Source organism: Chamaea fasciata, unplaced genomic scaffold (genome assembly GCF_029207755.1).
Source record: "Chamaea fasciata isolate MVZ Bird 193981 ecotype frontalis unplaced genomic scaffold, bChaFas1.0.hap1 SCAF_3, whole genome shotgun sequence".
Classification (NCBI taxonomy): domain Eukaryota; kingdom Metazoa; phylum Chordata; class Aves; order Passeriformes; family Sylviidae; genus Chamaea; species Chamaea fasciata.
The window spans coordinates 31,730,619-31,851,894 of NW_027094088.1; the positions used below are offsets into that span (position 1 = coordinate 31,730,619).

General features: G+C 37.5%; 1 protein-coding gene across 2 annotated transcripts; it reads left to right on the forward strand.

Annotated features, from left to right (window-relative positions):
* The first annotated feature begins 23,134 nt into the window (after positions 1–23,134).
* Positions 23,135–110,936, forward strand: LRPPRC (leucine rich pentatricopeptide repeat containing). 2 transcript variants are annotated; one of them, XM_066178501.1, is made up of 37 exons: positions 23,135–23,279; positions 33,641–33,846; positions 36,079–36,201; positions 36,886–37,007; positions 37,093–37,151; positions 37,735–37,821; positions 38,306–38,432; positions 39,468–39,612; positions 40,381–40,523; positions 40,802–40,907; positions 40,991–41,098; positions 47,316–47,434; positions 48,056–48,149; positions 51,346–51,415; positions 54,523–54,550; positions 56,801–56,858; positions 58,006–58,112; positions 58,327–58,404; positions 59,486–59,599; positions 60,803–60,933; positions 62,368–62,453; positions 64,087–64,291; positions 71,913–72,037; positions 72,649–72,755; positions 85,256–85,324; positions 85,575–85,665; positions 87,969–88,111; positions 88,224–88,308; positions 92,171–92,291; positions 95,990–96,078; positions 99,293–99,497; positions 101,535–101,674; positions 101,837–101,952; positions 104,742–104,816; positions 106,333–106,417; positions 108,994–109,136; positions 110,430–110,936. In XM_066178501.1, the coding sequence occupies exons 1-37, from the start codon at positions 23,161–23,163 to the stop codon at positions 110,484–110,486; spliced, it is 4,086 nt and encodes a 1,361-aa protein (XP_066034598.1). In that variant the 5' UTR covers positions 23,135–23,160; the 3' UTR covers positions 110,487–110,936. The 2 variants fall into 2 exon arrangements, with proteins under 2 accessions (XP_066034598.1, XP_066034599.1); XM_066178502.1 differs by having other exon boundaries at positions 33,644–33,846.
* The last annotated feature ends 10,340 nt before the right edge of the window (positions 110,937–121,276 follow it).

The window sequence follows — 121,276 nt, forward strand, 5'->3', positions numbered from 1 at the left end:
ATCCTAGGTCTACTCACTTTCAAGGAGGAGCATGCCTCCCTTTTACATGACGTTTGGTTTGATTGAAATGATATAAAATACTTTCAAGGATCCACAATTCTTGATGATATATGTATAATTTGATCACTATCTATTTGCTCCTTATTGTAAAGTGCACTGATGGTATAACAGGTAATATATTTTATAAAGGGACTTTTACAATTATGATCAATTTCTTCCCTCATTTAAATATTAGCTTGATGTCACTTTTCTGTCATTGATGTAATTAAGTCACAGTAATATTCAGAATTTGGTTGTGCATAGCTATGACAGTTAAATCAAAACACTCAAGTAGTCTCTGTGAGAACCACACATAAAACTGGCAAAATAAACAATATATTGCTCTTAAATGAGTAAAAATTCTAATTTGTAAAACCTCACCTCACATAGCACTAAGTTTAATCATTATTTTGTAACATCAGAGAGATTTTCCTGCCCACATTTACGAATCTTCAGGAGAAATGAAAAGAAAGATGTAGCAAATTTTCCTTTGTCTTGGTGTTTTATTTTAGATGAGTGAATGATAAATGAAGCTGGTGAAAAAAGAGTTAACGTAATGATGTCGTCTTTTATTTGAGTGAATGTTTAAGCATGGTGCTACGGCTGATGGCACCTTGTTTAATAATGCAGTACAGAGCTTCCTAAGGGGACAGGGCTTGATCTGAAAACTGAATATGGTGCACTCTAAATTCTCTTCCCTGAGGAAGGCTGACTAACTGATAAGTGCCATGAGCTAGCGCAGGGACTGATTCTGTCAAATCAAGCTCAAATGGAAGGCACAATGTAGACTCTTCTCAAGTCTTAGTGAAGTAATTTGAGCAGACATTTGTGACATTAGACAGTGCATCAACTATGGAATGCTGTAAAAGTTCACTGTCTTACTACAAGGTGGTCTTTAGATGACAGGATAAAGAAATCAGTGCAAATTTGTTAATGTAACAACTTGGAAAAGCATGCTAAAAATGTCACTCTATTGGGATATGTGATAAAATGTATAGGGAAGTGACTGCCAGTTGGGTTTCCTTGCAAATCCTTTATTAGAACACATGTAAAAGGCATAAAAATAGAGAAAGGCAAAAGTACAAAATTTGTATTGGGTTCTATCAGCCAAACTTCTGTTCTTCCTGAGCTAAAAATTTCCAATTGACAACTGAAGCAAGAATATCCATCGTTCAACTGTTTCTCACTTTGGGATTATATAGTCATTCAATTCAAACTTCCCCTATTGAAGTCCTTGAACATCTTTTCTAAATGGGAACTGAAGACAACAGTCTTTAAAGTCAGGAAGAAAATGGTACAAGTTGAGAAGGAGCTAAAACCTGTTAATCAGACATAAATAATATGCTAGCATACAAGGAGTAACTCTGAGCATATCAGCAAGAAAGACTGGAAACTAGTGGAAATTCCTCAATAAATAGAAAAGAAAATAGCAGGAAGAAAAAGAATTTTTCACTACTAATCCACTTTTGTCTAAGCTTGTTCTTTTCTTAAAGTAAATAATGGTTCCCAGTTATAAGAAATGAGTAAAATGTCTGCCAGCTTTCCAGTGAAAAATTTGACAAATTACTACCTGTGAAAATCGAAGATTAAATTAATAAAGTAAAATTTGGGATGTAAGGGGCTGATCTAAGAGGATATAAAAGGAAATAATGTTGAAAATAAGCACTTCAGGTTTGAGAGATTTATTAGTGGGTATATTCCAGGATAATTTTAAAACAAACTTTTTCAAAAGCTCTGTGACCTTTACAGAAAAATGCCAGTGTGCTGCTGGGATGAGCTGACATTGCTCAGCTAAGAGGTAGAGCAGTACACAGAGAGGCAGCGTTTCTCAGAGAAAGACCTGATGGCTGCAATAATAAACCTGTGAAGAAATGGTTTATCATACCACACAAGATGGTGCATTTGGAGACTAATAACAAATCTTTGTTGTGAGGTGGGAATCCATCAACTGGGTAAGGAGCAAGATTCCAGCGTAATTAGCGATGACAGGAGGAGTTGCAGATGACAATCTGCTGACAGCGTGAGAAAGGCAAACGATACCAAACCAGAACCAGAGGAGACTTTTCTGTTGAAGAACTACTAATGTCAATGTACAACACAGCTGGAAAGACCCCCTAGGTGACACATAACTAAGAAGTTTTCACGTCACTTAGTTCAGGAAAGAATTCCTCAAACCAGAAAGGTTCCGCAAGAAGATGCTCTCTGATGGGATAATATGAGAAGAGAGTGACATGTTGTGGCTGATTACAGATAAAATTTTCTTTTAAGAAATACAAAATATAAGGGTTTCCATTTACTCACCATGACATCCAATCTCTATAGAGGCCAAGGAGCTGCTGCAGGAAGCTCCTGTGCAGCTTCTGGAAAGCAGCTTCTCATCCGAGCAGTGAAAGCAAAAAGGCTGCTCCTCAGACAACGATTTTTGACAAAGTCAGGAAGAAGGTTATATATCGTGGTATGTATGGTCATGTTTGGGGTGAAGATCTAGAAAGTCCTCTGCCTACATTATCATGGGCTGCATGGAGCTCTCTAACTCCGTTTTTATCACTGGTATGCTCAAAGGTACAATTTAGGCCAGTGTCAGAGAAGCGTCCTCAGCTCAAAGTGCTATACAAGTAAATACATTAATAACCTTGTACTAATGGACCATGGGGAGAATTTTCAAAGGCCTGCAGAACTTTACAACCAGTGATGTTAATGGCATTAAATTTAAAAAAAAAATTGAAAGAGGGATCCTCAGTCACCTTGTTCTTCAGCAATTAAGTAAAGATCCAAGCAGAATTCCAGGGCAGGTAACACTGAGAACTATGAGCAACAAACTCATATTCAAGACATAAATAGTGTCATTCTACATCTCTGGTACACAAAAATGTCTTGTTTTCACAGGACCTTAATTATTTCCATAGAATCACCAGGTAGTATGATTAGACCTCACTACAGGGCTCAAACTCTACTTTTACTTTAATGTCTTCCTCTTTTTAGACCAACAACCCAGTGGAAATGAATCCTGTCCAGCAAAAATGGAGGATATTCACCAGTGGCTTACTTTGGAAGATTAGGGGAAAAAAACCACAAGGAGTTCTCTGGTTAAGTAGGAAAAAAGGAGAAAATTTTTATCCTCTCCAATCAGAGGAACAAGGGTGAAAAAAGACATTCTGGTTTTTCAGAAAATGAGGTGGTCTCTCTGTGAAGCAATATGAGTCAGCTGTTATTCCACAACTTGAAGTTCTGAGGCAGAATTCACTAGAACTGATATCACTGTTTCATGGGTAAAACCTGTTCTGCAAGCCTCAACAGCATTACAGCATTGTCCCAATAAGAAAGCAATAAAATAGTCCTTAGAGATCAAATATTTAATCTAGCAAGATTTCCTACCCCGAAAAGCTGACAGAGCAACTAATTACATTCACACAGAGCTACATTTAAGAACACTGATAGAGAAAACATTCAAATAAATCACAATTGGTTGTACTCAGAACTCTGCTTTGTATTTTCTTTAATTCATTTACTTACTTCTGTTAATCCCTTGAGATGCAACACATCAGTGGTAATGCTCAACTCAAAAGTAAATGCTCAGTTTCAAGTCGAGCATTCTGACTTACATCTGCAGTAAGTCCCGCAAAATGAACTGTAAATTCACCCTGCTTCCTGTGTCAGGATTTCCAAGATAGTTATATTTGGAAGTAATGACATGCCATTTGATAATAGCCAGGGTCCTGTTTTGCAGTTTGATGTTATCATTCTACAGCCAAGTAATTTATTTAACTAACTTAGAAAAAAATTGTGAAGCATCTGAAATAAGGATTGACCATATAAAAATATTGCAAATTATGAAGCAACATTAATTACTAGATGATGAAATAAGCACATGATGAACTGGAATGATACATTTGCAAAGAACATTTTCTCAAGTTTGAAGTAATCAAAAAGTAACTTATACATGTAGTTTTCCTTTGTTATTTTCTTCAAAGGAGGGTGTGTCATGGAGCACAAGCAGAATTCTAAAGATGCAAGTCTATCAACACTAAGTGATGAAACCTGAATTTTTTTTTAAAACAAGGACATAAGGCAGGGTTCCTTTTATAAACAAGGTGTAAAATTTCCACTCATATGTAACTATGCCACAGATCCTTTCACTAAGAGCTGCCTTCAGTCCTGACTGGTTTTGATAACCATTCTTACACCTTCATGTCAGATCTTCTGGTACATAGAATTGCAGCAGCTTTGTGGTACTGTCAACAAACACCATCAAGACTTCCTCCCATAGCTAATTGAAGCAGAAGCCAAAAAAATCAAGACAGTTAGTTTCATTAAGTTATAAATATACCAATCCCATTTAAAGCCAAAGGAACTTAACATTATTGCAAAGACCCAGCAGTCTTGATTAGGTTGCATTTGTGGAACAGAGTGTAGATCAAATACTGGATGCACCTATGGACTACTGTCATAATGGAGTCCAGTGTGTGGTGCTAATTGCTTATTATTCATCAAGATTGAAAGATCTTTTAAAATTTCATGCAGTGTCTCTTCCTTGCCTTTTTATGACTTTTCTTATTGCATGAGCAAAACTGAGTATCTGCAGCAATGGAGAGAATTTTTCTATACCTTTCTGTTGGTAACACCACATTGGAGGTAGAGGGATATTGACATTTTGAAATATTTCTCTGCCCATTTAAGAGAAATCTTTTTAAATGCATGTCTAGAAAATCTGGAATGAATTTATCATCAGAACATAAAATGTTCATAATTTATTTTGGAAAATCATCTAAAAGTCATTTTCACATACAATTGTACATTATTACAAGTCGTAAAGGTCACAATATTTAATGCACTACATTATGCAAAAGATCCAACGATGTTCACAACAGCCCTTTCTTTCCAGATAATCTGATTTTCTTTGCAATAATGAACATCCTTCTAGACTACCACTTATTTGCCAAGGGCAAATAGTGCAGAAGTGATGACAGCATCACAAAACTTTTTCCTCACACTTTCACCAATTGGATAATGTATTGTTTGACAATGTAGTTCATTTTCTTTCACTGAGAGAGAATGGAAGCATCCCAAAGTAATGTCAGTGGCTACCCTTGAGGCATTTGCTTTAATATCTCTATGCCTCAGTTTTCCTATTTTGAGAAAGGTTCATAATATTCATTCACACCAGCAGGGTGTTGTAAAGCTAAATTTATTATTGTTTGTTAGATGCTTTTAGAGCATCCAACTGGAAGAGTGATAGATATGCAAAACAGAACCTGTTGTAGCTATTTTTCTCAGACAATTTCTGTTGAATTTACATAAAAGGAATACGGATTATTCCCAGACAATTATTCTCAAAAACTCTATGTTGAATTTGTATTAAATGGAATGCTATTTTTTTGAACAATATAAATAAACCTGACCATTATTCACAAAACTCTTTTTTTGAAATAACCAATAATAAATTACATTGAAAATACATCAGATCGCTCAGCTTCTGCTAAGATGCACTGAACATCTATGTCATACAGACGTGTTACATGAACACAGGCCCCAGTCATCCTTGCCTCTTCTTGTCAGTAAAACATGTACAAAGCTTCCTAAGTGTGTGTCTGTTTCTGATGTGCAACTTTCAGGTAAGGAGAAATACAGGACACTGCTTTCTAGTTTTTAATTCTGGTACTTGTCTGCGAATCCTGTCAAATCCACACTTTTAAAGGAGCATCTCAACATAGTTTTCAGAGCACAAGCATAACTCATTCCTGTCATATCCAAACCAAATAAAAATAGGCAAGATGTGCCTTGGTATACAAAAGTAGATGTCAAACCAAGTCTGAGGTTAGCACTGCAATCCATTAACTTGTCAACTTCAGTCACAAAACTCTGAATTTTCATTCCTGTGACCATAAATTTACTGCTGCAGTTCCCGTAAGGCAGCTCAACCTCCTTCCATACAAAGAAGAGTCCATCCCTCTCCTCAGAGGCTGACATTGAAATTACTGTGAATTAGCAAACACCTGAGTTCTGCTTTTTAATGCTTTCACCATCCATCCTTACCACTTCCACTTCTGCACAGAACGGCTACAATTTGATCAAAATTGAAATTTATTTTGAAGTTTTCATTTCCTTGTAGGCCAATGTGTAAGTAGGTCAGACAAACATACAACACAAAATATTTCCAACATTCAGAGTAACACATGAGTTTCAGTAAGGTCTTATCTGGACCAGAGCTGCTTGCTATTACAACAGAGGAACCCAAGCAAATGTCCTGAATGAATAAACACACTCCCAACATTATGAGTTATTAATCAAAGGAAAGCGTGTTACTCAGGACCAGAATAAGGAGTTGTGACATTTTCAAGAAGTCTGAGTTTAGAAATATCTGAATGGCCTTGTATTTATCAATAAACTTGATAATTAGTGTAAAAATAAATTGGTGAACTGAAGAGAAATTTTTTTACTGGTACACCACCATCTCACTCCCTACATCTCTGAAGACCTGAATCAGCTTCGTCCAAACCACAACTCTTTTGGGACTCTTCATATATTTCATGAGCCAGAAAGCCTGTCCTATAAAGCACCAAATCCGCTGGGAAGCAGCAATTCTAATGTGATCCAGGATTATCCCTTCCGTTCAAGCTCTCACACTAAGCCCTCCCCCGGCTGGGTTTGATGGCAAACACGTGTGTGTGGGCACACGTGCACAGATGTCCCTTCCCACTCTTTTCTAACAGACCTGTGTTCCCTGCAGGTGGCAGGAATGGGCAGGAGCCCGCCTGGGCCAGAGACACCCTCTCAGCTTGCAGATGAGAGACTAATCCCTGGCAGACTTCTTCATTTAAACAAGGGGGGAACGAATAAAGAATCAGAAGAAATCTAGGAGAGAAACTGTATCTCTTTGTCCCCAGTCCTTTTTCATGCTTACATGGTGGGGACAGGCCATGTGGGCTGTGAAGCCTTGAGATCTGACCCCAGGCTGTATTGGCTTGGCATCACACTACCCTCATTTTCCCCAAGACCAAATGAAATGCCTAAAAATGTCAAGGCTTGCCAAAACATCTATGTTTTCGCTTGGTTGTCTTCACATTCAGACCACTTTTCTTTTTCTGCCCCATCCCTCAGATTAGATTACATTTCTCTTAGTTGTGGAAACTGGGATTATGCCTGAGCTGGGAACTGAAGGGAATACAATAAAGCAGCCTAAAAGGGAAGGGGCAATATTTCTGACATTCCTCCCAGTGAAAGCGAGCAGCAATTGAACAAACACGCTGTACATCCACACTCGGCACTTACACACTGGGTGAAAGGGTCAACCCTTGATCTCTGTGTTGCCTTATTGCATTTCCCACGAGGCATTACCCTTGTTGACACATTCCACCCTTCTCATCCATGAGGACTGTCATCTGGTCCCTCAGGCTATGCTCTTCACTACTTCAATTGATCCTTTAGTTTGCCTTTATTTCTGGATGCGTTGTTTACCACTGCTGCTGAGATTTTATATGTGCAACTGAGTATTATTGTTACTCTAAATCACAGCTCCTCAATTTAAAAAATACAAATAATTTAAAAAAAAAAAAAGAGGATGTCCAAATTCCTCTAGCTTTTCTTTTAGATTGTATTTAATGTTTCCAAACATTGAAATTCCACTTCCTCTTCATTCCTCCCAAGTTAAACAGCTCTGAAAGACTTCCAACCTCACTGCCAACTATTGCAAAAAGAATAAATCAGGTAGCAACTGGTTTCAGCCAAAGCCTACAGTGATTCTTACTGGCATTGCAAAGCTTACTTGAATTCACAAGGGGCTTAAAAAGCACTGAGATGGCAGAGATTGTTGTGGCAGAAGCAACTGGAAAATGTCCTGAGATTGAAACACAGACATATTAACATCACCCTTGTGGACGCTAATGACTTGCACTTAAAAATGCCAGAGGCTCATACTGCCAGCTAAAACAAAGAAAAAACCACATTTTTAGTCTCCAAAGACTTTAGATCTTTCCAAACTCTGAGGGCAAATTCAGCCATAATGTATTTTTGGAGTAGAGCAGGGCAGCTCATGCATGCCACTGGGGGAATCATTGCCTGGAGTTGCTGTAGGCAGTGTAGTCGGTATAGCTAAATAAAACAGCAGCTGAAAACCTCTGAGAGGTTAAACCAGTAATGAAGCATTCTATAATGCAATGCAATCAAACCTAAACAGTCTGAAGGCATATCTTGCTGACACTCACAGCTCTTGCCTTTCTCACTGGAATGCATTTAAGGAAACGACCACCAAACACAAGGATTTCTACAAGAGCTTTACAATTTAAATTGACACATAATTAGGGAAAAAAACCTTAAATCTTTTGTTGAAGCAGCAATGTTCTACTTAGACACTTCTAGATGAGGAGTTCCTTGAAGAGTTTACCAATAATGGCAGATTGGAAACTTTCTGAAACTCTAAATGTTTAAAGAGCTCTACTGAAGAAATGGAAAGATAACAGGAAAGGAAGAAAAACAGATGCTGACAATAAGGAGAAGGCTACAAAAAGGCTTAGAAGCAAATATTTGGAATAAAAAGTTTTTAAAAAAAACCTGTCTTGAGTGGGAAAATATCTGTAGGATAGGAAAAATACAGAAGTCAGAGTCATCTCCAGTAGAAATCTAATGATGACCCAAGCCCAAGGAACTTTAAATGGACTGGGGAAAGGTTTCTTTCATTCTTTTTGATAGTCTTTAATATGTAAAAAAAAGAATTCCAAGTGTTCTTTGCTTACATTAGAAATGTGAGCCACATGCACTTTCTTCTTCATAGATTCCATGGATGGCTAAACAAAGAGTAGGGTAAGATTTCTGTGCTATATGGATTGCATTTAACAGAGAAAGTAATTTATACTTTGCTTAACTGAAAATACATGTTCTGCTTAAAGATAAAAAATTCAAAGTAATGTTACATTGCTTTCTTGGTGACCTACTGCTACCTGCAAAAATTAAACAGAACATCTCCTTTTAAAATTTTTATAAAAAGCAGAAGAACTAAAGTAAAAGGCTTTAATTTTCAAATTACATTTAAAATAATTCTTATAATAGAATGAATCTGAAAAGAGAATGATTGGTTAAAATCGAGGGAAAAGGTGTCATAGAAGAGGTAAAAATGCAAAAAGATTTTGAAGACAAACTTCTGCACCCCACAATTCTTTAGGCACATCTCTTTTCTCACATACCCCTCAGCAAAGATATGCCATAAGCACATTTAGGCCAATGGCTAGCATTGTCAAGTGAGTTGTTAAAAAGATAAAAGTAAATGTGAAGTTGTGAAGTTTACAGGCAGAAATTAAAATGAAAACATTACTCAGACAAAAGCAATTAAATTCCCCCCAAAAATGAGGAAATAAAAGCAACACATACACACAAATAAAAAACAGAAGAAACCATTTAAATTCTAAAGGCTAATATTGGGGGAAAATGTAAGAAATTAACTTACCAAGACCCTCTGTGTAAGAGACACTCACCATTCTTCTTCTGACTTATCTTGTGAATAGGCCAAACTCTTCCTAAGGCAGTCCCGATACATTCCAGCTAATTACTATGCATCTTCTAAATTCAGATTTTGATGTAAAAAGTGTTGGAAGGAGGTTTATAGTGGCTGAGATTCCATTTGTTCTTGTTAAAATGTTTTCTAAAAGTTTGAGCTTGAATTTTGTTAGGTACAAGTAACCTTTACTAAAAAATTTGAGAAGATGGAGAGATCAGATAGTGAGAGTTAAATTAAATGAACCTACATGAAAGTGTGTGGACTAAGCTAAGAATGAGCAAATTATCAAAGATTCAAACACAACTTGGCCAGAAATAATGTGCAGTAGTAGTGAATTGGAGCAAGTGAACCAATTCAAACTAATACAATTGTTATTAAGCTTATTCATAAATCCTCGCACACTCTAAAATGCTACTGATCAAGTCCTTACATTGAAGTTCCACAAGAACTCAGAACAAAATTTTGGGCTCTGACTGTACAGATTTCTCTGTGCATTTATACTTTTTTGGGAAATACAGAATGTAAATTTAGAGCACTGCATATATCACTGATTAAATCTTGGTGAAGCCTACTTTAGTCTGTATCAGGCATGTTTTCACTCCAGTTTAATTTTTACATACTTCAAAAATTTCTTCCACTGCAGTAAAAGTTTAAACTTGTCGATAAATTACATCAAGCTTACCTCCAGAATTGCATTCAATGCTGAAAGAAGTGAAGTAGGACTATTACTGAAGATCATGCTGGGAAGCCAGTGAATATCTAATACAGGAACCAAGGGTATGGAGAGGAAACAGTTGTCACCAGGATCCTTCTCCTAGGTTCCACTTCCACTCCCTAGCTAAATCAGGAAAATATGTGACTTGGCTTGACTTCAGTTAGAGCACTGTAAAGCACTGGAACCTGACAGCAGGTTTAGAACCAATTTAGCTGTACTCTACTAAATTTCTCACTTAAATAAGGCCTAAAAATTCACTGCATCACATTTTAAAAACTGAAAGGACACTTACAGGTCAAAATAGCATCAATGCTAAAAAAAGACAGGCACCATCATTCTCTCAGCTTCCCATATCTGCACAGGCCCAGTCCTTGTGATCACCTTGTGCTGGCACAGACAGAGGACAGATGTCGCTGTAGGACACGAAAGAAAGATGAAAGACTCTAAATATTTCAGAAGGCAGAGAGCATAGAAAAAAGCCTTTATTGTCTAATTTTTACTACTTTTTATAAGGTGTTCCGATACAGACTTAACATGATTGGAGAATAGGAATGACACTTCTCTAATCCCATTGGTTAAACTAGAGAAACAGCAAAACACCACCTGGAGAAAGACTGTTTTGAGAAAGGATGGTTGTTTGCCAAGATTGTTTTGAGAAGAAGCTTTCTTGAGAAATTTTTCCTTGGGAAAATGTTAGCAGCTGCTAGCAGGCTAAAATCTCTCAGACCCAGAAATATCAGGCCTACAGACAGGCACAAAGGCGATCAAAGGATTGGAGTACCTCTCCTATGCAGACAGGCTGAGAGAGTTTAGGTTGTACAGCTTGTGGAAGAGAAGGCTCCAGGGAAACCCTCTAAAAGCCTACAATTCCTAAAGGGGGCCTACAAGCTGGAGAGCGACTTTTGAGCAGGGCCTGTAGAGACAGGACAAGGGGAATGGCTTTAAACTGAAAAAGAGTAGGTTTAGATTGGATATTAGAAAGAAATTCCCCACTGTGAGGTTGGTGAGGCACGGGAACAGGTTGCCCAGAGAAGTTGTGGATGTCTCATCCTTGGCAGTGTTCAAGGCTGGGTTGGACAGGGCTTTGAACAACTTGGTCTAGTCGACGGGGAGTTGGATCTTGATGGTTTTTGAGGTTCCTTCCAACACAAACCGTTCTGTGATTTGTGTGGTTGTGCATTGTAAAGGGCCAGGGAGATGATCTGGGTTAAACTGCTCCACACTGATACATCCATGTGGTTCATCAAGAAACTACAGACACTTGTTGCCAGCACAGAAGGATGGCACGGGTGAGGACTCAGAGATAGAATACATGTCAAAGGAAATATTTTTAGTATATCCTTCTTGCTACTTATCTCAGAGTGTTTCCCAGCTCCTGGTGACAGATTGATTCCCCCACAGACATTAGACTGTGCTCACACAAGAGTCTCACACTTTGACACATAATCCACTGCGTCAGAGAGAGCAACTGCTTTTCAGGGTATAAAGATCAGGTTAAGCTTAATTACTTGAAAAATCAAAATTCTTTCAAACTTTTATATATTTCTCTAGTGCTACCCTGACCCATACAAAGAACATTCACTGGCAGGCCCCACGTGGGTAATGATGCATCTCCAGGGAGCTCCCCTTTCCAATAAAGTCCTCTTGAGCATTGAACCCTCATTCTAATACATCTGAACTTCAAAATGCTGTAATAATTTGGTTAATGTTCTGTACCATGTGACAACTTCCATCCAACTTACTGCTCCATGACTCTTCTCACTAATTCAAATAGTGACTTTTCTTTCATGTAAAATACTAATCTAAGAACTATCCCTATGTACCTCAGTAGATTGTAACTTATTTTGCTACTCATTCCTAGTAAATACTATTTGTGTGTTAGTAGTTCACCCATTCTGAATTTATCATTGTTGAAGGGCAATAATTTTTTAATTGGTGTCACTAAGTCAAATGCTTTCTAAAAGTGTGCCAGCACAGCTGTCACCTGTACCAAGCAGACCTGTAGTCCTTCAGAACAGCAACAGTCCCATTTAACATGACCTAATTTCTATGAAATCATGTTGGTTAACATTAAGCACATTCCCAGCATCAAAATCTCTGTTGAAGTCCACTATCAGCTGACCTGTTATTTTCTTGAGGCTCAGTGCCTTAACAGCTGCCTTATATCACATTTCTCAAATCCCATGCCTCATCTGCAACAGCAGCAGCAGAGCATACTCCGATTCTCTGGAACTTCTCAGATTTTCATTCAAAATCAACATCTTGGTACAGACAGATTTATTAAGAATTTCTTGGGGTGACCTGTTCCAATCTGCTTACATAAAAATCACAGAATCAGACAACACTTTAGTTTGGAAGGGACCTTAAAGACCACCTGCTTCCAATCTCCCTGCTGTGGATAGGGACATCTTCCACTAGACCAGGTTTCTCAGGGCCCCATCCAACCCAGCCTTCAACACTTCCAAGGATGGGGCATCCACCTCATCTCTGGGCAACCTGTTTTAGTGCTTTACTACCCTCACAATAAAGAATTTCTCCCTAACATCTGTTTCTTCCTTGCTTTTTTTTTTTTTTTTGCAAATGTTGACTACAGAGTACCTGCATAACCATAGGACATTGTATCAGATATGGGGGCACCAAGAAATTCTGAATATCTGAAGATTATAAAGTGCCTAAGCTGCAAACAGGACTCAAGACCACACAGGGTGATTTTCACTGATGCTGCAAGCCTAGCACAGTGCATGGTGGAAAGACATCTGTTCTCCTAGATGAAAGAGAAATTTTCCAGGCATTCAGAGGTATCCAGGAGCTCCTTTGCATAAAGCAGAAGAGAAGGAAGAATCCTTCAATCTCAGTTTGTCCTGCAAGTTTCTAAACCTACCCATGCCATTTAAGAATGGGGGGTGGGGGGGTGGGGGGGGTGGGTGGTTTTTTTCTTTGCTGACATTTATTCAGCTAAAATATGACAAATACATGGGAAGAAATTTTCCCTGTGAAAGATGCAATACGCTCTTCCTTCTGAAAATAAGCAGCTCTTACTGGTACTTTCCAACGAACAGCAACAATCAAGAAAGAAAACGAACAGGGACAAAGCTGTTCTTTAAATTTCATTTTAAGCCAATATTCAGTGTACAAAATCAGACTTAGCGGAGCACGAAATTCTTGTCCGAGTCACTGATGTAGGAAAATAACCAAAAAGTGTTTCATGGCTTTATTAAAACATACATTTTCCAATAACAAGCAGAGCATTTTTGCAGGGTGAATCCAGATTTGAAAAAATTCTTTCTGCACTGCTAAAAATACCATCTCTTTTGCATGCTTTTGATTAATGCCTTTAAAACATCAGTTTACAGAAATACACAAATATCTTCATGCCACAAAGTCATATATTTAAAATAATTAATTGAACAAATCAGGGAAAACTCAAACTGATTTTTTTTCACAGGAGATAGGTTTAAAATGTTAATAATTTCTTCTTCCTTTGCAGAGATCATTTGTGCTGCATCTTGGATAGTCCAATATATTCAACTGCTATTTTATCTTAATTTATCCAGACAGTGTCTGCCCCAAGGGAAATATTTGAACTTTCCGGCCTTCACACATTGCAGCAATGGGAAAATATTAGCAACACAACCCATGTTGCTGAAACAGGTTACTCTCTCCAGTTAAATGATACCCATTCCAGTCATCCTAACTGAGTTTTATGGGAAAAAAAAGTTTGATAGAGTTTTCAGTATGTAACAATAAACGTTTGAGTAGGACAACAGCTAATTAGTTAGAAAAATTTAAAGTATTCACAAACCACAAAGGAATTGTAGCTGTTTGATAAGCAAATTTGGAATTCACCCTTGATTTTGACTTGATCATTAATTGAAATTTTTTTTCAGTTGAGCTAAATTTTGTCCCCACGTCCCTGGGTGCATACACAGGCCTAGCTGGAAAGATGTTTCATTACAAATGTGCACTTCTTGAGGGAAAAAAAACCCCACTATATTTTGTTTTTATGATACAACACAAAAAAAGCATAAAACCCATTCAAGGGCCTAAAGCAACATGGAAAAGACCACCACTGAATACTATTTATGGTGAGTATGTCTGTTTGGATTTGAAATTTTAAAAAAAAGGGGGGGAAACAAAGTAAATTTTCTACACAACCAACTGACACTTGAATTCAAAGTTTTATTCTGTAAGACAATCAGTATTTGCACTGAAAAAAAAAGGTAAAAAAAAAATTTTTCTACCCCATCTTCACAATTGGAAATATTACTCCTCAGTTAGAGCACGGCCATATAAACATTTGATTTGGTATTTGACTTAACCAGCGGGGCAGAAATGTCCAACAGAGATGATGGAAAAATTAGCAAGAGAATAAAGAAAAATCTGTCAAATAGATCAGCTGCCAAAAAAATTAAAAACTTTCTCCAGCAGTAACTGATCTGTTTTAAGAGATTCTTGGTCTGTGCCCTTCAAAATGCTTGTTTACACCTCTCTGGATATTCGTGTCTTCTTGGTCACTCAGGGTTGTCAACCTACAACACAAGGGACTAAAAATAAACATAAATGAAAGCTAATCTGATTATTGTTCATAAAGAGAACCATCCAAGTGCCATTTTAGACAGTCACCTCATATTTGAAGGACCTGAATGAAACTAAATTGTTACTCAAGTAAATGAGTTACACAAATAAGCAATGTGCTGTATCTGCCCCTGGTGTGGGTGCCAGTGAGGCAGACGTGCAAGGCACACACAACCTGTATGTGATTCAACATTTCTTTTAATGATAGTGAAGCAGGTTTTGCAGAGTATAAGTGGCCTTTAGATAAACCCTTCTGCATCCCATATGATTAACTGTCCAAGTCCTAAACTATATCCAGTAACTATTGAGATAAATCAGAACATTTGCAAGAAAATCTCAAATACTTCAAACTAAAGCAGATGTCTAGAGTTTAGATGCTCTTGACTTCATCTGTCTTATATCCAGAATTATGAATTTTTTTCATTGTTTGGGATAGGAGGAGATTTGACAGAGACTTGGCCAGTGTGCCCAGCAATATAAAAACAGCATCAGAATTCTTATATAAAGTAAAACCTGAAAGCTTAATAATGTTTTATTATAATTTCCCAGTCCAGACAGTAATCTGTATGGTCTCCAAGTCATTCTACTTCTGTTTCCAACCAGAAGTTAAACTATGAATCAAAATCTGAAAATGTTTTTTATTACATACTGGAGGACAGGCAGCTGAAATTCACTTTTTCTATTCCTGAAACTTGTTCTACTGTTTTCTCCAACTATTTCCTCTCCAATACTCATAGCAGCCAAACCCTGGGACATGATATCCTCTATAGTACAGTATACCCCCAGTTTAACATGTAAAACAAAGGCAATGACAGAAGAAATACAGTGTGGGACACTTATGTGTATATGTGTATATATATATATATATATATATATATATATATATATATATATATGCTTACTTTATTATTATTTAAATGCAGAAGATCTAAGATACTGAAGGGCTAGTAATTGGTTACAGACTTATGACTGGTTTGCAGCAACAGCACAATATGCAAATCTCAGAGCTGTGTGATTCACTAGAAGAATATACCTTCTGACAAAAGCAGCTACCTCAACTTCTCATTTTATGCAGCTTATAGAAAAATTTCAGATGCGACCCAGTTATGTCACAACCATTTTCATATTGTGATCCCCTGAAAAGTAACTATATAAAAAAAGCACCTTCTTACTCATCAGATCTACTCCCTGTAGATAGTCAGGATAAGATCTGCTGACTTGGTTACAAAAATAAAGGCACTACTACTTATTAAAATTTCCACTAACCTTGCAAAACTAACATAGCTGAGGAGCCAAGGGAAATAAATTCTTTTGCATTTTCAGTGGAAATAATTATTTTACAGTGCAACACAGCTCTAAAAGAGCTCATCAAAGATTTTGAATTGGATCAAACAAGAGCAAATGCACAGTTTTGCCCGCAGAAACATTTTAACTCACAGATACATTCAATAAGATATAAAATCAGCATTTTGTTAGGGATTTGGTCACCACTGCCATTGGAAAGGAATTGTTTTACATGAAAACCAAGCATTCTTTACACAGAAATCAACAGAACTCTGAAGAAGCAATTTTCCATTCAATTTGTCTATTATTCATCTTTCTCCACTCCTCAGGTTTGCCTTCTTGCTTGTAATTTCAACAAGAAACTTGGATACTATTCTGCAAATCCTAAACCATGGCTCTTTGATTTTTACTTGCTACTGCTAGTTCCTGTTCCTTGGCTTGATTTTACCACACTGCCAGACTCTGAGCATAGAAAACCAATATGCCAAACCAATATGCTAACACCATCAAAGCTGTGCAGTCACATCTCCATAAAATCTGAGATTGGCTTAAACTTAAACAAACTTACAGCAGGGATAGGGGGACTTACTTTGAGGAAGAGTGGAAACAATTGACACTTGAAAGAGAAATAGGCCCCAAAAGCATCTGAGCAGCAAAATGTAAAATTAAAAGTCCAGGAAAAAAAAAAGAAAAGGATCTTCTCATTATCTTCCTGAAAGTGAGCTGTCCTCACTTTCATCTTGTTTCTGCATGTGAACAACTATCCCTTTCTGTCATGGTCTAACCCCAGCAGCCAACTAAGCACCATACATTCAGAAGCTTGCTTCACCCCCAGCAGGATGAGGGAAGAGAATTGGGAGGATAAATGTGAGCAAACTCACGGGCAGAGAACACTCATGGGGTTCCGTCGTGGTGAAAATAAAAATAACACAGAGGAGTAAAACCCAAGAAAGGCAAATGATGCAAATTTAAGCAATTGCTCACCACCACCCAACCAGCCAGTGGTCCTGCAGCCAACCTTGCCCCTGGTTTTGGTGCTGAGCATGATGCCAAATTGTGTAGGATGTCCCTTTGGTCAGTGGGGTTCAATCCACTGTGCAACCCCAACCTCTGAGCCGGTGGGGCAGTGTGAGGAGCAGAGGTGGCCCTGACTGTAAGTGCTGCTCACCAATGCTGAACGCACCCCTGTATGTGCACTGCTTCCTGCACAAATCCAAAACCCAACCCCATACTAGTGAAAATTAACTCTGTCCCAGCCAAAACCAACACACTTTTCCATGCAGCAACCTTACCAATTACTCAGTTACTCCCATCTCAGGTTTCTCCTTCCTTTCTGTCGAACTATTCTGTGCCACCTTTCCCCAATTTTCTTCTGAACATGGATGCTTGTACCATCTCTACCTCACTTCTGTAGCTCTTCAACATCTCAGTTCATTTTTAACCTCTCAAAATAAAACCTGACTAGTGCAAAAAGCTTGGTGACTTCAATCTCATTTGCAACAATAGATTTTTCATAGAACACCTGCTTTGCTGTATGTAACACTGGCTACTTTACAAGACCTGAAAGACACTGAGGTAATAAAAGCTGGAGGCACTTTGGCAACCTGGAGAATGTCCCAAACAAGGAAACCACATTATTGCTAGCATTAATTAACTCAAGCTATAAAAAATACCCATTTCCTTTAAAAATACCACTCTTTTTACATAATTTTTCTCTAAATTCATCAGACATTCCCAGTTTATGCTTTCAATTTATTTTTTCTTTTTTTGCAAATGAAGCTGAAATATGCATTTTCACAAGACCTGAGAAATACTAGGAATTCAACTGGAAAAAGTGAGAGTTTGAAGTAACAAGTGTGTGAGTACTTTAAGTTGCTCACACTTAGTCTTAGAACAACATGGAAATGAGATTAAAAGGGTACAAAAGCCTCGGCAAGCATGAATTTCAATTAGATTTTCTTTGCTGTCACAAGAGTATCTGTACATTATCTAAATACAGAGCTATCTAAATGTATATATAAATATACCAAATACCACAGAGAACCACATTCATCATTCTCCTTTAATCTTGAGCTAGCTTGAGAGTCACCTCTTCCAGACAGGACACTTTCAGTCAGGTTTAGTGAACAAGCCATCGGAAAAGGTCATGTCCTCTCAAGAAATATTAAGGAGGCATATTCTTCATACCAGAACCTCTTAAATAACACATTGTCTGAAATCTAACCTTACTCAGCCATCAAAAATTAAACCAACCTTGATACTAACATTACATATAAGTGTCTCACCACCTTCTCAATTCCATGGCCTACCTTGCCCCAGACTCTCAGGTGAAGGCTGCAAATTATCCTCTCCATGGCAAACCTTCCGGACAGTCCACTTCTCAGAAGGAATGCAGCCACCAGCTGAGTGCTGGGAACTGTGTTCCACTATGCTCCCTCTTCCCTTTGTTTAACTCACCTTGAATTAGGCCCTTGGTGGGGAATGGACCTCGTACTTCACTGGTGACATGTGCACAGAGCTGCCTCTAGATGAGGCCATTGGAATCCAGGGAATGGGATACAACAGGCAAAAGCATTGGGGTGAGGAGCACAACATCCTCCCTACACATCACAGCATGCTTTCTCCCCACCTTAAAACATCCTGCCTTGAAACATCTAGAGAGGACCTCCACCTTCCCAACAGGGAACTTGATGGCCTCACCAGGCACCTCAAGTACCAGCAGAGGACACATCTGGGACCCCTGAAGGACCCCAGAAATTCACCCACACCCCACTGGACAGCCGATGTCTGACAATTTTTCAATGGTCAACCTCTCAGAAAGCTCCGATGTGAGAGAAGTCAAACAGCCACGGTCCCTGCTACCATCTACTCTCTGACACACAAGCAGCCACATCCAAACTGCCTACAGGCAATAGTCCTAGGCCAACATTGATTCTCTTCTGCATGTTCTCTTACTGTCCTTCACTTTGACACAGCTTGGATCATTCACTCCAAAAGTTTTACACTGAGATTCTGGGGATGCATTTTTAGCATAATTTTAACTTTGGATTTTCCAAGTTTCCAAAGCCAACTGTGGTATAAGCTAGGGTTTTTTTAGATGTGTTGTACATACAGGGTTTTATTGGAAGGATAGGACAGTGAATGAGGTAAACTCTAATTACCCATGCCATTATAACTCTGTTTTGGAAATTTCTATGACACATTTCAACTAAATTTGAAAAGTTAATAGTAAGTGTTTATGGTAAATTCTCAATGGAATTAGTAGAAACCTCAAGAGAATTTATGAGTTCCAGTAGAGGTAGTATGCAGACAACTGAAGGAATTTGGCCAGAATCCTTGCCAAAGTGGGAGTTAAATCCTCCCACTCTCCAGCCTAGCATGGCCATCTCCAAAGCACTTACTGGCAACAGTCCCAAGCCAATAGATACTAATTCCTCAAACTATGCCAGCCAATTGTCTGCCATAAGCTGAAACTACGGTAGAGAATAGGAATTCAATACCAGAGACGTAGATCCGTAGCCCAAGAACATAACCTGGTGCTGTTTAATTATTATCCCCAGGGGTAATTATCTTAATGATGGGAATAAATTCCTTGAGCAGAGTGAATCAGGCCAAGATTTCTAGAGTATGTGGTCTATGGTATGTGTCTGCAGGGAGAAAACATCTCAACAACTACTAGTGACACAGTGCTTTCTCTAGATTTTTGCATAAAAAGGCTATTTTTTTTTCCCACAAATAATACACGACTCATCTTCTTCATCCAAAGAGCTAAAACTCTCACTTAGACTCCATAAACATTATGTCTCAATTTACTGATTAAAGTTTTTCTTATTTTCAGATCTTGATAGATGTGATCTAGACCCTTTTATCCAGAGAACTTCAGGAAATATAATTTCCTAAGTCTACTGTGTCAGCTAAATCACATTTTGAATTAATTTCCCAGGACCTCTTTCCCTTTTCACAACAACCAAGTAGCTGTTTTACCTGTGAAGCAAAATCATGTCTATGACTTCTCAGTCAGCAGTGAAAAGCCAGAACTTCTCTCAGCAGCTTTTCATTTCAGATTCAGTTACCCACCAACTGGATTATCAAAGACTTTTGCTTTTTCTTCATCCTTTGGAGGAGTTCTTGGTCAGTATCTGTCCCAGTGTTCTTCTAAAACACATATTAAAATGTTCTTTACTGATTCAGCAGCAGTGAAGTCTCAGTAATCAGAACTTACTATTATGTTAACCAATGTCACCTCATTTTTTTCTGTCTTCTAATCTGTTGGGCATTAGGTTTTTCCATTTTTTTCTCTCGGGGAATTTCTTTCTCTCTTTTTCTCTCAGGGAATTTTCTCCCATATGTTGCTAAGAGACAATAACGACCAATACTTAAGAGAGACATAAGAAATTGCCACGGGAAGCATGCGGCTTGCTACTTTCTTAGCTGGGGGTGCCTCCCTTGGAGGGGCAGAGATGCTGCCAGATTTGGGCTGGGAGGAAAGGGGCTGGGGCAGCTCCTAATGCTCTTGCTCTCTTGGCATTTGGAGGGGAAAAGGACTGTGGTCGCTGTGGGGAGATTTCGCCACCACTGCTGGGTTCTATCTCCTGCTACCTTCTCTGGGGAGTGAAGCTCTGCTTGTGGGAGTGACTGTTGCACTGGGGCCTTATTAACACCCAACCTCACTAAAAAAGGACCTTTTTACCATCTGCTTGGGTAGGACCAAGGACCCCAGGACCCCAAACCCTTTCCCCCTCCAAGGAAGCTTCTCCTGGCCATGTCCTGGAGCTGGGCTGCCACTGCCCTGGGGTTTTTGCTACACTCTAGCCAAGCACCCCCTGTGTGCTGGGGCACCCTACGGCTCCTGCCACAGCTGCTGAGTGTCTGCCACCTGGGGCTGAGGCTGCCGTTCCAGCTGCTGCTCCGAGGTTCCCGCTGCAGCCCATTTTTGCCATCCAGCCCATCCGCCATTATCGCGTGAGGGGGGTGCGGCCGGACTCGTGCCACACCGCCCCCTGCAGGCCCGGGGGAATCATCACACCTGCCCCGCCTGGCCCGGAGCCACCGGCGCCCCTGGTGGCCACGGGCGGAACTGCACCGAGGGGGAAAGCGCCGGAGGCGCGGGAAGTTTGTTGTTGCAGCCATTGTTGCTGTTTGTTTGCCTTGTGGTACATAGATATACTAGTAAAGAACTGTTATTCCTTTCCCTGTATCTTTGCCTGAAAGCCCCTTAATTTCAAAGTTATAATAACTCCGAGGGAAGGGGTTATATTCTCCTTTCCAAGGGAGGTTCCCACCTTCCTTAGCAGACACCTGTCTTTCAAACCTACACATAGTCCTTCGCTGTATCATTTCTGGTCCTTATTGTAAACAACATCGGTATTTTTATATTGTTTCACTAAAGTGAGCCCTCAGAGGCTCTACTCCATCATCAGCGTTGGTGGGCACATACCTAACCCAGCCTAATAGTGAACTTTAGGTCTGTACTTGGGTAAATCCTCATTAAGACTCTCAGGAAAGTCTACAAACGCCAGATGTTTATGCCCGAAAAGCAGACAGAGGAGTACTTCAACTTTATTTGAATAAAGGGAGAGAGTCCACTGGGACACATGCCCACAGGGTTTTCTCTCTTGAGGTGCCAGAGGGTGCAGCCTCCTTTTATCCTAACTCCCGGCCCCACATTGGCCTCTTCCTTTCCCCAGTGGCTGAAGAAGTAGGAAGGTACAGCCTTCCCGAACTGTCTACTGCATATTCTGCCAATTGAACCTATTATTTTACCCCAAAATTCAGAAATTCAGCCTTGTGCAGACCCTTGTTTGCTAAGGAGCCAAGCTGTCTGGGCTCTACAACAAATCTGCTGTCCGAAGTTAGTAGAGACACTAAGAAAGACCCATTTTGAAGACATTAACACCTACAGCTTCACCCAAAATATTTGTAAAAACATTTGTGTTCCTCTCAAGACTGAATTCTGTAATCCAGGAAATGCTGTAACACTGTTACAGCAGAAGGCATGAGAAGCAGTAACATTGCAAACATTGTCTTACTAACTGCAATTCATTCCTCAATAAGAGGAGTTGAACATCCAGAACTTTGATAAATAAGAAAAATCAGTGTATGTAACTTTTAAAAACCGAGCCTTTTGCATTTTGGTGATGAGACAAGTCTTTCCAAGTAAAGTATAATTGGAAACGGCTGGTTGTAGCCGATCTGCCCTTAGAGTACTTATTTGCAAGTTACACCAAAAATAATGACATGGTTTTTGCATGAAATTATGCATTTAATTTCTAAGTACCTTAGTTAATGTTTTGTGTCATAGCAACCAGGTTAACTTGGACGCTAAAACGAAGCATCAATTCAGGTGGCATCTTAGTAAATATATGTAAGCTCAGGCAGAGATTTACTACTGATACTCGGTTTAATAAAGTTCTTCCCTCTGCCCGTCACTCCCAGGCGATGACAAGATTTCGGTGGAAAGGCTGAGAGCGACCAGCAGCTTCCCCGGCTCAGCTCCGCATGGCTTCCCTGGCGTACACGCCGACCAGCGCCGAGGCCAAGACGCGGTTTATTCCCATAAATTGGCTGCAACCAGCTTAAGGACTAGACTTTTTTTTTTTTTTCTTTGACGCGCCTGGGCGCCACCCGCTACGCTTTCGGTGGGATCTGGAACACCTCGGGGGCAGCGAAGAAGCGGCGGCCACCGCCGGGCTGCAGGGAGGCAGTCCCTGGGCGGACAGCCCGGTAGAGCCGAGCGGGCAGGGCCAGCACGTCCGGCGGAGCGGCACGGAAGGACTCCCAGGAATGCCCGCTGGGAAACCCGGCGCTTCCCACCGCTTCCTCCCGCGCGCTCGCCTTCCGCCGGGGCCGCTCGCGGTTGGCTGCCGGGCGGCCCAACCCGGGCCCGCGTGGAACGGCCCATCGGCGGCACGGGGTGGAAATGTGCGGCGCGCTGGCGCCTGAGCGGGCCCTTTCCGGGGCCGGGCCCAGCGTCTCCCCCCTTGAGGGGAATGGTTCGCCCTCGTCACGTGGGGCGGCGGCGGCGCGGCGCCGGCGCGCGGCTCACGTGCTGAGGGCGGTCATGGCCGCGCTGCTGAGCTCCGCCGGCTGCCTCCGGGCGCTGCGCCCGCGCCTCTCGCCGCTGCTCCCGCCGCTCCTCCGCCCGCCCGCCGCCTCCGCCCCGCCGCCCGGCCCCGCCAGGTGAGACCCCGCTCCGCCGCGCTCCCCGGTGGGGTTTGCGGGGCCGGCTGAGGCTGCGCTCCGCACGCCCAAGGGCACTGCCGGCCATGCCGCCGGGCCTTGCGGTGCCGCCCGCCGGGGCTGCCCCGGGGGCTCCGAGGCAGCGCTCAGCCCGGGCCGGCCCAGCGCCCCCATCGCGTGTGCGCGGCCCCGGGGTGAGCGCAGGGCAAAGGCCGCGAGATGGGAGCCCCGCTGCCCTCGGGCTGAGCGGCCCGGGCCGCCCGCGCTGTCCGTCGCGCTGGGCTCAGCAGAGCCCTGAGCTCCGGGGGACACGGCCGTGGCGGGCACGCCGTGTGGAGCGGGGGTCCAGGGAGAGGGGAAGGCCGGAGGAGATAAGCAGTGTTGGAGTGGAGTTACTGTCCCTGGAAGCGGTCAAGAAACGACTGGACGTCGCACTCGGTGTTCTGTTTATGATTGACAAGGTGGTGGTCGGTCACAGTGCGGACTCGATGATCTCGGAGGTCTTTTGCAACTTGTATGAGTTGGTAGTTCTGTGACTGACCCTGGGTACCCGCACAATTGGAATCTGGGCTTCCTCTTCGTGCCCTCGGGCTCTGCTGTGTCTCTTGTGGGGAGGCGCGGCTTCATTTCTTTGCCTTGGTTTTCTCTCCCTTGTGTCCCGCAGGTAGGGTGGAAAACTCAGTCTGTCCTAACCACGTGTGTGCATCCGGGCTGCGGTTTTGACAGCACTTACATGTGGTTTTTGCCCTGCAGGAAGCCTAGAGACACAAACCTTCATTAACACAGTTACAGACACATGTGAATTTATGAGCTGATATAAGGGCTTAGTGCTCCCCAAGTTGTTCTGTCTCTTGTGTCGTGTTACATCTCTGGTGGTCCCTCTAGGTCAATATAACTTAATTCCTGGTAGAATACCGTAACAGTTTTCTGCCATTCTAAATAGATAGATATGTTCAGCAAAGGACTTGGTGAGTTCCAGAGCTCGTTCAGAAGAAGGGATGGGAAAAGACAAGAATCAGAAATGGAGAACTCCTAGAGGGAAGTCTCACTGTTAAAATAAGGACATTGTTGCTAATTTCCCAACTGTTAGTGCTTATTAGTCTTATTTTGGGGCTATTTTATTGGTAGCCTGGCCAAAATCTTACCTAAAAAATAGTTTTCTATGGTCTTTAATCATTGAAGTGTATTAGATGCCAACAAATGCTTAAGGTGGTGTGAAGCTTGGAGTGAACCAGGAATATCTGATTTATAGCTGGCAACAGAACCACACATTTAGTTAGCTGCAAATTATCAATAAACCTTTCTTCTTTCTAGTAATTCTTTTTTTCTTTTTTACTCAACTGGAAGCTTAATTCCCTAATTTAATTTGTTGTGGGAAATAATATTCACCAAAATTCATATGTGACTTGGTGAAGGGACAGCTACTTTTTTGACCCTAGATCTCCTTTTCTGGGAAGAACTTTAGAAGTGCTTTATGTGATGATATTTTGGTTCTTACAGCTGAGATTTGATTTATTGGTTGTTTCCGTTTCAATATTTTTTTTTCTTACACCAAATCATACTTAATTTCAAATATAGATTTGATCATATGTGGGATAGTTCAGTGATCATGCTGAAAACTCTTTTGAAACTTTTTGTACATTCCTCCTGTCCAGTAGCTTACAATCTCCCTGTCACGCTCCTGTCTATTTCGGCATCCTAGTGCACAAGTGGTGGTCTACAGCCAAAGTGTAAAGCAAAGATAATACTTACAAACTGAAATTTCATGTATAAAGCATACAAGCTAATTTATTTTTTTACCTTAAATAACTTTTTTTTTTTTAACTTAAGCCCTAATTTCTGGAACTGGACCTCCTTTAAGAGCTAGACTGGCATATGGACAACATTTGGCCTTACTATACCTGTTGTTCAGGTCTCAAGATTATTTTGAGAATGAGACGCAGTCTATTTGGAAGAGTAGGGAAAGACACACCAGTTTTAAGATGAAATAAATAAACAGGAGTAATCTAGCACTTTGCAAGAAAATTATGTCAATAACTATGTTTCCATGTGTGCGGCAGTGCTTGATAATCAAAAATGCAGCCCCACACATGTGCTTGGTGTAGTCACTTTAGCATTGAACATAATAAAGTCAGTTCAGAGGCAAGTGTGTGACTATCATTACTATAATGGGTACAGAAAAGTTGCAAATCTGTGAACTTCTTTAGAGATGTGAAAGAGCAAACATCACATTCAAGCTGAGGTTTCATCAAAGCATTTATTGCTTTGATTTTTAATCTAAGCCTCCTTGAGAAATGAGTTGGGATAGTAGATGCATCTCCTAATGGTTGAGAAGTGTTTCGTAGCAAGTCAGATTTAAGAGGAATTTACTCTTTCACTTGGCCACCTCTCGTGTGAAATGTGAAATATGTTGAGCTGCATGTTGTCACTCTCCTGCCATGCAGTTTTATTGAAGATGAATGATGGCAGACCAATCCAACAAGCTTCAGATCTACAAGAGCAGACTTCAGCAATGCTCTGATTAACAAAATCAGCTGTGGTACAAATGATTTTCTGGAATTTATAGAAGCTTCACTAGGGGAGAGAAAAGCCTGAATTTGCTGTTAGTGTCTGACTGTCAAGAATGGTGTGTTCTTGAATTGTCTCCACTGACAAGTGTTTAGAGGATATTTTTGAGTTGACATCAGGATATTTGGGGGGGGGGGGGGGGCTTTTTCTGCATGCTGTAGGTGATGATGTTTAGGTTTGATATGACAGCTTTCTGTTGTGGGAAAGTTAGTGCTCAGGAAAAGGGCGTTGGCTCCATTCTTCTGACACCCTCCTTTTGCTGCCCACCTTGTCTGGCTCTAAATCAGGGAAGGAGGCTCCTAAGGCATGTAGATCATGGAGGTATAGCTGAGGAGGAAAATCAAGGTGAATTAATCCAATAACAAAATGAAATCAAGCTAGCAAACCTGCTCCAGTGTGGGCTCTTCTCTCTCCAGGCCCAAAGGTTCTGCCTTCACAAGTTTGCCTCTGTTCTCAAAACTGTATTCAGCATAAAGCCAAAAGACAGTTCCATACTTGCTGCTTTGAAGAAAATTAGCTCTAACCCAGGCACAACCAGCACAGAAGCAACTTGTAAGAATTCTTGCCTCTTGATCCTTTGTGCTGTGTTTCAAGTGTGTTGGTAAGATGGGAGAGCAAATATCCTTTGAAGAAAGGTTTCAGATTGGGGCTGGGGGGGGGGGATGGTTTTGATTAAGTCATAAATTAAAGACCCAAATGATTCACGGCTTAGTGAATGGTGCATTTTATTTATTTTTTTTTTAATTACCTGTAAATGAGTTATTTTTGGCTATTCACTGTCATATTCAGCAATCCATTACCAATGGACAAAACTGTAAAACTGAATGCTTAATGAAAGCATAGAACTGAATGCTTAATTACATTAGCAAAATGATAGAAGGAAGGGTCATCAAATGCAGAGGAGGCATAGAGTAGGCTTGCTTTTCATAATCCTCTGTTGTAATGAAGTTGCGTAAGCTGCACTGTTGTAGTTGTTTTAAGTGTTTTAGTGGTGGATATAAAATATCTAGATACTTCCAAGAAATCACAGGATCTTGGAGGTGTTAAGGTTGGAAAGGATCTCTAAGGTTGTTGAGTCCAACTGTTGAATGCCAACTTCACCACTGAGCACTTCATCCACCTGTCTTCTGAACACTTCAGGGAAGGTGACTGGCAGTTCCCTGGGCAGCCTGTTCCAATGCTTGGCACTCTTTTCAGTGGCAAGTTTTTTCCTAAGATCCTAAGTGTGGTGCAAAGCAAAGGTTTTCTCTTTTACTTCTTGTGAATCACTTAGGCAATTTTTTAGATATTCTCTGAGAAACGTGAGGTTTGTCAGTCTACGTGAAAAGGCATTGATTTTTCTCTCTTAGAAGATCCTGCCATATCTCACTGAAAATACTATAGAGTGGCTTGAACATTGTGGCCTTTTTGCGTAGCTGATCATGGCTAACAGTACAAATACTGTTTTGACAGTCATGTGAATCATGCTGGCATCTCAGGTGGTATATTTAGTGTTATGTTTACTGAATTTAATGTTAGATCTGGAGTGCTTTTATGTACACTAATGAATTCTAACTCACTGAAGTTTGTCATTACTCTACTTTGAACATGACTTGATTTTGAGACCTATTTCATGCTGGTTTTTGCCTATTTAGTTTGGAAAGGACAAAATATTCAACTTTTCTTAGAAAAAGCACAGCAACGAGCTTATTGTGGCTCTGATAAAGGGAAGCAAATATCTAATATTTACAGTTAATCGTGTTTATCTTCATTTTTTATACAAGTATGTAAATAATATATGAATAAATATGTAGCTGAATATAAGTATTTTTTAAATGTCTGGAATTGGTCAAGTTTTATAGAAAGTAACCTTTCTGCTGCTGCAAGGGAGAACATGAACATCACCTAGAAAGACGGGACTTTTTTCATTCGGGCTGGTGTGTAAGATGTGCTCCTGTAGGAAATTAGAGGCACTGCCTTAAGTCTGCTCTAGCAATGTGGAAGACATAAGTATGTGGGTACAGCACTGGGATTCCTACTTAAACCTTTGAAAACAGAAGAATTTTACTGGTTGACTTGGTGTAAATTTCTCCATCCATGCTTCATCTCTGCATCAGTTTTTCTGTGAGTTTATCTTCAGCTGCTTCCCCAATGTTGTGAGCTAAGGTGGAGGTGTGTCGCCCTGATTTTTAAGCCTTCTGATGTTTCCATTTTCTACTGGAGCTTTCTCAGGCTTGTAACAAAAACAAAGACTGATATCTTGTATATAATATATTCCTTCCAGGGGAAAGGACAAATTGATGGACTTGTGGTTTGACCAGTGGGGTCAGAGAGGTGTTAACCTCATCCCCCAATCCCTGTTCAAATTCCAAAAACGATATAAGTCAAAATTTCAAAAGAAAGTATTCTTCTTTTTCTCGCTCGCAGCCCGACAGGTGAGTGATCTTCTTTTCATGTCCTCTAGTGACAGAGGTGGATTTACCACTTGCTTTGGGATTACAAATGCACAGTTCACCTTTCCTGTGTCCTGTCTGCAGTTGTAGAGACAAAGCTGAAAATGGTGTAAAGGCTCCAGTATCTGAAGGCTGCTTCTAATCTTGTGATTGTGGGAGTTGGAGAGAGCTGGCTTCATAGGGCTCAGTATCTCCTTTTGAGCTTCTCCCAGTTCTGAAGCATAGTAGAGAGAAATCACACATTTTGGGGAAGAACCAGATTGCTCATTCAAACAGATCTGAAATTTACTGGGCAGCTTTACATGCTTGCAAATAAAGTGTTTCATGTAGAGAAAATCTTAAAATGCCATCTGAAGGTAATTGATGAAAGTAAATACTTGGCACTCATTGCAGCTCTTGGGGAAGCATTTAAGTCTGAAAAAAGTTAATTAAAATAATAAAAAAAATTCAGTTCCATCATAAAACTGTGTAATCACGCATCTAGTACTGAGGCAGGATCAGAAATACCGAGGTCATGCATGATAATTTTTTTCCCTCTTCCTAATCTTACTTTAGAAGCTTCCAAATGAGAAAGCTTGACTGAAGTGTCCTGTTCAAGTATTTCATTACAATTAATATTGCAACCGTTAGTGTTGGTTGTGTGATCCCTGATGGATTAGGTTCAGTTGATTCTGTGTTTGGAGAGTGGGATGGGGTAGATGAGTCCTTTGGGTCTTTCGTTTTTTTTTTTTTTTTTTTCTTCATAAACACACCACAATGAAGAGATTGTTATCTGTATTTTAGCTTTGTTCCTGGTTTTCGGAATTGAGAATCTGAAGTCTTTTTGCTTAGCAGTGCCTCATTCCAGCCCTCTGGCCTGCTCTACTGTACCGGTTGTACCCCATTTTAAATTTCTGCATTTGTGTTTTGTCCAAAACACACAACTTTTTGTCGTCTGTATTGAAGCTGTTATTGCACATGGCTTGTGCCAGTCTTTTCCTAGTTGGGTCAGGAGATAGCTTCACTTACACTGCCCCGCAGTGTTCCTGGTTCTACAAGGAACCACATTTTAATTTTGTATACGTATTTAAAATGTTTGTTTACACAACCACTGCACCCATATTTTGTAACTTGAAGTACATTGTATCTCCTTGTTTTGCAGGTTGTCAGGTAAAGTGGTGCCAAAAGCCAGGATATCTATCCATATTTTTTATTAGGCTTCTGTTTTTCCCACAACTTTCATGGATTTTTCAGAGTAAATCTAAAGGACTGGAGTTTGAGTAAGATCCAGTAATTTGCCTTCAATACAGCTTAATGTTTTCAGAAATTATTTGAGTCATGCTTCTGTATTCTCACCTACACCCCCATTTCCATGTTAAAATTAGTACTGATAGTTAAAATTAACAGAGGATGGTTGCAATTAACATTTCCTGAAAGCCAAACAGTGTATGAGCTGTCATTTTTTCCCTGTGAAGAGGTAATTTCTAAAATCATCTTTAGTAAATTTGGCAGCCTTTCTTGCTGCCTTTTCAGGTTACTTCCTGACTGAAATGGTTAATGTGGCCTTCTTGATTTTTATCCTTGCTTTTTTTCTGCTCTCCTTAATTGTGTGTTTTTTTCAACTTCTGAAAATTAAAGATACCTGATGCACAGATAACTGCCTCACTTTGTTAGCTTCCTTCTGTGTTTCATGAACTATAAACTTTCACTATGTTTATGTATGTTTCACTATGTACTGTGTTCTCCTGTCCTTTGCCTGGTTGCCTGAAATAAAATCTAATGCTGTGTCCCTTTAAGTTGGTCTCTTTTTTGGAAGCTGACTTTCTGGTCTGCTCAATCTTTCATCTTATAAAATAGTGAGTTCTTTTTGGTCATTTTCGGGGTTTTTTTGAGTTCTTAGTTGATTTGTAGTGCTACATACCAGATTCGAAACAGTAGATGCTGCAGCTTCATCCAGCTTTTGAAGGCACGGTTATTTCTAACAAATTCTTATTATGGGATTGGCTTAACATTACACAGCTCCTTAGATAGTGCTAAAAGTGTAATTAATTCAAATGCTGAAGGCCAAAATGTGATGAGATACGCCTGAGTCTTACACCAAATATATTTCAGATTTGTGACGATAGTTTAGGTGGATGCCAGTGAAGGTTTGATTTCCTCAGGTTGTTTTATAATCTCGTCCTGTTTGCACCTGCTTGTCTTAAAGTGAAGCTTGGACTCCCATATTGCCATTCTTTACAATGTCTTTAATCAGTGTAAATTAACAGAAGCACCAGTACCATAGTTGGTAATATTGGGGGGGATTGTAAATAGAAATGTCCAGTTCTGCTCACCTTTCAGAAGGTGAAGTTATTGTATAAAAAGGACACTTTCATGTAAGTCGGTGGTGTTTTACAGTGTGCAACTGCAGCAATTGACACGCTGTAATATTCTAAATTTAGGTTATAAATAGCATTGTGCTAAATGCTAAGCAGGAGAGTTTGGTAGCAAATGAAACTTTAGAGTTTTTTCATGCAGTTAAGTAGCTGATGTTGAGCATACACATGCTGTTTTTATCTTCACACTTCATCTGATGGCACTGTTCAAGTACTTTAAAATATTTGTGACTTCTGACACGTGGAGGATCTTACAAAGATGGCTTTCTTAAATCAGTGCAGGACTTAAGAACTGTAGATACCAATTGGTTTGTGGTTAGAAGTTTGCTATATGTCATAAGATACTGTTCAATAATTTGAAAAATACTACAGAACATTAGCAGGTTTTTATGGGGAAAGGCATTTCAATTCTAGCCTGAAGCACAAGAGTCTTGTCCACTTGTGCTTTAATTGTTAATCGAAATTAAAGTATAAATTTCTGTGTTACATACAGAATTTGTATTGTTGCTGCAGCTTCCAGAGCATTTTTCTAACCTTTCTGGAAGTATTCTGAAAAGCTTTCAAGTAGCTCTTTTAGTGGGTATATAAGAGTGGATGATACCATTTTCTTTTTTTATTTATATCTTTAAGAAAAAGAACTTGCAGTCATTGCAGTTTCATTCTTCTAGCTATCCATTGGCTAGCTCAAAATTGGGTGTTGCTATTTATGTGTTATTGAGGAGTTATTTAAGTTCTAGGCATCTCACTTGTTTGTTAAATCCTGGAGGAGTTAAAATTTAGTATCTCACTGTTATTCTTACCTTGTGCTACTGGATTTCATGCTAATTAGTGTAATGACTTCTGTTTGCCAAAAGTGCCCTGTGTCTGATTGTAGGAGGCCATAGAAGAGGAAAGTGGGGGAAAGAATTGGGGAAAATGAACCCATGGGAATACTTTCAGTGAGGCATGGCATGGCATTGCTAGTAGCAACAAAAAAGTCTGATGTTAATCTGACAAGGTGCTTTCCATGAAAAGTAGTGTTTCAGAGCTTTTTTTTGGTTTTATTTCTAGTTTCTCTGATTTTAGGTACCTTTTCTTTCTCAGTTTCGTTTTATTCCTGGTTAATTCTAGTGGGTTCTGAACATTTTGAGCTGTTTCATCTAACCTGATGAAACAGTGATTTTACTTCCTTGTTGAAGTAGATAAATTGGTATTGTGCTCGCTTTGCGAGTGAAATAAACTCACAAAGGGATCTGAATAAAATGAGGGCTAGCCCAAAGGGATTGGTAGGAACTTGCCACTCAGGAAGTAGAACTGAGACTGAAGGAGGGGATCTGTCCTTTTTTTTCAGACACTCTTCCCTTCTTCAATTCTTTCTTCCTTATCCTTTCCCTAGTGAAATACCATGCAGATAGTTAGCTGGGCTCTGGGATGTTCTTCAGGAGGAAACTTAAAAATGATAGGGCAATGTAAAAATTGCCTTCTTGAAAACGGTAATGCCAAATAGTACTGATGTTCTTCATCACTGAAGGATTTCTTAAAAATCAAATATCATCTATTAAACAGTTGTCATGATTCCATTGGAAAAGAGATTCTGCTTCAGGCTACTTGTAGAATTTATGGTCTGCTGAGTTACCAAGTCAAGAGTTCAAACAGCCGGCAAAAATTTGGTCTCTTGGGCTACCTTCTGCTCACAAGAGGCAACCAGAATGTAAACCACCAGTGTGTACTTTGTACCCCAGTGATGATTTCTCTGCCATTTTGTAGCTTACTAAAACAAACTGGAACACAGAATTGCCACCAGCAAGCTTTTCTCCTCCACTGGACTTCTCTCCTTGGGCCTCAAACTATGACTGCTTGGTGAGAAACCAGCCAGCAGACAGAGCTGTGAAAAAGCTTCAGTGGCAGGAAATTGTCACGCAGAGAATGTCAGCACTCCTGGCTTTTAGGCTGCTGTTTCACAAAATGTGGAGCCATTACTCTACAGGACTCGTGGAGCACCTGTAGCAGCAGGGAGTGCACACTTGGGGTTTTGTGTTTTTTTTTAAACTAGTCTAGAAATAGCTTACAGAAATTTAGCTGAAGAGTTGTCTGAAGAGCCAGAGATGAGGGAGGGCAATTTCAGAAGTTGCTGAATCTTGGTTTTGGCACCCGGCAGATATTACTTTTTTTTTTGTATAGGATTCTGGAGGAGGATCATCTGGTTTATTTTATACAGTTGTAAGCACAGTTGAGAACAGACTTCCTGAAATGCTTGTGTGTAATGATGATTTCACCTGCACGGGCTGTTCATAACCTTGGTGTGGCACACACTATGTTGTTCAATTTGTTCTTAAAAAAAGGCAAGTTTTGTTGTTGTTGGTTTTTTTTTTTTTTTTAATCGCTTTGCTGGAAATAAAACCACTTTCTCATTCTGCTTCGTGTTGTCATATTTTTTGAGAAAATAAATATTTTAACAAATCTGCTGGTGATGGATGTATGGTGCACATGGCAGAATGGGTGGATGCTTCATGCTGGTTATTGTCAATTCTGTAAAATGTGGAATGATTCTGTTGGTGTTCAGGCCATTGTTGTCTAACACACCGACCTCTGCATTAGCTCTTGTGCACTTGACTTGACAAGGAAGGTATGATTTGCTGCCTTGATTTACTGAGTTCTGGAAGATCTTTCTGTGACTGTTCTTGAGATTTTTCTAAACCTTGTGAGAGCTTTAGTGAGTAGCTGTAATGGGACAATAGACTTTTATAGCACTTGGATGACTTCAAACTTTTTATTTTTGTGGGAGTATTATTTGAACCATTTAATTCATGAGGTGAAAATCTCAGAGAAACGTGTCACTGTGAGAAAATGTATGACTGATTTCTTAAGTAGAAAGACACTGAAACGAATTACTTATGTTTGTTTATTTTAAAATGGAATGTTTCTGAGACTGTTCATCAGCAAGAAATGCATTATCTTTCTGACATTGTGTGACTAGTCTAGATGCAAAATGACTCACAGAATTGTAATTTGTTTGTTTCTGTTCAAGCAGAAACATTGTGAACCAAGTAAGATTCCTTACACTTGCACCTAAAGAGGAAAAGAGTGTTAAAGAAGAGCCAGTTTCAGAAGTTCGAAGCAGACCGACCTGGCAGTTTGACTGGGCATTGAATAAAGTGGATAACTCTGTCAGAAAAACTGGCCGTGTCCCTAAAGCTCTTCTACTAAGAATCTTCCAGGAAGTGAGCAAAGCAGGTAAGTTGCTTCCAGTTAAGTCAAAATAAAGCTAAACTTCAGGCTGCTGTTTAGCCAAGGAAATTAATTCATCAAGCCAAGGAAATGAATTGAGTGTTCTGATCTGTATTTTGTCTTTGAGTGCTGTTTGATCTGCTGTAGATTTTGATGGACAGGTTTTAAATGCTTTAGTGATATTATTTTGCTTTGACTGCTCATGTTAGCTTTTTCAAGTATTTTAGTCTTTAAGAATTTATAAATCTTATAGAATTGTATTTTTAAGGTATGTTACATTGCCTTACTTATTGTCGATTTTTAGTCTGGTAGTGCACTTTCCTCATGTAACTGTACTGTGCTCTCTGGGCAGGGATCATGCCTGTCTCCTTTGCACAGTATGTTTTTAAAATGTCTGTAATGAACCATGCTGCCCTTAAGATGTTATTTGTTTCAAAATGGAACTACAACAGGGAAGTGTGCAGGTGATCCACAAGTTTCCATGTTCCCCAGTAGCTGTGGTTATTCATGACAAGAAAGCTTCATTTTTTTGAATAAAATAAAACCAGATAGCTGAGGCATTGTCCATTCTGACAGATTCAATACCTCTTTGGCTAAAATATGCAGACTACATTAGTATTTTGCAAACCAGCTGCCACATCTGATGAGGTGTGGTACCAGTTAGGATGAGTCAGTGGTGATATTTAAAGAATACACTTGCTAAGTATTACTGCCAATATTTATCAATGGCAGCATGTATTGTTTTGCTTAAGTTTTAAACTTTGCTGTGTATTGCACTGGGCTGTAATGGCTTGTCTAGCTGGCATTGTGCTTTTGAAAGTTTTGCAGTTTGCTGTTTAAAGGCTGAACCTTCAATTCATGTTCTTTCTGTTGAATTTAGGGGTTTTTTTGGCTTACGACATCCTTTCTGATTCTGACTGCTTTGTTGTTTTCTCAATGTAAATCTCTAATTCGCGAATGTGGGTTGACAAGAATTTTGTGTCTCTAAACCTCTCTTCAAGTAGCTCTTCATGAACCTTGAATGGTTCCACAGTTTCTAAGTCATACTAACAAAAATCTTAATCCCTCGTGGGGTATTCCTTTGGCTTTGTAATTGCATTTAAAAATAAAAGCACTGAACCTCACGAATGTTTTAGCTAAGGTGCTGTTAGAATAAATGACAAATACTACCATGGGAAAAAATTGTCCTTGTTTATTAATTAATAATGAAACTCGTTCAGCAAGAGTGTGGAAAGTTAGTGTTGATTTGTGCCTGTTTGTATTGTTTCTCCGTTTCTAATTACAACACAAAAAATACCTGAGAAAGGCGTTTGAAGTAGATCTCGATGTGCATCTCTCCATGCTCACACTGCCAAAAGTTTTTGATTTTCTTTTCCCTTTCAAGGTACTAGGTTACTAGTAGTTGCAGCCCTGGCATTATGAAACTGAGGATGTGTTGGCATTTTCATTACATGTAGTAATTGTGTGCAGGGATTTAAAAGCTGATCAGTTATGAATTGATGATCATACTCAGCAGCATGCTGCTTTCTAAAGAAACTCATTTTTATTTGAGGTTGCTGGGTTTGCATCTAAAGATGGGATAGGAAAAAAAAATTGTCTTCAGCTAATTGGGTCATCTGTGATAGATTCTGCAGTTCTGCCTTAGCCTCAGGAATAGCAGTGTTTGTAGTTAACTTTTTGGACATTGTGTGACTAGTACAGAAGTCAGAAAAGGCTGATAAACTTAGTTTCCTTTACTGGTCTCTGGATGTAAATTTTCTCATTTGTTATGTATTAAGTATGGGCAGAACTGGAAATGGAAATTCGACATTTCTATTGTCTCTTTCTACCAGTTGTGGAGTTGTATGGAATTGTTATGAAGTATTTTGACATTTTAGAAACTTACCAGAAAGTTATGTCCCTGTTGGGATGAGATGATGTCGGGATCTTGAGTTGGGAAGTTGAAAATATTAGGTATCTAAGTTTAGGAGTTTTGTGTTGTCTTCTAACAATTTCTCCTCAGCTAAGCTCATTATTGTACTAAATGGCGTGTTTCATCTTGAATCTTTTTAGGGTAGTGCACAGTAGGCCATTGTTAAATCATTTGGGTATCCTGTTCATTTAAAGTCTTCAGGCTTGGAAAAAAATCTGTTTTATAGAAAATGTTTAAATATTCCAGTAGGTCAGTCTCAAATCTTCTTTCTAGTATTGAATGCATAATTATTTATGAAGAAATTTGTGGTTTTGTTCCATTTGCAGGGTGTCCAGGGAGTAACCAGACTTTGCTTTTGTTACAAAGTTGTGGTGCTGTCTTACCAGAGGTATTGTCATCTGAAAGAACCGAACTGGCCCATATGATATGGGACAGGATGAAAGAGCTCGGTAGGTCGGGTCTGTTACTCCTTGCAAGAGCAGCTCTGTGCTTTAGTTACTCTCCTTGGAATGAGAGACAATGTATCTTAATGGTATTTAAATGTTAGGTTAGAACAGGTTGTACTTAATGCCGAATGAACAGTGGATTTTATTATTCAGGTGAGAGACCTGTTTCTAATTCTGGGGCTTATAGTGACATCTAGGGGTGTTAATCTAAAATTCTAAAAATCTAAAGATTTTTTTTAAGATGCTTAAATTATACTTTTGTTTGATTTTCATTATTGAATTTACTTTTCTGTTAGATGTTACCTTTATATCTGGTGGGCTGAGTATTCCTAGTGCTACCAGCTATTTTATCAGATGGTATTTTTATTGTAAGTGAACCATTTATATATAGATAATGCATCGGTGAATGCTTTTTGATAGTAACATTCCTGAATCTGTAAAATAAATGCAGCTGTAGAGACTGTAGAATAGCATGTACGTGAGCATTGCTGTTATTGTGCTCTTGTTATGTTTTAGCTTTTAAAAACACAGTTAAATAAATGTCTGATACTTCAAAGGTGAATAAAAAGAGGCTCTCTCCTAAGTTCATACAGAGTAAATTGACATGAAATTAATTACCTGTGAAAGCTATGAAACTATGTTGAATTCAGAGAATCTACATTGACTGTGGTTGAAATATTTCCTTAGGTGCTGTATATGATACAAGCCATTACAATGCTTTGCTTAAAGTCTATCTTCAGAATGAACACAAGTTTTCTCCGACAGAATTCTTGGCCAGGATGGAGGAAGCCAATGTGCAGCCCAATCGAGTAGGTAGCCTTTTACAGGATCTTCTTTCCTAATAGTAGTCTCCATTTATTGAGTGGAAATAATTCCCTTTTTTGTTTTCTGTAGGTTACATACCAAAGGTTGATTGCTGCTTATTGCAATGAGGGTGACATTGAAGGAGCAAGGTATTTTTTGCATTTATGTTTAAAGGGGTTTCCACAAAATCTGTCTCTCGTATTCCCTACCACTGATGTTAAAACTGATTTCTGTGTAATTCACAGAAATTGAGCAAAGCAAAGAAGGGTTTTATATCAGTGTATTATAACCAAGCAGTGAAGAGCAGTTTCCTCGAGGCTGCTGAAACCAACACAAACAAAATAAAAATAAGTGATGGGCCAGTGTGTTCAAATCATGTTGCATTCGCATTGGTCAAAAAATAACTTGTTTTTGTCATTTCTAGAGCCATCATGAAAAACCGTGAGGTTATGAAGGCTTACTGCCTTTGTAAGAAAATGGCTACTGGGAAAGATGCTGGAGAATAAAGTGGGCTAAGGAGCAAATTGTAATAATTCTGGTGGTTGTTGTTGTTACACAGGACTTGCTGGGTCTCTCTCTAACAGTTTTAGCAAGGTTAAGCTATAAATGTGTGATTGAGGGGCATAAGAAATAAGTGAAAGGAAGATTAAAATAAAAAGAAAAAATCCCCAGCCCCACCTTAGTGTCTGCATGTTCTAAAGTGGCAAAAAAATATTGTTTTATATTTTGCAGTAAGATTCTTGGATTTATGAAGAGCAAAGATCTCCCCATCACTGAGGCAGTATTCAGTAGCCTTGTGAAAGGACATGCAAGATCAGGGTAATGTTTAATACCTTTTATTCCTTTTGTTTACTGTTAGCTTTACTAAAATATAAAGTGATACTGTGCAGGAAAAATTGCATGCTGCAGAATAGTGTGATGGTTTTAAATAATAATGTGTAGAAGACTGTCTCTACATTTATGAAGCAAAAAAGCTATTTAACAAAGGAAGTAAATTTTTTTCTTGTGTCTGAAAATCTTGTATTTCAAGATAAATTACTGTACTTTTGTAGTGTTTTAGAAGAAATTTGCTGCACTTCATTCTGAACTTTATCATCTGTTAAAGTTGAAAGAGTATTTTAAGTAATACAATTATTAAAAAGATTTGCACTTTCACCTTTCAGGATTTGCTTAGTTAAAATAAGTTTCTCTAAACTTGTTGCAGTCTTTGTTTCCAATTCTAATTAATTTAGTGAGGAAATGTAGAAGTCACAATAAACATTATGATTGAATCTACTGAGGGTCTTGCTTTGAATTTTTTTAGAGATATGAAGAGTGCAGAAAACATCCTTTCAGTGATGAGGATGGCTGGTGTTGAACCAGGTCCGGACACCTATTTATCTCTGCTGAATGTGTATGCTGAAAAGGGTGATGCTGATAGCATCAAAAAGGTACTGCAAATTTGAATTTAAATGCAACTTATTTGATCTTTTGTTCAGTATAACTTTGGAATGCTTTCTGTCTGGGCAGGAGGAATAAGACAGAATTTTATAATTAGTTTCTTCCTACTTCAAAGTAATTAACAATTTTTTTTTTTTTTAAATTGCAATTGAATAGCTGGTTAAGTGAAAGCAATGTCATAATTTCTGAAAAATACTAGTCTTTTGATAGTGGAATTTCACTCTGGGAAGATAGATTTGCCAGTGACTGATTTAATAATTTTGGGGTTTTTTTGAAGACAGTGCATGTGGGCTATCTATATATTTATTTATGAAAATAAAAAGTAAACCTTGGTTATTCCGCTCCTTTTGAGCGATCCTTTGGCCATTGAAACCACAGGGTCTTTCCAGTAAAAATGAAATTTTTTTTTTGAATTCGTATGAACAACTTAGGTATTTGTAAATGAGGCTTCCTTACAGCCTTTTGTGTAGCTGAATTTTTTCAATTATTCTCTTTTTTTTAAATCAAAGAACTAGTCACAAAGCAATGAGAAAAGATGAAACCAATTTTCTTAAGTTGTATCAGGAGTTTAATCAGATGTCGAGGACCAAATCAAGGAAGAGGGTATTGGAAACACAATTTTCTCCTGTGATTTAAACAAATAGTCATCAGCCAACATTCTTCCAAACAGTGACAAAATGTTTGATTAGTCGTTCCTCCCTTTACAAAGTAATTTCTTTTGGAAGTCATCTCACAATGAGGATACCTCTGGGGTTTTCATATGTTATTAGATATTAGAAAGAAACTACATGTTATATCCCTTCTATGTGTCCCTTTTTTGTTTTTTACAGTCTAAAGGTGTTTTAGTCCCTCTTAATACTTGCATATTTTTTCTCTCTACCATGTTCCATTATCTAAATCTATGGATTCTAGAAAAGAAAAAAACAAAGGTTTTTGTGGGGCTTTTTTTTTTTTTTTTGATTTAAAAAGCACTGTTTTGAGTCACTTTGGAGTTGATTCAGGTTCAATTTATTTTGGTTTTACAGACTCTAGAGCAAGTTCAGAAGACTGAAGGGTACCTTATGGACCGCATTTTGATGCAGGTGATTTTTAGCCTTGCAAAGGCTGGTTTTCCTCAGCACATCGAGGATATTAGAGGACGCATAAGATTTGAAAGGGAATTAATTCCAGGTATGTTCCTACAGCACTTTTTCCCTTTTTTTCTTGTTTTTTGTTTGTTTGTTTTTGTTGTTTTTCCTTCTTTCTCGAAAAATAGGTAATTTTGTAGTTTTGTCTTGAATACTAAGGGAAAGGAATATTTTTGTCATTAGTTTGTGGATTCATTTGTGTGTTTGTGTGTTTTAGGTTGTATTTTATAAAATCTAAATATGAAACAGCTTAATAATTAGCATGCAAAATTAATCTATCTTTTTTAAAATTTCTAAAATTCATTAAGCTTTTATAAGAAAACAGCAAGTATGGAGTCCTTTCTTCAAATTCCACTGTTAAGATTCCTGTTGTGAGAGCTCTTCATGACTGCCATAAAAAAGAAATACTAAATACTGAATATAGTTTTTTATTACTTACTTCTGAAGTCGCTTCTGGATCCCAGTATGTTTAATCTGATTGATTACTGTTAATTTTACTTCATCCATTTTCTTCTTTTTTTGTTGTGTCTAGAAATGAGTTTCTCTTTTCCTTACCCTTCTGTTGTGCTGCAGTGGTGATACTTCTGTAATTTTTAGCCTAGTCTCCTTATGGAAAAAGTGAATTTCATTGATAAATATAAATATTTCTGGACAAGATATCTCAATTTTGTGTTGTGAAACTTGTTTAAAAGTATGTTAATGGTACTTGTAAAACATTTACTTCTCTAGCTTTCACTAATTTTAGTAGCTGAAGGTGAAAAAGTTGTGTGCACTTTATTAATATTGTTGTTCTCTGGTTTTCAACTGCTAGATGTAATGAACCTGTGTTTGACTCTGGTAACTCATGGCTTTGAGGACATCAGCTTCAGCATTTTGAAGTCTTTGAGTCATTTATCGCGTGGAGATGTGGACCAAGGCAGCTTCTTCTTGCAACATTGTGTAAATAGAGATCTGGTAAGCAGAACAGTAAGACTTTGATTTCTTAATCTAGTAATAACAGTTTATTTATTTAGTTTAATGCAACTGGGAAGATTGAAAATGGGGAGTTGTTGCACAGTTCTTCAAGAGGAAAAGAAGAACTTTATTATTTTGTATTAACTTGAATAGTAAATTGAAATTAACAAAGGAATCCTGTTTGGCTTGTGTAATACCCATTTTCTAAACATTAGAAGAATCTGACATTCTAAACAATTTGAGAAATTAAATTAAATAATTTTTGTACTTGTTTGCAGCCTGTGAGCAAGCTGAAGCAGTTCTGTAACGAATTAAAAGAAGCCAAGATGCACTCGACACCGTTACCATTTGTCTTGCGTTGTGCTTTGGAGGCCAACAGATCGGGTACTCTACTTACTTAGTTATTTTACCTGTGCTCTTTGGAGTACTTGGTCACTGTTTAATTGTTACTTTGTGTTTGTTTTCAGCCTTGGCCATTGATGTGATGAAGATGATGAAGGAAGAAGGCTTGCCACTCAGACCTCACTATTGCTGGCCGCTGCTAGTTGCATACGAGAAGGAGAAGAATCTTAAAGGTGAGTTGCCTGATAAATGCTCCCGTGGCATTATGGCAGACCTAGGGAACAAATCTTACTGCTGTGAGATTCTTCGGAAATTAAACTAAGCCCTTGCCATATGTCTGTCCCCATTTCAAACAATTTTTCCTTCAGAAAGACTTTATTAAAACCTCCTTTCTTACTTGATCGTAATACAGTTCTACAAATTTCAAGTCTCGCTTGACATAGAAAGATGTTTTTAGTTATATTTTTAACTCTTCACGTTCTTTCTGCATTCCAGCGTTCTTTATGCTGCTCATTACAATTTACAGTTTACTCTTGAAGAAGCTGCAATCCAAGTGAAGAATTTAAAAGTAAGGTTATGTTATTATAGCTCTCTTGGACTGCAAACCCAGTCCTTTATTCAAGCCAGCTTCTTATTATTTGCCTGATGAACCAAACATGAGTTTTGTTAGAATCATAAAAACTGCAGGAGAACTTCCTTAGCTGAATGTGTGAGCCTGACCTGACAGCATACTGATTGAAGGACAAAAATGCTCAATCTTTGGGATTCTTAAGTAGGTTTAAGCATTTAGCATACTTTCCCCTGTTACACATGGGGATGTCTACAGGATATGAATAAGAATTGAACAAATATTAAATTTTAGAGTACAGTATCTAATTCTTTGGTTTGCGTTATTGGTAATTCAGAAAGAATGGTATTGTAAAAAGATGCTTTTAACAGAAGTACTTCCCCCTTGGGGAAACAAAAAACTGTCTTTTTCATCTTATCTCACAGTATAATGTGCTTTAGAATGAGATGCAGAGTTGTTAGTGTGACACTGGGTGACAAACAAAATGCACAAACAAAAAAAAAGTGCTTTTAGCAGACTCTTCCATATCGCAATTTTATCTTAAATATACAGTCACATTCCAGTTTGGAAGAAATGCTGAAACAAGTATTCCCTAATTGTTTCTGGCTATAAAAATGTCTCAAGTCTTTTTCAAAAAGCCTTTGTGAAAACAATATTCAGTTTTTATTAACTCCTTAGGCTCTGTTCTTGCTAGACTACTGCCCAAGTTTATCTTGTCCCAGGTTTTCAAATCCTTGAAAGTTCTACGATATTTTAAAAGTCTAGCAATGTTTTAGTTGGGTCCTTTGTGACTTACTTGAAACAGAGTGTTGCCAAAAATAAGTAAATGGAAATCAGTGTCATACTTCCCTGTGTGGATGCTGCATACTAAAAAAGCTGCTTTCTTCTACTCCATGAAAAATTTCACCTCACTAGCACAATTCTGAGACATGTTGGAAGTATTTTTAGATTTAGACTTGGCTCCCAAAATTAAAGCAGTATTTGAGTATCAAGAGAAACTTAGGTTTTGATACTTCTTTTGGTCTTTGTCAAGATGGAAGGTTGCCTTAGTTTGGACTCCCTGCTGTAGAAATGACTGTGCTTTTGGCAACTGTAGTTGCTGCTGGAAGTCATGTAAGCAAATTGGAAAGAGAGAACTGATGAGGGATCCCTCAATTCCAGTATTTTTAGCTGTTTTCCACAGAGCCCTTGTTTTTCTGTCTGCAAGAGCATTGCATACACATACTTCTGTGTGGCTCTAAGATGGTGCTGTGAATTTGTAAACTCATCTCTGTAGCCTGGTACTCAATATCCAAGTTTATATTGTCAAGTGGAAGCACTGTGCATGCCTACACAAGTCAATGATTTTGCAGTTCTTGAAATATATTAGGTAAGAAGGTAGCTGCTCTGTTGCTTCTATAATGAAGAGCCAGCGTAAATATTCTTGCTGAGTAGTGAGACAAGTTGTCTTCTTCCCTCATGTAAGCTTGCATTCAATTTTTTTCTGAATTAAAACAAATTTAAAAAAAAGAATAAATTAGTTCCACTATCTAAAAATACAGCCAATACACTTGAAGAGAGGTAAAGGGGGGAGAAAAACCTCATTCACCCTGGAATTGTTCCGTAGAAATAACAGAGCAGTCATGCTGCAGTGGTGCTAAAGGTGACAGCAGATAGTAAATGAATAGGATGGTGCTTTCTAGGAGCAAAAAGTAATGTGAACAGAAGTATAGACACAGTTTTACATCTCATACCAAAAATAAGGTAAATAATTTCTCTACAAAGTAGTAATGCCCACCCTAATGTGTGTAAGTTTGTGTCTTGTTATAGGCAAGGCTGGTAATGGAAGAGAACTTTGAGGAAAAGCTATTAAAAATATGATAGGATGTAGGCTGGACTAAATAATCAGAATAAACAGAATAAAAGCAACAAGCTATCTAGAAGTGCAGTGTACAAATGTCTCAATCAGTACGTGTAGTGTGACCCAAACAAATAACAAAAAGCAGTGTTTAATTGCATGTTTCTCTAATGTTTATTACAGCAAAATCTGACACTGGGTATCAAAGAAAATTCTGTAATTTCTATGTTACGGAATTGAGTTAGAAAGAAAAGTAGCAGTGAAGTGATGGCTAGGAGGTATGAAACTAAATAAGGCCATTTTTAAGTACACCTTAACCACTCTGAAATAGCAAACAGTTCTTTTCAGTCATTTTACACAGGCAGATAATTTCAGGTGGGGCATTGCCTTTATGTGCATCTGTTACATGAGTTGATAAATACTTATTTCCTTAGTATTTATTAGACTTTTAGGAATGAAAAATGCTTGGATAGTTTAAAAGCTCAATGTGCAGTGGATCTGTTACTGGCACCGAGAGTCATTTTGTATTAGATTATGCTAAAATCTAAAAATGAGGAGGGCCTAGTGTAAATAAGCAGAAGTATTCAACTTAGAAATGTTCAATTGAACAAATGTTCAATTCCTGAATATTTTGTAGCTCCCCTTTGCCTTTGAATGATCATGTTATTTTTAAAAACACTTTGAAGAAATGTATATTTTGGTTTTGGGTTCTGTTGTTGTTGAGCTATTGTGTAAACTATTGTTACATACAGAACCCACGGTTAGTGAATGGGTATGTCAGTTTTTACTTTGGAAAATACGTTTGGATCCAGAGGGGAATAAGGGTGGTGATTTCACAAAGTTACTGCTTGAAGTCCTGTTTTGTAGACAGACTTTTCTGGAAAAGAACATTCTGAGTGGATCTGAAATTACCAGCAATTAACTTGAAATCAAGTTAAATACTATGCTTTCCTGAATGTGACTTACTTTTTGTGATGCCTCGAGAGGCTACCTGGAACAGGGGCTAGACAGTGATAGAGGAATAAAGCAGGTGTTTATTAAAAGGCCGTCAAAGGATACACCTTGGGCAGTACAAGAGCCTGGCTGAGGCTACACACAAGATGGAAGGGTTACACGTTTTCACACTTTTATAAGTTCTGGTTCATTTACATGTTGGGGTCAATTGTCCAGTTATAGCTTCAGGTTATGAAGTCCCATCCTCCCAGTTTCCTCTCCTTGACTTGCTGTTGTTTATACTTCTTGGGCCTGAAGCTGCAATGGTGTCCTTGGTTCTTGGGCTGGAAAAGGATTGTTTTGTCTAACTAAACTGTGAGGAGAACTTGCTAACAGTTTATATGAAGTTGAGAGTTGTATACTAATGCAGTACAGAATGTGGAAAATGTGAAAGCTAAAACTTAAGGCATCATTTGAACTGAAGTTTTGGTTTTTTTGTTTCCTCAGAAAACTGCTTAAAGCCGAATTTAACTTCCCTTGCACATGTAGAACTGTACTTAACTGCCTTAGAAATTCATTCTGTTCTCGTGGGACTGCTGTAGGGAGTAGGCATGACTTCACTGTGAGAACCTCAAGAAATGAATGGTAGACTGTAATGCAAGCCTCACTTTTCAGTTTTTTGAAAAGCTGCCCTACCATATAAAAGTTATGACCACCTCATAGTTCATCTCTCCTATGTTTGTTCTTCAGTATACTGATTTGAGGTTGGAATCTGTTCTGTTGTGTTGTAGTGGTGTTTCCAGTATTGACAAAAAGAAGTTGTTTGACTTCTGTTTTGTTTCCGATTTCTGCCCTCTTTTTACTCAGTTATTTGATTTTGTATACTCAGCTCCTGTGTACTTACATATGTCAGCCTAAGATCTCAAAAAGCCTGTTCTTGATCAAGCAGGGAGATGACCAAGACTTGACTGGGGGTTTTAGTCATGCCCAGTCTTCTGGATCAATGGTCTCCAGAGTGGGGTGTGCAAGGCAATCCTTTGGGTTGTGAGTGGGCTGTTAGCAAATAAATAATTTATCCTTTTTGGCTTTCTATTTTTGTGTATGTTTGATAATGCCCACAATATATCAGTACAGTTCTGTATGTGTGAATAATTTCTAAATCAATATACATGTATATTTGGGGGAGTCTTCTCAAAAAAGTTTGTGAGACCAGTGTTCTGCATGAACATGAGTGCCCTTTTGTGCCTTTCTTTTTCAGTCTGTTTTTGGTTGGGAGAGAGAAGAGGTCAGTGCATTTTCCAGTATGAAAAGCAAAGAATTTATAAAAGTCCACGTACATAATGCTCAAATCTTTTTAACTGAAACGGAAATGTTTCATTGCTTAGTATTGTGGAAGATGTTTATTTGACTATAAAGTAGTGCTGCTTTTGGTGAGGTAGAAAATGTATTCAAAGCTGTAGAACTCTGTGTTGGTTTCATTAATCTTCTGTCCCCCCAAAAATTGTACATCAGCCACCTTAAAAAAAAAAAATGCTGCAACACATATTTGCATTTGAAGCTTGTGATTACTTTGGCAGTGCAATATGGTTGTGATACCTACATCTTGCTGTTGTGCTGGTGTTCTGTTTCTCACACCTGCCCTTTCCTGCTCGGGAACTGTGCCCTGGTCTGTCTGCTAGGGGGTGGGCTTGCTTAACAAGCTTGTTTCCTGCACTCTTCTGCATACGGGCTTGGGCTCAAACCTCCTGAGTGCACCACACCTTATTCACTGTGGGATCTAGTTCTTGGTCTTCAAACTTTTTACTGTTACGGTTATTTTTGAAAAGGTTTCAGCATAAGAGGACTTAATATATTTTCTGGGATGTTGAAAACATGGAATAGAAACTAGCTGTCAACATTTGAAAGGTATGAAGAAGGACTTAGTGAAATTAATTCTTTATTCATATTTTTGCAGATTCTGGTCCAAAAATCAGAGTTTTGTTTAAGGCAAACTCGAACAGATGATGCGACTTTAATCTAGTGTGACTTGCCTGCATGTATTTTCAAGTGCTCAAAGGGAATTCACATTTGATTATTTGCACCATAGTGCACTGCATAAAATATTCATGGAAGTGTCACTTTTCCATAGGTGGCACTCCAGGGCAAAGGCAGGGACTTTGGACATTTTCAAAGTAATAAGTATGAAATGCAAGTTGAAAAAAACATATGCTGTTTGGTACTGGTGTCCTGCAGCAACTGACAAATCACTTTTACACCAGCAAAAAATTATTATACCTGTATTGGTTTTGACAGGGGTTCAGAGTTTGGTAGCTAAGGTTACTGTAAGAAGTTTCTGCAAATCAGAAGAGTGTGAGCAATTAAAAAAAATGACATATATTCTAAAACTACACTCTAGTTGCTGGACTGTTAGTATTTGGTATCTGTTGTCTTCAGATGTGACTCTCCAGAAGTGATACACAGTGTAGTTGTGTGACATGATGTGAACCCTGTAAAAGTTACAATGTAGCTTCACTGGGCTTGGGAGACTCCAGGCTTTTTCTGAACTTCCAGTTTGAAGCTGATGTGTTGTAGGGTAATCAACCAATTTGATTACAAACATGTTACTACTTTTAAACAGGTCCAGAGAAAAGTCCTGAACACTAATGCTAATCAGAGTTGGATACTGGGAACAAAGCTAAGAATGTATGATGTGTTGAGGAATGTGTTTGCATCTTGAGTTTATGTGCTTTACATTAAATTTCAGATTTCTTTTTTATGCAAAATAATATGGACATTTTGATACATAGCTCTGTAGGATGTTCTGTAAACATGACTAACTCATATATTAGCTGTGTTAGAAAATAATTTTGGATAATAGCAATTTCCAAACTGAACTTTCATGGCTTTTATAGTACAGCACAGAATATGAGGTTTTGTATATCTATTTTAAGTTTCACAGTTAAGAATTCTATTAATACCTAGAATAGAAATGCAGGATTTTTCTTGGCAATTTCAAGGAGGGAAATTGAGGAGACAATTCTTTTTTTTGTAAAGCAACATTTATTTTTACATGTTGATTCTGAATTTTTTTTGTTTTTCTGAACGCTTAGCCTAATTAATTTTGCCTTGATAGGTATCTTTGAGGTTCTCAAATTGATGCACAAACTGGGAGTGGAACTTGATGCAGAAACATATACAGACTATGTTTTTAAAAACTTTGCTGATACTGAAACTGCCCATGCCCAGCTGAAGGTGAGTTTACATGTAAAATTTGTAAAAATGACCATTACACGGCTTCTTATATTATGTTCTTGGTGAGGGCTTTAGATCCCAGTAGTGCTCCAAACATGAACCTGGTATGATAAAGCCTGTTCAGAATATTTAGAATATTTTTCGAACAGTTGTTGCAGTGATGGTTTGTTTATCATGTCTTCTTCCTACTGCTTTTCTTTTTCTTCTTTAGAGCTAACCAAAGTATTTTGCTCCAGACCTAGTAGCTTTTTGTTTCCTGAACTGGAAAAGTAAATGAATGAATAGTGCCCTTTTTTTTTTTTTTTAAATTTTTTTTTACTGGGGACTGGAAGTACTACGACTGTTTCTGGTGAATAGGTTTTTTTACTTGCTAAAAAATTGAGAATTGGAGACCAAATTTAAATGTCCCAGTCTTTCTGCCTTTCACAACTTTGTCTCTTGCAGTTGATTTCAAAATGAAACAATTTTGGTCAGTAGCAACTCATTTGGCTGCCATATAGACTTCTGTAGAGCACCTTCCATGTTCTCAACAGCTGCCTTTGGGAAGGAAGTGTTCAAAGACAGGAGTTATCAGGCAGTCTTCTCTGTGTGGAGTTCCATGGTTGATTGCTTTTTCTCCAGGAAAATGGCTGCCTGTTTGAAAGCGTTGGCCTCTATGTAGCAGAGCTAAGAACTGAAGCGCTACGGGGGAGACTGGACAAAGTTCTTTCTATAAGTGAGTAGTTTTCATGTTGCTTTTTACTATGTACTTGTTGTTAGTGTGGATTGGTTGTAGGCTAAGAGATGTACTTGTGTTTATATATGAGGTTTCAACGTATGTGGGAAACTCGAGCAATGTGCTCATGTGAGGTCTTCTATGATGACTTGTCAGATTGAAACTACCAATTCTGAACCATAAATTGTAGTTTAATTCTTTAGTATTGAACTTGGCCATAAGATTTACATGTAGTCATGGTTATTTCCAAATAACAGCTTTACTGTCATTGTGACAGGAATGTGACACTCGTGTACTTTGAGAGCTTAAGCAAAGAGTTTGTTTTTCACAAGGCCTGTGAGGTGATTAGTGCTGGGATTGCTTTTGTTTGCAGCACCAATGACTCCAGAAAGCAAGGAATGATACAGCTCTGATGTACTCGAGTTACTTAGGAAAGAGCCAACTTTAAAGATCCGATGGTCACTGACATTAACCTAAGGGTGTTCTGCTGATCTCTTGGTCATAGAAGTTGTGTATAAATGTGATTGGTTAATTGGGCATTGAATTGTAGCATGTTTAAGAGTTTTCTCCAAAGACTGTTCTGATGCTCAGTGCTTACAAATGTTAATTTGTGTCGTCGACTGACTGTATGGGATAGGATAATTTGCTTGCTTAAGTAGGAACATGTGATTCTCTTCAAAATTTAAATAATTAGTTTTTATATTCCTAGTATATTGAGATATTAATAAAATATCTAAACTTGGGCTAAATCTGATAGAGAAAAATGTCTTTGTAAACAACAGTTTTATTTATCCAAGGCTCAGGGAAAAGCTTAAGTAGTTGCTTGCTGCAGTTGTCATTAACTGTTTTATTTAACAAATACAGAACTAAGTAGTCTTTATATCATGACTCTGGGAAGCCATTGTGTTGCAGATAAGAAAATTGAGTAGTTACTAATCAGTGATTTGATTTTGGTATTGGAGAGTTATCAATTAGTGAATCTTCCAGATTCACCTTACATTTTGTCAGTATTTTGTTCGGTTTTATTACCAAAAAAAAAAAAAAAAAAAAGAAAAGAAAAGAAAAAACTCAACCATTGACGCTAAATAAATGAAGTACCTAAAATAAAAAATTGGATTCTTTTTTCAAAGAAGGACTCTTTATTAACAACAATGAAATCTCTTCTGGAATGTGAAATAGTTTGGTGGTTTTTTTCCTCCATGAAAACGTGGACCCCTCCATTCATTCTGGTTAACTGAAACAGACTGGTTTTAATGTGTTGTAATACACAAATACATGTATGCCTGGTATACGGTAAATGTGTATATCAAAAGTATGACACAGGCACATAGCATAAGTTGAATTCTGTCTTACTGTCACAAAATTAGTATCACATAGTATATTGTTTAGCCATTGTCTGTGAGTTTAAATCTTGTAGTGGTATTTCTGTTTACAAAGACCAGGGTTAATAATTCATGGAGACATATCAAATTTCTTTGAACTTGAGCTTTAAAGGAAGCTACTTCGTAAATAGTTTACCAAGCTGAAACGAATGCTAGTAAATCTAATTAGCACCTATGTGATGATAAGGCACAGATATTAAACAGCTGATTTTTTTTTTCCTTTTTGACTTGTCTCCTTTTGCAGTATTACAAAGAGGGAAAAATAGATGCAGTATGGAAAATAGTTTGAGATTCTCTCATCAGTGTAGTCAGGAGGCAAAGGTTGGTTATTAATGCTGGCTGCTATCTAGGTGTATTGATTCAGCTTCTTATGCCTTAAAATATATAGATTTCTGCTCCTGACAAGATGAAAACTCTGAAGCATCAGCTGAGGAATCTGGGCACATAAGGCAGTGTACATGAGAGCCGCTTTTTCCCTTTATCATGCCGTTCCATTCCACTTCATTGTCAGCCCCTTGATTTTCTCAGACTTGTTTGTTGCTAAGGAAACCAGGTTGCCGATTGCCAGCAGCAGCTGAGCATACTAACATGCTTTTCTGCTCGTCTTTTTATGAGCAAAAAGTTTAATATACTGCTGGAGGAGAATTTCTATTGAGGGTGTCTTGAAACCAACTTTACTTGAGATTTTTCAAACAAAAAGAAAGGTTCCAGCATTTAAAACTGGAGTTAAACTGATGGAGTGCTCTTAGCATGTTCTTGCCTTTGACTTCCCAGGTTCCTTTAGAGCTGGTGTTTTTATTTTGGTTATCTTCTACTGTATTGCAGCCCTTGCTGAAAGGGCCATGTGCAGTCAGGTTTTTACAGTAGTTAATTCCATTGTGAAGCTGAAGTGAGATGATGATAACTTCATACAGGACATAAATGCACCCACTACTGTATTCTTTTCTTTGCTGGTCTGTGGTGCTGGAATGAGAGACAGCAATTCTACAGGAAGAAGGTAGAATGCCACGGAATATTTAGACAAGCAATGATGTAAAGATGAGGACATGAAGCATAACTGTATATGACCTCTCAGGGACATCTGATTTTAAGTGATTTTGTAGTTTCCTTTGTGTTCAAATATTATTGTATATAAAAAAGTGTTGAACTGTATATTTGTCCCTTTTTTCCCCCTTAGATTTAATTTAGGTGGAACTACTTTTTCTTTCTTGTCAGGGAATTTATACTAGCAGAAGCAAACACTTAAAGTGGTGTGCCGTTGATTTTTGCTTGGATTTTTAAAATTTTGGTTTTATTATTATTTAAAAAAATAAACGGCAAAAATTTAAAACCTGTTTTAAGGCATGTGTTCAGTCTGAAGCAATTAGCAAACCATTTGCCTTCAGTGGATTTTTCTTTTTGTTCTAAGACTAATATTAGTATCTCAGGTTTTCTTGATTAGTATTGTTTGAGGTTTGTTTTGCTTTTTGGAATTGGTCTTGTACTCTCTTACAGGTGTGAAGGTGCTTTATGCAATTAAAAATACATATAAAACGCTAGTTTATTAACTATTGACATTAAAGGCAATGTAGAGGGAAAACTTCTCACTCTCTGAATATTTGATTGCTTTTGAAATGGATGAGATTTAGAGCTGATAAAACCAGGACTGTTTCAAACACTTGGATATTTTAAATCTTGGTTTATAAATATTTGTCAGCTTTTAGTAAGCTATCAAAATAGCTTTTCTAGTGATGGTCTATTTATATGATCTGCTGAGATGTTGCAGTTCACGGATTTTTTGACAATGACTTGAGAAACTTTGCTTTCATTTACAGTGTCTTCACCAAGTACACCTGCTGTTGATTATCGTCTGTTTAGAAACAGCCTCATCTTGGGTTTTAAAAGGTAAGGTTCTTCTATGAATACTTTTTTTTCCCTGTGTAACAAAGTTTCCTCTCTTTTTTGTCTTGTTGTGGACAAGTCTGTCCAGTCTTTTGCCCCCTGCTCCATGTTTTAAAAGTAGCCTTCCACGTCTAGTAGGAGGTTCTGTTCCTCGCTGCTTTCTTCATCTTCCTTGCCTCTGCTATGTATGAGCATACACTTGAAACATTATCTATAGTAGATGAAAAAGAATGTCATTATTCTTTGTTCTGTGCTATTTGCCAGTATATAAACCTAGGGTAGTAAACATTTGGGGGTTTATCATTATTCACTTTTTTTATAAACAGCTGTGCTACTGTAAAATTTCCCTAAAGAGGATGACTATTAACCAGTAAAGTAATAGGGTGCTTGATGAAGATGAAATACTATTAGAAGCCTAGAATATTTTGCTGCATCTGCTAACTTCCTGTGCCCTCTGGGTTAATATGGCTCCTGAACTCTCATGTATAACACCCAGCTCTGAGCTACATTGCCAGGACTTTGTGTTCACAGTCATATAGTTCTGTCCTGCAAGGAAGGTTCCTTGTGAATTTGCAAGGTTGTCCTAAGCTTACATAGGTATATGTGAATTAGCAAACGCTTCTATCACACACTGCTTGCCCCGGTCAAATGTTTAGGACTGGGAATGATAAGGGTTTTTTCAGCATGCCTACACCACAGGGAACAAGAGAAGTCACCTAATATTACTGATGACCAGGGTATGAAGGCTGATTTTGTTATTTCCTGGAATTTTGTAATGAATGTGAATTAGAACTGTGTTTGAGTTGGATATTAGTAAAACATAACAGGTGAATATGACCAAAATAATTTCCTAGTAAATTGCATGTCTAGCTGGTCCTGTTATATCATGGGAAAATGAGGAGGAAAAGCAAACCTGTGTTGAAATTTGGTTTGTTAGCTAGGCCCTAGCTGACCTTGGCCTCTGAGTGAAATAATGTTTTAGATCCAGTAGGAGTATATTGCTATTTCTTTAAGTAGTCAGCCCCAGAATCATCTGTTTCAAATGTATTTATTAAAGAAACAGATTTTCTAAATACATTTTCTCTCTATAAGTATAGATAAATATCCAATTGAAGTAGGACTTCCACTAGAAAGCAAACCATGCCAATGTTTACCACACACAACCTACACTAGCCTGAAATATCCCTGCCACTGGGGAACTGTGCAGGTGTGCAGAATGTGATTTAAAGTATCTTTAAATGTGATCATCATGCTAGCAAACTAGTTGCTAAAAATTGTAGTCTGCTCAAGTGTAACAGTTACTCTCCTCATAGTGGGAGCAGTTCCTGCTGTTCTGATTACAACAGTGGCTGAACATCTGGGCTAAAAACTCACAATTCTGATGGAAATTAAGGTTAGGGGTCTTTTGATGTGATTTGGGGGGGGGGATGGGGTGGGGGTTTTTTGCTTTTTACTTCAGGTTTCCTTGCCACTTTTAAGTGTGGCATAACTTTGTTTATCTGTTTCATAGTCTTTTTTTTGCCTTTTTTGCTACCTGCTGTCAGCCACTGTGTTCAAGGTCACCTGTGCTCAGATTTTACCCTTACATTATTTCTGAAAGCATACCCACTCATGTTGCCTTTTCTGTTTTAAACTTAATGGCTAGAACAGCCTGAGCATGAAACTTGAGGGTATGATAGGAGAGAAGAAAGAATATTTGTAGGTTTTGTAAAGACCACAGCAAAATTTTATGGCTAAATGCAGGTCTTGAGTGTTCAAATGACCCAAGTTCAGGATTGGAGTACAAAAGTACAGGGTAGGGAGGCCAGGGACGCATGAACAATGTCTGTGGCAGACTGGTTTATGGATTTCTGTTGAAACCACTCTTCTCTAGTAACTGCTTCAAAGTATTCCCATTCTATTTGCCTGATGTACCATTACTATTTCAGAGTCAAGTACTTTAGGAAATTGATGCATTTGATATCTGCAGTTCATTGTCATCCTGTCAGTGGTGGAGTGAGTTCACCCAACAAAGCTTAACTAACCTCACAGATGGCATTTTCTTTTCCCTCTGTGTGGACCTGCATTTGACTCATTTTCAAATACAACTGGCCGTTGCACAGAAAGAGCAAATGTTTCATAGGCTTGAACTTCCTAAATAGAATCCTAAACTTATTTGAATGCATTCAAGCTTCTGTGCATCTGTTCACCCTGACATCTTATTTTTCTCCAATGAGAACTACAGGAAGATAAAAATGTGTCATAAGTTTCTGTTCTCTTACCTTGCCTATGTTAATGCTGTTTTACAGTTGTTGAAAAGTTACAGTTCCTGAAAAGGTATAGCTTCTAATGAGAATTTTGAAGTTCTGCAAATTACAGGAAAATATCAGGGTTTTAATACTAGAGACAGCTGGTTTACATTAAGATGTGCAGGGTTTTATATTTTAGTGAACTGGTTGATGTGATTTTTGGTTGTAACCTCATGATGTACAGGGATGTGTTCTTCCTCAAGTTCTGTTTCAGTCTATGAGGAGAGAAATTCTATGTTCTATGTTTTACATTTTAAAATACTATGTGTTTCTCTCACTGTAATGAACATTATACCTACCTTAAGAGATTTGATTACTTTCTTTTTTTTTGCACAGTATAAATGCATTAATAGCTGCCTGGAGTTGTCTTGGTGTATTAAAAGTCTAATGTACAGGAGAGTTAGATTTTTTTGTTCTAGCAAATTCTATGTATCAAATGTTTCCTATGTAAAGTGCATCTTGAGTGAAGTGTATTTTCTTGAAATGCTAAATAGAGAAGTATAAAACACAAATGTACTATTAGAATACGTTGAAAAATTGTACTAAGACCAAAACTAAAACACTTTTTAATCGTAGTTGATCTATTTGGAACGTTGCATTATTTGAAGTTTTTTAGCAGAAATTATGACTATCTTGAGTGTAGTAAAAAGTCCTAAAGTTATTCTCTACAAAATTAGTTTAAACAGTATGTGGCAATTATTGTATTTTAATTTCACCTAAGTGAGATCCTCAGTGTTAATGTTCTGTGTTGTTTTAAAGAAAGCTACAAGAGTAAAATCGTTTTGTTTCTTTTAATTTGTTATCCTTTGCTGCCCTCTTCAGCTCAGATGATGTACATCTATGGAGCAAGGTAAGTGGAGATAAAACTGTAAATAAAATCAAGCTTCTTTAGGCATTGCATGTTTATGGTGCATTATTGTAAATCCGAATCCTGAGGCTGAAAATTGTGGACCTGATTAATTTGATTAAGACTTCTGTCAATGGCAGATCGGACAAGTGTATCAAACTGAGTTTTCAAGTTGGACAGTTAAGTGAAATTGTGAAAAATCAAGTGTGCTGTTACCATGTCATTTAGCTTATTCTACTACAATTTTTAGATCAGTGCAGTTACAGCTGAACGTGATTTTAGCTTCTGGAACATAGTCTGCCATGGTTGTGCCATCTGGCATCAATTCACTTTCCTGCCCTCCCTGAACTTTCTTCCTGTCCTCACACTGGTGTTAGTACACTAGTAAGGGAGACATAATTTTTCAAAGTTTCTGTTAAATGACTTAAAGCATTGAAGTCAAAGCCAGATAAAAGAAATTAACCGAATGAACTCGAAGGGAAATTACTGATCATCTTGCTGACCCTACATTAGGGCGCTGCGTTAGGAAGACACTGCAATATAACTTGGTTATTATATTTTGCACAGCATTAGAATAGAGGAGATGTTGGTAGATACTCCTTTGGTTGTGGTTTCAGAATTTGGGAAGGGATGCACTGTCCTTTTTGTTATTATTCTTCAGTACTGTAGCTGCTGATTAATAGAAGTGTGTTTTAGATTTCACAAAGAAATCTTGGAACGAAACGGAAATTGAGATTTGGGAAGTCACTGATCAATGATTTGCATAAAATCAGTGCAGAGTTTTTTTTGCATTTTGCTACCTTTTAATGTTATGTGATGATTCTGGTGAGAGGGTGTTTATGTCTGCTGCCTGTCTTCTTCCCTTTTTGAATTAAAAAAAAAAAAAGGAAGAGTAGGGAAAGAAAAAAGGAGGTCTCTTATTGGTCCCATTATGAAAATAATTTTTAAAGACAGAAAGCTGAAGTAATGGTGGTCTGCATGTGAAGAAATATCCAGAGTTAATTCTGCTCTTCATCACAGTGGAAGAAAAATAAATTTTGTTGTCTTCACTAAGTTTAAAACTAAATACATGCATTGCACTTCTAAAATAAGAAATGCTAACTTGGGAAATAATTAGACACCTAGAAACAGAAATAATACTACCCTTTTTTTCCTATAATTCATCACTCTTACTATACTGATATTTGAGTCAAAAGAACTGTTATGACTTCTGTGGATTTTATTGCAGTGTGTATTGATTTATCATAGGAAGATGAGGGGAAAAGGGAAGTAAAACAGCTGTAGTTTAACTGTGAACAGTGTCCATGGTGTTGGTAGAAAAGTAATAGATAAGGTACTCAGTTGCACATTTGGTATTTTCTGTCTTTATTTTTCCATTTTCATCAACAATTGAAAGTGAGGGTTCCTTTTCTTTGTCATTACTTAAAACACTGCACTTTGGCAGTGAAAATGCATCTCCTTCTGGCTTTCAGATTGCATTCTAGCATCATAGGAGATAAAACAAAAATTCTTGAAACACAATTTCAGTTTTTAATTGAAGATTTAATTACTGAAAATTATTTAATTTCCTTAACAGTCTAAAGATTTTTACAGTGATGTTGTTTAGGTTAAAGTATTTGTAGGTAGGATGTGGGGGCTTTTGGCTAAATGCTTTTCTTTCAGGGGAAGGAAAGTCTATATATTTCTTTGGCTTGCATGATGGATCAAACGAGTGCTAAATGTAGTTGAATGTAATTAATTTTTATGAACGTATGTTTTGTCATTCAAAATCGCCCTTATTTACAACTGCTATCCTAGCTATCTTAATTCTAGTAGAGCATGATAAATGTTATTCCTTTATTATTTTTTTTGTACTTGCTTTTTTCAGATATAAAAAAAAAAAACAAGCTTTTTAGGACAATTTCAGCCTTTTGGTAAATTGGAACATAATTGTAGCATCTTCAGGAGTGACACACTTTAAGCAGTGTCTTAGGATAGCTAACTTCCTGTAGAATGATATATAAACAGAATACTGGAGTTCTCTCTGTCTTAATGCTATACCTCAGAAAGCATTTCTCTTTGCAATATTTTTTCAAGAAAACCCTATTATTTAGCAAAAAAACCCCTTTGTGTTTCTTAGGGAATGACTATGATGTGGTAAAGAATAATACTTTAACAGGGAGATGCTTTATTATTTTGAGAATTCAATTTCAGATACTGTTTGTCCTTGCTTGCTTCTTTTGGCTGCAATGTACGATTATTCTGTCTTACCAGATAACAGAACTGTTGTACAAGGATGAACGTTATTGCCTGACGCCTCCAGGACCAACTGGTAGAGTTTCAATTTCTATGATTGTAACTTATCCACAAATCCGTTCTTCTGTGTAATGATGGGTTTGAGGGATTACAACAGTAAACACTGATTGCTTCTTTTTGAAAGTGAAATTTGAAAACATGTTGGGTAAAATCCTGATTCAAATAATCAGAGCATATTCTCTGAGATCCAGGAGATTTTTTTTTTTTTAGAATTATGAACAAATCTTGCTGATAATGATTTATTTTTATAAATTTATAGATAGAAACGGAGATTTAGAAGGAATACAGTATCAGTGCTTAAATACTTAAAAAAAAAAAAAGAACAACCAGTTTTTCAACCTACTTTTACCTTTGGTAGTACAGGTACTCATTTTTTGAGGCAAAATGCTACTTAATATCCCAAATTTTCTACCTTGAAATAAGTATACTTTTTAGTTTAATGTGGTTTTTTTTAAAAAAAGGTTTGGTTTTTTCCCCTCCTTTCAGAGCCAGAGGGGCAAGGAGGGTTGGGGACAGCTAACCTTTGAGAAGACAATACTTGATGCTCTTCCTGTTCTGGGAAGTGCTACAGGACCCCACATATTTTTGCACTGCATAGATAAGAAACTTAGCATAATTTGATGAAATCTGTTCATCTTGACTTTCATTGGCTAATAGGCAGTTTCTTCAGTGTTACTTGCTCGAATGGTTGAAATATTTCTGTATGCTGTTATATTAATATTACAATATTTAGTGTAGCTTGGTAATGGACTATAATGGGTAAAATGTACAGAATAAATATGCAAAGTGTTAGAAATCTGTTTTTTCTTTTGAGCAATGACAAAATATTTGTGGCAACTATTTGGGGTAGCAGGCAGGAAAGGGGGGGAAGGCCTTGGGCAGTACCACTTCTGTCACACAGTAGTGGAAAAAATAGATTGAAGTAAGATTCTGTACTGAAAAGCTGTCACTAGGTCTGAAAATAATTAATATTCCTTTCACTCACCAGTTAGATATGTGCTCCCAAACCACATAATCTCTATGCCTCAGTGATCATTGTTGCCATTTCAGAGCCTCTCATCAGGGTGACATCTCACACCAAAATGATTTCTTATAAATTAATCTTGATAACATGACAGTCTCGGTAATTTTAGTGGAATGCTTTCTCTTGTTTTTTTCCACAGAAGCTGTTGGCTATTTTCTTTATCACTTGATTGACAGCATGAGTGACTCAGAGGTACAGGCCAAGGAGGAGCGTTTGAGACAATACTTCCATCAGCTGAAGAAGATGGTACCATTTCATTTTTTGCTACATAATGCCTGTCCTGCCTGACATGTATCTATTAGGTTTGAAATTGCTGCTTTTAAGTACAACCAGACCACTTCTCAATGACATGCAAGAGCTGGAGACTCGAATTACGTCTGAGATAATTTCTGTTAGACAAATTTCAGTTTGGTTGTGTTTCAAAACTCATATAATTTTTTTTCCCCACCTCTTGGTACAGAATATAGTTATCCCTACAAGCCACTACAGCGGCATTTGCAGACTGCTGGACGCCTCTCAAGTTCCTGAATTAATTAAGGTCTGTGCTTCTATAGCAATTACTTTGAATCTAAAAAAAATCTCTGAATATATTCTCCTTTGCAAACTAAATATCTTCATGCAGTGATTATATGTAAGCCTTTTAACCTTTTATGATTTTTCACTGTTGTAGTTGGTTTCATTTCTAATGTGAAAGGGATACATTTAATAAATGCTGTTTCAAGTCAGTGTAAGAATGCTGCGGAACACGCTTTTTTTTCCATTGCTATTGTATAATTACCTTGAACCTTTTGAGTATGATACGCTTACTTAGAGATTGAACTTTGGGGGAGATCAGTGATATTTTCGTCTTACTGAATTTCAGGATGCAAGGTTACTGTGCCATAAAAAATCCCTGTCTACAGACAACATTCCAGAAGTAAATTCACAGATAGCTATGCTTGTTCTTACTGTAATAACACTGTTTGGATATGGCCTTTAGATGAAGTGTAATCACTAGCTTTCAGGTCATGGAAGTATATTAACGTTATTTAAATCTACCATTTGAAGTTCAGAGGTTACTTTCCAGAGTAGGAGTAAAGGCTGTCCAGATTTTCACATAGACCTGATACTTGACCTTGGAGTTGGCGGAGGTTTCATGCCTCAGTTTCCCTGTCTGGTAGATATTTTCTTGAAAGTTCTAGTTAGTTAACAGTAGTGGTGTGAGTTTGTAAATTACAGTGATCCACTTGAGTGGCAGGAACCATATAAATCCATACTGCTTCTAATGGTCGAGTGTCAAGTCTTTACGTTTCTGATCTGAGCAAAGTGGAGCTGGGAAAAGAAACAGGCTTCTATCCCCTACTTCCCTGAACACAAAGAACTGAGTGTGAGAGAGACAGCAATGTTGACCTTTATAGAGATGCAACTTAATGTTGGAGGGTTTTTTTTACTATTTTCTGATTCAAGTCTTCAATTAGTAGGCACTATTTAAACAGATAAAAGCACCTTAAATGATTAAAAAATTTCTTGGAGTATGAAAGAAGAGGATTATTTTGTCTGTCTTTTATTAAAGTGATCCGACAAGTTGTTCAGGGAAGGGTGTTTTTGCAATTGACATTCTTTCTGTTACCTCCATTTAGAGTGCTAAATCTGACGTGTCTGCTTTGGAGAAGAAGCTAGAAAAGCGAAAAGCTGAAAACCAGCCTATTACAGATGTCTTGAAACAACTCATACTTGCTCTTTGTGAAGAAGAGGTATCGTAAGCAATGCAGAGATAATTGGAAACACATAGCTATATTTTTAAAGGGACATAAATGACTGTGATATTGAAAGACATCGTTAAGCAAAGACAAGTGCAGTGCTTCAGGTTTCATGGTTTGATGCTTATAAATCAAACATAAGTGCAAAAAGCAATTAAATCAAAAGGTTAACTAATTTCAGCAACACCTTGAATGGCATGTTTTGGGGTTGCTGAAGATTGTTTACAATAATCTGCAAAGTGAATGATAGTAACAGCTGTGATAGGTTTATCATACATGCCAAATGTCCTTTCAAGCCATGGCTCCGGTCTCTTATATCTAGATTGTCAAGCAACTGATACATGCACTAGTCATTTGCAATTCAAATATTACTAGGTTGTTAATGCAGGGATTGAAATTCCATTTTCCTGCAGGAGGAAAGCTCTTCTGAGATAAAGGGTCTCTTGCCTTCGTTCGGCAGGCGTCCAGCTGTAGTTTACATTCATTTAGTGCGTGTCTGTAATTTGTGGAGTATCACCGCACTTTTGTTCAGTTTCTTGTTCAGTATGATCCTGCCTATAAAGCTGGATATATAGGAACAGTAACAGTTGTGCAGATGATAGCAAAATATTCTCTGTTGCCACGAACACAGTTTAGGAGGAGTTGTATATCTCGGCTGTATATCTCTACAGTTTTGCATATGAAATAAGCCTAGATGCAAACACCATTGCAAGTTTAAAGTGGTCAAATGTATGAATAAGAATGTATAGAAAAATAAGCTTTCTATGGAATTATTAAGTAGTTTCTTACTCTTTAGGAAGTAGTTTTGTTATGTGTTTGGCAGTGTACTGGATGAAAATGGTTATGAATTCGAAGTAAATAAGAACTGTTTTAGAATATGCTAATCATGTGCATGGTCTTGGGATTAAAATAAAAGTCACTTACATTAAAAAAATGCAAGAAATGTAAATGCAAAGCAAGAAAATTCGTTTAGAAGTATACCCTCAAATTAATGTAGGTGTTCTACAAAAATAATGTTTGCAAAACAGCTTTCACTCTTAAAATTTGCTAAAGCATTACAGCAGGGTGTTTTCGGATGTGATCCTACACTACTAAAAGCATTAAAGCAGTCATGTAACTGCACACTGAACGTATAAGATTCATAATGTCAGATTGACTTTTCCTCTAGTTCACATCTTTGCTTTGTTCCTTTTTTAGAATATGCAAAAAGCCCTTGAAGTGAAAGCCAAATACGAACCGGACATGGTTGTCGGTGGCTATGCAGCCTTAATAAATTTGTGCTGTCGACATGATAATGTAGAAGAGGCAATGAACCTGAAAGAAAAAGTGTAAGTACACCGGCACTGAAACATGTCACAGAGATTTATGCTGATACACAGACCTTGTTGAATTAAGTAGGTTGAGTATTAACCCCCTCATCCATTTTTAATTAGTTTTCCCCAACAATGTATGTGCATTTAAAACAGTCATGGGTGTGGTTTTTGGAAACAAAAAATTTGCTTTGTTTAACTGAACATTAGAAGCAGGTACTTTGTGTGGTCAGTAATTGTTTTTAATTTTTATTTTGAAAAAGGCAGATTGCTACATAAGATGTTGTTTTGTTGGGTTTTTTTTTTTATTTTAAACATGCATAGTGTCTAAATTGAATTTTGGCTTAATTTACAGTTAAATATAGGTACCTGTATTGTGTGTTACAAAGCACCTAGAATGTGTTTGGAGTGCAGGACACCTATATTGTTTTAGAATAGCAGTGTTTAGTAGTGTTACTTTAAGACTATCAACAAGCATTCTGTTTTAAATTTTTATATTCAGTTCTATGTACCTTGGCTGTAAAAGTTAGCTCCCAGCTAAAACATGCCATGCGTGACTTAGCCTGGAGCAAATTCTTACAGATGATCCTTCTATTTGCCCCTTTTTCCCTCGAAAGGCTCCTTTTGGTCTGATGCTATAGTGAATCACAAACAAGTTATTATGTATTTCAGATTCTCTCTCACATACACCCACAAAGTACTTGCTTAGGTTTACAATAGGGTGGCAGGCAGGGGTTCGTTACACCCTGCTAGTATTAGAAATGATGTGAAATGATTGAGCTGTGAATATCAAGAATTTTACCACTCTACAAATAAGGGTTGTGTGTTGGCTTTGGCTGCATTTCTGCACTCTCACAGTCTCCAGAGTGAGCTTGCAGGAAGTGAAACTCAGTCTTCTGCTGGAGTTTTGCTGCCCTAACGCATTTTTACTAATCTGCCTCAAGCGTAGCCTCATATTGCAAAGAAGTGTCTCTTTGGATTGTTATACAAAGAAGCAGCAGTGGAGGAATTAACTTTTAGTACTTCCAGGGAAAAGAAACAACACATAGCAGGAAGTTCAAAATAGTGGCTTTTAACTTAGGTGAATAGTTTCAACCTCTCTGTCAAAGAGATTATAGCCCTGTTCCAGTCATCTGCACTGTTTTCTTCCCAGGCTTCTGAAAAATACCCTATTTTATGCAATAACTATCCAATAATTAATTAAACCATCTGACTCTTTCTCAGAAACATAACCTTTGGCTTTTGAGGGTGGGAAGGTGCATGGATTCTGTTTTTAAATCACGTTCTCATGATGCATCTTTTCAATTCCGTCAGATTTTTCCTTTAAGACTCACTATCATTTTTAGCTCTTAGTGTTGTTGTTGTGTTATGTACTTTTAAAAATAAATCTTTAAGCTGAAGCTATAAAATGTGAGCCTCTGTTGATAAAATTCTTAATGCTTTAATTTCCAGCTTCCCTAGGAATTCACCTGTTGCTCTTGACAGTGGAAAGTACGTAGCACTGGTAGAAGCCTTAGAAAAGCATGGTAGACTAGAAGGTAATCCATTTGCTTTCATTGTCTGTTTCTGCTATATAATAAAGGTATCTTGCCTCAAGAATAAAAATGTGAGTTGATATTAATGGTATATCATGTCCTGAAAAGTGCTTGAACATTTTGCATACAAATTTGCATGTGAATTCAACCAGAGATGCTTGGACAGTGCAGGCCATTAGTTTTAATGGATTGGCAAGCTTGTCATTTACATTTGCACAGCTCAGTGCTTTTTGCATTTCTGCAGCTAGTTTTTATTAGCATTGCTGTTTGGATTGAGTTTGAAGATCATGACTTATGGCACAAATTGCGTATGTGCCTAGACTAATGGCTTTGTTTTTGCTTAAGAAGGTCTGAAGGCTGAACATAAAACCTATAAAAATAACCTTCTCATAGGAGCCAAGTATTGCAAAAAAATAATTTAACTTTCCATAAAGTATATATTTTTGTTACTATTCTTTTTTGTGTTGGCTGTTGAATTTTATATTCAATCTGTAAACTGCCTGGGAATTTTGGCTTTTTAACAAGTGTTCTGCAAACTACCCATTTCATATTTCTAGATGTTTGCATTAGGCTGTTAGCTCTTCCATTTTTTGTAATTAATCTAACATGGTTCTGTGGTTTACGTGGTTTGGTTGATCTTTGAAAAGAACTCTAGACTGTCATTAGCTTTAAAAGGTGATTCTGAATATCGTGTTTATGATTGTGTAGAGTACTAACTACACTAACACTAAAAACATGATCTAAGCATAGACACAAAATGTAATGGTTTTATTTAAAACACTGTAAAACAAAACAAAAAAGCTAATACAGTTTTTTCATGTAAGATCTTCCTTTGAAATTTGTCTTGGCCTCTTATTAAGCTTACTGTTAGAAAAATAATAAACAAAGCTGATGTTGTCCAAATCATAATAAATCAGATCATGTCCACCTCCACATTAAGCAGTTTGAAAATATGAGCTTGCTTTTAAGACCATAAATGTCCCTCAGTAAATAAAATAATTCAGAAATGTAGCCAAATGTAAAGTGGTCAAAACATTCTGTCTGTGCAATAATTAAGAACATTATAAAAATGCACTTATTCCATATACAAAAATGTTTGTTTCCGCCTTGCTAATGAAGCTTAATGAACCTAATGTTTTAACGTGCAGTCTGTTAGAAGGCTTTCATTGGCTCTCCTTGGCTAATTAGTATCGACACAGCAAACAGGCCCTATCGGTATCAGACCATTAGTCTGGCTGTATATACAGTGTAAACATATCTTTATTATCTGGCCTCGTGACAAGCCATCTGCTGAAGAAACAATGGAGTGATTTAGCAGATGTTAGCATTGAACGATAAAAGCATCCATTTAGTAGAATCTTGCAGCTATAGGGCAGACTGTACAGGGTTATGTGGTGCAGAGTGGGCACACAGTTCCTATCTATAATTTGTAGTCAAAGTTGCAGCAAAATGATAAAACCATGCTATTGTGGATTTATAATTGTAGTCTCGTTTAGAAATGCAAGTAGTAATTAACTTGAAATCGGCATTATACACCAGAATTTACATTCCTGCTGGGTTTGAAATGCTGTTTTAATAGCAGTTTGTTTTCCCTACATGAAATTACCTAAGGGTCTTTTGTGTTGTTTCATTGTAGATGCTATTAACATTCTAACGGAGATGAAAGAGAAGGATGTTCCTATCTCAGGCAGAACGGTTGCGTCTTTGCTCCGCATCCTGAATGCTGCTGCCACGAGAGGTGAAGTTGAAAGAGTGAATCGATTACATGACGCCATTGCAAACCTGGGGTTGGTGCAGACTGCTGCCCTTCATGCCCCTCTGATTACAGTTCACCTTGAAAAGTAAGCTATGCTTGGGCTTCAGATGGAGCAAGTTATATTTATTTGTGTTCTAGGACCTGCGGACGCAGTTTGCAGCTGCGTGTACGTGTCTGGAAGTGTTCACGCACAGGCAATTACTGAAGTGATCTCGGAGTAGTAATGAACAAATATGTTTTCTTAATTTAGCAAAACCTCTTTTCATCAGCTAGACATCATGGGAACAACAGCTGTGTTTTATGGGCACATCAGAGATGAAGTGGCTATATGTTGGAATATGCTTATGAATTAGTTTGTTCTAAAGTCTGTTTGACAGGGTAGCTATTCAGAGCATGATAGGTGCAGACTCAGCTCTTGTGGTTAAGTGCAACGTGTTTTCACATCAAAACAGCAGCATTTTGCTGTGCTTTCCAATATATCTCAGGTGAGTTGCAGGGCAGTTGTTGAACACTGAAGTGTTTTTAATTCATGTGATTCAAATAAACAGATATCATTGCCAGTAGGCTGCTGTGTTGCTGAATTTAAAATGCAAAGAAAATACTGTCTGGTCTGTTACATTCGAGGGATTTTGCCTATATAATAACTTCTAATACCATTCATTAGAGAAAAGGAATTTTGTACAGGCATGCTGGTAGGAAGTACCTTTAATTTCATGTGCATTATTCCTTTGCATAAATTTTCATTATGAGGTGTAGGATATTTCAATTAACATAGGTATGAACTACACAACAACTTCTTACTAAAATTGAGGCAAATTTCCTCTGCCATATGCACAATCCTTGTATTATTCTTTTGGGTCACTTATGTAGTTCCTGGATTTTCAGCACTTGTAGCTAGAGCTTATGAATCAATTTCTTGATATTTGGTTCATGTAAACAAAATGTTATTGGCATAAATATAGTACCTGTGAAATAAGTGATGTTTTCATCGTATCATGTAAGTCAGCCATGTAGGGGTTTTTAATTCTTGTAGGTACTCTGCATATGCAAGAACTGTATAATATTTCTGGATCGAAAATTCTTGAAAAATAGGTAATAATGTGTGTACATTCTCTTTTAAAAACAGTGTTTAGTGAAGTGGTCAACAGTTAGGAATACAGTGTACATCTTCTCAGTCAGTGACTGCCTTGGTTGCATCACAAGCCAGGCAGATGTTTATGAAAGTAATTTAACTGCAATCATATGTAACTAATGTGTCGGAAAAATATCTGATCTGCTTTGCAGTGCGCATAAGAGCAGCTGCATTTTACATAATTGCTTCATGCACATTGACATGCAAGGTGTACCTGCTGCTACTTGGGCTTTTTTTCACTTAAGATGCAGTGTGTGATGGTGTAGATAAAGGTGTGATCATGTGCAGATGAAAAGGGGGACAGTAATGAGTGTTATTTTTATTTGATTCCACATTCTTTTGGATTAGAAGTTTTTGGGAAAACTTTATAAAAGGTTGGAGTTTTTTTATTAATAAAGGGACTTTTGATGAGACTAGATTCATGAAGGAGAAAGTAGTTCCAGACTGTGGAATTGTATGGCTAGAAGTCATTGGTCCTCACCTGCAGAGGCGCTAATTTTCATATAATAATGTATATTTCATATACATACATAAAACACAAAGTAAGCTAATTTCTTATGGATTTTTTACCACCTTATGAGTGGAGAGACTGCATCTTCTCTGATGGTAGACAGAATTTGGGAGATTTTTTTTCTGCATAATTTGCTTAGGAGGAATAACTGCATTTTCACTTTTTTTGGCGAGGGGAAGGTGCTGTGGTTTGGGGTTTGTTTGTTTTTCTTAGATACGCTAAGAGTATTTTGAAAGTTGTGAGTGACTGAAATAAGCGGTAGTGCTTATTCTTTGCTGTCCTACAGCTCAAGTATCATGCTGAAGTGTTGTCATTTAGCTGCAGGTCATCAGCATGCCTCTGAGATAGGCTCTGGGGTATTTTTAAATGTTCCACAGTAGTGATTGTACTAATGTTTTGTGTTCTTAATTTATTTCAAACTTTTTAATTGCTTGTAAAGGAATATGTGGTTCATTTTTGAAGATGTCAACAATTTTAGGTATAAAGTGTTTTCATCTACCCTTAACTTCCAGTCCCAGATATTCTTAAGTCCTCCTCAAGTCCTAGTGCAAGTTAAAAGTTTTTAACAGAGCAGGGAAAAGAAAAAAATGATGATGGACTGCATAACTTTACAAAAGCTAGTGTTATAGTAGAATGGACATTTTGCCTTCAATATTCTGGGAAACATTTAACTGAGTTAACTGGAGAAAGAACTCATACTTACCTTGTGGTTTTTCTGACACTGAGTAAGGGGAACTACCCCCCTGCATTGAATTGTCTGATTTTTATCTCTGACCTTGAACGATTTCTCAAGATGGGAAAATCACGTTAAAAACTGAGACAGTCCACATGGTCTTGGTCTGTCATGTGATGTGATAAACCTTCTTTGGGTTGTGTGACAAAAATCTGCAAGGATATAAAGAACTTGTACTTTGTCTTAAAATATGTCTTACTTTTGAACTGGTTCTTCCATCTGCTGATAATTAGAAAAACTTGTGTTACCTACACTGTGTAAAAGTCATTAAGATTTTTAAGGATTGTAGTTTTGGCTTAAGTTCTCTACCAACTCACCTTTGAGAAAAGAAACAAACAAACAAAATCTTCAGGTTTGAAAATTACTAATTCTTGATGTAACAAGTGCTCTGAAGCAGAAGGAAGAAAATTTGCAGGTAAACTATGAAAGCATTATGTTCCAGACCATATGAGTAAAATGTTTGGTAGTTTTAAGTCAAGGAACACAAGCAGTTAATACCTGTATCTTAAATGATAAAAAGGCTATAGTTGGATTGTTCTTTAAAAATGGTTAGAATGGTTAGTGTATTTTAATACAGCGTTATCCAGTAGGACATTGTGGGCTCATTTGTCTTTAATGTCATATAAACCCATTTTGATTAGTTTCTTATGTACTGGACAGAGCATGAATGCAGTACCTTGACAATTTTCCTTCTGTTGTTTTCATGAAGTTAAAATCACCTCTGATTCTTCTTGAGATCATTCTGTAGCACTTACAAGTTGTTTGACTTTTATATGCACTTTTAAAAATAGGCATCTTTGTAAATGAAGTGGTGTTTTTAGTGGGGGACACATATCTCTAGTGGGGAGAGAGGTTTTTTCCAATTTTTTTTGTGGCTTTATCTCAGATATTGTATTAAAACTCCTTATGTGTTGCAATGAAATTAGGGATGTTTGGCTCTCTTACTCCATTATTGCAATTAGGAATTTAGCATCATCAGTGCCAAAGGACAAAAGTGTCTCATTTGCCCTATGGGGACAGGACAGTGATAAGATGATTTTTCGTCAAGGATCATTGGGTCGTAATTAAGTTACATTCATGGCTATTGCTTTTTGAAGGATGATTGGTAAATGACAGGCTTCATGTGCTTGCTATGGACAGTGTTCACTAGGGTTTTTTCTCCCTCTGTCAGAAAATCCTGTTGAGTCTGATAATGTAAATGTGGCATTTTATTCTGAACAAAAGAGCAGGGAAATGAGCTATCTTGTCTAATCATTCAGTTGTTTAACACCGACTTCCAGTTTAGACTCAATTGGCTGGAAAGCACTTGACATGTGAAGTTAGTGCTGTTCGGAACGCATGTTTGAGTAAATTTTAAAGTAAGTGACAGCTAAATTGTACCTAGGGAAATTACAAAGCCTTCAACACAGTTAATTTTTTGGGGAGGATTAGTTGTAATTGCAACACCAGTCTCCTTGAAGATTCCTTAGTACCGCAAATGAACAGAAGCACATTTAGCTCTTTCAAGAGCCCGTTCTCTTTTAACAGAATAATTTTTGTAAAGCTGATTGTACCTTGCTGAATTGACTTCCCTCTACACTAACATCTGCTTCAGATTTGTAGAGAGGGATTTGTTTTACCAGGCTACCCTCCACCCCCACCCCAGAGAGTCCCTTTTTTTTTCTACCTCTCTAGTGATTTCAGGTTTGAGAGCTTTACAATCAGTAAACCCCTTAGGTAAATTGCCACTTCACTAAAGCATTATGCATAATGTTGCAGCACTTCATTCCAATTAAAATCAATATTTGGAGTCTTATTTTTATCGGGCAGACTTTCTGGTTGGGAAAGTTGTTTATTACAAGTAAAAGGGTTAGATTTAGTGCTGCATTCTTAAAGCAAGAGGGGAGTGGCTTGTTGAAAATAGGGGGGACTGAAATATCCAGGCGTGGTATAACCAGTCCTGCTGCAGTGTGTCCTGCAATCTTCCAACAACTGAGTAATTTTGGCTCTTCAGATAGCTTTGTGTGATTCAAACTGCCCCCACAAATACTTTGGAAGATTGGACCCATAATACTTTCATGGCCATTCTAAGCAGAAAGCAAAAGAATCAAAAAACTTGGTGTCTTAACCCAAACATCACTTTAGCTGGAAAATAATGCCAAAGTAGGACTGACTCTTCTGGGCCAAGCAGAATGTACTCATGGCTGAGGCTCCTTGTGTCATTCAAAAATAATTGTCTATCTTCTTTTTTAAAAGAGCAAGTTTCAAAGTGCTAGAAAAATACACCTAATCTTTAAGTGGAACAGGTCTTAGTCCTGCGCAGATAATATTTCTTGAGTGACTTAAAGCTGTAGTATCTGACCAACTCAAAATGAAGCATGGATCATCTATGTTCACACATTTAAAATACTGTTCATTCCAAACTGATGCTGGAAATCCGATTTTTCCAACACGGCTATGAGTATATGGCTTTTTTTTTCCTTTTTAACTTGAACCATATTAATTAAATAGTAATTTTAGACAAGGCTTTAAATGTCTTAGAGTAGTAGACACCCTTTGAGAGGATGAAAGGGTGTTCGACATGCATAACTTCTTACAGAAAGACTCCCAAATACTTTCAAATGTACAGCTGTTTGTTAATTTAAAGTCATTATGTCTAAATGGCATTTTCTTAAAATGTAGAGATTCTTTTTTGTGCTGCTCTTTTTATTATAATTGTTATTAGAAACACATTAAAATGGTACCTCTACTTGAATCTTGAAGCCTATAGTGAGTTCCTTATTTTCATTTTCTAAAAGGAGTGTAAAAACTGCTCACAAAAGTAGCTGCTGGTACATACTTGGACTTAACTGCAGTTTGTGACTGTTAAAAAATACTGCAGATTGTTAAATCATAGAGGCTCAAGTACAAGCATAAGCTTGATCACTTTTTCTTTGCTGTAGCGGTACCAACAATTTCTTTGTGGAGTCTGAACTCCTCTGTTTTGTTGTTTTTTATTTGTCTTTGTCAGTTGTAGCATTTGTATGTTTTATAAAGCCCATTCTCTAGTAAACTGTGGATGACTGGTTGGTTGATTGAATGCAACTGAAAAAATATATCTGATTTCAGAAGATTCAAAACAGTCGTAACTGTATGTCAGTGTGTAAGGTACAGAACTCCTTAAATGCAGACTCACTCAGCCCCTTTGACCAGTAAGTCCCAATAACAAGTACTATATTTCCCTTTATTTTTGTCTCAGGTCTTAGCTGACTTTTTTCCTCTGTGTGTGCACTATTCATGCCTTCAGAAGTATACACGTAGAGACTAGAAAACTGTTAATGCTACTGCTTGAATGACATTCCAGTTACTCATTCATTTATTGATAGCTTTGACCTAAAAACAGTCACTTTAATCCTTTAGGAATACAGCTGAGACAATGCTATAGCTGTTGGAGCCTCAGTCTGAAAAGCTAGATTTATCACTGAAAACTTTAATTTGAGTGTATAAATGTTGTTGTGCCTCCTTAGAAATTGAGTAGTTTTCTGTAAAACTGGGGTTTTTTTTCTAGATGTTAACTGAACTTGCATCTAAAGCAGGAGAAAAATACTGATTATATAAATCTTTATATCTGACTATGGTAACTACCGTAGTATTTCGCTTTTATGACAGTAATCTAGCCTGCAACATCTACTTGCAGTTTTGAAATTAACCTGTAATTTAGTCTTCACCCCAAATGACAAAAATTCAAATGACTCCATGGGGTGCCAGAAGATGCACTGTAAACAGGGCTCAGTAAGGGGGATAAGGTAGAAATCCATCAACTTAGGTTCTTTTAAAGAATGCCACTAGTACTGAATAAAAGTAATTCTTCTTCTGTGTTTTACTGTTAAAAATTTGAAAATTATTAGCCTAGATAATGATAGTAGTATGTAGTAGTTTAGATAGTTCATTCTTTGAAAAAGCAAAATCTGTGCTGCACAAGAAATGCAGTGTGAGGAAAGGACATCTGAATTGGGCTTGTTTTAACAGCAATATCTTGATATGTTAATGTTTTGTTGATGAAAAATAAGGTTGCTTCAGGAATGTTAAATCATTTAAAGTCAGCCTTTCAGCTGCTGTTGTTAAGCGATCTTTAAAAAAACAAAATTGTTTCCTTTCGTAGCTTACATCACCCTTATCAAATAAGGCTGTTAAAATCTAAAATGCAGTCTTACTGACTGCATGACTACTTACATTTTGTGTGTGTGGTCTTGGTTTGTTTCAGCTTAAACCTTACCCTTCAAAGAATTACTAGACATACTGTTTTACCAGTGTTTCTCTGGGTGTCCTTGGTTGTTTCTGGTGGTTTGGCTTTGTTTTGTTTGGTTTTGTTTCAAGACCGGGTTGTAATCCTTTGACAAAAAGGTCTGCAGCAGATTATTGAGTACAGTTGGTTACACAGTGTGGAAGGTTATTTTGTATTTGTTGTTACTATGATTGTTTCTATGGCTTTCCAGTTTTGCATTTTAATTATGTATACTTCTGAATGTGTTAATAGTGTACACACAGGGGAAAACTCAGCGAAGGATTGAGGTACCAAAAATGGAAATATTCTGGGTGTTACTTCTACTTGCTGCTCAGGGGCTCCTGACTAAATGCATTTAATGCCATCTTGCACACTTACTGCTACATGGATTTACACTAGTGCCATGTCGCTATGACATGGATAGGCCAGCATAAAACACATTTTGATACCATACTATAGTGTTGAATTAACTGCAAAAATTATGTTTTTTAAAGTAGAAAAAATCTGTTGGATTCTAATTTTCATATAGAAGGGAATAATGCTATGAGCCTTTCATTGTGATAGAATGGACATCAATAGATGATTTATAGGCATTCTGTTAAGGTGTAAAACCAGTCTAAAGTAATCTAATGAGCTGTGGTTACCTTACTTATTTCTCATGATCTGTACTGAAACAAAATATTGGGTAATAATTGTGAATAACTTAGAAATTGGAAATGCCTAAACATAGACGTAGGGGTGATAGAGTGTACATGGTATAACTTACAAATGAGAAAAATAAAGCTGTTCAACACTTAAGTGATTTTTCCATGGATTTTGGTTTTTATCAGTATAGGACATAGCATAACTTAAGAGTATTGCTCAAAAATTAAGTGCATCTAATGCTGAGGAACATTCACACCTTTGGTTAATTCGTCATCAACAGTGGTCATGGAATCAAAAATAACAAGAGTTGAGGGGGGGAATAGACACTTAGATTATCAACTGCTAAGTGAATTTTCTGTGAAATTTTAAAGATTAAAGTGGTTTCAGCATGCATTGCTCCTGCTCAAAGTGTTTTTATTCTTGTTTTGTTTCATTCCACAAGGGATGACATGCCTGCAGCTCTGGACGCTTTAATCAACTGTTATAAGAAGTATGGTAAAATTCTTCAACTTCATAACATCTACTGTAAACTGGTAGAAAAAGGAGATGCTGATCATCTGCAAAAAGGTTAGTTGCATGTAATCAAATGCTGTCTGCTAATATGAAGTGTTTTCTGGGGGTTTTTCTTCCAGGTAAGAAAGAAGTTGTTTGTCTTTATATGTGTTAACTTATAGCACTAATATGATGCCTGCATTCTTTAGATTGAAAAGTTGAGAGTAATTGTAAACACGGAACAGCTCTGTTTGTATAATACATCATTGAGCTCTCCAAGATTAATGCTAATACTTGTTCTAGCTATGTATGTTACTATTAAGAAACAAATTAATAGTAACACATTACAATAACAAAACAATACATCTGTTTTTCAAATAGCTGGGCAGTTCACAAACCGTAAAGCCCCACTTTCTATGAGCAGAGCATGCCAGTATAGTCTGTTTTGTTGAATGTAGTTCAAAATGTAGTGCAGATAAACAGAAAAGCATTTTAAATGTACTCTGCCACAAAGACTACAATAAATTGTGTCATATGTTGTAATCATTCTGTTTGTTTCAACATTTATCCCCCTATAGCTTATCTTTTATGAGGCTTGGAAAATATTAGTGTTAGGAATGTCTGACATGAACATAAAAATACACTGATAGATTGAGTTAAATTAATGAGTTATATTCTGTCTTCAGTTTCAGATTTTATAAGCAGAGAATATGGTGACATGATGGCTCTTTACGATCTCTTCTTTGCCTTCTTGCAAACAGGAAAATACAAAGAGGCCAAGAAGGTCATTGAGGTGGGATTTTAACTATAGTACTCTCATCGTGCAGCTATTTAGACTCTTAATTAGAAACATTTAAAGTTTTTAACCTTTAATTAGACTTGTTCTGATTCATATTAATAGAATGCAATCCCAGTAATAAAAAACCCTCGGCCAGCTTTATTTTGTATAATCACAGTTCAGAAGAGAGACATTGAAATTGTTTCCTCACTTTTTCAGACTTACTCTTATGTATCAAAATGATATTTGCATATTAAATATCGGATTGTGGAACAATTAAATTAAACTGGCATTCCTGGGTGTAAAGTTGCTAATCCTCTTTCTGAAGGAATTCTTTGTTCTTAAAAGCACTGGAATTTAATTTGCTGCAGACCATGCTCAGATTTATTTGTAATGCTTGTCTACAAGTTAATCAGCCAAACAAGCGCTGTCTGCTACTGTTTGGCATTTAATTTAGCATTTCTTCTCTCTCTTCCTTTCTCAGGATAGTAAGCAGCTTATAGGAAGTGGTAGGTGACAAACTTGGTCTATTTAGGATTAGTATATTTTATCTAGACTTGATTGAAATTGTGCTTACTGAAATTGATAAGTCAAAGGGGCAGCTGCAGAGTCTGCACAGATTGTGATTATTTTTTTCTTCTTAACACAGTTGTACGTTTTTAAAATGCTGCATAAGTTTTCCACTTAATGTATGGCAGGAGGCATCTTGCAGAAAAAGTAATAGTTTGTTCTCAGTGTTTTTGTGATACACGCATACACAACTCTAACCTAATTTGGGGGTGTTTTTCCTTCCTGAGACAAAGAATGCTTTTTCTCTTAGTTACCCTTTGAGTATCTGAAATACCCGTTATCCCTGCTTGAATTGTCTAATGGAATTCTTGCATTTAAAAAATCTGAACTGAAGATCTGTTTGTTTGTCTGTGATGGCACAATACTGTCCTGCCGTGGGGTGTGTGGATATTGCTAAGCACAGTGTTGAAACATTGGTATTTTTGTTCCGAGAGGGTGTTTTGGAGCTCAAATCTTATAATTCAGAAGAACAGAAATATCAGTATCTGAGAGCAGATGACACTTAGGTGTTCTTTTTGCCGTGATCAAAACATATAGGAGGTAAAAGTGTGAAATCTGAGATTTGGGAGTAAAATTGAAGCTAAATGAGCAAAACTGTTATGTCATGATCTAGCAGCTCTTTCTTCGATATTGGTATTTAATTGCTCAGAATTTGTATTGGTGTGTGCAGCTCAGCAATCGTGAATAGGATAATAAGCAAGTTATCAAATTGTTGGGGCTCTGAAACTCTTGTCATTTTCTTAAAACATGCCAGATTCTCTCTGCAGGTATTCGGTATTTGGTGGTTGATCATAAGTTACTAGTAACTACAGATGCTTAGGCATAAATCTGAACACCAAATGTCTGGAGACTAAATGGAAATTTTCCTGCCTTTTATGTTAGTTAAAGTATTTTTATTTAAGTTCTATGAAATATGAATTAGAGTTTTGTTTATGTTGTGGAGGAAGAGCGGGTTTAAATGACAGAATTTTTAGTAGTATAGGAATTTAGGTAGGAATAGTATGCATGTATTTTACTAGTGGAAAAAGTGTCAAAAAATCAATTACTATATGGTGCGTAGTATTTTAAGTATGCTTTTGTTATGTCACAGTATGTTAAGTAACTTCAAAGAAATTGTTTCCAAAAGGGGAGGACAAAAACCTTATAACTGATATTTTGCTGAAGAAGAAAATCGTTTGTACTATTTTAAAACATAAGCAAGTTCCTATTTGCTTTTTGATTTGTTGGGAAGTGAAAGCCTTAATCAATATACTGTGAAATGGTGTATAGATGTATATGTGTGTGTGTGTGTGTGTGTGTGTGTGCATGCATATATATATATATATATATATATATATATATATATATATATATATATATATATATAAAACAAGGTGTATGTATATTCTTTTCTCTAGTCCAGTGTTTTTTGTGACTAAATTACTTCTTTTGATTGTCATCTCAGATTATTTTTCTGTCTTTTTTGCTTGTGAAATAATTTTCAGTGAAGGAGATCCGTTGGTGCTGCTTTCTCTTAGATGCTGTTGCATGTACCTTTAAGCATATATTTTAATCAAGTATTGCTGGTTATGATGGTCAGTTAATTTTAGTGGTATTGTTTGTTTTGAAAACATCTAATGGAATTAATAAAGAGTATCTAAAAGGATAGTAATAAAGCTGGAAAAAAACCTCTTTAGGAGCTAAGGAAATGAACACTGTGGAGGATATGGTTGCTTAAATGGGATTTTTACTCATTGGAGACCACTGCCTCTGCTTGCTGTTGCTATTTTTTGAAATAAGAGGTATGCTAGATGCTTATGTGAAACAGTGCCATTTGCTGCTTTGAAAAACTTGGAACTCAAAGCCCCAAGAATGAAAAGATAACTCTTAAATCTCAAATCTTTGGTAAAATGAAAATGAGTGACAATACCGGCAAAGGACAAAGGGTGAGATTTGAGTGAGATTATAAAAATCAGGTCAGACTTGTGTATGTTACATTATCTGGCCACAAATGTGTTGTGAATGCATATATATGCAAGATCATGTTTTGGGATGTAACAAGAAAGCTGGAAGCTCTGGGCCTTATCTGTTTGGTGGAATAAAAGCAAGACTAATCAGAGAAAGAGTGTGAGAGGCAACCAAAGAGAAATACAAAGGAAATGAGGCAAAGAATTTGTCTGACCAATGCCAGAACAGCTGGACTGAAGCGTGTGGTAGTTAGGTGGTGGGAATCGCTTCTGAGGTGATACTGGTTGGAGGAGAAGCTGTGTTTGAGAAGACTGTGGGGGAAATGCTGTTTCTGAGACATCATGGGGTTTGTGTGATAAGGTAACAGTTTGCAGTATTGTTGTACTGCCTTGTAAGCACTAGAAATTCTCGTTCTCAGAAACAATAGCTACAAATAAGGTAGCCTTGGCTGCTCTGTAACGTGTAAGTCTGTTTTCTAGCTGTGCCCTCAAAGAGATTGCTGAGCCCCCAAAGTTGTGCTGGTAGATACTGTTCTGCTTCGCACTGAAAGCAAGTTCTACCAATGGGTGTTGTAGTACATCAAGACATGATTTAGTCTTCTTAATTGCACCTCAAGTGATAAGTTAGCTTTTGTCTTGAGTCCTTCAAAGATGATTATGTCAAAACAAAGTTGGCACATCTCTCTTCTTGCCCCTTACCACAAGGTCACATACTAGCTTGCTTTCCCTTGGATTGGCACAGCATGACTTCCATGTCATCAAATCTAGCTCTGGATACTTAGGATTTTTTCCCTTACTTAGAAAGGCAGCTTAATTGCCTTTTGTCCTTGAATTTTGTTTTCCATAAAGAAAGATGGAAGAAAATTAGGTCAGTATGGTTTGCCTTTAACTGAATTAAACTACATTAAAACTAATGCAGGCTAAAAGAAGGGATGGGAATTTTCAATAAATAGGTTTAGGGAAAAAGTACCTTCTAAAAAGATACTTACTTTTCCTATCCTCTAAAATGTTTTCCTATTTCAAAAATTTTTAATCAGATCTCCTCCTGGAGAGGTCTAACATAATTTTGTGGAGAGAATCTAGAATTGTTTGGCCTTATGTTCTTTAGGTCTGGTATATAAATGGTAAAAGAATATTTTAGAGCCTCATCCCCCAGATCTCTCTACTTTTTACCTGTTGCCTCTACTGGACAGTTAAAAGTCCCTTTTTGTTTACTCAGCTGTTGATTGCCACTTTATTAAGCAGATGCTTAAGATCTGTGCTAATGGGAAGGTCATCCAGAAGAGTAGGAGTAAAAAAGGGAATGTTACACCACCTTGGAGGAATTTATTTATTCCCTTTTCACCTGTTACTCTTTGTTTTCATGCTGCATGGAAGTTTACAGATTTCACTACTTACAGTAGTTAAAATATAGTTGATATCTGCCATTTTTGTTGGATTTGATATTTTGGTGGTCGCTGAATCTTTGCCTGAGATCTCGTAATTTGCAGCTATTTTGTGTTCATGATGGTTGAATATTTCTAGACTCACCATTTTTCCTTCGCTTCCTCATGCTGAATGCAGCTGTTTAAATACCCACTGAATCAGTGTGTAATGCAGCCCATGTCCACTTTTGGCTTTTTCTGAAAAGATTTGTGTCTTGTTCAGTACTGTAACAGTCCTGCAGCAGAGGGTCATGCAAAGCCCATCTATAAATTTGCTTACTGAAAGTCTGAATCATGTTTTCATAAAGCAGAAATGAACATTTAATTCCTGTGACTGAATAGGCAAGGTATTAAACTGATGTTAAACAATTTCTGCACTGTATCAATAAAATCATTGCACCTTAAATGAAGCTTCATTGTATAGCAAAATACTTACCGAAATAAACCAAAACAAGCACTGTGTTCAGAAAGGTATCAGGTCACTTGCATTTTTAGTTGGGAGCATATGGACTCCTTTGGTAGGAGTTGGTAGCACTGTCTTTGTGTTGTTTGACAGATGCTTCTTGAAATATTTCTAGATCAAATCACATCAGCTGTTAAAATAACAGCTGTTAATTTGCTCTTTCAGTGAAAGAGTAAAAACTCTCATTTCTGCTCTAGTTTTGGTTTTGCTGGAAATGAAGGCAAAGAGGATTGGAATACAGGGAAAGATCTCAGAACTGTGTGGCAGAGTCTTTCGGTAGAAGTTCAACCTGTGTATTCTGTTTCCACTGAAAGAGCCTTCCTTGAAAATGGCCATGGCTTCAGAATTCTTTTAACCAGATTTTAATCAAGTGTGATACTATTTTCATCTACTCTCATACCAAATACCTTTTTTGTATTTAATGATTAAATTTATCATAGTTTATCCCACGTATCTCGAGATACTAGTGTGAAGAATTCAGGAACAAATGGTTGGGAAATAGTTTAATAAAATGCATTCCATTGTGAAGAAATTTAAGAAAAGCCATTTGCTGCTGAAATCTGGGACCTGACAAAAGAACTGGTTTGGGTGAGTTTAGTGTACAGGAATATATCTATCAACAGATGTCAAGTTAATTCAGGAGGTAAATAGATTTAAGCAAAGACTTGTGACATCCATTGTCAGCAGACCTCAAGATACCAGTTGCCTTTGGATTTAATCTGCCATAAAAACAATGAGAATATTTCTACATGATATTGAGAGATTACAACCTTCTTTCATCCAGATTGCTTTTTTTTTAAGAGCCTGCATCATAAAATTGAGTCCTGCTGATTTTTTTGCTGGAGATGAACTACCAAGAGAACATGCTTTCATGATTTGTGACAGCCGGGTTGGGGGAGCAAGGGGGGCGCATGGGTTATGTGTAATTTAGTGATGGTTATTTCTGTCTAGTGTCTGAATTCTTTTACAAAGACTTATTTCTGGTCCTGTTGAGAAAAGAGTGTAGGTAATTAAAACAAAATTTAAGTGTTTGTGAACAAGATTGTCCTAGATAATGATGGTCTGAGATTTAGGAATAGTTCATAGGGGGTGTAATAGCTTTTATTAGAGTAACTGTATACAACTGAGATGGAGGGGAAAGAGCTTTTAAGCATGCAAACCCTTTAATTACAAGAAAAGATTCATTTTTAAAATTATTACTATCGAGTCCTATTAGTCCAATAAAACCATTACTTCTCCTTCTGAAACTGGACTCTGATGCAGTTATTTATTAGTGAACTTGGATTTTCCTTCCATGCATCAGTGTATGTGGGTTAATTTAAAAAGGGGTGCTTACTGGCTCAGTGCATGTTATTTAGAAGTTCTTAAATATTCCTTTCTTACAGGGAAGGGATATGTTTCAAATAAGTAAATTTGGTAAAGGAGATGACTACTGAAAAAATTCCTTCCCGAAAGAAAGACGGTAATGTGTTTGGATGTGGGATTATGGCAAGATCTGTGCATCTTTTCTTAGCTCCAGGGACTTTGTGTTAGAAGGAGGAGGTTTATAATGCTTTTTTTTTCATTCATCATACACTGTAAAACCACATTACAAGGCCAACAGCATGTATTTGCTTTGTTTTGAGTCTAGGATAACTCTGACGACTTTGTTTTAAGCGAAGTTTTTGTGTATTTTTTTCTGTCACCTTTTCTTCTAGTGTGGTTATTGTTGTGAATGTCTACTAATTTATTTTGTAATAATATTTCACTGCATAATTTATCTTGGAAAACTTACTGGTAAATGTTGAATATTTCAATAGTGTTTAAATATACATCAGTTTCAGTTGTAAAAAGTTGTAAAGTTGTAAAACTCTATCCTACTTTTTTTTTTTTTACTCTTTTTGGAAAATAATCAAGTTGCCTGACATTTTTCTCAATGTTTGTCTAACATAAAAGGCATATATTCCTCTTTCAAGTGAAATAAATAAAATCATGAGTATGTACTCAACAGATACTTGTGTTGGCAAAGTCAGTGAACTGTGAAACTGACAGAAGCTTTGAAGCAAATACATACTTGAGAAGAAGAAAGCCACAAACCAACAGTATAAGCTTTCCCAGTGGAGTCTCTAAGCTTTGTATTTTTTTTCAGTGAACTACTGATGCTTTTTACATCAAAATTGACCTCGTAGAAGTTGACTGTTGGCTACCTTGTGTGGCTGTAGGATAGGCAGAAAGTAGAGCATTAGCTTGAATTCTCGTCAGTCTCAGGAGAATAGTTAGTGAGGACAGATGTGTAGACATGTGTCTCTTTCTCTTCCATTAAGTATCTGGTACTGCAAATAAAATATCAAAACACTGCAACTGAGTAGGCTTTGAAGGCATGACTTGCAGTGGAGCAATTCATAAGTTTTGATACTCCATTCTGCGTTAGAGTACTTGCCCTCATTATCAACATGAAAAGCAGACATATTGAAGGTACAGATATAATTGTTTTCAAGGTTACATACAGTTATCCCTTGCCCAAAAAGTTGAACAAGAGTCCACATATTTTAGATGAGTTTCTCATTAAAGACTTCAATATTATGGGTGTTGTATTTTGTTTAGTCATATTTATTTCTGGGCAAAATTGCTTATAAAGAAGAAAAGAAATTACTCATTCTTTAGAGAGTTTGCAGGGTTTTCTTTTGTTTAGAAAGAGTAAAGTGAGTGAGAGTATCTTTCTGTGCCATCACCAAATAAACCATTTTTGAAACCCTTGACAAATAAACTTCTTTCAAAGTGGAAAATGAACTTGTAGAAAAAGTATTGCTTCCATCGCCAGCCATAAAGAGCCATAGCTGTAATGTCATCCTGATAGTACAATGACCTAAAGAAAAGCTGAACTAGGGGAGCACTATTGTGTTTTATTAGACAGTTGATATGATTGCAACAGGAAAGATGCTTTTTGATGCACAGATTATTTTTTAGATCTCTCAGTCTCTATAGCTGGATCTTTCGTGGGCATCTGGACTATTGCATGAAAGTTCAGAACCAATAATTAAAATAGGGCTTTTTTCCTATATATTCAACGATGGTGCTTCACTTAGACTTTATAGTAAAGACTGTAGTGGGAGAAATACAGCAAAGTGGTATATCTGCATACATATGAACTCAAGATGTAAGATTATTTTTTAAAATAATGTCAATGTGTTAATTGGTATTTTTAAAAAATGAAGGCATTGTTATTTGAAAGTAAAGGAGCATTTAGCAGGAGAAGAAAAAACCAGAAGTGTAAAATAGTTTTAATCATCTCATTCAATAACTAGACTAGGAGGGCTACATAAGGTACAGAAATTTTATATCTGTTTTTCTTTCTGTATTTTCTTTCTGATTAAGAAATGTACCTACTGCTTAGTAGATGTGAGGAATTCTGCCACAAGTTTTAGGCTAGGGGAAGATTCAAGGAAAACATCCAGTGTTTGTTTTAAACAGCTTTGTTCAAATAGCCTGCCATGCAGAAATATCCCAGACTTCATTAAAGCTGTATGGAATTAGTGAGATTTTCATAGACATTTTTGTGGAATCAGGGAAAAATCTGTCTTTAAATTAAGAACTTCCCATGGAGTGTTCTGTTTTCCCTGACACTTATGTTGGAGAGAGCTGTTAGGAATGACACACATCAGTTCCTATAGCTGTCTGCCCTAGGCTGTCTGCTTGGAGAAGTAACGCATTTTCCTGCAAGACATTGCTTTGGCATCTAAACCTCAGTAACTGGTTCTGGTACTGGTAGCATAAGTCTGTTATTGCTGCTGATGTAACTCTTCATGAAATGTTCTTCTTCCTTTAGCAGCATTAGCTGTCTCTTACTATTACAGGCTTTTTCAGCTCCAAAGAGAGGAATGAATGGATCTACCCTTCCAAAGAATACCATCAGGAAGTGCAACGTGGATGGCTTTTAGCAAATTTGGCTGTTTCTTTTCAATATGTTTGAATTAGTGATTATAGTAGAACTGTTTCCCTAAGAAAAGATTGAACTTTTTGCAAAGAAAATACAGCAATTTTGAAGTAGACATAAATCACTGAAAGTGGTCAGGGTTAAACTGGAATAGTTAGAATTGATGTGTTATTCACAGTGAAGTTACGAAAAGCTAGATTAAATTGACTGGTATATGTAAGAATTATTTTGCCACACAGCACACAGTAGTCATTTGTGAATGTGCAGTGTTGGAAGGTTAAAACAGAAGCTCTCCATCTCATGTCACATATATGCCAAATGAAAAATGCTGCTGCTGGTTTTTAAACAGTTATGCAACCTAAGCCAGCAAAAGTGGCACCGTTATGAGGCAGTTCTCAACTCTTAGTTTGCTAAAAGTCAGCTTTTTGAACAGGACTCTGGGCTTCTGGTCTGCATGTTGTCTTTTGTGGTTTTTCTCTCTAAGTAAGTTCTTTGTTTAAAGAGAAAAAGTTTGGTTTAGGCAAGTGGAGAAGAGTAAATAACTATTTTCATATGTCTTCTGTAATTTTTTTAACTTTTTTTGTTAGAAAAGCTTTTTTGAAAGTAAAAAACCAGTATGGCTCTATTGGCTGTAGCTGTTACAGAATACTGCTGTCAACAGAATTTGAGTATTTCTGTCATTATTTAAAAATCTGGAAAAGCATCTAATAGATTCCTTCCTGACAGGTCAGTATTTTTTCAAACCATCTGTTTTCTTTCAGCTGTAATAGGTAGAAATTAGCTCAAATAAAAATGTTAATACAGAGAATCTGCTGATTGGACCCCTTCAATCACCTGTCTGAAGTGACTGGTTCTCAGGAGGAGGAGAACAGATCAGATGCTTTCGGTGTGTTAGGACTGTTGCGTTTACATGGTTTTTGAGTGCTGCTTGACAAGAGTTCTTCCAAAGATGCAGCACATTTTTCCCTTTCTGGTTAGTGTTCCTTACTGTGTGTGAAGGTGTAGAATCAGTGAGTAAATGGGTGTGGGTGTAAGTGTGCAGTAAGTGTAATTGTCATAGAATCACAAAATATGCTGAGTTGGACGGGGCCCATCAGGATGGTCGAGTCCCACTCCTGGCCCTATGTAGGGCACTCCAAGAATCACATCATGTGTAAGTTTTGATCAAAACTGATTTCTGTAAAAGATAGGATGAGATAGCTGAATTCCACTTAGCCTAGAGAAGAAACAGGGAATTATTTTATATACTAATCATTAAATTAGTATGAAATTGAGACAATAAAAATCAATTGTATATCATCTTCTAATACAAAATCCAGAGGTTTCAAATGAAGCTATTAGAAGTTAGGCTGAAGCAATCAAAAGTGACAGTATTTTGGTTGTTCTCTGGAGAAGGTGGGGGAGGCAACCCATTGCCAAAAGATCTTCTGATGTGATAAATCTAAAGGGGTTTCAGGGACAACCAGAAGAGCTCATGGAAGAGAAATAACTTACTAGAACCGGTGTGATCCACTTAACCTCGGGTAGCCGGGGAGTGGAAGAACACTAAAGGGACAGTATTGCCATGTTTTCTGATACTTTATTTCCTCATGTAGTTACTGTTACAGAGATGATAACAAGGTTTGATTTGGTACAGCACAACTGTTTTATATTTCAAAATAACGTAAAAGCCAGGAATCTGTGTTTGGTTTATATGCTGGATGAATTGCTTGAGACTCTCAAACAAAAAAAGAAACAAAACAAAACAAACAAAAAAAACCCAACAAGACAAAGAAACCACTAAGACTCAATATAGATTTTTTTTTTTTTTTGTCCCTTGAAACAAGCAAGATCAAAATTGTAAATGGGAATTTGGAAGAGTAATTATAGCTTTATACTTAATTTTTCTTTATTCCTTGCATTTTGTTATTCTTCATTTTAGTCTGCTGTATTGTAGAAGCACTGCTTGCTGCTAAATGCAATGTTTAAAATTCCCTAAGATTGTAAGGGATAAGCTACAAATATGGACTATCAGGCAAGCCCTGGAGATTTAGTTAATCTGACCTAGATGTTCTTTTGATGATTGAGACCTGCAGTATGTGAAAACACTTCTCAATTTCAAAATGAAACGCAAGGATATCTGTTGTATAACTCAGCTGTCCTTGTAGTGACAGACACATCAATCATTTCTGAACAGGAAAGGATTTACTATAAAAAGTTTGTAGCTTTCGAGCTGTTGAGTTCATTGGCATTCGGATCAGCAGTGATATTGGAGGTTGTAAGTGAATTCAGCATTTGAATTTTACCATGTCCTAAAGAGGATTAGCTACAAATGCAGGCAACATACTTCTTTCTTTTTCATTTTCAAGAGGCTGTTGTGTATCAAGAGACTGTTGTGTAAGATGTTAATTCTTGACTTAGTTTCCAGCATATTTTATGTGAAACTGCTTGGTAGCTCTTAAAAAAACACTGAACAGGTACCTGTAAATATAAGTAACTGTGGGGAGGGGAAAAAACCAAACAAACAAGTAATTGGAAAAAAAGTATGTACCTGCAAAGCTGTGTTTATATATACCACTTAAAATATATGGGAAGCCACAATTTTTTTGTAACCTTCTGGACTGAGACTATTCTAGCAATACAGCTAAACACACTGAGATGCTCCATTTTGAGGAGCTGTGGGATTAGCATCCTGGTTTTTGCAAACCCTTACACTGACTTCATAGAATGGTTAGGTGATTGGTAGGATTATATGGACATTTACTCTGCAGAACACTATCTCCTATATATATTTAGCAAAACTTAAGAGTTTTCACTGAAATTTTGCACGCTGGTTGTCTGGTGTATGCTGAATTATTTCAGAAAGATGCAATTCTGTGCTTGGAGAATATGGGAAAATGAAATTATCTCTCTTTTAAAGAGAGAAGGTAAATTCACATTTCCAGCAGTAATTGTTTCCACTGTTTTGCAACTGAAACTTCTTATTTCTCACAGTTCAAACTGCCTCTTTTGTGCAAACTGGCATTCAAATTTTTAAAGTTGCACTTCACACTTAAACTGTAGGAATTTCTTAAAATATTCAAACCTAAAAGCCTTCAAGAGTCAAAACACATTTCTCTGTAGGGGTGAACAGACATTTCCTTGGAATTACTTGAAGCTATATTAATGTGAATCTGGACATTTGAAATAAAAAACACAGTCCACTCTGTAAATTATATTTGTGCTAAGACAAGATAGTATAGAGCAAGGAAACCCAAGTATCTGTGGGAGGGAATGCCAAGAGGTAAAAAAATGATGGATGCTTTGCACACGTTTTGCTGTAACCTTTTTTAGATATGTTGGACATGAGTAGGCAGAACGTGGGCCTGTCTCTTAAAGAATTTTTACTTTTCCTATCTTTATTTTAGAATTTACTTATATGTAGGAACTGCTGCTGTGATTATGGCACGTGGTGCTGGGAAGGCGCAGTGTGGTTTTCTACACCAGATGAAGTTTCCAGGATTGAAACCTTTTCTTTGAGCACGTGTATAATGTAGCTGCAGTCTGCTTGAAACAGCAAAGGAATGAATAAGCAAAGGCTCAAAACCTGGGAAAGTCAGTAACAGAAAGAACTGTGGCATGCTTACAATTACACATCAGTTCCTCTGTGTACACACACTTAAGGGCAAGCCTTAAGTGTCTTAGCCTTGAGAGTAAGTCTTGAGCCTTCTGTTCTGGGGTAGGAGTTGCCCTACAGTTACCATACCTGGCGTCTGTGCAGTGTATTGGCATCACCAAATGGTGACGGTGCAGTTCAGAAGCAGGGTTTTCTAGCTGCTAAGTTGCAGTGGTGCTGAATACAAATATTTCATTGTGAAGACAGTTTGGAAACCTTTGGTATAATTCTTTACAATAAGTAATACGAAGGATTACTATAGGTAGCAGCAGTAATACCTAATTAATGTGGTGATAGGATTTATTAAACGTTTCAGTTCTTCTGAAGTGTATTTTAAATGAACTCTCTCAGCAATGTTCAACCAAAAAGGAGAATGTCTTGGATAAGGTGACTGCCATTTTTATGTCTCATACATGCAACTTAACATGATTATTTGTGAGCTTGTAGTTTCATTTAAACAAACAAAAGCTATGAACTTTTGTTTTGAATACCTGTATTACGTTCATTTTCCCTTAGAATGTTCAATGTGCAGTGATGTATTTCTTCTTGTGGAAATATTTTACAGACTCCTGGCTTGAGAGCACACTCCGGAAGATTACACTGGTTTGCAAAGAAGTGTGTATTAGGTAAACAGGTATGTGATTCGTATGATGCATTCTATGGAACTGTCATTTTTTTCCAAGAAAAATTGTTTTGAAGTATTTTCTCACTTGATTTTTATGTTTGTGAAAGGACATGTGACAGGTTGATGAGGTGAACTTAATGCTGGTGTATACTTAAACAGAAATACTATTTTAGCTGAATGCACACAGCACGTATATGCCCATACATAGCAAAATAATTGTTTGGCTGAAGTATAACTGTGTTCTTTCTTCTTTTTGAAGATGGAAGTTTTGGAACAGCTGATAGAATTAACTCGTAATCTGTTTGAATGTGATAGAGATGAGATGTATTACCACTTGCTCGAACTGTGTGGTGAGTGAGCTCGAGATTTTTTTCGTGTTGGTGATCTCTTTTCCTTTGTGGTTGGTGATGGGACGTAACCCTGGAGAGAACAATTAGTCTGGGTACCATTTCTGAGGCATCTTGTAGGGGAGGAGAGGTCAGGGGTTTGGATTTTTTTTCCTCTGGAGACCTGAACACTTAGAGTGTGTGTGTATATATATGGATGAATGTAATGCATACACCTACGTAGTACAAGTTTTCCAATCCATGCTATTGTCTGGTGTTATAGTTTGAAAGTTAATTCTGTTTTGGCTTTCCATGTGCTTAGAGAAGAAAACCTGCTCATCTGTTATCTTCATAACTGTTAAAAATCAGGGGTCTCATGTAATTGGATCTGGTTCTGAAAGGTGCATATATTTTTTTAATTTACTTACTTTTCACCAGCTACGACCTACCTTTGCATCATTTATAGCCATGAAACAGTTTTTAAAACTGAAAGTTAATTTCTGTGCTACAGACTTAGTGTAGGATGTATCTGTGAGGTTTGCATTCTTCTTTTCTATGTTTTTAAGTCTATGTTGGCTTTGTTATTCCATGTATTATACTGTATTATAATGGATTAAAATTTTTGAGATTTATTTTAAAGTACTGAAAAAATACATTGTGTTAAGATTGGGTATGGAGCACTAAACAGTAAATTGGGACATAAAGCGTTATGGGATTTCTGTGTACTTCAGTAATGTATGTCTATATATCTGTATATTACTGATCCATTACAGGAATTTGATATATCTGGAAAATTTGCTTTTGAGTTTCAAGTAATTTTAGGCTGTTCTCCATGAATATTTTTGGTTGGGTAGGACTACTGATGCAGGCCCCTTCCCTACTGGACTTAGCTGCAACAGGAAAAGACATGAGTACTTGTGCAAAAAAAACTACCAGAGACCCCATGAGAATTTTGCTGCTTTTCAGTTCCTGAAGCCTTGGAAAGCTTCAAAGAAAACTGTAGCGTTACCTAATTCTGGCTTTACACATACTGGTTCACCATCAAAAATCAAATAGGCCTGAAAATCAATCTTGTCTCAACAGGGAGAGAACCTTCCTATTTCTGCACTCATCCTGTTCACCTTTGGCAGTGACTGAGTATGACAGTGTGCCTGCTAGGAAGAGAATCTAAGAAGATACAATTCATCAAATTCTGTCATGCAAAATCTTCAGTCTTCTTTCAGAAGACAGAACCAATTTCATCTATTCAAAGAAGTGGAAAACATTTGTGGGTTTCTGTCACCATGAAAGACAAAAGCCATGCATAATCCTGCTTTCAACCATTTTAGATTACCTATCAAAACTGCCCCATGCACAACTACAGTAGCACTGTTATTGTGTACCAAAACTTTAACTTCAGTTCTGTTTTAGGCATATAAAAAACAAAGACTACCATCTAGTCCAAGCAGCAATCAAAAAGGTTGAAAGCAAGGTATTTGGTTATCACGGAATAATTTAGACTGGAGAAAATCTCAGGAGTTTAAGCCTAGGCTGTTTCCTGGAACTGGGATAGCTCCAAAGTTAGATCACATCATAGCCTTGTTTAGTAAAGATTTTAGTAAAGATCTGAGTTATCTCCAGCAGTGGAGATCAAAGAGCCTTTCTGAGCAATCTGATCCAGGATTTGGTCATACTCAGATACTCCATTGCTGCAGCTTTCAAACGTCACTTTTCACCCTTTGCCGTGCACTTCTGAGGAGAGACTAATTCTTGAAGAGTCAGCAAAGAATTTAGAAGATTTGCATGTATAGTAGGAGAACTAAACCTGATTTGAGTAAAATGCCAAAGCAGTTTATTGAGAAGGATGTTTCTGCTTTAGAGAGCTCGTTTTGAACAGGGTGTAAATCAATAGTTTCAATCAACCAGTGCTTCACAATTGGTGACTGCAAAGCTAGAAAATGTAAAGGCAGCAGGAAACCACCTGCTGTAGATAGTTAAATGGTAGTTAACTGTTATTTTCATGGAGTCCAGATTTCTATTTATTTGCAGTTATGTACAGTGATGCATATATAAATTTCAATTAACAGTCTAGAACTATAGAACTGATGATCACTTCTGCACTAATTTTGAGCTGATTTCTCATCTGAAAATACAAATAATCCTTGGGGGTTTTTTTCTGGCATCCTCTATGTATTAAAATAGTTTAAAACTTCAAATTGATGATCAGATGAAGCAGAAGTACATTACTAATTGATGAATTATTTTCCAAAGACATCGTTTTGAATCACCTTAGATATGGGTGTATATTCTAAATGTGCTTTTATGTGAAGATTTTAATCTTGTTTCAGAGGGCAACAATGACTGGGGAAAGGCTGAAGCTATCTGGACAAAAATGCAAGAAGAAAATATTGTTCCTCGTGAGAAGACACTAATTTTGCTTGCCAATATATTTGAGAAAAATGGTCAGGTTGTTCCATTTGAGATACCTAAGGTAAGTGGAGTTTAACTTTCCTAGCTAACAACACTTATGAATATATTTCTTCTTACTAAAATAACATTAAAAGAAAGCATTACAGTAATTTATATGTTTGTTTCTTTTAAAGGGTAGGCTTGAAGATAGCAGAAGTGCTGCTGCTGCTGGGAAAGAACAGGAAATACGGATGCTTTGCAAGGGAAATAAAGCAAAAGGTAAACTGAAATCCACTGTGGGTTTTTTCCCCCTTCCAAGTTGATTTTAAGGTTTCAGTTAACTGCAGGGCTCTTCTGTACAAACTTCCCAGTCTCTGCTAAAACCAGAATTAATTTCTGTGTGGATGTTTGCCTTTGTACACAGAAGAGCAGAATGTATGTCAGTGCCATTCCTTTGATTTAGTCTGTGTTTCATCATTGGAAGTCCATTCCTATCCATCTCACCATCCTGAAACAGGGTGACAGAAGAGGAAATGGCTTTACTGGACCTTACAAAGTGGGAAGCAATCCCAGAATCCCAGAACGTGTCAGGTTGGAAGGATGGGTCATCTGGTCCTGCCTTTTGGCTTAGGCAGTCTCATCCTTGAGCACATGGAACAGGATCCATGAATATGTCCAGTGATGAGACTCAGTCATGCTTAGGTGGAACCTTCTGTGCATCAGTTTCTGCCTATTGTCTCTTGTCCTATTGCTCTGCACCACCTGGAAGAGCCTTGGTCCTAATTAGTTAATTTCTAGTATTTTCCAAGGTGCAGAGTGTTTGAATATTCTGGAAATACGTATTTTCTTCATTTGTAGTATAGTAAATAACTAGGTACCTCGCTTGAAAACAGTATAGAAAATAGAATTCAATAGGTTTAAAAATTAATTTTGCTGAATGAGGAAGATTTATAAATGCAAGACACCTAGTAATTTTCTTCTCTAAGTGTAATCAGTATATTTTATGGGTTGGGCGCAGATTTTTAAGCTCTGTGTTTTTAAAAGAAGAATGTCTCAGTCATTCAGACATTAACTTACATTGTTATTGAAATTACAATCTAGAGTTATTCAGTCTAAATATTCAGTTTGTTTAGATTAGGAGTCTAAAGTTGAATCTGGACATTCTGCATACTGGGAGTGCAATATCATGTAATGTATATGAAATAAGGAAAAGTGTATTATGGCAGACATTAGGTTTTCAGGAAATTCTTCATGCTGGCAACTTCTGAATATCATAAGAAAATGAGAAATGCAGAAATATTTTCAATGAAAATCAGACAAAATCAAGGGGATGCACTTCATGACATTTTCACTTGGAAAGTGCCCTGTGTGTTTGGTATCATAAATGATCAAATGGAGAGCAGGAGGAAACTGAATAAATATGCCGTAGACGTTGCAGGGAGACTGGTTTAAAATAAAAATATAAAATATAGTTTCTGTGATGGTATCAGATATTGAACTTAGCAATAAATCACTTCTGCATATTCCTTTATTTAAAGGCGCAGTAATTGAGAGAAGGTGGTCTAGAGCTATTGGGAATGAAGGGGAAAAAATGTTCCAACTACGTTGGAAAACTGTTTCTTCCTGGAAAACTGTTCTCTTGGCCTTAAAAAAAACTAAAAACACTAAGCTGTTGCCTTTTTTTATATAACAGTATCATGTAATTTTGGTGTGAATGTAATAGGGCAGCTCTTTGATGGGAAAAAGATTAACTCAATCTAGTTATGTAACTATTCAATGAACTTACCAAGTCTGACACATTTTGATAATCTGTTCTCCAAAGTGCTTGATTTATGCAAAGTCATATTTTCATCTTTGTCTTGATTCCTCAGTGTGAGAACTTGACTCTAGGGGATCATGTAACACATATCCCAAACAGTCACAATTGCTGAAACAGATTTGGCTGTCTTGAGAACTGAGACTTTCTTGGCAAGTTGTCACTTTTCTAACAAATCTTTCTTCTTGAAATAGCTGGTATAACACAATATGATTTTGAAACCAAGAAATTTCTCTTTTGAATGCTAATATATTTTAATAATTTTAGTTGCCATCTGAAGAAGTAATAAGCTGATAATGCCTGATCAGGCATATGTCTCAATTCAAGAGTGATCTAGGTATACTTCAAGCATGCTTCTTGTAGAGGTGCAAAACGAAGTTAAGAAAAAAATTTGAATAGGATGATCATTCCAAGGTTAGGACTGACATACACAACGAAGTTGATAGAAATATTTTTAATTCTTCATTGAACTAGTCATTACAAAAAAAATTTAAAAATTAAATATAATTTCTCGTAGAAGGAGATCTTACATGTTATGGACTGTGAAAATTGATGGTAACATATGCTTGACATCATGACCACTAGTGGCAAGGTCCATTTCTGTACCCAACTGATGGAAGTAATAATTCAACACAGGGTGAAATCCTAGTTCAGTCTGAAGACAGCAGAGTTTTTGTGGAAGTCTCTAAACATAAGGAAATTTTTGCCTTAAAAAAATGAGAATTCAAACAGAGATTTATGAGCAGAAAGACCAAACCTATCACCAGTCAGCTACATTTTTGTAAATCATTGGTTGCATTTGTAGCAGGTTATACCAGTAAGAGGGGCATTGTTCTCATTGAATGTAGTTGCTGGCCTACTGGTACCTCAGATTTCAGAACAGTGGAAGAAAAACTGTCTTCCCACTGAATTTCCACTTGAACACTGTGAATGCTGGTACAGACAAGAGAGTTCATCACATTGTTTCAGGCCAAACTAACTTCAGACCTCTAAGTAAAAGTGCTGGAGGATTTGGGGACCTTTCTTATGTGGTCCTATTGTTGTTTTGTTGCTCTTTTGGTTGACAGTCACTCTTGTAATATCAGACTCTCATCTCGGACTCTCTTGTATATTTGAAACTCAAATGTACAGAAGTGGATTTAATTTTTACAAAGATACTGTTACCCTTTATCACTGTTTATATATGTATTTAACAATGTTTCAAGCATACAAAGTAGATTATGAATGGCCATGGTAATTCTAATTATTTACTTGGTGTAGGAGTCTGTTTGATGTGAATAATAAATTTTATGCATAGCCATTTCTGTGCCTACATTTCAGGAGGTTTTTGTGTATACTTTCTGGCTGAAGAAATTTAAGATGCAAACTGAAAGGCATAGCAACAGTTTTGATTAAAATTCCATAACACACTGTACTAAGTGCAATTAGTGTGATGCGTCTTATGACATTAAGATTCAAATGAGTCGACTTCATCTTTACTTTCAAAGTGCAAGAAAAAAGCTTAATGCTTAGCTGTGAAATTTGAGGTGATAGTCCAACTATTTCTGATAAGTTTTAAAGGTTATTGTGGCTATGATTTGAATTAGCAAAGGGATTATTTCATGAGTCATTAAAAGGAACGTGCAATCACTGTTTAGATGTAAAAGATCGTTTGTGGTTCTTAACACAACTTTCTAGCATATGTTACAGCGTGGATGGCAGTTCTAGCTGCATGCTTATAGCTGCATAATCTTGTTTCAGAAAAATAAATGACTGAAAACTGTGCTTATCATTTTTTTCCCCCTTTTTGGTAACATCTTTTCATACACTGACAGTTATTGTGAATGCATGAAATAAAACTGTTAATCAGTCAAACAAATGCAGTGTAGTTTACTTGCTAAATATCTGTATATTTGTAAATTGTATGTTTTGTATAAATCTTGTCGTAGCCAAATAATTTGATCTCCCCATATTGGAATCGCCTCCTATATTATTTGTTAAATGCTGTTATGATCATGCACCAGACACTGTAACTGTATACCCCAGAATTAGGTGTTGCTTTAAAAATTGTGAGTCTTCCCCTTCTAACCAGCTACGTTGCTATTGAAGTAGCAGCCACATATAAAGGAAGAGCAGTAGCAAACTTTTTCTCCTATAGAAGTGTGTGTTGATTGTTTGTATAGAGGCAGTTTTGAGCAAGCCGTGATCAGCAGCTCTGGGCTTAAAGATGTAAGCAAAGGATACATAGATTTAAGATGGACCTTTTTCGATGAATAGGTGATTTCTTTCTGTGATCAACGTTATTGCAGTATGACATTTCCTTTTGGCTTTCTTACTCTTTTTCAGAGGCCTACAATATTTTCAGGAAAATGCAGACGGATGAGTCCCATCATCATTGCTGTGACATCCTGATAAAAGCATTGTTAGCCCAGAATTGTCTTGATGAAGCCCTTGACGTGAAACGCATGTAAGGCTTTGCTTTTTTGGGGGGATTTTTATTGGCTCAGAGAGAGGGCTTAAATAATTTCTGGATCATTTGCAGATGAGTCCTTGTATTTTAATGGGAAAACAGGTCATGACTAGTGATTAGGACCTGTGGTAAGAAACACACTAGCATTTCAGAGGGCGATATGCCACATTTTTAAAAAGGTACTGGAGTGACAGTGTGTATTGCTAATAACTCATTTCAAATAACAATCTGAACAAATGTACTTGGCATCAGAGCTGAAAGTCTGCCCTTCTGGCAGTCTGCCTTTTCCTCTTCAGAGCAATATCCAAACAGACAAGATTCCTTCACTTAGCAGCCCGTGAGCCTTCCCCTGAATGCCTGTCCCTGCTGCTGTCTTACCCTGCCCACACTCCCTGGCAGCTGGCTGCCTGCCAAATGCAAAATGGTACGTTTGACTGTGATGCCAGTGGCTAGGAGATGACCATAAACCTCAGATCCAACTCTTACACTTCTGAAATAAATCCAACCTGCTGTCATGAAGTATTAGAAGGAAAGGAATCGAATTAACCTTTAGTGAGTTGTATGGTATGGCACTTGCTTTAGTTATTGCCTGTAACGTGTGTTCTGGTCAGGTTATAGGCTTTAAAGTGTTGGGACTTGTCAACATAGAGTTCAGAAGAACAAAAATTTAGGTTAAAGGATTTTAAGTCTTTCAATTTATTCAACTAAAACAAAACCGGTGGTTGTCATCAAGTGTGCTCACTGAATGAATACAGTGGATTTGAAAGTGCTTGTAGGTGAATTACCTAATGCATAGAGTACTGTAAAAAAACCTAATAGTTTTTAGCACCAACTTAGTTTCTGATGTCCAGGAGCAGTCTGGTGTAAGATGATATTGATTATTTTAATGTTTTCTTTAAAAATGTTTAGGCTGGAGAAGTGACTCTCATTGAAAAAGTGTTTGAATTCTGCACTCAGAAGAACAAATAGTGCTTTTTCAAATAGCTCTCAGCAACTGGCCTTTAATTAATTATTGACATTAATAAGTTATGTTTGTGCCTACAGGATATATGGCTTATATCATGGGAAAACTAAGTCAGTTTATCAAATTGATCTTCTTGTAATGCAAGTAACTGATAAATCTTTGCAAATAGAAGATGAAGGGGAGATGTTTTAGGGAGTACAAAGAACATTGATAACATTTAGGTAGTTTGTTTCAGAGAAGATACTCAAGTATCTAAAGATGTGTTGGAAGGTTCTGCAGAGAAGAAGCTTGAAACATTGTACTGAAGATTTGTACATGGATCTACTGCTTCCCTGCTCTACAGCTCAAACTCGTTTGTGAGGAAGATGCTCAAAGTAGTGCATAATACCAGCAGTAATTTTCAGGTTGGAAGAGAAGAAAGAAGGTGGTGGTTTGTTCCTAGGATTTCAAGGATTCAGAATTGTCACTTAAGATGAGCATTGTAGTACATCAATTTAAAATTCAGGAAAATAATCTGAAAGACTGAAAAGGTCGGAGATGTGTTAAGCCTCTGAAGTTTGAGGTGTTTAGGAGTAAAGTAATAGGATTTTACAAGAGATTTTCTTCTTGGTTCTGGTCAAAGCCAACTATGATCACAACCCTGGTGCTTTTCACAACTCTCCTACTCCATCTCGTAGCAGAGCAATGCCAAATAATAACAATCTGAGAAGCTTCTAACAGCTTACTGTTACATCAAGACAGAAAATGCCTCATGTTGGTCGTGTTTGTAGCATATCTGTGTAGCTTTTTTCCTAGTAACAAAATGATGCTTATATTAAGCATTTTTAAAAGCTTCTAAGTTCCTAAGTAATTCACTGAAATAGAGAAAGTGATTGTGTGTGTGCCTGTGATTGAGGAATAACAAATCTTCGTGTGTAGCACACATTTGTGGATGTTTCAGATTTTTTCCAGTCTCATACTAAAAAGAGATTACTCCTACAAAGCCTAAATGTATGCAGTGGCCTGACGCTTGTGCAGCTTCTAATATTTTCATAAAATACAGGAAACCTAACTTCATTTAGATGCATATTACTCATTTTACTGTTTGAAGCCAAATTTGAAAGGTAAATAATATGTAGATAGTCTTAGCCTGCACATTAGCATAGGCAACAAAGTAACTACTTTTAAAATAATTTTAAATTCATAAAATAAATTTAAAATGTCCAATAATTTCAAAATGTCCCCCTGTTACCAGAACTTCCATGAGAAAGTGACGGGGGAGAAGTAAATAGCACTCCTACACTGCCTTTGAAAGAAACAAACACCAGACATCCCAGAACATTACTGATCTGTTGGTCAACCCAATTGTAGTTGCTTTCACATTCTAGAACTGTTTTGAGGAATATCTACTGCATTTAGTCCAAGAAGTTTTAAATAGAAATTTAGGAGTATTGGAATGATGGATTAGTTCTGTAATAGTAGCTAACATCTATTTAATCACACTAAAGATTGGAAGATTGGAGAAAGTAAATCCTTTGTTATATGTAATTTACAGTCTCATGCATGAATTGTTGACTTAAGGGCTTTGACAGATGGGACAAAGGGAAAAAAAAAGGCGGAACTGAGCAGTGGGTGCTTAGGCAGGGATTAAGGGGATTGGTTGGGAGAGTAAGAAAATCCTGAGTCCAGTGACTGCATTTGTGAGCCTAGGAGGCTGAAAGTGACTGAGAGGATAGTCATATTGTGTGCAATGTGAAGGATTTTCTTGGGATTGAGGAGAACAATTTAGCAATGACCCTGCTTACCTCCCAATCCGCTCAGCCCCTAAGTTCAAGTAGGTAGGCTGCTCAGTTGTTTGCCACAAGACGATCAGTGAGGTTTATCTTGATTGCTGATATGGTAAATGGCAATGCCCCCCTTTGCTCTGTAGAGATTTTGTAATCTAGAAATGAACATTTGTAAAGTTATCCTTATATATTAAAAATGGGGCTTGGCTATATGTCATTTAGGAGCAGGAACATTTTGTAGTATAAGACCGATGTGATTGCTGGTTAGTCTCTCTTAACTAATTTCCAGAGTGTTAGAAAAGCATTAGCAGGGTTACTAAAGTAAAGGCTGTCTTTGCAGTACATACATGAAGTTTTGTATTACAGGAGACAAGGAATTGATAAGCGAAATACCATTTTAATGTGGCTAAGGCAGCAAATGTAGGATGTTCACTTTAAAACCTGTATACATTTAGATGACAGAAATTTGAAAATTAATCAACCAAATGATATGGTGTTAGTTCATAATATGCTTTAGTTTATGTTTAAAATATACAGTGCTGAAAATAAATGTTTCATTTTTATTGCTGAAAGAATAGTTTTATATTTTATAATTATGGTGACTATTGAAAAAAGAAGAAAAAGTATCCAGCTTAGGATACAACAGAACAATGCAGGGCATGCAGTTATTTTAGTCATCTAATATGTCAGCATTCAAGAATCTGAACCGATTGTTTAAAAAAAATCTTGTACTTTGTTTCTTTTGTTGCTCACTTCCAACTTTGTCATCTGTCAGAATGCAAAAAAAAATTATCCTTCTATAACCATTGACAGGATAACACAAAAGCTGTCTTCAGGTCGATATTTTGCAGCAATATTTTTAACATACGAACAGTAGTTTTTATAATTTCACCTTGGTGCTCAACCATTTATTATCGTATCAGAAGCATGTCAGTAATTCCTTTCTAAATGTCTGCTTCTTTTAGTGCTGAGACCCACATCAAGGGCTTCACACTGAACAGTGCTGCCAGCAGCCTCCTCATCATATCGCAAGTTAGGCGGGATTATTTGAAAGGTATGTCACAATGCTTGACCTTTACGTCACATTAATGCCTCTGCAGATTTTTCTTGTAACGCCCTTCGAATACTTGGATAAAGGAGTCCATTTAGCAAATTACCTGCTTATCAAGAGCCTTTTGTGGTAGCTGAGAGACGTAAATTACTGTACATGCATTTATAATACAGCTTGAATATGAATGTACTTGTCATTTGACCACTTAGTCCAGTTTCCATTCCATTTAACACAAGATGGGTTTTCTTAAGATGAATCACAGCTCTTCAGACATGCAAAATTTGTGCTCCAGAACGAGAGAAAGTACAGGCTTTCAAGTGCGTTAAAATTCACAGCACAAGTCATTTTGCTTTGGAAATTAACATACTTTAGAGCATCTGAAACAATTCCCAGCAGTTGTTTCTTGCATATTGTGTTGGTTGTGTGAGATACCAGATGAGTTAAATTGACTGTTAAATGTGCATGATTGTGAACTAAATGATTATAATATTGATTTAAAAACTTAATCAAATACTTTTTAATAGTTCTCAATACCAACCGTAACAAAATAACTCTGTTTGGTTTTCTTTTTAATGTAACGATGATGACAGTGAAGAAAATAGTGTCTGAAGAGGGTACCCAACAAGATGGTGCATAAAGTTTACGGTTGTTTCATTTTAGTTCTCAGCATTGGTTGTTTTGCAGCCTAGAGATCAGCTCCACAGTGTTGCATCTTACTTATTTAGTTGGGCTCTAGAACTCTTGGGAGAGAGGAAAACTCTGCACGCAGGTAGTTGTACATGCAGGGCAATGTGTTTTATCTCCGTGCAAGTCTTGAGTACAGTGTTGATACGTATTTTTGTCAGTACCTTTAGGCATTAAAGCAACTATGTACAAATTCAATGTATTATTTGAGTTGGGTTTATAAGGCCTACCAGAAAATCCATTTTTGATTGTGCCATCATTACGTTTTATTTCATTCCGTCATGCCTACCTGTGCTAATAACCCATACCCATGTAACATCAGCTACATTAAAACACTCAAAATGAGCATTTAGACACATCTTCTCACTTGTACTCCTTATTTCATGTGGCTGATGAACTCGTCTTCTTCCTCATTCAGTCTCCAGTTTCATGTCGTTGGCAGGTGTCATCCACTGAAGTATTTGTGGTGAATGCCATTGCCCCCTTTGCTCTTGGCAGATCTTTTTTTGCAGCTTTCAAGGCCTTCACTTGACTTTCCTGTCTGATTTTATTCTAATGAATCTTCTGTTTTCTTCTCCAATATGCCATGAGTTTTAGCAGTTCTTCCTGAATACTGCACACCAAAATTCCTCCCTTCTTCAGAACATCAGTGATGTTTCTATATCCTGCCTATTGCACTAACTGTAGGGGAACTTTCTAGCTAGCATACTAAATTCTCTGTCACGTCAACTTTCTTCCTTGCTGTACTCTAAAAATCTTACTTTTTGCACAATGCAAAGTTTCTCAAGTCTGTGGAATTACATTACTTTGCACAATTATGTTTTCTTTTATCTTGTGCATTGAACAAGCTTTATCTGACAATTTTATTGAGTAGTCACACTTAATCCTTGTTTCTGTTTTCATTTGAGAGATACTACTTGTCTTTGTCTAGGTGAAGCCTTGAAAATGCAAGCTATGAAGTATTTCAGCCATACTGGTCATTTTCTAAGGCTCACAGATTAACCAAAACATTTTTGGGCATGGTGTTTTTGTAGTCTTTTCTTGACCCATTTTACGTACATCCTGTGATGGCTTTTACTTGTGTAAAACCTGCTTGCTTTACCACTTAGATACCTCTTTTAGTTCATCAGCATTCTTTGCTGTGTAATGTGGTTCAGTTAAAGGGTTTTATGGAGGCCCCTAAGTATAGTCCTAAGAGTTCTGACATCTTCTAGCAAGAACTTGGTAAAGACCAGGTTACTTTAAAGAGTCAGAACTTGAGTTTCATGGTAGGAAATTTGCAGGGTTGATAGAAGAGCATTTTGAAAGATGCATGGTTGGTTTTCACAAGCATACAGTTACCTGCAGAATTATCCATTACGCTACCAGTACCTAACTTCTTGCAGTACTACTGCACATGTGCAGCTTTCAAATCTTTCTCTGGCCATGTTCTTGAGCAGGCTGGCTGTACTCTGTGCTAGAGTACACAGCTAGTTAGGAGACAATTTGAACTTGGCATGTGTTCTGAGAATGCTTTTTCAATGTGCATCTTGCCCCCCCATGTATTGCATCTTTTTTTCCCTAAAAAGAAGAATGTGGGGCAGAAAAAAAATTCCCGTGAAGGAAGGCTAAGCATACAGGATGTTTTTGCTTCCTGTCATGTAAAGAGTAATGCTTGGTTTCTGCAGTACCTGCATATTGAATTGGAATGGCAATGCTGTGGAGTTTCATGTGGGTGTATATTATGCTAGAAGTGTTATCCCTTGGTATTATAATTATCATCTGTGATTAATCCTGCCTATGCTGGTAAGGAATAAGAGATTTTTACCAGAGGGGCATGTCTTTCTGTGTATGTTTGCTCATGGATAATGTCAATTGACAAGAATTCTGCTTGGAGAAACGAGAGTGACTTCATCAGCTGTGGGTTTGGGGAATTTGTGGCAGATAGACAGGAGATTGACCTTGTGTGTTTCTAACATATGTAATTGCTATAATCTTAGGGATATCTGAGGTAAGGGTTGAGTTCTCAGTTTTTGTTCTTGCAAGGAGACTTGTGTCCCATAATTCTATTTAAAAATTAAATTTTGGGAAACAAAGCTTTCATGCACACTTAGAAATCTCAGTATTATACTTCAGCAGTTTCTATAATGAACTACATTTTTAAGCTATATTTATTCTTAAATATACAACGTTTTTGGTTTTTAGTAAAGTAAAATTGCAGTTTGGAGAAGAAAATAGTCAGGACTTCAAAATCATAAGAGAGGATATTTATGACACACCTACTTTCCTTGAGCTGGTTACAAACAATTATTTCAATGTCGAAAGGAGCTTCGTATTATGAGATATTACAGCCTTTCAACCTAAATTATTGTTGAAAGTTTTTTTTTGTATATATATATATTCAAGCTAGAATTCACCGTAGTGATTGCAGGACTTAAAGATTTTTTTTTTTCTGTGCATGTTTTTAGAAGGGTAGGATTAATGATACCAGCAGCGGGGTGCTTTCTGAACTAAAGTCTGATTTCTGTTTCCCTTATTTCTTTACCATTGTTAGATGCCTTGGCTGTTTTAAAAGGAGTGCTTGACAGTGGTGTGTTGCCTACTAGACCAGCAGTTACTGCTCTCATTGAGGCCCTGGCAGAAAAAGGAGATGTAAAGAACCTGCAAGTACTTGAAAACATCCTGGTAGATGTCACAAAATCAGTTGGTTTATCTGTCTCGCTAATATCTAATGCAATTGCATTGGCATATACTAAAAGGTAAGAATTTCTAGGACTATGTATTTAATTCTTTTCTGCAGAGTGCTGGGAAATCTCTTGCATTATCCATTTCATTCTGTTTCCATTTTTACAAAAGCCCAGATGCTAAAATTCTAGTTGAGTATAGTGTGCAGTTCTGTTCTGGTATTGTCTCCCTAACAAATTTGGGGTTGAAAATCTAACGAAATACAGGGATAATAGCTGTGAAGCATTAAGGTCTTCGTTGGTGCTGTAATTTAGCTTTGATAGCTTTGTTCCAATGTGCATGTAAAGTGTTTCCTTGGTGGTACATCAAAAGCTCTATGAAATCTGGAGGCAAAATGGAATTACTTCATCAAACTTAGCACTCAGATTTTTGTGTGTGTGTGTGTTTTTGATTTTGTTGTTTTGTTTTGTTTGGAAACAAAAATCTACTAGCTGGTCCAGCAGTTGCAATGGCACTGTATTTTGAAATATTATTGTCTTTACCTTCAAAATGTGAAAGCCAGATGTGTATCTGTGGAATGACGTCTTTCTGTGGGGTTTTTTTTGGTTTTTGTGGGGGTTTTTTTGTGAGAATTATAAAAGCTTAGCTGATGCCTTACGCCACAGTTTAGTTATCATAATTATCCCCACACTTTCAAGTATCCTGTGATTCAGCTGTTTAATTCAGTATTGTGCTCTGCAGGCATTTCTGGTTTAGTTGATGCATTGGTACTGTGCTGGTTTATCCTTTGTGTAAAGCTGCTTGGGGAAGCACCTGGAGGAGAAAGGGCAAGGTCAGCTTCACAAATACATACTTTGCAGGAACCAGTCTTCAGGAATCCTACATATTCTGTTATTTTATTTCAAACTAGTTTTGTCAGGTGGACTTCCTTGTGCCTGACTTGGCAGGAAAGCTATAGAACTCTGTAGTACAGAAGAGATTCCTGATTGCCTCAGGCATGCCAGGCCCCAGGGAGCAGATCTGAGTGGGCCTGGGCACACAGTTCTAGTGCATGGACTTGTATGTAAATGAAATGCTTCAGATGGGAGAGGCACTTCATTATTTGTGTTATAAACTGCATATTTTCCTATATTTCCATGTCATGAAAGTGTTACAAAGTCAGACTGTGTTCTTAAGATAGAGATTGGTGACAAGAATAAAGAAAAAAATTGCTGTATGCAGGTAGAGCATCAACTTTTCCCATACCAAAACTAACAATGTATGAAAAGACTGAGCAGTGTAAATAATACACACCCTGTATATTCTTAAATACTTTGCAGTCTTTACCTCTATAACTCTGAAAAACAGATTCTTACAGACATTCCCAAGACAATGTTCATTTATTGGTAGAATCATGTTTCTGATTCAGTTTTCAAAGCATTTTTCATAGCTTTCCCACATGCTGCATTTCTGCTTCACCTAAAAGCATTCATTGTGCTCAGTTTTCTTATTCAATTTAATTAGGTGGACTGGTAAGAGATGTTGTAATTTGAACTTTTTAGAATGCTGGAAGTAGAGTTTACACTTTGGTGAATACTTACTGCATTATTTTATTAGCATTTGCTATATTTAAGCCTTAAGATTAAAAACATTTAGATGTAATAGCCAAATGACATTTAGTATTGTCTTTTGCATCCAAAAAGACAGGCATGGGAAAAATCAGGTAAATAATTAATGACATTGCATAAAAATACTTAAGTTGCATGCATTAATTATTCAGATACCCTCTGTTAATGTTTAGATATTGCCTTGTAGATTTGCAGGATGCATTTTCCTAAGGCAGCAAGCTGAACTTTTCTTTCTTAATGTGGAAGAAAGAGTGTCCAAAGTACCTAAACTTTGTACAGGTCCAAAGCCATTATACGTGTTTTTTTAATTGATTTATTCATTCAGTCATAAATTGTTTCACTTTTACAATATCTGAGTGAATAAATTTTTTTAGTCAGTGTTTTTTCATCAACTATTATTGGTAAATACAAGAGTGATGTAGACAACTAAAACTATTGTAGTTGCTTCTTTAGGTTTAGAAATCTTGATTTCAGAAACTGAGCCAGTTCAATCTCTTTTTCTAGCAATGACCTTGATGCTGCTGTGAAATACCTTGAGCCTCTGCTTATCTCTGGTGCACAGAATCCTGATCAGCCTGTCAAAAGTATTTCCTATTTGTTAAGAAAGGTGTCTGAGGAAGGATTAGAACCAGCTTTGGAAAAATGTAAGTTAATTGCAATAATATTTAAATATTCTGACTCGACAGAGTTGTTATGAAAGAGCTGTTACACATAAAACCTGCTCAGTCAGCATAAATCATGCCTGTGAAGTTTACAAAAGCAGCTTTTCAATCAAAGATTTTCCTCATGTACCAATCATTTTGCAGTTGGTGCAATGGCAGAACGACTGGCCAGTCAGTGTGGAATTTACAGACCTGTCACAGATCTTTTTCTTCAGTACATCAGTGCAGACAGAGTGGATGATGCCAGATCGTTGATACAGGTAATGACATAACAAGAGGTACAGAAATGTTTAGAGCTCTTCAAAGGTTAACTGAGAAATTGTCAGAAAGGGCTGTTGTGCCGCACAGGCTGCTGCTGGGATGCATTTGAATTACAGTGTGAGTAGCAGTGCACACTTCAGACTAAACCATGAGTACTGGCAGTAGTAGTGTGTGCCAGTCAGGGGTGTCTTTTGTCTTCCGATAACATGAAGGAAATAAAGGAAATATTTGTATATTGCAAATATATTCTTCCAAGTTCTCTGTTAGATGTCAGTTGTTTCTTGCAAACCATTTCCTTGCAAATTCTCACCTAATTTCTTAAGTGCTGTAAACATAATCTCTTACAGCTGTACAGTTTGCAAAACAGAAGCAGGCAATGATTGTTTGTCATGGACTTGACTTCACTTGGTTGCTATAAAATTGTATATAATGTATTCATGGTTTATTAAGAGCCGAATTTGCTTTCTGTTTGAGTGTCACAGGTGCATTAAAACCCTAATGTTGGTCTCTGGGTCACAGTCTCAGCTGAGTTAGGAATTGAGACAGCTGCATTTGTGCCATTTGTGCAAAGCTAAAGGCAAGCCAAGCAAGAGGTGGGATGAGCTGTGGGTGCTTGAAAACAGGCTCTGTCAGGGGGCTCATCCAAGCAGGTGACAGTCCAGCAGTCAGACTGATGTGTCCATAGGCTCCTGCCTCAAATCAAGACCTCTTATCATCTCCTGATAGTGCATGCTACTCATTTACCAGTTCCTAAGTATTTTAAACCGTTCAAGAAAACGCTCTGCTTCATCCATGGGATATTTTATGATATTCCAAGACGAAACCAACAAAGCTGTTCAGTTACTTCTGCTACAGCGTGAGGTGTATTACTTGCAATTCCCTTACTTTGAGTGCTGCTTTGCCTAACTGGTCATCTGGATATTAAATGAAAAGAAGACTACAGTTTTGCCATAAAACCCTCTTGCTATATAGCTTGGACCATCAAAATGAAAGAAAAAAAAAAATTCTCAAGTTTTTTCACTCTTCCTGATCTGTTGATTGCGCTTTAATTGACATGGAATGAGTAAATGAAATTTGGGTATGTGGGGTTTTTTGTTTGTTTTTGTGAAGATAAGGGGTTTTTTCATTTTTAAGTAAATTCGTGGTACTGCTTAAATTTTCTAGAACATGGAAAAATATGCATATATTCCTGAAACTTTTTCCAACAGCATCCAACTGTTGGAATTAAATTCACGGCTCCATAGCAAACTTGAAATAACATTGTATACATTGTATCTTAATGGACAATTTTAAAATACCTTGTTATAAGTGGATATTTACATGTAAGCTTGAGTTGGAACTTCTGTGTCTAGGAGAAAAATAGGGGGTTTTATGGCTCAGGAAAAACTTTGAGCTGTGTTAAACATTTGTAACTAATATGTGGATCAAGTATTCCACTAATAAGAATCTATTAACTGGAGGATAGCAATAATCACTCCCCACTGTTATATTTTGGAGAGCGAACAACAATCTAAATGAATTATTTTGCTTGTAATCTAAAATATTAGTATATACATGGAGACTTCTTGCTTTCAGAAATGCATCTAAGAGTCTGTTTAAAAGTTTATGAAACAGCAGCAGTGTCTGCTACTGTCTGGAGGGAGCATGCTTTTACTGATGAGAGTCAGAAGGGATTTGATATTGCAGCATGAAAGGGAGGATAACGTGGATAACATTTCTCAAACTAGACTCTTTCCTCTCAAAGCAGTTACTGGCAGTAGGTGAGAATGTCTAGAACTGGTAATAAAATATTCCAAGTTTCTCTCATCAGTGCTTTGCCCCTGTTTAGCACCATAAAGCCACTTCTTGTCTGTTTGCCTGAAGGAATGAACCTTCACACCTTTCCACCTGGACCTTAAAGAGCTTGTAAACTGTATTACTTATATAGAATACTCATCATGGCATAACCCAAAATTTCTTGTTTGCATATGGCTACAATACTGGTTGAATATAGGAAATTCAAGGTATGTGTTTCCATATGGACAGTATTATCTTTTTTCTGTGCATTTTGGTACTGATATGCAGCTGATAAAAAAACCACAGTGTGCATTGTTAAGAGTTTTAATACTGAAATCTTGGAGGATCATACACTAAATATTGTCTTGTATATTTTATTTTGTCCTTGTTTCTAAAGTAAGATAGATTTTTGATTTTTATCTGGTCTGTCTCAAACTTTTTTAAGTTCAACTTCTCTCTCTCAAACCCTGTCTGTTGCAGTTAAAGCCTTTTATAAAATAGAGAGATTGAAATCAGTCCTTTGTATGCATAAGTGTAGGTAATTATACTTTAAAGAGAACTTGCTTTGTACATTTTAATTTTTATAAAGAAATGAGCAGTTATCTCCCTGACACCTTATTAAATGTATAATTAACCTTATGATCCCTAGCTCACTTGTGAATGCTTGGCAGTATAATTGGAGAGGAATAGTGTTTCTCTTTTTCATTCTTTTGCAGTCCTAAACCTCGTTTTTGTGGTATATGGAAGTATTAGTTTAATTCTTTCCCCTATTGTTTTTAACAAACTTTATACCTACCATTTTAAAAATGTTTATCAAAGAGGTGCACGAAATAAACTTGGTTTGTGGTTGGTTTTCTGGTTTTATTGTCAAACGAATATTCAATTATTTACCTTATAAATAGGTAATATATTTGTATATTGTTTTAAGCATCTGTAATTGGAAATTTTCACCTTAGTAATTCTGTCTGTAACCTACTCATGTCTGCTACATTAATCATTTCTTTGTCTTCAGAGGTGGGATGCAATAGTTCAGGAGAAGAGAGCTGTAGGGCGTTTTATGTCTAGATCAGCATCTAAACCTGGACAGGTACAATTTTTTTCTATGTATACAATTTTACATGTTTTAAAATACTATTTCATCAACCTTTCTTAAAGTGTTTTGAACTTCACAGTTGTCAGCTTTATTGGGTTTCCTGGAGAGGGGGGAGGTTAATTTGCGGAGCTGGTTATATTTAAAGAACAGCTTACATTATGGACCATGATGGAAAGGAAGGTGTACTTAATATTTTTCTATTGTTTCAGTTATTTCCTACATTTTCCATGTTACACTGTATATCCTACAAACATTGTGCCTAGAATGTTTTACTGCATAGTATCACAACCTGAAAGTCCTTACTTTACTGGCTGCATTGTACGAATACAAATGCAAGTTAAAAGCTCAACCTCTCTCTGATGATAAAATGCCTCTGTGTTTACATTGAAAGACACATTTCATATTACTTGTTATGGTGGTTTGGAGCATAGTTTGTATGTATCTAGTTGGAGCATCTGTTTGGATTTCTGGCTTTGTGCTCATTCCCTGTAATTTGAAATGCTTTATGGGCTTGCTCTACTCCTGTCCCTCCCTCCTCCTATGGCCCCCTTGAAGTAAACAAAAAACCCCAACAAAAAAATTCCAACACAAACAAAAAAGCCTTAGCACACACTAAAAACATCAAGCACCCCCTATCCCTCAAACCCAACATTGAACAACAACAACCAAAAAACCCCTGAAATATATAGCCAAGCTAAACCGTATGGATTCCTCTTTCATAGAGGAGCAACGTTAGGAGACATCTGGTACACAAAGTAGAATAAATATTTTTTCAAAAGAGCCAAATGCACATTTGTGTTTTGTGGAAATAGCCATTGAATACAAATAGATTTAAAATTCTTCTGTTAAAGTGGTGATGATATATATGATGCGATAAACACTATTATTTAGTGTCTGTAAGAAGGAACTAAAAACGTTGGAAGTTTCCAGCTTATCAAGCTGAAATTTTACTAACACATCAAAATTGGGAGTGTGTGGTAAAGATACTTTTAATTTCAATAAACTGCTTTTAGTTTAAAACCTGAGAATATTTGAAACTGCAATCAGAGGCTGAGGGAAGGAGGTTCCAAATTTAAGCACATTCGTTAGTGATCTGACTCCTTTTAAGCATTGATTATAGCTACCCTTGACCTCTAGGTCACTGAAGGATACTGAGTGTTTTCACTTTTCCTAAATTGGTTGATATCCTGCCACATTCTCATTGATACATTAATTGCCTAAGTGAAAAAAAACCCGAACACTAATGTTTAGGATTCTTGAGTATGGATTTTAGGCCTTTATTACATTAATTGCATTTTGTGCTTCATTTCTTTTACTATTTTATATCTGCAAAATTTTGGGAAGGAAATTATCGTATATACTTTGGGTCACACAATCCATTCTTTGTTTCTAGCACAGTTCATTTCACTTAAAAACATGCAATCGCTATTCTGAATGTGGTGACTTTATTTTGCTCTTTAAGATTTCGAGGTCATGCTCTTTTTGTCTTTTTGTGTATGAAATCTCACAGGCAAAGAGGATTGAGGCGCTTCTAGAACTGATGCCTGAGCATCTCAATGCAGCAGTGGCGTACCGGTACCTCTTGAGATGTTATGGTGAGCAATTCTCCTTGGAACAGTGTTGTAGTAAGAACTCTGGAGACAATTCAAAAAGGGCATGCAAGCCCTTGCTTGCTTTACAGTTTGAGTCTTAAAGAGGTGCACGGGTTATCTGAAGTTTTTCTTGTTTCTGTCTGTTGGGTCTGTATGCTGTCCTGGCTGTTGGGATGGAAGAGCAACCAGCTAACACAAGCTGTGAATCCTTTAGTAAGAAACTTAAAAGTAGAGCCATCATGGAATAAGAAAGAATCCATCCTAACACATGAGGAAAAATGCTATAGAAATGAATGGCTTTTAAAATGAATTTAGCTTTTTTTTCCCCTAAGCATGTAGTAATACTGGTTCCTTTTATGTGTGTGTTTCAAAATCATGAGTGATTTGTTCTATCAGTAATGTGAAATGATCTTATTGTTATTAGTGTAAATTATTTATGCATCTTGTAATGCAGTCAAAGTTAATATTCCAGATGCCTTCATTTGAATTCACATAAGTAGTTGAAGTACTCATCAGTTCTCTCTATAGCTGAAGTCAGAGGTGAACACCTCTAAAAAAGTCAAGTTAAGTATGTTTATTTGCAAGACTCACTCTTGACAATCCAGGGCGTACAACTCCTATGGCAATACGCAATTTTAACCTTGCATCTCTGTGCTGTCGAGTCCTTTGCCTTGTGTACTCTGATACTGTCCTCCAGTTGTATTACAGGGAGTAAAACCTTTTCACACGTGTTACAAGCAAAAAAAGTACAAGGACAGAAGCCCTTGTGCACCAGTCAGTCACAGAGGAGATAAACAGGAATAATTAGGTAAAACACTTCAACGCCATGTCTTGGATTTATGTTTGAAGGAATACAAACTTAGATATTTGAATCAAGTTGTAGAAGTCCTATGATGTGTTATCTAACTTAGAAAATTTGCTTGCTTAGTAACATTGCAAAGAGCAATCACAACCAAAAATTGTTTCTCCCTGTAACAGGTTCAGGTTCACACCAGGGTAAATTTTTAAACATGTTTTTATAAAACAAAAAAATTGCCCTTTTGTCACCAGCAGTGTACTTGCTGCTTTATGCTGTTATTAGTCCTCTGCTGGTTTTACCTCAGTAGAAATTCTGTAAGTGAACTGAGTTTTTCACTATCCTTCCTAACTGCATGATGGTATAGCAGTTTCATAAAGAGATTGCAGAGAATCAATCACTTGCCCTACTGTACCTAAAATCGTGGATAGAGGGTATTTAAACACGTGGAGCTGTCTATCCTCTATGAACGGATGCTTGCTGTACTCTCTTCAGGCAGAGATGTACCTGGCTCTTAGCAGGTTCTAAAGGAGACTTTCAGTACAAGCATGAAGAGTTTTAAAAGCTGTTCCCAGGGTATTCTGTGCAAATATCTTACCTGTATGAGACATGGATCATTTGACTGTTAAAGGGATCATCAGCAAAATACTTAGCACAACTGAAAATAAAAAGGCTTAGATTGTGCTCTAGCCATGAGGGGAAGAAATAAGATCTTTTAAATCAAAGTTGTTGGTTTTTTGGTTTGTTGGGGGGGTTTTTAATTTTTTTTTTTTTTAATTTTGAAGTTAATAAGCTTTCAAACATGATTTCTTGTTTTGGGCCAAAAAATTATTCTCCTAGCAGGTCATTGTTATTTTTAATTAGAAAAGGCTATGAAACATGGCAGAGTATTATTACCATAGTTGGTCACTGTTTCTAATTAACAAAAAAAATGGGCAAATAAAATGATAATTGTTTGTTTTTAGTAAAGATATAGTAGAATATAGATCACAGTTGAAAGAAGTTTTATCATCTGTCAGGCATCCCTGATGCAACAAGTAATATAGGACCTTTATTCCTGTCCTTGTCCTGAGATGAGATCCACTGCCAGGGCTAGCTTTCCTTCAGTCTGGTGAGATGCACCATTCTTTGCTGTATACCTTTTAGAAAAAAGAGGTATGTAAAATCACAATTGTGTGGTCCATTAAATGCAGTCTAAGTATTAGCTCTTCTTGTTGGTGTTTTCCCATAAAAAATCTATTTTAAAGCTGTAGAAAGTTAACGATTTCCATGCTTTCATTAAGCTGTCATTTCATGCAGTTTTTGCAGTAGCCTCCCACATTCAAAAAGGAGCTCAGCCACTTGCTAGATGTGAGTGGGAAGCTTTTTCTCACGAGAAAGGGACACAGGCTATCCATTTCTGCACAAAGCTCTTTTTTTTTTTTTCTTTATGAAGCATTGTTTTTATAGCTCCTATGGTTGTGAAGGTGATGTTTCCAAATGTGAACAAGTAAAACCTGAGACAGCTCCCATACTGCAGGTGTTTGTGTTCTCCCTCCCAGGCAAGAGAATGAATGTAACTGGACATGATGGCTTCCTTGATGTTTACAAGGTGCTAGGAACTGTTGTACTGCTTCTAGGACCCCGGGGACAGCAGTGAAACTGTCAGGGGTCGCTTCAGTTTCATCCCAGTGCTTCTCAAGCAAATGTCTGAGCAGCGGTCGATGGTTAAGCATGAGTGAAAAGGGGTGGAAAGAGAAACAAGTAGCAGCTGAGATTTTTTGGGTTCTGTTTTTTTCCTCAGAATTGGATGGAGATGTTGCTTCTGTAAAGGCTACGTATGAGAAAATAAAAGCGAAGAACATAGAGCTGCACGAGATCTCTTTGAAATCCTTAGCAACTTTCCTGAAGAAAGCAGGAGAGCCTGTCCCTTTCACTGAACCCCCTGTGAGTATTTCCTAATTAAGAAATAGATCTGCAGAGTTGTGTATGTTCAATATTAATAAAACAAATTGCATGAATAGTTACATAGGGACTAGGTCTCTGCCGAGACTGCTCAAAGGAGGTAATGTATGAAGTTCTGGGTGTTGTGGGAGCTGTGGTAATCTTGCATTGGATTTGACTTAGGGAAATAGAACCTCTTGGGGCTTACAGTATTTAAACTACCTCCTTCTTATCAGGCACTCATCTACAGGTGTGCCTTTATCAAATCTCCTTGGGGCATTTATCTGAGCAACTTGAAAGGGCTTGTAGAATGTGTGCTTCAGTAACAATTAATGGCGTCTAATTTTCATTAATGAGTGTTTTGTGTCTAGTCTAAGTGGCTGCGCTAGTAGGATGGAATTTTAGAACTGTAGGAATTGCTTTTCTATTGCAGCTTTGCTTCCAGCTGCCCTGCCAAGATACCTATGCAACTGTGCAAATAGTTGTTACTTGAGGGTGACAACCAGCATGTTATTAAATCTGTGAAGATTGCAAATAGTTTTGTGTCATTCCTTTGACTAATAGTCTACTAGTACCATTTTTACTAGACATATTTTGAAGACATATTTTCTAGTCTCTAAACAAATTTTATTGCTTTTTTTCTCACCACTTTTTATATTCTAAAAAAATCTTCTGTAATTCAGTGAAGGCTGGCTATATACCATTTCTATATATTTCTTCATGATAAATGTGATTTTCTTTTCTAATTTGTAAAGAATTAGAGAAAATTTTGGCACAAAATATTTGGTTTAGACTTTCAATGCCTATGGTGGTTTTTTCCGCAGCTTTACGTAGTTTATAATCTGAATTTTTATTTGGACTGTAAATTTAAAAACAAGAATGTCTATTTCTTACATGTAGCTAGTGAACATAAGAGTGTTTTTTCCAAGTCACTGGGATGATTAGTTTTCTGATATCCCTGTTCAATTTTTATTTAATGCAGCTTGGTCTTTAAAAGCGTTTCAATTTTTTTGACACAATTGCAGATTGAAGTTAAAAAGTATTTTCATTTTAAAAATGAAATTGATTATATTATTGCATTTGGTAATAGAAGCTTCATTATGCATTTTTGGCAAGGTTTTCCTTTTCCTTTTATTCACTCTCTCTGGTATTTCTCCTAATTATACAGACTTCAATACAGATCTACTTTTGCATGACAGAGAATAATAGATTTTGTCAGGACATAAGACTTTGTTCAGAATTAGTAACTTTTCAGTTGAAACAAGGTTGAACTTGTTTATTCCACTCTGTTTATAGGAGACATTCAAGTTCTATGTGGAAAAATGGAACAACAGAAGATTGAAAGCATCATGAACAGACAGTTTTATGATTTAGCTGTTTATGAAATTGTTTAAATACTACATTCAATAAAAACTTTAAAAAGCATGTTATATGTAATTTTTAATTTAAATCTGTGGTTGACATCATTTGCCGTAACTGCAGTTCATAGAAACATTATTAATAGAAATGCTGTTAAAAGTGCTAATGAAATATCAAAGTGCAGCCCACTGAGATACTTCCATTTAGATGTATGATCTGCTATAAACTGAACTGTTTCTTTGTCCCTGTTGATTTGCCAGATATGTGTATATCAAGAAAGTTGCTAGAAGGGTACAGAACTGTAACTGAAGGAGACTGTCTAATCCTTGTTCCTTTGCCTGGTGGCTGTATTTTGGGGTGAAAATATAAGGGTGAAGAACATCATCTTCAGGATTCAGCTGTATCTACACAGAAAATAAACATATTTTTTAAGTTTTCTCTTAATTGTACTTTCTTGTGTTAAGCATCTTTGGAGGGTGTTGGGTATTATACGTAAAGACAAAATACTTCCGCTTTTTACACTAACCTTGTGTGTTATAGTCGTATAGAATGAATACATATATTCATTCTTATAACTGTTAGTCCAGTTAATTTTACAGATGCAAGGACTCCATATCCATGAAAACATGCCCTTTAAACGAAGCAGTGTCTGTTCTTTGTAGGGGTAGCAGTTTTTACTTGCTGGGAGACTGGTGGCTATGCTTTGTGTGAAGGAATGTGGGAGTACGGCTCCTCTGAGACGATGTTTTAGAGCCCAGAGTTGTGTCATCATGAAAATAAGACATGTCTGTAAGTTACAAAGATTAAATATTAAGTAGAAAATACATCCATTATCTCTGTGCATAGTGAAGGAAACTCACAAATGTGCATATTGGTGTTGCAAATAGAACGTGTTGCCTGCTGGGTACTTCAAACAGGTTTAAGAAGATGAAAGATTGTTTCTGTGTATTTCAGCTTTATTTATTAATCTTTACATTTCCAGCCATATCTTAACTTTATCTTTCTTAGGTTTTCCCACATAGGCAAAAATTGTGGTAATAAAAAATTCACATGTATGCACAAGGTTTTGGCAAAATTTTGCAAGACTTGTATGGCCAAAGAAAGAAATTGGGCCTAAATTTTTTTCAAGTTGAACTTCCAATTTAATTAATTATTTTATTAACAAATACACAGAATAAATCCTGCTGTACTTCAAAAATGAGGCTTCACTGATCAGGAAGGACGAGAATGGTAAATTTTGTTTTCCAGGCAAGCTGGGTGAATGCAGGCAGTGCCTGCTTCCTCGGTGGTGTGGTTTTGCAGTGACCTTCATCACTCCACAGGCGTAGACTTGACAACATACGGCAGCTACGTGGCTCGAACCGTCTCGCACCCTTTGTTCCTGGCTTGTCAAGATAAGGCATTAACATTTGAAATTTCATTCATAGCCTAATGGTTTTGTGCCCTACATGAAAGCAAGCCTAGGCAGGACTCAGTTTATTTCATTTCACAAATGGAGATGGTTCTTTTTTTTCTAAAGCTGCAGCTACATTACATGTGTTTCAGTGTAATAGCAGCATAATTGAAGACTGTGTCAACTAGTTGGCAACCCTTTCTCTGGTGCCACAGCTCTTGTTTTTAGAGGTCATCTTGTGAATCTGTTTTACAGCAGTAGCCATGTTCCTGTGACTGGAGTCACAGCTGAGCGTAACTTGAGGAAATAGGCACAGATGCAGCTGGGGCTGAGCTAGCACATGGGTTAAGGAAGAGAGTATTGCTTGAAGCAAATGCCAGGTCATCACAGAGGAAGTTAACAACAGATCTGTGGATCTTAACTCGCTTTTTGACAAGGAGGTGAAGTCTCATGAGGCTGTGGATCAGGTACTGCACCTGTCAGTAGTCTGTGTTGTGATACCAAATGAAGCAGGGGAGCAGCACACAAGGCCACAGCCAGATGCAGCCTGCGTTGCTTGTGCCCATGGTGGGGTCTGACCATGCAGGATAGGTGCTAGTTAACGTCTGTCCTTTTTTCTTCTAGCTGGTTTGCCACTCTGCCAGAACCATGCCCTGTAATTGTTACAGTTACAGAGATAATAAGTACATTTGATAGCCTGTAACTGAAGAGTGTAAAGTGAAATTGTTTTCAGCTCTAAAATTGCCTTTTGAGTGACCTCATGGAAATTTGTGGGCTGAACCAGCCAGCTGCTGGGCCGATTAAACCTCAGTGAGGCACTACAGGAACATGAGACCAAAACAGAACCAGGGTTTCATGGCAACAGTGACAGGGAAATAAGCTGACCATTTGGGATCCCATTGGAATAGCCTGGACTCGTGGAGCCCAGCCCATCTCTGTGGCAGAGATGGAAGGAGATGGTTCAAAGGATGGGCTGCTGTTGTATGATAATACTTTTGATTTCCTGTTCCAGTAAATGTTTCATGTGCAGTTAAGGGATGATTACACAGAGAAGTGCAGTCTCTCCTGTCTTTAAAATGTGGGCCAATGAGGGATTTGTGCCACTTTGGGACACAGTCATTTCAGTCTGAAACAAGGTTATACCGGGAAGGTTTTGCAGAATTGGCATTTGTGCCGACTCTTCAAGAGCACGCTTGAAATGATAATATTTCTTGTGCATCGTTGTGCTGAGACTCGGCCATTTCAAGCATGAAGAAAAGTGCAGTTTAGAAGGTTGGCGTTTCTTCACCAAATAAGTAGGCGGTTTCATTATTTCTTCATCTTCAAAGAGAGAAACCTGTAAGATGACAAAATGCAGAATGGCAGCCTTGCGAACGTGTCACGGTGATTTACTGGTCCTGAGAGCAAATGCACTGTGGCACACTGACCACAGCATGCACCCCTGGAAAGCAGGATAGAATTATTTGCCACCGGCTAGTGGATAACTGGGATAGTGCAAGATCCAGACCAGGTGCAGTGTCTGTGAGATGGAAGCACTCCTTTCCAGAGGCCTCCGTGGGAAGCAGAGAGCCTGCTGACATGCCATGACCTGACATGTTACTGTAGAAAGCAAATTGAGGGAGTATGTATGTGATCGCATAATCGTGTGTCTTGATTGGGGTTGAGAGGACTGGGAAAAGCTTGCTGCCTGAATTGAGATGACTTAATCTCACTTCTTTGCCCTGCACCACATTACAGGCTTGCCTCTTCCCCCACTCCCCTTGAGGCAGGGGCAGGAGGAGGGGGCTTTTGAGATCAACACAGGAAAAGTTTCCTCGTTAACTACCAATGTAGTCATTTTGCAGCATGATAATTACATGCTATGGTTTTATCTTTATCTACTAAAACAGTTCGTTCAACTCATTGTCTCCTGAGACCCTTTTTTTATGGCAAGAATTGCAGCTTGGTAGGTTAGTAGCTGTCTTCACACTTTCTTAATGTGTACCCACTGTTGAAAATGGAATAGCTGAAGGGATTGTGACTCTGGCAGTGAGAGAGGGTTTTTATGCATTGAATGCCTGAGTCAGCAGGATTCCAGCTGCTGTTTACATGACAAGGGTGGATCATAACTGTGAAGGGAGTATCACGAGTGCATATATTGACAGAGGAATAGACTGGTAGTGTGCTCATCAGAGTACTACTGTATTTAGTGCTTTTCTTGAACATGTGATACTTCTGGACTCGCCAGGAACACGCCAGAGGAGAAAGTGACAGAAGTGACGGATGTGACCAGGCAGTTTTGCTGTTAAGTGTGAGAAATCTGTCAGCATCTAGAAGGGATGTCCAGATTCCTGCACAAGTTTATTTTTACTGTAAAGGTGAAAAAAGTAAGCATGTAAGAAAAGGCTGAGTCTGACATTGAATTTAGCCCTTTTTTAGCAAATATTTCTCTGCATTTCTTAAAATTATTCTCATAGTTTCTGTGTAAAGTAACTGCCCAAAAGTATTTCCTTTCCAGAATGGCTGCAGCCTCTGGAGGTTTGCCACTGCTTCTGTGAATCAACAATCAGAGGAAACCCAATACCCTTCTAAGTTAGTGGCTCTAACTGAGACTGTAATTCAATCTGAGGGCATCTTCTTAAGTGTGCAGATCCTCAGCTACAAGAGCAAAGTGCTGGGTTTGCCATTAGATATGGAAATAAGAGTAGATATGGAAGTTTGAGGTTTAAGTTTTCTCTGCTGTTTCCTGTAATTAAGAAAATGAGATAATAGAAACTGTTTATGCAGAGCCTGCTATAGATGGGGGTTCCACGTTGATCTACTTTTAGATAAAACTATTAATGCAGGGTTTCTCTCTGATACTCTTAAACCTTTATATTGCAATGGGCTAATGCTTCACAATTTCTCATGTGATTTCTCTTAAACACTGATAAAGCACTGGTATCTGTGGATTTGCTATTGTCTGCAGTGATTGCTACAAGCCTCTTTGTAGCTCTGTGTTTCTCACAGCTGTTTCCCTCAGCTCTTAAGAGCCAGTGAACTTAGGGCTTAGAAAGCAGCAAACCCTGGTGTCTGGCAGTGATGACCCTTGACAACCAGCAGCAAATTTAATTCTTGGCATTGCAAGTAGTTGGCATCTGCTGTTCTTCACGTAGTCCATGAGACCAGGGCAGATCTGAAAAGTGAGTTTTGGGAAGGGTTGTCAATAGTTGGAGTTGAGTCTTGAGGGCAGGAGTGGAGGGTAAGCTTTCCAGGTGGAAAGCAGTTTGGGCTGGAGAGAAAGCAGAGGAGTGTGGACAGGGCAGGGTTTTTCTGGCTAACCTCCCTCAAGGCTGTCAAAGAAGGCTCTGAAAGGCTGTTTTGTTGGGTTCTGGATTTTTATTTATGGGAGATGGGCTGGTGATTGTCACAGTACAGGATTGGTGCAGAGGAACTCTGAAGGGATGGGAAGTACAGGGAAAGTGGGAAGAATGGCAGTTGTAGGTTTCAATAGACAAAACTAGCTGCTTCAGCATGATGTCTTAGGCCTGGGATTTGGGAGTGGTTGAGATTGGGAGTGAATGACCGTGAGGAGAAGGAACAGCCTGCAGCTTGTTGGCTGTCGTGGTGGATGGCACACCATCATGGACTTTAGCCTTTTGCATGGTTCCCAATGACTCCTCTTGAACTGCTTCTGCTTGAGGTGTGCTGGAGAAGGCAGCTGTGGCAGTAGCAAGGGCTGCTAGGGGCATGTTGTCTGCTGAGCCCAGCTCAGTGAAGGAAGAAGCCACGAGGGACTGATCAGAGTTGCTGAGTCAAGCTGGCCCTCATGCCTTTCCCCCACAGGGAGTTGGGATGGCACTGGCCCTGTAATCACAGCTGGGTGACCGAAGGGGGGGGGGAGCATCATCACAAGCCAGAAGTACCAAAGGAAGTTTGTTCCAGCCTCACACTTCTCAAATTCAAAAGCAGCTGTAAGAGTAAGTGTGGTGTTAGCCTGATTCAGGATGGTGCTGAACAGGAGTCGGGGTACAGGCCTGTGTGTAGCACTGGGGCCATCACCATTTCTTTGTGTGTTCTGATACTGAAATTGCACCCTCAGGTGAGGTTGTAACTGAAGCAGTGTCCAGTTTCTGAGCCTGCTACTGAGCCATAATCTGAAAAACTTCCTGCCTACATCAAAAATAAATCATGCCCTTGTTACTTGCAGAGTTCCCTGGGATTTCCCTCACGTCAGTTTAGTTAGTAGATAAAATGGTCTGTGTGGGGTTAGTTAAATGTAAGGCTTGATCATCTCGAGCAGTTGTCCAGTTCTAGGGCCCTCAGAACCCTCTGTAAGTAAAATGACACTGAAAAATTAGAAATATGATAGAAGGTGTATGCTCACTGGAAAATCCATTAGGAGCAACATATCTGTAGACTTTACTTAAACAAGGTTTTTGCATTTCTTGATGATATTATTGACACAGCCTGCATTTCAAACATTAATGTTCAGCAAGAGAGAGCACTGGTAATATCCTGTGCTATGCACCTGGCTAACAGTTCAGCATTCCAGGGAGGAGGGAAAAAACCCCAGATCAAGTGTGTGATAGCTGAAAATAAATATGTATAAAATGTGAAATTAATTATTTTGAATCCTCTAGATTTCCATCTTTTTATATATATGTATTTAATGACAACCATCTTTTTCATCCCCTATAGTACATATAAAATATTGTGCTCCAGTTGTGTTTGTGCAAAGGAATACAATTTCTGCATTTGAGTGTCTTTCTTACTGTCATCAATAACATTATAAATTTGTCTAAATTCAGCAAGTAAAAACAAGGTTGAAAACTATGTTTTATACCACTAGCTGCAGGGGGCATAAAATTACGGTAATTTGTGGCTTTACTATTGTCAGTCATGTTCAAGAGTTTTTTTTCCAGTGGAAATTTATCACGCGCCTGTCACTGAACATACTACGGAGCTGCAAGGCGTTTCTCTAATATAGAGGCACTGAGCAATTCCCTGTGAAGTACATCAAGCTAAAAATACTCATTCATCTTGCTTTTGTCTTGCTTTTAGAAGGAACAAACCTGGAGCAAGTGCATGGAAAGAGTTTGGCAGTGCTGAGCTCTGCTGTAACCGGACAAGTGTGCCTTTCTTGGTAACAATAATGCTTGACCAAAAGGCTTTTCTTACATGATTCCTTGTAAGAGCTATGGGGGGAATTGGGGAAGCAGGTACAGTTTGCGGTGTGGGCGGCCAGAAGCGCTGTGTGCAGAATCACTGTTGGGATTCTGGTGGGACCGTGCTGGCTTTCGGACTGTGCCCACTGGCCTGAAATGCCCCTGTGGCTCTGTGGGGGGAGGGGGGGGTGGCAGCTCATGCTCCTGTTGCTAAGAGCTACAAGCCAAACAGTTGATTAAATTGATTCTATTAAGGGGATGCTAAAAGAGCAAAGAAGTCGTTGGTGTTCTGCCTTGCTCAGCTGAGGTCAGAGTCTTGGGCTGATGGCCACCCCAGGTTTGTCCTCCAACTTTCCCACCTGGAAATCCAGTGACTGCCTTGTGTAGCATAACATCCAGTATTTGGTGGCAGCTAATAAGGGCACTACACATCTTGTTCTTCAAAGTTTTCATTTTGTATAGCACATTTTTCTGCTGCCTGGTTTGGAGCTCCCATTTTTTGGCTTTATGCCTTTCCACAGTCTGATGAAGCACTACCACAAGGTGATTGGCTATTTTTAACTGAGTCATAAAAGATTCTGGTGTTTGTTGAAAAGTGAACATTAAGAACCCAGTTCTTTTAGGACAATCTTCACAGCATTGAATCGTGAGAAGGATGATGTTTACTTGTGTCAGGGAGGAGCTGCTAGTGGAGTCCAGACAGGCATAGCAGTGCTGCTAAATATTATTTGGTTTTCTTCCTTCTGACTTTCCCAGTGTAATGTGAAGGTTTTCTTTTTTAAGTTTCTGTTGTTTTCTAAACTTCCCTCATCCCCCAGTAAGTGAAAGTGTGCAAAGATACTGTCTTGAAGACTGATGATGTTACCTGTGACCTGATGTGGTTGTATGTTCTTGAAAGACACTGGGAGTTTATTGAAAGTTACATGTTGTGTGCATTTTGGTTTTGCTTACTTGTGAATGTCCATAGATTTCCAATTCCTCTGTATTTGCTTGAAAATTCAGGCTAATTTGCTTGTGTAAAAAAATACGAATTATATTTGAGGCAAGTGGCACTGTTTATTACTCACCATTTAATTCTGGCCAGTACTTTAACACTTAGGCCTCTAAACCCACTTGTTCAACATGAGAAACTATTGTGGGCCAGAAACAGTGCTGAGATGCAAGTAGGAAATGTAGCAAAATCTGATCAGATGCTTGAAGAGGAGCAAGACATGTAAATGTGTTGTTGATGGGAGATGCTGGTTCTGAAGCCATGGTGTGAATGTTGAGGGTTTGATGTTGCAGGGTTTTTAGCACTGGAAGCATTGTAAGTATCTAATTGTGACCATGTAAGCAAAATAATGCCAACAAAATTTGCAATTCAAAATAAGCTTTAAGTTTGATTTAGTGACAAAATAAATGTCAACAAACAGTCTTATAATTAATTATATAAATTGGCAACGGCACTTCTATAAATTACGGATTTCAACTGCTTTATAAATATTCTCCCAGAAAAGAAGCAATCATAGGCTTTAGTTATGTGTGCATATACATATGTATGTAATTCATTCATGCAGATACTTCTATATATTAATATGAACACACATATATATATTTGCTTTCTGAAGCTCAGCAGTTCTGAAAAGGGTTAAGCAGTTTTAAAATTACCTCAACCCACTGCTTAAACATTGTTGCCTTAATTAATAGCTGCTAACACATGAAGGGCTTGTCTTGGCTCTCAGCGTATATAAAAAAAAAAGCAGCATGTCACAGAGCTCTGTGTACACTGTTTCTTGTCTACTGCCATTAAAATTAATCACTGTAGCTATAACCTGAAAGGTTTGTTATTTCTGGTACAAGTGGACACACCAACACCTGCAGTTTCTCACCCAAAGAATCACCGCGTGTAGTGTATTGTCTGTGATTTTTTTTTTTTTTGAGGAATTCAATGGGGGTTTTTATTAAAAGGAATGGCTATTGATACTTGTAACCTACCTGGCATTTCGGTAGAGATTTTTGGTATGAACAAAAATGAAATGAAACTTTTGGCAACTACTTATTAATTTAGGCTAGCCGTAGTGAAATCTAGTCCTTCCCAAGGAGAAGCTAAAAATATTTTGGAGGACTAACACTACCTATGAGCCAGTATGCAGGGCAGTGTTTTTATAATCCATTTCCAGTGCTAAAAGGTTGTCCTTTGCCATAGTGGAGAGACCGCATGAACTTGGAGTGCAAACTGGGGAAGAACTTTGTGCCTCTTGCCATATTAAATACTAAACTAATAAAGGGAATTTTTTCATCTATTTCTTAACAGATCGGTATCCATGTAACCAATGACTCCTGTGGTTCTAAATTTGGTGAATTTTCCTTACAAATGTCATTGTTGCTCGTATTTGATAATCCCATTCCCAAACTGGACACATCTGCACACTGCAGCCCCATAGACTTGATGCAGTTGGGTTGTGCGCAGTTCACACAGCAGTTGGACAAAACAGCCTGGAAACCCTGGAAACAGGGTTAAATGTGGTACCACTTCAAAACCAGTTTTGCACTGACTGGGTTGCCTACAGGAGCGGGGACCAGGACTTACAGCTGAGGAGATCCCTTCTAAAGCTGGCCAGACAGAAGTTGGTGAATCCTTGCGACGGTGGCACTGTTGTACTGGCGAGCAGTGCTTTGCTCAGTGGCACGTCTGCCTCACCACGTTGCTGAAGTCCCTAACATTGTATTGGCTCTGTGGAGTGGGCACTGCAGTGAGTTTTGGGCAGTGTTTTTCTTGTGCTGTTTAGTCTCAGTGTTGAGATTGTTGTGGACTGCAGCAGCTCTGGTTATACTGATACAGGGAGTGCAGGCAGGAGGGCACAGTGAACTGCTGCTGCTGATACAGAGATACAGTCTAAGGAAGAGGAACAGCTACTCTCAAACTTGGAAAGCAAAGCTGTGCTGGAATTCAGTTGTGACTTCAGCCTTGGTTGGACCTCATGGGAAGCCTTCTATTGCCTCACCAACCATTTCCTTTTGCAGCAGCAGCAGCTTGCTGCGGGTGCGTGAGCAGAGGCCAAGACATACGGCATGACCTTCACTGGCTGAGCAGGGCATCATTCCCCCGAACTTGCATTATTTGCAAGTGCTAGCAGTGCGTGTGGGCAGGTTGTGTGTCATCCACCCACTCTTCCCTGAGCTCTTCTCCATACACAGCCCCACGGATGCTATTGTTAGGCATGAACGCTAATTGCTGGTATTTCGAGGCTCCTACCTTCTTATTGCAAAAGCCTGTAACAATAATCACAGCCTATATTCCTCATCTCTCGGCATCAAGGAAACAAGATATGATCATAGGCAGTGTGCTAATGTAATTGTAGTATATAGAATATGAGCTTTTTCTGTGTAAACAGAGGCCTGGCCACATCCTATGATAGCTCTTCCCGCACTCCGCACGCAGGCTGTTCCTCGGCTCACCGCTCAAGTCCCCATTATGGATACATCCACCCTTGTCATAACACCACCTCTGAAACACTCACACCGTTTGGTCCTGCTGCATAATGGTAAGAGGGTGGAATATTAAATGGAAAAAGGCTGTTTAAGTAGTGTCAGCAGCCTGACTAATTTCACAAAAGGAAGGAAATTCAAAGTTAAGGCTATGGTATATTCTTATCTAGATGCCTGAAGATTTCTGTGCGTGACAATATGCCCCTAAAATTCAGAGCTGTCCCTTATGTCTTTAATTTCTCCCATTGTGTCGCTCCTTTTTTTTTTTTTATTAAACATCAAAGTGAATTCACAACAGAGAGTCAGCCTAGAATTTAATCCTCTAAATACCTTGAAAATAGAGGTTTAGACTAGAAGTACCAATATATACCCTTAAAACTTCAGTGTAAGAGAAAAGAGATTCTAATCACAACAGATCATTACAAAGAAGAGTAAACCACTTTAAAAAAAATTAAGTGTCTTAAATATAATAAAAAGGAATAATTAAGAATCAAACAGGAAGCTGCTATTCTGACAATTTAATGATGCTGAATTGGACTGAAAGAATTTGCTTTGCCACTAAAAGGCAGTGAAAATCTGATAATTTCAAAATGGCACTCAGATCAGATCAAGTGGGGTTTTTTGAAATCAAATGCAGCAGAACAAGAAAGAAATGGTAGAATTCACCTTAGAAGAACCTTGTAGTGTTTTGGATTCCTAATGCTGCCTGGGGCTGAAGATCTTATTTTATCAGACCTGCTTAACATCTATAGACCAGGGTTCTCCTGGGAATTTATTAGTCTGTGGAAAGTAATGCG

What these genes read in the sequence shown, in the direction of transcription:
- LRPPRC (XM_066178501.1), top strand. Translation starts at nt 23,161, where the DNA reads ATGGCCGCGCTGCTGAGCTCCGCCGGCTGCCTCCGGGCGCTGCGCCCG. An exon ending in GGACAGGATGAAAGAGCTCG is followed by an intron (nt 36,202 to 36,885) that starts GTAGGTCGGGTC and finishes ATATTTCCTTAG; the next exon opens with GTGCTGTATATGATACAAGC. An exon ending in TTGCTCTTTGTGAAGAAGAG is followed by an intron (nt 59,600 to 60,802) that starts GTATCGTAAGCA and finishes TTCCTTTTTTAG; the next exon opens with AATATGCAAAAAGCCCTTGA.